This window comes from Mixophyes fleayi, chromosome 3 (assembly GCF_038048845.1).
Source record: "Mixophyes fleayi isolate aMixFle1 chromosome 3, aMixFle1.hap1, whole genome shotgun sequence".
NCBI lineage: Eukaryota > Metazoa > Chordata > Amphibia > Anura > Limnodynastidae > Mixophyes > Mixophyes fleayi.
In genome coordinates, this window is record NC_134404.1 from 337782216 (window position 1) to 337905706 (window position 123491).

General features: G+C 40.6%; 2 protein-coding genes across 3 annotated transcripts in view; both read left to right on the forward strand.

The window, feature by feature from the left end:
• GALNT14 (polypeptide N-acetylgalactosaminyltransferase 14) overlaps positions 1–25274 on the forward strand; it is a 378447-nt gene extending 353173 nt beyond the window's left edge. For both annotated transcript variants that reach the window (XM_075204367.1, XM_075204366.1), the window contains exons 11-15: positions 4595–4687; positions 10994–11077; positions 12726–12870; positions 22093–22212; positions 24211–25274. In XM_075204367.1, the coding sequence (XP_075060468.1) occupies positions 4595–4687; positions 10994–11077; positions 12726–12870; positions 22093–22212; positions 24211–24378 (610 nt within the window). In that variant the 3' untranslated portion in view covers positions 24379–25274. The remainder of the gene's footprint in view (positions 1–4594; positions 4688–10993; positions 11078–12725; positions 12871–22092; positions 22213–24210) is intronic.
• Positions 25275–58322: 33048 nt separating this feature from the next.
• On the forward strand, positions 58323–114046 carry LOC142143269 (calpain-8-like). Its single transcript, XM_075200981.1, has 25 exons — positions 58323–58461; positions 63295–63539; positions 64728–64797; positions 66808–66926; positions 67801–67934; positions 70008–70188; positions 70454–70495; positions 72616–72657; positions 73542–73616; positions 83477–83562; positions 84242–84316; positions 89725–89885; positions 91583–91737; positions 94620–94631; positions 99160–99497; positions 101838–101889; positions 102000–102170; positions 102988–103038; positions 104924–104981; positions 106285–106352; positions 106514–106582; positions 108327–108405; positions 109243–109359; positions 110754–110809; positions 113660–114046. Exons 2-25 carry the CDS (start codon positions 63309–63311, stop codon positions 113678–113680), a joined length of 2463 nt encoding a protein of 820 aa, XP_075057082.1. The 5' UTR covers positions 58323–58461; positions 63295–63308; the 3' UTR covers positions 113681–114046.
• The last annotated feature ends 9445 nt before the right edge of the window (positions 114047–123491 follow it).

A 123491-nucleotide genomic window follows, 5' to 3' on the forward strand; every position in this document is an offset into this window, starting at 1 on the left:
CAAGTAAATTAAACGTAGAGGGCCTGGCTCCAAAATAGGCGCAAGTTAACTTGTATAAAATTTGTAAAAATGTGACTTAAAATTTGTTGCAGAACGTGTGCCTGTAGTTTGAGTTGCACTCATGCATTTGAGGCTCCTTGAACTTGGAGAGGCGAGTTAGGTGCGTTGACATGTACGTTCAGTACAGTAAGGGGTACGTATGCAAGTCAACCAAGCCCCTTAGAGACGCATCCGATTATGACTTACATATATTTTTAAGATATCAACTTAAAAGGACTAGCGCAGGGCTTATAATTAGGGAGGGGCTCAGTCAGAGTCCAAACAGTGCACAGTAGTCTGCAATTAAAATTGAAGCACTCGGCAATAGTTAACTAGGGGATGTTGCCTATTCCTCAAAATAGGAAAAGCCACAAACCTGATGTGGGTTCTAGAGTGGGTTCCAGACGTATCAAAGGTAGCCAGAAGTACTTTTAAGGGTCAATACAGAGAACTTTCATGGGAACTTTTTACCCCAAGGACTATACACAGGACACGCGGTCACCCCATAAGGTTAGAGGAGAGGAAATTTCACAACCAGCAAAGGAAGGGGTTCTTTACAGTAAGGGCAGTCAAGATGTGGAATTCACTGCCAGGGAAGGTTGTGATGGCAGATTCAATAGATATGTTTAAGAAAGGGTTAGACAATTTTTTTGCAGAAAAGTGTATCCAGGGATACGACGGGTAATTAAAATGAAGGATAGTAGTGGATATAGGGTAAAAATAGGACTGCAATATTGGGTCTGGGGGATTTTCACAACTGAAACAGATTGTCAGTTGCTTACTCTGGATCAATTACAAATATAAGTGAGAGATCGCAGGAGATCCAAAATAGGCTGAACTTGATGGACTAGTGTCTTTTTTCAATCTCATCAACTATGTTACTATGTTACTTCCATGTTTAAGAAATCTTATATCTAACAACATTTGATTAGCACTCTCCCTGGGAGGATTCTCACTCGTGATTCCAACGATAGCCACTATTGAGTATTCCTCCAATACCTTAATGAGGGCAAGAATTAGCAGTCCCTATATGTTCAATTTGTACTCTGGTGGCCACCCTATACGAGGAGGAAATCACTCACTCTTATGATGGATATAGTTGGACCTTTTGAGCTTTAATTTATACAGCTTGCAGTTAAAACGTTCTGTCCAAAGGTGTTAGGAACCCCTCCAACCGGCACAACATAACCTGGGGTCTACTCTGCCAGTCAGGTGTTCACTGGAGCCCCTGATGGTGGGGACAGACTGGGCTGCAGACTGACAGAGGGTCGTGAAGTGTGTACCGGCTGGGGAGAACCCAGGCAAGCGGAGTTAAGTCCAAGCAGAGGTCAAGGGCCGGCAGCAGGTAGCAATTCCAATAAACAAGCCGAGGTCAAGGGTCACGAGCAGACAGGGAGGTTGGTAAACAAGCCAGAGGTCAGGGTCACGAGAAACACAGACAGGGTCCAAATCCAGGCAAGGGGTCATACACAGGGAATCAGTCCAACAGGTTTTCACCAATACAAGGCAGGAGCAGGAGCAGGTTAGGCTAACAGGTAACTGGACGCTATAACCGGCAGGGAGGCTAAGCCCTCCCTGCCTTATATACAGACTTTGGCCAATCAGGGCTTAGCCCTGAAATGCATCCCAGGTGTGCTACCAAACTTAATTAGCCCGCAGGCTATCCAAGCGCATGCGCCCGGCTGCCTCACTTGCCGGGGCGCATCGCTTGCTACACTCGGCGTCCGGCCGTTGCCGTGGCAACGGTCGGGCCCGAGAAACCGGAAGTGACGCCCCGGTCGTCATGGAGACGGCCGGCACGTTTACTGACACCGGAACAAAAGGTTGTGTCTTTATTATCTTCTGACACGTTTCGTCTTCGATTACGATACTTTTTCAAAGCTTCGAAAGTGGGTGTTCTATCTAAAATACATTCATTTTCTTTCGGATATTGATTGAAATTGCAATTTTATTGACATGTAGAGCTCTGCGTTGCAGAGTAGCTGAAATTGTAAGAAGAGAGGACTTGATCGCAGATCAAGGAGAGCTTCTCACCCATTTTCCTCTATTGGTTTAATCTATATGTCAACCGTTTGTGTACCATCTCCAATACTCTATAGTCTCCAATATGGCTCCTCTGTGGAGTTTCCTGACCAGATACTTGACTGACTGTATGTTAGGACCAATAATAGGAGAAGCACATTCAACGACAGTAAAGGGAGACTCCACAGACACATTTTTGGCAGACAATTTTTGCCAAAACACACAATACTAATCACCGTATTACCCATACTTTCCAACTTTTCCTTGTTGGCTTCAGGGAGCTCCTGGGGGAGGTGGGCGTGCGGGGGCGGGGCTTTATGAATTGTATCATTTTGACCCCACCCCTTATACGATTGTCGCAATTTTGGCCAATTACAGCATGGGGTGGGGCTAGGATGACGCAATATTTGCCCTGCCCCCCGCCACTTAGCTATTGCGGGGGAGAACCTGCCCTGCCCTGAGGTCTCCCAGAAATGCGGGAGTCTCCTGGACATTCCGGGAGAGTAGGCAACTATGCGTTAAAGAAGAGCAGCTAACAAATCTCTAGAGACTGGAGTGTCTTTTACATTTCTGCCTCCAATACTGAAGTCATGTTGTCTTACCTGTCAGTCTTTGATTAAATCTTGGTCTCCATGAAAATGGCCACCTCCATAGGCATCAATACATGGACATAGGACACAATTTCTTAAGTGTGTCATCATGCCACAGATGGTGAAGCCAACCACGTCTTGTATTGGCTCAGCATCAGGGAGAATGCCGGACTCTTCAGGGAGTGAGGGAGATCACCCCTATTTCAGGGAGTCTCCCTGACATGGCAAGTATGACATTACCCCTCAGCAGTAAATAAATAATATAGTGGTTTTTGCTGTTAAAATAAAAGAAAACACCAAGGAACCCCATTTTTTTCTCAAGAGGTGGCCTCAGGTTGGATTTTCACTTGTTGATTTGTTGATGAGGAAAGCATCTATCTAGGCTTCATTCCAAGTGAAGGATTGAGTGCGTCATCCTCTAAATCAGGTTCTAGGGTATACCAAGCTCCTCTGGTTCTCATCTTCTGTCCTGTCTGCTGTGTTGTTTGTGTGCCTAGCAGAACGTTCCGAGGAGTACCCCTTCAGTGTGACCTGGGGGAGGAGGGTGCTAAAATGCTACTTTACTAGAGGCAGTCTTCATCCAGTGCCAAGCTGTAATATAGGAATTCCGCTAGATGTCGCATGAATAAATCAGTGCAGCAACCAGAGATATGTACAATTATTATTTGACTCAGTGATCTGTATCTCTCAAGATGGTGTTTGTGAGGTCACAGTAGCCAAATCCCAAAACTCACAAAGCAATGTCCTGAATCTTAAAGGATCTTGAACATGAGAGGTTTTTTAAGAAAACAACCTGGATCATTTGCATTATTGACTTTTTATGTTTATTAAAGATCAATTAAAAAAAATATCACACAATGGAGGGGCCATTTTGGGGGCTGAACGGGAATGCAGCCAATCAGATGCTTCAAATAGTTCAGTGATGCCAGCGGTTCGCTAGAAGCCTCTGACATCACTGAAGTACTTTGTGAGCAATATTCATGAAGTAATTGGCCAATGATTGGCTGCGTTCTTAGAAATATCCCACACAGAGGCTACTTCCTTTGTGTTTATATGGCAGGTGATCTTTATCAACGCCCACACCACATTGTATTTTATATTTCACAATAATTCTCCTTTTATTATCTAGATATAAGCAGTTTAATTTTGCAGCATGTTTTCTGAATAGCCGGTGACATTCATAGCTACAATATTGTTGAAATGTATTCCTGATGTTATAGGGTTCTGTCTATAATGTGACTTTTATGCATTACACTGTGTAGTTTAATACATTTGCTGAGGTGCAAACCTCTAAAGTCTGTCTGTCACCTTCGCACGGTTGAGGCAGCCATTTTGTGAGCAGAATTAATATTCGGCCTATCGGTTCATTAATAACTAGGGACGTTACTGAGGCACAGGTTACTTTTACCTCATGCCTCAGCCATATCACTAGTTCCTAGGGGTACACTTATCAAACCTTTTAAAAAGGAAAAGAGAAGGCGTCGCCCATAGCAACCAATCAGATTCTAGCTATAATTTCTCTAGTACATTCTACAAAATGATAGCTAGAATCTGATTGGTTGCTATGGGTGACGCCTCAACTTTTCCTTTTTAGAAAGTTTGACTATTGGAACAGTCGACAAAATGGCTGCCAAACGTCAGATACAAGTGAGTATGGGGGGTGAACTTTAATCATATATTTAGCCCAGTATGAAGTGACACAGTCTGCTATAAAACATTCTGTTTATATTTAAGATGCTTTGCGTCAGCAAATAGCATTCACTTATCAGCATCTGAAACATATTAGAGGGATTGTAAATGTTGCAGGGAAGCAGGTGAAATATAGTATTCCTGCCATGTTTCCACCTGCGCACACAAGAGCTATCTGCTCCTGCAACAAGGAATCGAGCATTGCAAGGTAAACATAACTGATAACTCCAATGCTTTTCCCTGTCACCCTTCAGAAACACCAAGCGCACGGCTGAGGTATGGATGGATGACTTCAAAAACCATTACTATGCAGCACGGCCGGCAGCTCAAGGGAGACCCTACGGAGAGTACGTATCCCCCCGCCAGTGCATGGGATGGAAATAGGAAACTGTAATCTCCTGGTAAAACAAAATACTCCTAATGCATATTCATTGAGATACGGAGCGAAATCTCTGCGCTGGGCTATAGTTGTGCGTTATTCCACTTTATATCTGCTCCGCAGCACAAAATACACAATCATATTTTGTCTACGTCCCGGTTTCTGAATCTAGTGCTCAGCCCAATCCACAAAGTGCACTCTGGACGGGTTCATTCACAGACAAGCAGCTGCTATTTACCACATTAGGTGATTTAATTGTGCAAATTGCTTATAGGTAATAGAGTCAGGCAGATTGCCCGTATTCATAAATTAGACAGAGAGGCCAATTATCTGTGAATTACATCTGTATTGAAGGTATCTATAAACTCTAACTCACTTACTCCTCATATCTACATTAGAATTAATGGAGTGTGTGCGTTTGGCCCTAAATACCTTATAATAACGTCTGACAGGGAAATATTTTTTATTATACTTGTGTCGCTGGTTACTCACTGACAGTCTCAGGAGAAATCCAAATCCCCACGATGTGCCGCTGGAAATCACAGTGTTGTCCGGCGGTGCTCATTTTTCGTTACTATGGAGGTGCCCAAACATCGCTGATTTTTCGGCGGAAATCTATGATGATACATGGAGGCGGAGTGCGTTCAAGACCGTTCCGGAGGAGAACTGACTCCCCCCCCCCCGCATAATCCCCAGTTTGTAATCTGAAACACTTTCATGGTATATATCTACACAAAGTTCATCAGAACACATAAACCCCATTCTTCAGTATTTTATTATAATCAGGACTGCTCCACAGGGGGATATCACATGTTTACAGGGACGGGGGGGGGTGGGGGGGGGGGGGTTCGAGACCTCACGGGACCAGGCGCGGGCTGGGATATGACAGCCCGGGGGGCGCACAGGCGGCCGCATCTCATGACACGGGATGCGGCTGCGTCAGTGCACAGACGGCCGCATCACATGACAAGCGATGTGGCCGCGTCATCAATGACGCGGCCACATCGCTTGTCATGTGATGCGGCCGTCTGTGCACTGACGCAGCCGCATCCCGTGTCATGAGATGCTGCCGCCGGTGAAAATGTGTATATTGCATCCGGGGGGCGGCCGGCCAGCCTACCCCCCCGGCCCTAATGGCGGTAAGACTGAGCGGCCCGGGGGGGGCGCTGTTCCCCGGGCCAGCCCGCCTCTGCACGGGACCCATGGTTAAGATTGCAAGAACTTCCATAATGAAGTAACTTTTAATAAAGAGGCTACCCCTAACCTACCCTCAGTAGCTTGCTTTACCACCCTAAGACATTATAAAATGATTACTCTAAACTTAATGGGCCTGATTCATTAAGGAAAGTAAAGCAAAAAAAAAAAATGAGTAACTTTGCACCTGGGCAAAACCATGTTGCATTGAAGGGGGAGGTAAATTTAAAATGTGATGCCAGATTTATAGTTGTGGTAGGGCCCGGGGGCCCTGCAGCCCAAGGGGGCCCGTCGGAGGCAGCAAAAAAAAAAAACCCTGAAAAAAAAGAAGAAAATACTTACCTTGCGGTCAGCTGGCGATCCGGCTCCCTCCCTGGTCTCCTCCTCTGTCGCGCTCGCAGTGCATGTCGGGCGTGACATCATAACGCCCGCCCGACATCCATTGCGGAGCGCGACGGAGGAGGAGACCATGGAGGGAGCCGGACCGCCAGCTGACCGCAAGGTAAGTATTTTCTTCTTTTTTTTCAGTTTTTTTTTTTTTTTTGCTGCCTCCAACGGGCCCCCTTGGGCTGCAGGGCCCATATATATAATATTTTTATATATATATATATATATATATATATATATATATATATATATATATATATAGGGGCCCCGGTGCACTGCTTTGCCCGGGGGCCCAAAATGTTGATAAGAGGGCCCTGGGTAGGACATGTTCTAGATCAACTTTAAATGTCAGTGTAAAAATAAAGCTATCAAGTATTTGTGTGCTACATGAAAAAACAGCCAGTATTTATCTTATGTGCAAAATAATAAACTAATTTGCTCCCCTTGTATTGTGACATGGTTTGTCCAGGATAAGATGTAATCCTTTTTTTTTGCCCTATTTTGGTTAATGAATCTGGCCTACTAATTAGACATTGAGGTATAGTATTATCAAACTCATCTTTAAAGGGGAGGTAAGACCCTCGCCCCAGATGTATAATAATAAGCTGTAAGACCCTCACCCCAGATGTATAATAATAAGCTGTAAGACCCTCTCCCCAGATGTATAATAATAAGTTCTAAGACCCTCACCCCAGATGTATAATAATAATTTCTAAGACCCTCACCCCAGATGTATAGTAATAAGCTGTAAGACCCTCACCCCAGGTGTATAATAATAAGCTGTAAGACCCTCATCCCAGATGTATAATAATAAAATGTAAGACCCCCACCCCAGATGTATAATAATAAGCTGTAAGACCCCCACCCCAGATGTATAATAATAAGTTGTAAGACCCTCCCCCCAGATGTATAATAATAAGCTGTAAGACCCTCACCCCAGATGTATAATAATAAGTTGTAAGACCCTCACCCCAGATGTATAATAATAAGCTGTAAGACCCTCACCCCAGATGTATAATTATAAGCTGTAAGACCCTCTCCCCAGATGTATAATAATAAGCTGTAAGACCCTCTCCCCAGATGTATAATAATAAGCTGTAAGACCCTCACCCCAGATGTATAATAATAAGCTGTAAGACCCTCTCCCCAGATGTATAATTATAAGCTGTAAGACCCTCTCCTCAGATGTATAATAATAAGCTGTAAGACCCTCACCCCAGATGTATAATAATAAGCTGTAAGACCCTCTCCCCAGATGTATAATAATAAGCTGTAAGACCCTCTCCCCAGATGTATAATAATAAGCTGTAAGACCCTCACCCCAGTTAGAGCTCACACAGAAACATACGCATAGAATCTACCATCTAATCGGCCTTTTTATGTTTGCTCTTTTCTGTCTTTTTTAGGGGGGTTTTGGGGTTGTTTTATTTCTATATAGTTTACAGTAATATACCAATGATCCCACATTACTCTATGTCCTGATAATGATCAGGAGTCGGCAGCCTTCTTCTATCAGCTTAGAGCTCTAATTATTTCTTGTTTTATCATTCTAATAACATGATATCAATAGTAATAGGACGCAACAAATAAATGTTCATATTATACCACACAGTAGTGACCCCAGCTTATATTATACCACACAGTAGTGACCCCAGCTTATATTATACCACACAGTAGTGCCCCCAGATCATATTATACCACACAGTAGTGCCCTCATATCATATTATACCACACAGTAGTGCCCTCATATCAAATTATACCACACAGTAGTGTCCCCATATAATATTATACCACACAGTAGTGCCCCCAGATCATATTATACCACACAGTTATGCCCCCAGATCATATTATACCACACAGTAGTGCCCTCAGATCACATTATACCACACAGTAGTGCCCCCAGATCATATTATACCACACAGTAGTGTCCATAATTCATATTATACCACACAGTAGTGTCCTCATGTAATATTATACCACACAGTAGTGCCCTCATATCATTTTATACCACACAGTAGTGCCCCCATATAATATTATACCACACAGTAGTGCCCCCACATCATATTATACCACACAGTAGTGCCCTCATATAATATTATATCACACAGTAGTGTCCATAATTCATATTATACCATACAGTAGTGTCCCTAATTCATATTATACCACACAGTAGTGCCTCCAGAACATTTTATACCACATAGTTGTGCCCCCAGTTCAATGTAAAACATACAGTAGGTGGGCAGCTGATTCCTTATGTTCTACTGACCTCTGGAGTCAGCACAAACATCTTTAGTTCCACAGTGGAACTCAGCTGAACATAAACAGCAGCTCCGTTTTGGCCATCTTCATCTGCTTTAGTGAAGCCGCTCCAGAGATCAAGCGCGCCAGAAAAAATGGCTGGTGCCACGGCTTGTACGAGTGCTGAGGGTTGCCGATCCCTGGTCTAGATTAACAAACTTTTATTTTGTATTCTGCTTTCCATTGGCACATTGAGCGTACCCTTATCAACTGGTAATTTGCTTTGATAAATATTTCAGGTGGAACGCCCATCTATATTCAAGGCACGTTTCCCTATAACACTGCATTATATATGATCAATGACCCAATCTACTGCATTACACACATTTACCAAGAGATGATAAATATTCCATCAACTTTAATTCTCATGTCTGGAGGGCATCCAGGAAACACAGTCAATATCCTAAAGAGTCTTAGAACAGCTTCTGGTGTTCCTCACATGTTGCAATTCAATTTATTTCTTCGCCGTTTGCAACAGTTGTATCCTGAAAAAAAAGTGTATCAGGCGGAAAGATGATGAGAAGCCGCTAATAGAAGTGTGAATTGTAACAATAATTAATACCGCTTATATTCCTAAATTATCATTTTGTTCAAACTGTAAAAAAATTGTAAAACTGTAAAGGCGGTCATAGCAGACCGCAAGAACCGCAGAACTGCGCTGCTACGTGACTTGCGCTTGTCTGATTACCGCATTTCATCATTTACTAAGAAAGAACTCCCAGAGATGCCAATCAGACATGTAGTAATTGCAAAATACTGTCAAACCCCCATCGATGTAAAATTTGGGAAAACATAATAGCGGAAACATCGGATTTCTGTAAAATATAATAACATTTCTGGAAAAATAGGGACAAACCTCCTGCCATAATCGATCTGCCCGGCCTAAGTCTATACAGCCGGCCTTCTATGGCTCATTCCACAGAAGGGCTTCCTGCACTTTGTGTAGGCGACGGATCCACGTTGAGTCTGGCACTTTCTTACGATAATGTTCTAGAGATGAATCCGACTCTCCGCAATGACTGACATTTCACCGTCAGGGAAAGAAAATAATTTATGATGCACAGAACTGGCTCCATCCCCAGTAAATGTTCTTGTGTTAACTAAAAATAAGAAATGTAGCATTTGAATCTATTTCATTTGCCATTTAATGGAGTGAAATGTAATGAACCAACTGATGTATTTTTCCTCCACGCAAATTGATGCCGGATTCCTCGCTCTCTGAATTTTAACCATTTGTATATTGCTAATTAAAATCCAAGCAGGCAATAAATAAATAATTCAGGATCTGCTCTTTGCAGCCCCTTCACACTCCCAGCACGTTTAGCATAGAGCCTCGGTAGTAATATTATTATGCATTTTAGCCAATTAAGCTGTCTTCTGGGTATCATGTAATGCTAAATAACATCACATATTTTTCATCACAAGTCAATTACTGTGATAACAATCAGCAAACAAACTTGGTTTCACCCTGGCAACTGTGTCAGCTCTCTCCCTTATATATCTCCAACAAGTCTTTAGAAACATTATTACAATGATAATAATGAACATCACCCCTGACCTGGCACCAGACATCTGCCGGAACGTCTCTATTATCTCAGCATTCTGGCAGATAAATTAGACTCATTTACCATTCTCTACTTTTTACAATAATGAGCATTTGTATCTGCTCTCAAGTGCTGCCATTTTTGCTTTTGTGCCAAGCTACAGTCTTCATAAATCTGAAATTGTGGGCCCATCTTCGCTTCATAACTGCGCCAGTGTTCTTTTACTTGGACAATTGCTCATGAGAAATTGCTCCCAGGTGCAACTTCCTTCAATATAACTAGTGTTAGTTGCTCTCTTGAAGCAATTGCTCCCAGAAAATTGCTTGCCTGATTCCTGCTACTGCTATCCTGATCTGTCAGTGGTTTGCTGTTGCTGCTGTTTCCCCTGCTCAGTCATTTGTTTATCCTCTGTAGACTACCCCTTGATTTTTACACCCCGATGTCTTGCTGTTGCCCCACTGTCACCCTGCTGGTAACTGATTCTTGCCACGTTCCTGACCAACATTGCTGTGTGACTGATCATACAGTCCAATAAGCAGTTTTACCTGTGCAATCTGAGTGGACGAATACACAATATGTAGCACTGACTTCATGTATCTCACAGCCATTGTCCCATAGATTGTAAGGCGAGCAGGGCCCTCTTACCTCTCTCTCTGTCTGTATGTATTACCCAGTATTGCTTTACTGCTGTGTGTCTTTCCAGTTGTAAAGCGCTATGGAATATGGGGCCACTAATAATAATAATATTTTGGTGTCGATGATTAGACTTTTCTTTAGACATTCACTGTAGATGTGTCTTGCTCATTCGCTAAACACTGAATAATTGGATCTATGTCTGTTTCTCTCTGAAGCATCCAGAAGAGGTTGTCACTGCGGAGGAGCTTAAAATGCCGACCGTTTAAGTGGTATTTGGAGAATGTTTATCCGGAACTTCAGTAAGTCCTTTTGATTAAACTCACATTGATTTTATGTTGAAGAGTCCGCTGATGTTTGCTGATGATCAACAGTGTTTAGTAGCAGCTACCGATCTTAATGCAAAAGTCACAGCACCACCTGGCTTTCCAAAATCAAATGTTTTATTTTTATGCACAAAAATGGCAAAACGTAAGATAGGCAGCCTTTATTTCTATGTATGGCCTTAATTGATGTACAATGTTTTGTTTTTTTTAACAATTTTTATTATTGAAATAAATGTTTTAGAATTCAGTGTGGAATTTAGAGCTTACGCTACATGCTACAGATGTCACGTGACCATTACTGTAACACGCCGTGATGCTTTGTGGGAGCACAACCCTTCGGCTTGCTAAGGTTCCAATTTATAGTTAGATGTTTTAATTGCAGTACCGCTTTCTACCACCAGATGCTGCTATGCTGTGTAAGTCAAATTAGTGTGATGTTGTAACTCAAATCATGAAAGTCATATATTCATAACAGCCATTTCCACCGTGGAAAGTAAATAAATACATTAAACTACGCAGGAAAACAGCACATAAGTGCTGAGAGATGCATAGGTCAATAAATGTACATAGCACCGACATACCATTAGCCTAGTAAGAGACCAAAGGAATATTCATGAGAATATGGTGTATCCATGCACTAGGAACCAATGTCTCATGGATACAAGTCAGATCTTATGACTATTAGTCAGACAATGTCTTAGTGGTGTCACTGGTTCAAAGAACTCATTCTGGTTCCAAATTGATAGTACAGCCCACAGGATGGCCCCCTCTGCACTGAAGATTGCACCAATACTAGATTTGCTTGTAATAACATATCCGTAGGCTTTATAACATAAGTTTAAGAAGTGTTACAAGTTATAACAAATAATTCTGTCAGGCAAAGAATAAGGTCACGTTCAGTCTTGTTCTCTATTTTATGACCCCTGAGCTTCATCCACTGTCCCAGTTCTTTTTCAACAAGAGAGGTTAATGGAGTCACCTCCTGTAGGCAAGTACATATGTTGAGTCCCACGTATATGACAGAGAAAACAGCACTAATCTGCGTCGGGTGTATACTTACGCCCAACAATAGCGTAGAGATTCAGCTTCATGGAGTTATAAAAGCGATAGTTGCATTACCCTATTCATACACAATATAATGTAACAATGTCATATGCACAAGAGATAATAGTGGCAGTGCTATTTATAAATGTGAAAGTACTCCAAATAAAATGTAACGAAATAAAATCTAATTTGAAATGTCCCTTATGTATCAAAATTTGGTGATAAGGAGTGTTGCATCTACAGAAATATTGTTGTTTTTGAGTTGGACTTATTATGAGATATATGCGACTCAATATACACACGTATGTCTGCTTTTTAGCCACAGATTACACGCTTGGAGCGCAAAATGCATCCAGCTCCACTCCTGTGTGTCATTATTGCGTTGTTTTCTCGCAGTTACATCATCCTGACACATTCTCAAACATTGAACGTTTTTAATTTTGAAGAAATATCAAGTAAAAAATGTTGACAACTGCTTGACACAGTCATTAAATGTGATATGTATGGAACCATCTTCGTGCAGTAACCTCATTGTTCCTTATCTGAGCACAGGTGATGACGTGATCCATTTGTTTCGCAGAATTCCGGCAGAATCCTTGTCCAAATCAGGAATAATTAGACAGAGACAAAGATGCATTGAGTCCCAGAAAACAGGGGGACAGGATGCGCCAACCCTAAACCTTGTACCTTGTAGCAGCCTTAAAGACGTGGCCGAAAAATCTCAGGTATTGTTCCCATCGACCTCCAACTACTCAAATTATCGGACAAAATATAACCGACTTATGTATTGTACCCTAATGTAAATCATTGTATGGCTACTCTATGCTGACAGTGACATATGGGATACTGCATCCCCTACAGTGACGTGTAAGGATATTGGACGTCAACAAGGATCCTGCGGCTTTCCTCTGCCCTACTGGTCTATTAAGCCATGTGGTTGTTTAGAACTGTACTCCCGGTTAGCCATGAGACTCATTATCGTTCACCATTCTAAAATTGCCATCGATATGGGTGTGGTTGAGGCCAATTAGCTACAAACTCTATGCTTGGGGGTTTGTATTAGTCCTTGGCTCCAAACACTCCTCCGCACCATCTTAGAGCTTTGTCTGGGCCTGTTAGGCAAACAATGAAGCCCTGGGGAAAACAGCTACATTGAGCAGCCCTGGGGCTGAGGTAAGTTGAGTGGTGGGTAGGATGATTATTACACCCTTCCGGTGAATGCAGCTTTAATTAATATGCTCTCTATCCACCAGATATCAACATTAGTTATATAAGGTATATTGCTGGATTACTCTGATTAAACAGATATATAAATGCAGATTTGCAGAGAACACTTGAATAAACTAAGCCTTTATATTATATTGTGCACTTGAGATTACGTAAACCAGAGAGGGAAAGAGAGAATATTTTCTGAACTCTGTACTCTATTCTGCCAACTAAATGTAGACTTATATGATGTACTTATCCCAAACCATTACTGTATGCTTGTGCTGTTTGTCTCCCTGACACATAAAGTTAATCTGCGGCCCAGTCTGACCTCCAATCATATCGTAAAATAGAATATTCATTGTGTCAGCGTTTTCTCTCTATACACTCTATACACACTATTTACTAACCTGTATCAATACATCGTCCCGCTGCCATGTTTTTAATTCCAGTTTTCCATTACCAGCAGCTCGAGATTAATAGATTGCCTGGTTTGCTGGTGAAAAATGCTTCTCTAGGTCAGCTGCTTTCTTAGATAGAGCTTTCCAATAAATGTCCGTTGCTTTGTAAACATCTGCTATGTCCACAGTGATTGTCCTGTGTGATAAACACTGTATATTTCCTCTAACAATGTAACACCCCTTAGGCAGCCAGATAGATTATCCTCAAATGTCACCTTGGTTTCAGTAAATTTGAGTAACCGCTATGTATGCTAAACAAAATAAAACAAGAATATAAAATATTTTGTGCAGTATAAAATAAGAAATAATATTTAAGAACACATGTATTATTATTTTTCTATAAATAGTAACCAATGCATGGGGACAGCCAGTATTTTATTCTGATGAGAATAGAAATGAGGTATCCCTACTTAACACCTTCATGGCCAGAGGAAATTTAATCATCAGAACAATGTGTTTTGCATTTCTGTACTGTGTTGGTTTTGCTGGGAATAACTTTTTTTTAATTATAAGCATGGTATATACACTATATGGAGAAATGTATTTGGACGCTTGACCATTATACCAACAGGGACCTTAATGACATTGTATTTAAATACATATACTTTAATATGGAGTTGGTCCCCCTTTTGCAGTGATAGCAGCTTCCACTCTTCTTGGAAGGCTTTCCACAAGATGTTGGGACTGTTTCTGTGGGAATTTCTGCCCATTCATTCTGTAGAGCATTTATGAGGTCAGGCACTGATGTTGGACGAGGAGGCCTAGCTCACAATCTCCATCCCAGTTCATCCCAAAGGTGTTCGATGGGGTTGAGGTCAGGGCTCTGTGCAGTTCAGTCACGTTCTTCCACATCAGACTCATCAAACCATGTCTTTGTAGTCCTTGCTTTGTGCAGTGGGGCACAGTCATGTTGGAATAGAAAAGGGCCTACCCCAAACTATTGCCACAAAGTTGGAAGCATAGCAATGTCCAAAATAACTTGGTATGCTGAATCATTAAGATTGCCCTTCACTGGAGATAAGGGGCTTAGCCCAAACCCTGAAAAACAGCCCCATACCATTATCCCTCCACCACCAAACATCTCAGATGTCATAATGCAGTCAGACAGGTAACGTTCTCCTGGCATCCGCAAAACCCAGACTCGCCCATCTGACTGCCAAACAGAGAAGCGTGATTCGTCACTGCACGAACATGTTTCCACTGCTCCACAGTCCAGTATCGGTGTTATTTACACCACTCCATCCGACGCTTGGCTGGGGTCTTGGTGATGTGAGGCTTGCAGGCAGCTGCTCGGCCATGGAAACCCATTGCATTAAGCTCCCACTGCACAGTTTTGTGCTTACATTAATGACAGTGGAAGTTCGGAACTCTTCAGCTATGGAATCAGCAGAGCGACTTTTACGCACCATGCGCCTTAGTAGTCGTTGACCACGCTCTGTGATTTTATGTGGTCTTCCGGTTCATGGCTGAGTTGCTGTTGTTCCTAAATGCTTCCACTTTCTAATAATATCACTTACAGTTGACCGTGGAATATCCAACAGTGATGAAATTTCATGAACTGTCTTATTACAAAGATGGCATCCTATCACAGTACCACGCTTGGTGTCACTGAGCTCTTCAGAACGACCCATTTTGTATTACAAATTTTTACAAATGGAGACTACATGGCTAGATGCTTGATTTTATACCCCTCTGTCAAAGGGTCTGATTGAAACACTTCAATTCAATAATTAACAGCTGAGGCCAAATACTTTTGTTCATATAGTGTATTTTCCCCCAGACAATATAGGGCTTTCCTTTGGCAGCATATTGAATTGCATATATTTTTCTTCTAAATATCACAAAAAAAAATGCTTTTTCTGGATTCGTCGTGATTTTTAGGCAATTAGTGCAACCCTAGAAAATGACCACAATATTTTAGAATACTTTTCTCAAGATTTAAGGTAGTTATGGGTCATATAATGTGATTTTTGTTATTCTCACTTTTACTATTTTCCAATTTTAGCAGAAGAGACCATCTTCAACACTAATAGATGCATAGCAAATTGAATCTGACAGTCTGTAGTACAACAATCATCATCATCATCATCACCATTTATTTATATAGCGCCACTAATTCCGCAGCGCTGTACAGAGAACTCATTCACATACAGTCTAAACTCACTAGCACACACACACAGACAGAGAGACACACTAGGGTCCATTTGATAGCAGCCAATTAACCAACCAGTATGTTTTTGGAGTGTGGGAGGAAACCGGAGCACCCGGAGGAAACCCACTCGAACACAGGGAGAACATACAAACTCCATACACATAAGGCCATGGTCACGAATTGAACTCATGACCCCAGTGCTGTAAGGCAGAAGTACTAACCACTGAGCAACCGTGCTGCCCCAATGACTGTTTTGTATGAATCTATTAGTATTGCTTTGCATGAGATGCCTGATTCCGGTCTGCTATGCATCTACCAGGGACTTTCTGTCTTGCAGGGAAACCTCTGTCACATGACACGATGACATCACAGGGATTTCCTTTTAGAAATGTGAAAGCTCAGAGCGTTTATTTGTAATGTGTGTAATGATGGTGGGGCAGGAACCTTTCTGTATAGTCCCGGGTTCCTCCATTGGACCAATGATAGCCGGAGATCTGAGTGGTTGTGCCACTATTTTGATGTGTTGCTTATTTATGGCTCTCCTGTTATACCGTGGAATAAAAAAGAAATTAGATTAAAATATATTTATTTATATTAAACCATAGATATCACAGTCTTGGTTAACAGCAGGTGAAAGAGGGAGGTCATGTGGTGGAAAAGAGGGCGTGGCAAGATAAGAAGAGGGTGTGGCCTAAGAAAATTTGCATGATCGGGCAATATCGCAAAACTGCACCCAAGGTGCAAAGCTTTTTAGTCACCCATCTGTAGGAGACACAGAAAGATGGATAGGTGGATTTCAGAGTAAAACAGGGACACTTGGAGCCTATTATATGCAGTATCAGAATAAATGTCATAACCGTAAGACAAAATCAGGACTGATTTATTTTAGTAATTTTTTTTCTTTTTACCTCAGTGATCACCGACTCATTATAATCCTTGCAAATAAATGTAAATTTCACAAGGCAGAAACTCACGGTTCAAACTGATACCGATGTGAAGAATTCAGTTCTCTAAACGCTGCTCGTGTGCCCATTTATCACAGTAATTCCCGGGAGGGCTGTCACATTTATTATAAGATCATCCTGGGACCCGGCTGACAGCCCTGCGTACTAAGCATTGTGGAAGCCAGATAGTGTAATATGAAATGCCATTTAGACACAGGGAGGACAAGTGCAGCGAAGCGGGAGCACATTAACCAGATCTCCCGTAATGTCATCACCTCTTCAGTATTAAATTGTAACTGCACAGAGGAGGCGGCCATCAATGTGGAGCCTATAAATTCAGTAGGAACTTGTAGCATGAGGCGCTTTGAGCCTCGTACCTCAGTGATGTCCTAGGGAATTGATAGGCTGCTTTCCCATGAATATTGGTCCCGCCCACAAACGGGCTGCCTACACAGTATGTAAGCAATGGGCACTGTTTAACCAGGGCCGTAACTAGGGCTGTGTGATAGGGGCAACCGCCCAGGGCGCAGCGTTGAAGGGGGAGCAATTTAGGAATATTTTAGGTACATTTGGTTAAAATTTAGGGCTAGCGGGGGCGGCATTTGTCTTTCTCGCCCCAGGCGCTAGAATTCTAAGTTACGGCTCTGTGTTTAACCAATGTGTACAGTATTGTAAGTAATGGGTCACTCTATAAGAAGACTCTATCTATTGTGGGCGTGCAGTGTGTAATCTATTTTGTTTCCACTAGACATAAACTAAGTAAATAAGTGTTAGGCTTGTCGTTATTTAAGATCCGTCTTCTTTCACCCCGCTCCAACCAAGGTCTACTGTGCATTTTTGAAACTCAGCTGCCCTTGACGTTTTAAAAGGGTCAAGGTAACCTTTGTCACTCCTTTTGTTTTCATTAAAATCAGAACTGTATATAGTAACAGAGGCGTGAACGAGCGCTACTGAGGGTGAAAGTCATACTTGCCAACTCTCCCTGACTGTCAGGGAGACTCCCTGAAATAGGGGTGATCTCCCTCACTCCCTGAAGAGTCTGGCATTCTCCCTGATGCTGAGCCAGTACAAGACGTGGTTGGCTTCGCCATCTGTGGCACGATGACACAGTTCAGAAATTGTGTCCTATGTCCATGTATTGATGCCTATGGAGGTGGCCATTTTCATGGAGACCAAGATTTAATCAAAGACTGACAGGTAAGACAACATGACTACAGTAATGGAGAACAGAAATGCAAAAGACACTTCAGTCTCTAGAGATTCATTAGCTGCTCTTCTTTAACGCATAGTTGCCTACTCCCGCATTTCTGAGAGACCTCCCTGGAGAGCAGGGCAACCTCACAGTTCTCACCCCCGCAATAGATAAGTGGCAGGGGTTGGGCTTAATGTCGCAAATATTGTGTCATCTTAGTCTCGCCCCTGCTGTAATTGGCCAAAATTGTGTCAATAGTTTAGGGGGGCAGGACCAAAATGATGCGATTCATCAAGCCCCGCCCCGGCACGCCCATCTCCCCTGGGATCTCCCTGAAGCCAACGAGGAAAAGTTGGCAAGAATGGTGAAAGCGTGACATTGGAGGGGGCTTTCTCCTATTAGCTTATCCTCAAGCGCCCGCCAAGGATGACTCATTGTCTTCAGCCTTTACCATGGTAATACATCAAGGTTAAACCTTACTAGGTTTTTCATTCATTCTTCTTTTTTCTTTCTTTACTTTGGAGAACAACTATTCTCTTATATTTTAAAATTCATTTCAGTTTATACCTCTCGCAGTCACAATTTTGCACCCTCAAAATATTTTCAGCCCCCCACCTTCCCTAAAACGAATCACCCTACTGGATAATCACTCACTGGTAGTGATGTTACAAGTTGCTAGTTGATAGACTGCACTCGGTAAGAATTGGTTCAACCCACAAATATTTTGACAAAGACAATATTGTCTGGAAACTATAAAAGTCTAAACACGTCCATTTCATACACTTGTATTTTCTTCTTTTGTTTGCATGTGACGATGTACACGGGCTTCAAAAATTAGACCCAGCTATATATTTGTTTGCAAAATACCTCCTTTCATCATATTGACGTTTCAGTTTTAATAAAGCACATTATAATTCAGCATGTGTGACATAATTAATTCACCATGCTTTATAAATCAATTAGAAAATAGTTCTGCAATTAAAGATTCCATAATAATATTGATCCAAGGGAGATGAAATTTGATAAGTTTTCAAATGACACAATTTATAAAGTCTTAATTGCATTATATACATGAGCGGTTACAGGCATCTTTTAATTTCTGCACAGTGACAGCGTTATTCTATGACAAATGACAGCGGACTGGAAGTATAGATTTTTGGAATCAAAATGACTCAATAATCAATAGAAATGTAATAAGCGTCGCATTTCTTTAAGTTATGTTTTCTTAATGTTTGTATTCAGATAGGATCTTTGTCATGGGTATCACATTCTTAAAAAACTGCTTACAAACAGAGAAATTGCTTACTGTTCAGATATATATGAGATACATATTTCTCATATACTATAATATGTATAATAATTAAAACACCTTGGGGTAGATTTATCAAACATTCTATAAAGGAAAAGTGGAGATGTTGCCCATAGCAACCAATCAGATTCTAGCTATCATTTGTCTAGTACATTCCAGAAAATGATAGCTAGATTCTGATTGGTTGCTATGGGCAAGGTGTTTTAATTAGCATAGTATATACCCAAGATACTTGTAATGATATGTCTGAGATGTCACCTCAGTGACCACCTGAATGGACGTCGCCAAGCATTGGGGATTAACATGATCTAATTAAATTACCTCATCGCTTTATTGAAATATAAAATGATTTAGCAAAAGTGGCAATTTCCTTATCATCATTTCATTCGTACAAAGTCAATTATGTCTGTCAATATTTTCAAATAATATCCTACCCAATATCAAATACCTTGTGTAATTTAAATAACTGGTTTCTGCAGACAACAACTCCTTGTTTTATATATTTAATTGCACAAATTGACCCAGTCGTTGCCCCCTGTAAAATTATATTTGTCGGATATAACATGTAGAATAAATCTAAGAATTATGTATAAAGGTCCAGTCTCAGGGCTCTAAAACATGAGCATTACATTGTCGCATTATGATGTAGATTTTGAGTGACTCTCATATTGGTCATGGGCAAACCGAGGGGGGTTCCTAGTGCCTGGAAAACCCCCTCCAAGCCTGAGGCACTGTATAATTGAGGTGGCTGGACCCTGCTCCCGCTTCACACGGCTCTGCTTGAAAAGGGAGAGCTGCGTGCACCTAACAGTAGTTCATGCAGCATTGCCCATGTATATTATGGGGATAGGAAGAGTTGGAGACCAACCAAGCACTGTCTAAAATTATAGCCACACCCCCAAGCATGCTGGTCACGCCCACTGGTGGCGCGGTGTGGAAACCCCCCTCTACAAATCCTGCGTTTGCCCCTGTCAGTGGTCATTAAAATTGAAAAAATCCCAAAACCTGTTGTAAATCTGTGTGACATAAGTCTGAATGTAATGTCACATAGTGTAATCACTTTATAATAGATCAGTAGCTTCAAGATGGAGCCAGATGGCGCTTTCCAGCTACCAAAGAGTTATTATCATTATTAGTGATTTGTATAACGCCTCAGTGCTCCACAGTGACAGACAGTGGGGAAAACAGGACATACAAGGCAGACAAAATAAATGCAGTCGTGAAAACAAAGGGTGCTCATGACAACTTACAATCTAGAAAATTGTTATCGCTCCTAGTGCTCAATCGCTCTCATAGTGACAGATTAATGTGATGAATTGCTTACCCCCAATTAATTAAGCTCAGAAAGCGCTGCATCCATTGACTTACCGGCGCCCGTGTGGCAGGGGAGAAGTGTTCCACTGCTCATTCATAATGAAAGTGATTGAGCGCTATGAATACCGGCACTTTTCTAGCCGGGAAAGCCAAAGTGCCTGTCTGACACTACCCTTACCCATAGGATGATTTGTTTGTATGGGAGTTGTGGTGTAATTTATTAAAAGTTTTTGTTTTAGATGAACTGTGATTGGAGCTCCAGAGACTAAGGGGCCTATTTACTAATAGCCACCATATCCCCAGGTATTTATCATCCCTAATCAGAAGGATAAAGGATGATACAACGTGGCCATTTATTAAAAAAATCTAAATCAACACATCTGATAAGAGACTGTCCTGGCGATGACTTTGCTTTAACAATAACTCCGGAATCTGACCCAGAGTCTTTAATGTCCATGGGCGACCTTAGGTAGCTAGCGGACAGGAGAGTATGAAGGCTGCCAGAGATCCCTGTCCTGCGGAAATTTTCCCGTATAGCAGGACAGCTAACGCTGCTTCAGATGTCGTTCGCCTTTGGGGTCAAGCTCTGATAAGCTAGTCCCCATTGACAATTTTTGGGACTGCAGTTTAATGCAGTCTGTGATATCTCCTTCTGTTAGATAGCTATGATACTTACAAATGCCAAAACCATGCTGTTTCCGTATGTTTAAGGCTTAAAAAATAGACCCCAATGCTCTAGAATCAGGCAAGAGGTGCCAGGGGTATTAAACATACAGTCTAGGGAGAACTGGCAGAAGATAAGGCATCCTGAAGGTTACTTATAATGCATGCCGGTAGTAGTTGGTAGAAATGGGGAAGGGGGACTGTAGTGCTCTTTGGTAAGAGCATTGGGGGTAGAGACTTTGCTTTTAGCCCAGATATTACTCTGTTTAAGATCAGTTGCTGTCTGGCTGGTTGTAAACCGTCTACCAATGCCCCCCTGTGCTGCATGTTATACAATGTTACATTACCAACCTTGTCTTCTGATTGGTTTTGCTCCCTTTTGTTTTGTTTGAGTTCAGCAGTGTCTTACTCACTGCAATTCACAAAATAGTAACATAGACGGTCTATCTCGATATACCTTGATCTCAGGGTAACAAATGTACAGTTACATAAACTGCAACTCTGCTACTGATCAGTAATTACTTTATAACATGTTGCAAATAGCACAATTCCGCTGCCCTTTTGCTTTCGTTACTCTAAAATAAACAATCTAGCAGTAGCGGAGGACAATGCGTACGGAGATATGTGTATCTACGTTTAGTTGCTCTTTATAACACCTGCATCACCCACCTGGTACTCTGATTATTATATGTGTTATATCTTACAGGAATGGATTTACACTCAGGTTCAGCAAATCAGCCAGCTAGATCTCTGTCTGTCAGTACATACGTTATTTCCAGGGACACAAGTGGTTCTCTTACCCTGCAAAGATGGAGATGGCAAGCAGGTAATATCACGTCATGTGCATATCTTTATATATATATATATATATATATATATATATATATATATATATAACATGTATTATTAAACTAACTGGCAGCTGCCATTATGCTGGATATTTGTTTTTTAAATGTTTACTTTTTTATGCAATAAGTTTTTATTGAAAATGTTTTCCAAGAACTGGGCAATAAAATAATCTCCCATCTGGAGCTACTGCACCAAAATGTAGGTCAGCATCATGAGGTCAAGCTACGGTTTTAAAGACATCATTCGCCATGAACATGATCCCAGTCCGCCAAGCGGCTATAATGGCCGGGTGTTTCCATATGATTACATCCTTCGCATGATATCGCATTGTTCTTTAGTCCATTCTGCCGGGGAAGAAGGGTCAGGTGACCACCTGTGTTGGGAAAATTTAGCTACCAAAATATGCCTTCTTAACGAGCTGGTAATATAGACGGGAAAACCTATTAAATTAAAACAAATATTTGTTGTATTTGTCCCCTCTGTCTCTCATATCAGTCACATTCCCTAATGGCGGGGACTGTATAAGATTTTTCTAATCTTCTCTTTATATAAAAATTGAGATTAGCAGGTTTTCAAAATATAATATTTCTATTCTTTATTAAAAGATATTATGCATAGATACAGCCATACTGGACGAAGCAGACATACGCCCAGGGTTTCAAATGCCAATTGACAATCTAGATCTGGTTAACTCTGTCTTCTGGTTAACTCATTCTTTTATGGAAAATGTTACTCACCATTGCCAAAAACTTTACTTATCTTTGCCAAAACTGTACCTTCTCAGCTTACGTCACTGCTGACACTTTAAGTCTCTATCATTAATCTTTGTTAAAGTCACATGTTCTTGGAGGAGTCTTTTGGAAGAGTTTTTTTGACCTTAATTATGGCCCTTGTCCTGCCATTGTGAAATACGGAAGATCATGTAAACTTACAAACTGTGTTTCTTGTTTTAACTTGTTGTTTTCTATATTGAGCAATATGTGTTTGTCTGTTCTTTTAAAAGCACAGACACGTAAAATTCAAGATCATTAGTTCATTCTATTTAACTAATTGGTAATATAGGGTTTTTGTTAATTATTACCTCGACAAGACAGAGTCAGCAGTTGTTCTTGTAGGTAAAAAAAACTGCAGCTCTGAGTTTTCTTAACACAGCGATTTGAACAAGTCGTTAAGATGCTTTAGTAAGGTTTTATATGTTCTGTTTTAAATCAGTTTTAGTTAATGTTATCCAATGATTAAGTCTATTTTAGATAAAAATATAAACACAATACAAGAGGAAGAGGGGCGAGAATTTTCCTCCCAACAGAATAATCTCCATCTATCGGTATATTGCTCTTTGTATCTCTATGCCGCGACCATCCAATACAATATAATCTTTATCTCACCGTCTTAATAGCAGACACTGCTACTCGTAAATATTATTCAAAGGGTCCCAGGGGAAAGCAACTTCTTGTTAACAGCGTGAGACAGTGACTGAACTACTAGCCAGCAGAAAGAAGGGGAATGCAGTACAGTTTGACAGTTTGTTTAAAATTTGAAATACCCTTTAATGCAGCAGAGAAACTGATATGATTAAGTGCTTTATTTCAACCATATTGCAGCAGAAAAATAAATTACAATTATTTGCCAACCCTCATCCACTGGTGTATATGAATTAAACACAAATGGGTAATGATGTTCTTTAATCTTTCCTGCAAAGAGGTTCTTTTAGTCATGTATAAATCTGTAATTTATTAAATTGTCAAGTATAGAATGAAGAAAGAGAAACTGATATGGTTAAGTGCTGTATTTCAACCATATGGCAGCAGAAATATTAACAATGATTTGCCAACCCTCATCAACTGGTGTGTGTGAATTAAACACAAATGGGTAGAGATGTTCTTTAAAATTTCCTTCGAAGAGGAATAGTTTGTTCATACATAACATTAATCATTGAGTATTGTACGTTATAATGTTACCCTTTTCTTTGCATCAGAGATGGAGTAAGGTTGGCTCTCACATCGAACACATGGCGTCTCGCTTCTGCCTGGATACAGAAATCATCGGCGACACTGACGAAAACAACAGAGAGATTGTAATCAACCCATGCGAGACGACAGCCATCAGTCAGCGCTGGGAGATGGTCCTTCACGACTTTCACTGAGGGCAATCAAACCATCTTAGTAGAAAATTGGAAAAGCCTTGTGGAAAACGCCGTAGCATTCTATTGCTTACAGCAAAAGACCGCGCTGGTGTATGCAGTAACACGCTACAGAAAGGATGGAATTAAGGCAGCAAATTCCGACTGCAAATGCAACAGAGAAATGGAACGTTCATGTTTGTAACTTTCAATAATGAAAGGAAACAAAAAAAAAGTAAAAAAATATTTGACGATCCGATTAAGGATGTTTTTATGCCTACAGAAAGTTTAGCCAGTTTTCTTGTTTAACATCCATTAACAGAGAATATTTTAGATACTAGAGAAAAGCACATTATTGGGAGGAACTATACATGGTGGAGACACGCCCATGATATTAAAAAGTGAACCAGTCACCTGCACACAGTGGAGGTAGCCATTTTTTCTGCTAAACCAATTATAGATTCACTTGCTCTTATTGATATCAGTGAGGCGAGAGGCACTTCCTGGCTCATGCCTCAGCATTGTCAGTAGGATCGTGAGGCGGAACATTTTACTCAGTGCACTAAACTGTTGTTTCCAACTCTTTAACTTGCGTTCTTTAATCCTGACATATTTCAATTTGTATACTTGTTAAAGGTAGGAGCAGAGCTTCTAATAAATATAAATATATATATATATGTATATAGAAAAGCAGATTAATATATGATGAATTCCTCTGGCAATTTAAATTGGACTTAAGGAAAAAATAAATATAATAAAAATTGCTAAAACTTTATAGCTGGATGAAATGACGATGAGATAGTTTTCAAAACAAAAATATGTACCAAAGTTTTACTAGATAAAGTTCTGGAAATTGTGGAAAAGGTGAATTTGTCACAGCGGAATGGTCCGTCTCCCGGAAATAAAATCATTTTCAATAAGCGTGTGTTGATTGTGTCTTTACAAAATATTATCTTTAATGGGATATTCTGTATCATCGTTGTTAGATTTATGCACTTTTACCACTTTGAATTCATCTTCATCCCACTGAGCATCTTCATATCAAATTTTGATATGGTAACTACAGTATAATACTCTGTCCCTCACACATCATCTCCTGCTCTGTACTCTGCTCCAGCCTCAAAGTTTTAGGGAAGAGGGCACTAGAGAGTGCCTAGACAGCTGAGGGCACTAGAGAGTGTCTGGACAGCAGAGGGCACTAGAGAGTGCCTGGGCAGCAGAGGGCACTAGAGAGTGCCTGGATAGCAGAGGGCACTAGAGAGTGCCCAGACAGCAGAGGGCACTAGAGAGTGCCTGGACAGCAGAGGGCACTAGAGAGTGCCCAGACAGCAGAGGGCACTAGAGAGTGCCTGGACAGCAGAGGGCACTAGAGAGTGCCTGGATAGCAGAGGGCACTAGAGAGTGCCCGGACAGCAGAGGGCACTAGAGAGTGCCCGGACAGCAGGGGGAATTATGAAGTGGCTGGAGAGCTTGGCACAGGTAGTTTGTACACACTTAGTGCCCCAGTATATCAGGGATGTCCTCAGTTTTGAAGTGGGGCACGACAGAACAGCCTGTAGCCAATCAGCTCGTTAGAATTCTCATATCAGCAGAGAGTATTTCAGCAGATGGATATGTTGATCTTGTAGAAGGCAGTGATTTGCCACTGTTGGCTACAATAGCAATGACAGGGTTGCATGTGACAGGGGCAGTGACATGATGTGAGGAGGGGAATGGAGGCAGCAGGAAGTCAAAGACTGATAGTTATATAGTGGAAGCAGCGGGGTCCCCCAGCAGCACAGAGTATATCATGAGATGAATGATGTATTAGTGAGGACAGGGCGGCATGTGACAGGGGCAGTGACATGATGTGAGGAGGGGAATGGAGGCAGCAAGAAGCCACAGACTGAGAGTTATATAGTGGAAGGAGCAGGGTCCCCCAGCAGCACAGAGAATATCAGGAGATGAGTGATGTGTTAGTGAGGACAGGGCTGCATGTGACAGGGGCAGTGACATGATGTGAGGAGGGGAATGGAGGCAGCAAGAAGCCACAGACTGAGAGTTATATAGTGGAAGGAGCAGGGTCCCCCAGCAGCACAGAGAATATCAGGAGATGAATGATGTATTAGTGAGGACAGGGGTGCATGTGACAGGGGCAGTGACATGATGTGAGGAGGGGAATGGAGGCAGCAAGAAGCCACAGACTGAGGGTTATATAGTGGAAGGAGCAGGGTCCTCCAGCAGCACAAAGAATATCAGGAGATGAGTAATGTGTTAGTGAGGACAGGGCTGCATGTGACAGGGGCAGTGACATGATGTGAGGAGGGGAATGGAGCCAGCAGGAAGCCCAACTCTTATGCATAAATGTATGCTTAATTTTACTGCATATGAGCAGCAAAATAATGTGGAGCTTAGAGCTTTGAGTAAGTTGCACTTGTGGACCGCTCTGTATGGAGTGGCAGATCCTGGGTGTTACAATAAGGGCATGGACAAGTAAATGTGGCACACCCCCTGGAAAACACCATCTATTCTGAGTAGACTGCATCTCAGGGTGGCGATATCAGAATAAAATAATTGAAAAACTGCTTTGTTCTTTGAAATAGAAGAGACCACCCTGGGTCAGTATTGCTCAGCTGCCCTGGCGATATATTCATTGTTAAATTGTCATGCCAACTGATAAGTGTCAAAAGAAAAAATCAGACTAATTGTGACTAATTGCCACTCTATTGTTATATAGGTCCTTAAGCTGGCAAACAGAATATACTACTACCTTTTATTTATTAATAATAATAATAATAATAATAATAATAATAATATTATTAGACACTACAAACGGATTGCCAAACAGTTAATACACTCTTGGAGATCTGTAGATTGCTACTGTAGTGGATATAGTGTCAATACCCAGAAAAAAGACAATCTACTGAAAAAGCGAACAGTGCAAAATTACAAACCTCTCAAAGTATAATACAATAACTTACAGATTTGACCAGAAATCCAAGGAAATGGATAAAACAATAATTGCTTGTTATTAGAATTGAAGTAATTATCTATACATAATTGGAAAACTATTACTGAGATTATTATGAGTGAACTTCTTTGATCTTTACAAATGTAGCTGTACTGTATTTTTGGAATATAGGGTATTTTAATTCATGTATTTTAATAATTTGTATGATTATGGTATATAATTACTTCAAGTTTAATAATAAACAATTATTGTATTATCCATTTCCTTGGATTTCTGGTCAAATCTATGATTCTATTACACTTTGAGAGGTCTGTAACTTTGTACTGTTCCCTCTTTTAATAGATTACCTTTTTATTTAACCCACCCGTTTGATGGACAACAGTCAGGATGATTATTACTCTGGTACTAGAGACATACACAGCATTGACATTGTTCTCGAATAATTAATATTCTCACCTAGACAGCAACTGTGACTAAAGAATTGATTGAGTTGTGAGAAAGGTCCCCGCAGATTGACAGGTGTCAGACAGAGGAAATGTTTCCTTTCCATGTGTTTGCACATATATACCACTTACAGTGAGCAGGAAATACGACAACACTATAGATACCCTGATAGTTTTACACCCGACCTCTCTCTCTTCATCTAAAATATTTAATTCATTTTTTCCAATTATTTGAAACATTTGTCATATGAAAAAGGTATTTTGAGTTAATCATGCGTAGTATTTGCAGCAGACTATAATATTACATTGCCTGCTTGTTGTTAGGTGTATCTAAGCCAAGACCATACTTGGTAACTTTGACAAGTAGTGCTCCGGGAGCTCGGAGGGAGGGGGGGTGGAGGCCGGACTCGATGAAACGCGTCATTTGGCCCCACCACCCCTAAACTGACATCACATGTTCTAACCTAGTATGACAATGGATCGAGAGGTTGTTTCTGCTCTCCCGGAAATTTGGGAGTCTCCCCGACATTCCGGGAGAGTAGGCATCTATGGCAAAGGCTAAGACCACCCATTTATCTCAGTTGCTTAGTATGCCAATGATTGTGTATTCAACAAAGTGTTGGAATACTGATCTGTAAGTTCAGGTTATTTGTGACAGAGGACAGATGGACACGTTGGAAATAAGAACTCACCTGTATTCAGTGAATACTGGATAACCGCATGACATGGGCAGCACAGTGGCTCAGTGGTTAGCACCTCTGCCTCACAGCACTGGGGTCATGAGTTCAATTCCTGACCGTGGCCTTATCTGAGAGGAGTTTGTATGTTCTCACATTCCGGCTAATGCAGAGTTGGGAGTTAATTACTCTTAAAAAAAACACACACCAAGGCAAGACCTTTGTGTTTTTTAAGTATACTGCACTCACAATGAAATAATCTTTGCATTTCTTAAAGCTATTCACACCAAGGGAATAGTTTTTTCCCCATTAAACATTACGCACCTCTTACCCTAAGGCTTTATATAATTTTGTGCATTCAGTATGGTTGTGCTCATCAGTTTCTCACACAGATGCCTTCCTGATGTGACCATGATGGAATATGAAGCAATGCAAGGGTTACCAATGTAAAAGACCTATGCATACAGCCCATGTATTGAATACAGCCTACAAAGTAGCGTACATCCATGCTCTTGGATTCCAACGCTCTCATAGTTCAACTGTAGCTACTGAGATGAATCTCTTGTAGATCGTTCCACATTATCAGCATCCAACCCCCACTGTGGATGGTGAAGCTACAGTCTGTACTATCCTTATCTCGTAGCCGGTACATTCTTTGCCATAGCACTCAAATTATCTCTTGGGGTCTCTGTCTTATATTCAGGAGCCTCAAATGTGCCTATTTCTCCATTATGTCACTTTACTCTGAACTTGATTCCTCAAGCACTCAGGAACACCCTTTGTCTTGTTCTGCTCCCACACTTCCCACCCTTCCACGCCTGAGCGTCACAGGCATAGGCGGAACCTGGACCATGTTAGACCATGTCTGATCAGGTAGCACTGGCCATTGGAAACGTTTGATCACTTACTTTCTAAGAACCAGTCAAATTATTAAAAGATCAATATGTATAATTGTGTCAATGGGACCGCAATTAAACGTACACGTTTGTGGTTAGTTGCTATTGTATCGTGAATATATGTAATGGTACATGGTTTAGTAATGAACCATGTACAGGCATTGCCTCCTTAATTTATTATTTCAAGAACTCAGATCCCATTCAGTCTCTTCAATGTGACGTCATCAAGCACTGCCGGCTTCTTCAGGTGCCACAATTGAGGAAAGTCTACCTTTGAAGGTGTCAGTCTTTTCAGGGAATCGGCGATGAGCTGTTCGATTTGATCCTGCCGGGGTAAGTAGTGTCGGCTTTTACAGGTTCGTAAAAGTGGCTACCACCGCTGGCAGAAATGAGCATTGTCTACCAAACCAGAGAGAGTGCAACATACCAAGAAATGGAACAAGATTTCCTAGCGCTCAATGAAAGTTTGAAAAAATCACCCTCATTGCGAAATGCAGACTATGATAAACCGTTTGATTTATTTTGTACAGAAAGTGTTGGTTGTACGGCAGGAGTTTTGTCACAAAAACATGGTGACACTAACCGACCAGTAGTCTGTTATAGTGCATAATTGGATACTGTAGCCAGATCCCTGCTTACATGTTTATGGACAGTAGCAGCAGCTGTTCTTCTAGCAGAGCAAAGTGAGGACATGGTCCCATTGACATCCCTTTAATAAATGTTGACACTTCCACTAACTGGAAGTGTCATAGATAGACAAACACGGGATAATTGTGTACTGGATATGCTGTAGTGGATGACAAAGTCACCACAGAGGCTGAACCCCTTAGGGCCCCCACATTCGGCACAAGTTGCTGAACTTACAGTACTTAAGAGGGCATGCAAGTTGGCTGAAGGAAAGTCAGTTAACATCTACACTGATTCAAGGTATGATTTTTATGACAACAGGTACACCCATAGCACACTCACATCACATAAAAGGACTACTGACAGCCATACAACTACAACGGGCAGTGGCAGTAATTAAGTACCAAGCCCATACTAACAATGCTGACCCTGTTTCTATGGTTAATGGAAGAGCAGACAAAATCTGCAGCTTTGCCAGTTATTTAAAACTCACACATAGCTATAGAAAATTCAAATTTAATAGTGTTCCAAGCTCTCAGCAGTCGAAAGTTAATTGACTTGAAACAGACGTGTTTGCAACAGGAGAAGGCCCTCTGGAAGTCAAAGGGATGTGGACAGGAATTGTCAGGACAATGTAATGTTAAGAATGGTAGGCTGGTCGCTCTGAAAGCATACCTTCCAAGCTTAACGGAAGCAGCGCACGGTTAATTCATTTAGGAAGAGAAGGTATGTGTATATTAGTAGGTGCATAATGGTGTGCTCCTAGTTTCTCCTTTCATGCTAGTAAGAAAGTTGCTTCATGCCTTAGTTGCCTGAGAAAGAATACAGGGAAGGCAATACTAACTGAGCCACCCCACATCCCTCTTACAGACGGCCCTTTCCAGGCAATTCACAAAGATTTCATACAATTACCACCCTGTAAAAATCTTCAGTATGTGTTGTTTTGCATTGACATATTCTCTAATTGGGTAAAGTCCTACCCAGCCACAACAAATACTGCTCTGTTTACTGCAAAGAAAATTGTGCAGGGGTTTGTGTGTAGGTATGGTATCCCCAGGGATTATTGAAAGTGATTGGGGTACCCATTTCTCTGATTATGTGTTTCCAACAATGTGTAACCTCATGGTCATTGATAGTAACTTACAAACTCCCTATAGACACAAGACAGTGGGAAGGTAGAGAGGGCTAATGGCACTATTAAGAAAAAGTTTAGCAAGACGATAGCTGAAATAGGGTTACATAGTGTTACATAGTATCAAAACCGCTCCTAGACCACCTCTTAACCAGTCACCTTTTTGGTCGACAACCTTATGTGATGGTAGATGCCCAGGATGATTTGAAGTGTAACAGTGAAGTGACTCAATTATCTGATAAAAATTAGCAAACAGCTGAGGCAGCAGCAGAAAAGCTTGAAACTGCTGACACTGGATATGCCAGAAACTAACTGTTATGACATTGAACCAGTAGAATATATAATGATAAGAAACTTTTTACGCTCAGGTTGTTTAGTTGATCATTGGGAAAGACCATACCAAGTGTTGATGACCAGCACCACATCTCTAAATGCAGTGGAAATAGACACTTGGATCCACTCCATGCATTGCATAAGAATTCCCAATCCAGAAAAGGTTCCAGACAAGGCTACAGATGAAGACATAAAACAGTCATTTGTAAATCTGGGTATTGTGTCATTTTAGCCACTCAGTTTTGAGTAAAATGTTGTACCTATATAACTAATAACACTGACGATCCCAAGGAAATTATTGTCCATAAGATAGATGAGATCCAACAATTGAAATGAGAATTTAGAAACTTCAAAATGCCTCTCTGACCAGAGTGGGGGAGCAAGTATTGAGATGGGTCTCATGGTTTAATCCAATAAATTGGTTCTCATGATTTGATGGATGGGTAAAAGAGCTGGTGTCTGCCCTAGGAAAGCTCTTAATCCCAATCTTGGGAATTTTGATAATCATCTACCTGTTCTGTAAATATGTTCTTCTGGTTATGAAGTGAAGTAAATACAGAAATGGTTTCAATAAAATCAAACAACACAGAACTGGCAAACTTCACTATGATCCCACTTTGGAAAGGGTATTACGATATGGTCATGACATTTCAAAGGGTGGACTGCTAAAGTAAAATTTTTACAATTGTATGAAAGATAAGTCTGAATCAATGTATATTTAAGATTATGATGTGTACAATGCGATCGCAATTAAATGTACACATTTGCAGTTTGTTGCTATTGTATTGTACACTGTTTTGCGATCACATCCACTTTTTTAATATTATTGTTTCATTGTGTATAAAATCAAATTTTATTATATTAAACATTACATTTTTATTATACAAACATTGTATTAAATATGCTTATGTAGCTCTTTAATGGTGGGAGCCATTAAATACTTATGTTACCAGTATCTGGCAGGTGGCAGAAGGGATGAGCAGTTGTTCACATATACAGTTGCCATGAAAAACACTCAAGAACAAAGAAATGAAGAGCTGACCTAGTAAGTAAACTGTGTTACTGAACTGTCCCTGGCCTTTGACCTATAGGGAATTGACCAGTGTAACTATGACTGAAAGTTCTGTTATACAATCAAACCCACTGCATACTGTGTATGGATAAATCAGCTCTGCAGAGCGTTCACTATTGAAGCTTGGCGCTGGGATTGGCGTTCACTTTACCCTCAGGCTTTTGGCGTTTTTTTTAATGCTACTTCTGTATTTGATTTCTCAACGCAACTCTACTTATAATAGATCGCTTTTAATGCTTTAGAACCCCAACCTGATTGGACATCCACTTGTTTACCTTTAATTCTTTGAATGGCCTGCGGTTTAAGCTGATTTGATCAATCAGGAGGTTTAGCGTGGTGTCAATTTTGTTTTACTATTTTGCACTACTGCCTCTGAACAAATAGAGATTTATTTTGTTACAACAGTTGAACGAATATCCTTATTATACAGCAAAAATCAAGCCAAAAAACACACTTTTTCCATAATTCCCTTAGCAACTTTCGCCCAATTTATTTAATCTCAAAATATACCCTAAATTTTATTGTGCAACTTGTAATCATTATTGAGATACCAAAGATGTACTTTATTGACGTTGGATCAATGGGATCATAATAGGAAATATATGAATGTTTTCATTGTGTTTATTTTTAAACTTTTTTTCATGTTCTTTTGATCCTCTATGTGGTTTGTTTAGTTGAATTTATTTTACAGTAGGATGTATTGACATACTATAAAATTAGCTTGTATGTCAGGGACAGTGCAAAATGGGCGAGTTACATTGCAAAACCCTTATTGGAGCACTGCCTTTTTAGGGGGTTCTTTGCTGTGTGGGGGGTGTATTTCTATGCCAGAAATCACTTGAAATTTGCTCAGAACCGGCAGAGATTGTTCCAGTTGTACTTAGGTGGAGGAGCACTTTTCAGTTGAAGGCCGTCAGTAGAGCAAGCGCAGGCAAAACTGTTTGGGTTTAGTCCCATAAATACTCTTACAAAGGTTCAACATACAAATATTTTACTATTTTCACATCACGGACCCACAGCATTGCCACTATTGTTTACATTACGCATCTGCTGCACCAGTATTATTATTATTATTATTATTATTAAGGTATACGCAGCGCCGCACAGATTACAGACAGAGGATCATACAGGGTAGAACCATGCAGAACAATAAAAAAAAATACCAGGACTTCAAAGCTCCCAACATAGCTTACACATTGAGGATGGAGCAGATTACTAGGTAGAGAGACAGGAGGGAAGAGGGCCCTACTCGTGAGAGCTTACATCCTAAAGAGAGGTGAAACAGACAGGAGACACAATGGGGAGATAGAGGCGAGAAGTGACTGGCGGTGTAGGGGAAGAGAGGTGATGGAGTCAGGCATGGAGAGCAGGTTAGGTGGATGGCTGGTAGGCTTTGAGGAAGAGGTGACTTTTAAGTGTCTGGTTGAAGGTGCACAAATTAGGGAACAGTCGGATGGCCGGTGGGAGGTCGTTCCAGTGGATGGGGGACAGCCCGGGAGAAATCTTGAATTCTGGAGTGGGATGAGGTGATCAGCGTGGAGGAGAGGCGATGGTCATTGGTTAAATGCAGGGAATGTGATGGGGTGTAAGTGGAGAGGAGGTTGGAGATATATGGAGCAGTGGAGTGGCAGAGGGCCTTGTAGGTAAGGATGAGGAGTTTGAAAATGATTCTGTAAGGGAAAGGAAGCCTGTGTAATGCAAGGCAGAGAGGGGAGGCAGAAGAGGAGAGGCGGGAGAGAAATATGAGTCTCACAGCAGCATTAAGTATAAACCTGAGAGGGGCAAGGTGGGAGAGGAGGAGACCGGTGAGGAGAAGTGCGTGGATAATAGTTTTGATGGCATCCTGAGATAGGAAGGGTCGGATGTGGGCGATATAGCGGGGTTGGACACGACAGTATTGGCAAGAGATTGAATGTGGGGGGCAAGGGAGATGGCGAAGTCAAGGGTGATGCCCAGAGTTGGGGCACAGATGAGATGGTAGCATTGTTAACAGTGATAGAGATATCAAGATTGGAAAAGATCTAGAAGGAAGACAACAAGTTCAGTTTTGGCGATCTAAATTTTGAGAAAATGTGAAGACATCCAGGAGGAGATGGCGGAAAGGCAGTCAGATACATGAGAGAGGAGCGAGGGGGAGAGATTAGGAGAAGAGATGTAGAGTTCAATGTCATCAACTCTAGTAAACTGGTTCTGCTAATTCTGCTCACTGCCAAGGTCCATGGCAGTTCATTCTTTTACCACCAGGTGGCGATGTTCTAGTGGCCAGCAGTACATCTATTCTGTGTGTTATAATGTATATTGAGACCTCTTATATGACTATCAAGTAATTTAAAATGCTCTATAATGTTCAGTTATAGAGAATATAGTTTAAAGCTTTGACTATTCTGAAGTAATACGTGTGGTGAATCATAAGGCTATTAATCTTACACTACAGTTACACTATGCTTTAATCAAAGAATATTGCTTTAATAATATGATTCTGGGTATTATTATCTAACTCATTTTCATCATAAAATATACACATAGTAAAACTCAAACATTAAGATATTAAATCTGCAGAAATTCCCTTCAGCAACTCAAGAATTAAAGTTGTCAGTTAGTTAATTGTGTTGAGTTTAATTTATGTATTTTACATCATGTTCTTTCATTCAGAGATGTAAAACATTACTGTGATACAGGATCCGTTGCTTGTTAAGGTTGAAGCATCGCATTGAAGGGACGGATGGGTTTAGGTGATGGTCCTGTATCAAGGGTGGGGAAAACTTTGCACTAATCAAGTCTCCTGGTGTAAGAGGCATTTGTCACAATACGGTGGCAGCTATTGGCTAGTAACCCTTTGTCGGCCACCTGGGGTTAACCAGTTACAGTTGTGGGGTTCTGGGTACCCGGGAGGAGCCAGTCTCCACTGCTTCCCAATTGGTTGCCAATATCTCCTGGGAAAGTTGATGAATATGTTGCACATTTACTAAAATGTCCCAGATTGTGACTGTAAGTCTGAATTGCTTATTGCTGCAATTTAACACAGAGATTTCGCAGAGGATGACCCTGAGCATTTAGGCATATACACTGTATATAGGGTATATTGGTGTTCCTTCCCAAACTTAATCCCTGTCAATTTACAGTGTTTCTCAAAGCTTGGAGCTTATAGAAACTTCCAGTCCAGGATGACGGGTCGCTGTGGCATGCAGACCCAACACCTGTAGCAGCAGGGGTCAGAGTTTGTCTGACTTGGCACTGAAAAGTAACAAGTGCAAGTTGTTAATAGTATCCATCACACCAGGGTGGCTATGTTTTAAAGGACATGTAATAATGCAAGGTGCTTTGTACAATTATAAAATACATTATACTCACATATTTTTATTTAAGAGACTGTAAGGAATTACTTTGACATTTGCACCTCCGACCACTAGAGGTCTCTGTATTTGCAAACTTGCCCTTAGATTTGCCCTTATCCAAGATGGCCAGTTTGGAATCAAAGAGAAACCATCTTGGATCCTGTTTCCTGTTTGGGCCTATAAATGGCACTTCCTGGTTCAGACATATGCTTGAGTATTCTGCTTGCTCAGCTCCTGCTACTCTACCTTGCATCTGTGACTACCTGCTTGTGTACCGACCTGGCAAATGTCTGACTACTCGCTGGATATCTACTTGGCTATTGGGCTTCAGATAATACCACCAGTATCGTTACAGAGACATTTGGTAAGTGGCCCCAGAAATCTTCCCAATAATAAGGGGTCCAAGGCATTACATTTATTAATTGTGTCTGGCCCCCCAACATCGCCACAGAGGTTTCCCGCAGAGTCCCTTTGATACAATGTTTTTATTTCGATCTTGCCTCTCCATTCTGTGAGATGACATTCTGTACTATATTGGTAAATTCACTTTTTGTAGAATCTATAGTATGTGAATAGACCCGACATATGAATAGTCAATCCAGTCTGCCGTGTGTGTGTTTGGGATAGGACAGGAAATATTTGAGGCCAAATTTTCAGCTGGCAAAATGTGCAAAATTTTGTATCCAAATGAAGAACGAGGCAAATATTTCCTGGACTGATTTTGATATATACAGACCTATCACGGGTGTCTTGAGGATATTATTACCATTTAGTTATATAGCACCACTAATTCCACAGTGCTGTACAGAGAACTCACACACAATAGTCCCTGCCCCATTGGAGCTTACAGTCTAAATTCCCTAACATACACACACACAGACAGAGAGAGACTAGGGTCAATTTTATTAGCAGCCAGTTAACGTACCGGTATGTTTTTGGAGTATGGGAGGAAACCCACGCAAACACGGGGAGAACATACAAACTCCACACAAATAAGGCCATGGTTGGGAATTGAACTCATGGCCCCAGTGCTGTGAGGCAGAAGTGCTAACCACTGAGCCACCGTGCTGCCCTATACAGATATGACATTCCGTTGACATATCTCCCTTTCTTTCAGAGACAAAAAATTCAAAAATCAAAATAGAATTTTTCAATACAAACTAATAATTCTCTAGAGGACATTATCTATTTAGTTAATATGGTAGCATGCTATTAATTATTAATAAACTATCTTACAATAAAAAATTATTTATTATAGCAAAATAATAAAGAAATAGAAGACATGTAAATTTGCAATAAACTCTTATGCCCAGTGCACACATCATTCATGTTTTAGAATGCTGACAGTGGCGGATTTGACACTTTGTTGCATAGTGAGTTCCGGTTATAGAACCATAACAATTCTGCTTGTACAGTTTTATATCTATTTTCCACTTGAGATTATAAATAATGACTGAATTTGAATGTTAGTATTTTGCTGCAATAAAGTCATTATTATTTCATTTTTATTTCATGGCAGCTTTCCTTTAATTATTTACAATAGATTAAACCGCCTGATAATCCTTAACTGTATATCCAGTTATTATCTGAGATTTTCTCTCTGCTTTTGACAGTTATTCCTCAGCTACAGGCTTCTCACCTATCGTATTAAATTACATCCTGTGTGATCTCCCAACCTTATCCCACGACTTACACAAAGACAACGTCTCAGTTTCTTTTACAACGTCGACATCTCAGCTGCCTCTGTCAGACGCTCGTATCCTGCCAGACAGCCCGACATCCTTCTCCCCCTTCTATCCTCTCCTTTAGTATCTAGTGAATGATTTTATATCCTATTATCCCACAACGCTGTGTTACCTGCTACTAAGATATATGGTTAATGATAAAACCAAAATACATTTTCTTTTCTATCTTCTTTATTTCTGATACGCTCTCACTTTCTATATAATATATCTACTCTCTTGAATTTGCTCTGATTTGTAGGCAGAAAACTTAAACTTTAAAATCCAAAGAGCATCAGAAAGGAATCCATAACTTAGAGGATTTAAATAGCTGTTCTACCTGGAGAGAGAGAGAGATTTTACAGTAATTTTCCTTGGAACTAGAGATTTAATTGATATCAGCTGGAAAACAAGTCAAAGTGAATCATGGATATCAATTATTTTTTTACAGAGAAAAAAAATATATTGAGATTTATTAATTTACATTCACAAAAAACTATAAGGAGTGCAACAAGTACCTATAGGAGGGATGAATACAACTCAGACTTTGATAAAACCCAATGAACTCATTCTAAAATTATATTTATTAAATTCAGCTAGTGACTACATAAATTATATAAAACATATAGGGCCTGATTCAATAAGAATCATACTTCCATTTGCCTGCCGTATCTTGCGTAAAATCACACGATTTACGTCAGTGAACACAACTGGATGCAATTTAATCTTGCGCTTGAAAAAAAGTCACATGCAATTTGCACGTGCTTTATTTTGCATAAAATCGATTCGCGTATACCCAGAAACGAACCATGCACCAGATAGCGCAGCAATGCCAATTTCATCTTAAAAAATAAAGGACCCTTATTGCAGCCTACGATTTCAGGAGCGGAACGCAGAGAAGACTGGACGTATGCACATAGTCCATTAATAGTAAGTGTGTGTCAAACTCGAGCGCACACAGTAGTGTCCGATTCAAGTTTTGGGCATCTCTAAGGTGCGTGATTTATAGTGGTATCACTTACAATTAAGCTTTTACTTATTGGTACCTCCAACAAAATCAGTGTTTAAACATTATAAAACATCCTGTACAGCAGAGAAAAGTTTAGACAACATAACATGAGCCTTGAAAAACAAAAAATTCAGCATACAAGGTAAATCATACAGAAGGAAATGACACAGTATGAAATTACTATGAATTACTAATTATTAATCAAGTGTTCAACACAAACATTTGCAAAATTGCTTTGCAGAGAATTGCTTCAAAAATTGCTTAAAAAATTGTGTGTGTTGATTTTGTCTTGCTTATGTACAATCAGTACGTGCACATTGTTTTAGTCAAGGTCAAGATATGTATTTGCAACAGCAAGATCGCATGTACTGATAACAGCTAATACTGAGGTAATTAGTCCACCTAAAGTTTTAATAAAAAGGGTTTGAAGGTTCTGAATTAATCTAATCTATAATAATATACTGAAAGTTTGGCAAGCCTATGGGGCCCCTGTGCTCATGGGGCCCCTGGGCAACCACCCAGTGCCCATGCATTAAGACAGCTGTGTATACATGCTAGAACATGTGTTTGCAATCAGGAGCAACTGTAAAAACGTATAAATGTACTGACATTAAAAACATCCTAATGAATGTATTTTATAGAAAAAAAAAAATATTTTTTAATATTTTGTCATTAATGACTATATTATTAAAAAATGTCCTTAATTGAATAGTTTTGTTTTCTGTATGTTCTTATAGGACCTTATATTTCAAATGTGTATTGGATGTGTCCTGCAGTTTTATTGTGTTTTAGAGCAGAGTAGACATACACCTGTATTCATCCATAGACCCATCTTCACACCTGCTCCTGGTTAATACAGACATTCGTATGACCGATATATGTGCGTTTTAAAAAAACATGCACAATGGGCCTGATTCATTAAGGAAAGTAAGACAAAAAAGTGAGTAAATTTGCACGTTGACAAAACCATGTTGCCTTAGAGGGCGATGAAAATTTAAAATGTGATGGCAGATTTATATTTGGGGTAGGAAATGAACTAGACCAACTTTAAATTTCAATGTACAAATAAATGTATCAAGTATTTGTGTGCTACATGAAAAAACAAATAGTATTTAATTTATGTTTAAAATAATAAACTAATTTGCACCCCTTGCATTGTAACATGGTTTGTCCAGGAGATAACTTACACACGGATACATACCTACCCAGGCCCGGCGCTCCCATTAGGCAAGATTAGGCACTTGCCTAGGGCGCCGGGCTCTGGAGGGCGCCTGGAGGGCACCACAGAATTCTAAAAGACTTTAAAACTGTCCGGCGACTGCTAACCATACCTGTCACGGCCGCCGCACAGCATTCAGATGGACGGGGAGGGGGGAAGAGGCTATTTTGTCACCACCGCCGCCTCTCTGCTCCGTCTCCTACCCTCCACTTACTAGTGTCAGTGAGTGGAGGGGAGGAGACGGAGCAGAGAGGCGGCGGTGGTGAGACAAGGTAAGGAGAGGAGGGAGGAGGGAGGAGGGCGGCAATTTTTGCGGGGGGGGGCGCCGCTTTTTTAAAAATGCCTAGGGCGCCGTGGACCCTAGCACCGGCCCTGTACCTACCCCCTAGACAGAGTTACAAGTCTCACAGCTTAAGCTGCACTTTTAACAGAGAGAGCTGCCATCCTTACAGACAAAGCTGGCAGTCCAGGAAGAGCCGCCAGATTACTAGACTTTGTTCCATAGGATAGGGGTTATATTTCGGAAATAGACAGTTTGCTTCAATTTTAAGCATAAAATGAAACAAAAGAAGGCTACAAACATATATGGGGCAAGCGACAAGGTCTGTTAACTATTGATGCAATCACATGCGCTTCTACAAATGGCAAATACTCCCTAGGTCGGATATTTTACCTAAAATAAATTTAAAAAATGCAGGATTTTTTTTAACCCTTACACCACTTCAAATAAATACCTAATTAAGTTTATGGTGTTAAAAAAATAAATTTAAAAATACAGTTATTTAATGTGTAAATTGATCCTCTATCCTGACTATAAACCTGACAATTTTAATACTGGTAACCTTAGAATAGTTTAGCAAATATTTCCTCATCCTTATATCACCGTTCTAGGCGAAAAGCAACACCAGAATAAATAATATATTTAATAATTCATTTTCACTAGGCAGTTGGGATGAATAAATAATGCAAAATATATATAAAAATAGTGCATATTTTTTTTTAAATGAACACATCCTAGATATAATGCACCTCACTTACAGTTTGGATATGAGAAAACAATATTATAGATTGCAAATAAAGATTCATGTCATTCAAGACATGACACATGTCATATATATATATTATATTTCTTACACGACCTGTATAACCCACCACAAACATGTTACGCTTCTCCTAAGGCTGTAATAAAATAAACCACACTTTAAGGTGGCACCGGAGGAAAAAACCTATAAATATGGATTTAATACAAAGAAATACTTTGTGTGCACAGCATTGTTAATCTGTAAATACTTTCGGTGCTCCTGGAATGTGGAAAGAGTACAAGTCATTTAAGAAGGGAGAATGGACCCTCCATAGAGCACCTACAGCTCAGACCCATTCCATGCCTACATTACTACAGGGGTGCAGAGGACTGCAGAGCTAGATGACCACATTTGTCTGCTAGCAGTTCACACTGGGAGTTGGGAGGGGTGAAGACCTAGCAATGTATGGAGCTGGCTCATTGGTGCGGAACAATTTATGGAGCAGTGGAGAAGCGAGTGCATTTTTAGGATTGATTTTTGTCATGCTTGGGCCAGTTTCCACAATAATTCCTCCTACCCTAGTGATAATCAGCTTTGACTGATCAGCCTTGTACTCCACAGGCTACTAGCTACAACCAAGCCCCTGGACTGTGGGAGCTAGGGCAATGGTCTTTGTCATACCTGTGGTCCTGTATAATGGACTCCTAATTCAGAAGCCTCATGGACAATCATTATCATCATCAGCAGCTATTTATATAGCGCTACTTATTCCACAACGCTGTACAGAGAACTCACATCAGTCCTTGTCCCATTGGAGCTTACAATCTAAATCTCCTAACACACACACACAGACTGAGAGACACAAAGGGCAATTTTTTAATAGCAGCCAATTAACCTACCAGTATGGTTTTGGAGTGTGGGAGGAAACCGGAGCACCCAGAGGAAACCCACGCAAACACGGGGAGAACATACTAACTCCTTACAGATAAGACCATGGTCGGAAATCAAACCCCAGTGATGTGAGGAAGAAGTGCTAAACACTGAGCCACCTTTCTAGGGGCTTCATTAGGGCAACTCGCATCTTCCTCAGGTCTTTAAATTGAGTCAATCAAAGGTTCAACAATGAATAATCGATACTATAAAGACCCTAATGACCCTTAATATAATCATATAATGGGGTCCATTTACAAACTGCAAAAGTGTAAAACAACTCCACTTTTCCTCTTTAGAGGTTTCATTAAATCTGCCCCCATAAGGCTCTTTGCTGCAGTGTCATTGAATATTTTAAATTAAAGAAGTCAGGAGATTACAAGTGCCTGAGTATTGCAAAAAATGTTGTATACCACCTATGACCACCAGGTGGCTATGCAGAGCTTTTAAATTCAAACCATATATTTTTCAATGCATTATACTAGGTCAGGATTAATATATACTATATTTTATAAGTTTATTGTGCTCTATATTACTGGTTATGGATAGATGAAAAAAAAGTGATGTCATATTTGGCAAACAATAAGGGAGCATGACATCCTGGAATAGATGATAAGAGTCCAACGTATCCCCACACGTAGTTTTTCAAATTGGATGCGAACATTCGGATCTCTCCCATCCTGGGATTCCTGTTACTATGGGAGGGGGGGGGGGAGGGTGTCAGAACATAAATACACACACAGGCCAATAGACATTATCACCAGTCACCTTCCCAGTACATATACTAACATGTTCATTAATGATCAGATTGATTTTGATCACCATCATCATCAGCAGCAGCTATTTATATAGCGCCACTAATTCTGCAGCGCTGTACAGAAAACTCACTCTCATCAGTCCCTGCCCCGTTGGAACTTACAATCTAAATTCCCTAACACACACACACACACACACACACAGACAGACACACAGACTAGGGTCAATTTTGATAGCAGCCAATTAACCTACCAGTATGTACTTGGAGTGTGGGAGGAAAGCGGAGCACCCAGAGGAAACCCACGCAAACATAGGGAGAACATACAAACTCCACACAGATAAGGCCATGGTCGGGAATCGAACTCATGGCCCCAGGGCTGTGAGCCACCGTGCTGCCCATTATTATAGGACATGGGGGTAGATTTATCCAACCTTCTAAAAAGGAAAAGTAGAAGTGTTGCCCATAGCAACCAATCACATTCTAGCTATCATTTCTCTAGTACATTCTAGAATCTAAGTGGTTGCTATGGGTAACACTTCCACTTTTTTTTTAGAAGGTTTGACAACGATACCCCATGGTGTCATTTTAGGATCAATTGACCACTATTTTTGTAGACATTTTATCCCCAGGTGGTCAACATTACATTTGGATTTCTGCCTTCATGATCCCATTCCCTTCAAAATCCTAATATGTCTGGTCAAACTAAAGCTAGCTAATAATCAAATCTAAACATAAACTCCCAAAACTTAAATACATATACAGTATTTATAAATATTATCATTTGCATTTTTCAATATTAAAAAATCCTGGTTTTTTTTTTTAATGGAAAATATAATTTCCATTGTCTTACAGCTCGTTAATTCTCAAAACACAAAAACCTCACAACATCCACTAACCAGCACCATTATACGCTGAGTTGGTTGCCCTTTATAATAGTGCAAGATCAGGCAATAGACCGTTTTCATTGCTGAGAAATAGATGCTACGTAATAAAAAAAAACTCTGATATATTTTGTTTAGCAAAGTTTTAAAAACAGTTATTAACAAAGTTTTCCGCCAGCAAACATTTACTAAAATTATGACATTCATTTCAAACAATCTTGTTACAATGTCTCACTTGCTAATGCCCCTCTGATATTCTCATTAAGAGCATGTTCTTTTAACATGCATTATTCCAAATGGACTAATTTATAGCAAAAGAACCCAATTATTATTAGTGTCTTGACATTTGCAGGCAGCTGTGACTTTCTTTCTGAAATTGTACAGACATGCTCATTAGTCACTTAGGAGAGTGACACATTAAATCATAGCCAGTCATTGATTACAACATTATCCACGGAGGTTTATGGGAATTAGCCTGTCTGTGATTCAGCCCCTGAACTGCCAGTAATAGCTGCGAGGACTTGTGGACATTAAATAAAGTGGTTGCATAAGAACGCGGATAAACAAACTGCACATTAATGATATTGTTTTGTTATTTCACACTTGTAAAGCTGCCTTCTCAGTGATGTTAATGTGATAATGATGGGCTCTGTCATTGTTTTTAGTGATAACAATGAAAGCTCATTTTACTAAACTGCAGCTGTGGCAGTGTGACTGCTGTGTTTGTTTTAATCTACACATGAATGATGCTTTGTATTATTCTTTAATAATGGACTGTGGAGACAGTATCAATTACTTACTTATTTTGAACAATATATTTAACATGTAGTGTCTCTGCTTACTGAAAGCAGATCTCTATATATAGTAGCTGGTAGTCCTGCTTAGAGTAGTAATTATATATTGATTAGTCTTCTGACCTAAGTCCCTTTGAGTGACGTATCATGCATGAAATAGCTCAGAAAAGGAGCTTACGCCAATAAACGCAATTGCATGGAATTCATGTCTGAACGCAAATGACAGTTAGAACTTCCTTCCTAAAGGAAGGAACGGGGGAGGGAAAGGGGAGATGAGCGCAAGCCATGCACAGTGAGGGCGAACTGAGGTCAGGTCATCGCAGATGCAGCCGATTCGCGTGCAAAGTTTCTCTCAAGGACGTGTTTTTTTAACAGTGTGCAATAGCTACAGGACAGATGTAAGTGCCGACTGATAGCGATGACTGACACGGCATAGTCTTTCTTATAAAAACTACACGTATGTGTGCCACTAGCTGTCACAGAACATGTGCATGCAAGTAAGAGAGATTTTAAAAAGGCATTGTATATACAGGATGCATTTAGAGCATCTAGACTTATTTATGTTGAAAAAAAATAATAATAATAATCTTTTTTAATACACTTTTTTATTACATGTATTAAGAGTTGCTAACTTATATTATAAAATATTTTTTGTGCATGCGTTTGAACTTTATACAGCACATATGTGCGTGTCCTGCAATGTGTTCTGTCTGTCTACATGCGGCAAGTAGCATAGAGCCAGAGCACAGTTATACCCAGGTTCAAATGGAAATGAATCGCAAGATCTACTTGTATCTGAAATACGGTCAGAACTACGCTCAGGTTCACTGCTCATTTTATAGACGCAAATTGTTTGCAGGTGGCACCCGAAGATGAATCAGACCCTCAATATGATCATACATCCCATCTAACACCTCACCTAGAAGAAATAAAGGAGGAGAAGGGCAAAAAATTTATACTGCTCCCTGATCAGTGCTCCTCTAGATGTCTAGTGTTCTTATATTGTAATTAAATCCCGTTCAAAATATATGGTTTATTCAACATAGATAGATAGATAGATACATGGATAGATAGATGGATAGATGGATAGATGGATAGATGGATAGATGGATAGATAGATAACATGTAACTTGTTAAAGACTACATTTCTAGTTTGTAATTACAAGTGTACGTTGCTTAATCGAGGTCCTGGCTCCCATCCACCTATTACTGAGTCTCCCTGCAGGGCAGAACATAAGATAACAGATATTAGAGCATTTCCAACAACTTATCTTATTACCTTACTATTTATACACTATTACTACTGCACTAATGTGTCATGAATAAATCATCCCAATTGACTAGCAATTGTTTAGCATATATCAGAGAGGGAAACAGACTACAGAAATCAACGTACAACCAACTCTATGAGCTGGAGCTATATAACAGACCTATGGAAGTGTAATAATAGCTGGGCCCCGTTATGTTCCAGCTGGTGGATTCTAAATCACTTTTTTTCTTATTTGATATGTATCTGCCCTTCTGGTGGAGGTCGGGAAGCTGTTTAAATCCACCCTGACCAGAGAGCAGCAAAGACCTGCAGGATATAAAACGCCTTACTGATGCTGATATATCATAGGCAATGGCAATTTACTGAGGACCTATGACAAATAGATCAGCATTTGAAGGGAGCCGCGGATTTTGGGCTCCATGTAGAGGCTGACGCATTTTGCTCTCTTAAAGTAAACGTAAAAATTCTGAAAAATTTGTAACAATTAATGAGAAGCATAAAAGACTCGGCTAACACTTGCCGAAGCGGGAATGCCTCCAAAAATTTGCACTCTCCAAGAAGTTTATTAGAACATCTCGTCCTACAGTACAAAATCTCATTTACGCATTTGGCCAAAAATTCAACAATATAACTGTGGCTTTTCCTTTTTCTTTTATTTACTCTGGGTCTCTCCAACTTTCTGCCTGCATGGATGGCCCTTAGGGGCCGATTCAATTCTAAGCATGAGCTGATGGACATCACTGCAATGTCAGGCTATACACATTTATGGGTACTATGGTACCTCAACATTATGGATTTTCCTGCGTAGAGTGTTGAGTGCCTGCACAACCGTGCCTAATGCAGTTCGCCGAAAATCGCTTAGAACTGAACCGGACCCTTAATGTTGACAGCAAGAAGGACAGAGATTTGTTTCAAAAAATCTGAGCAAAGATAACGGACAATCACAACTCAATAATAAAAAAAATATAAGCTCAAACCTCATGATAATGGAAACACTTCTGATCTAACCACATTTCTCTCTCATAATCCCTCTCTTTCGGCGCTGTGTATGACCTGCATTCTGCAGATTATATCATGAATGTAAATCCCAGGGCTAACAGTATGATTAATGAAATAGCAGTCTTAAAAAGCTCATGAACATTTTAACATTATGACAACTGATTCTGATTCTAATCTAGAAATGTAAAAATTCGTGATGCTGATTTGCAGCATTCCATCACATTTTGTTGTTATACTGACTAGGAAATAACACTATGTCAGATGACGGTGCAGCTGTATTTTCAAACTTTCAAACATGACATTGACTGTGTAGTATTTATGTACTGTTGTGCTTTCTGTAAGAGTTGCTTTTATGTTATTAAAAGGTTTTAAGCTGTTTTTCTGTTAATCAGAAAAGAAAAAAAAAAGAAAATTGTAAAAAAAAATCGCTACTAGTAACTTTAATCAATTTACTATTTATTAGCAAATGTATAGTTAAACAGCAAACACAATATTAAACAGTGCAAAACCACAATCCTGGCACAGCGATGGGTGCAGGTTTAGACCTCGACTCAGGGCACTGCATATCTTGCACCCATGGTTGTTACCCAACTGACATGTAACCACAATTTAGAATTCTAAAGATGCTCCATGCTACCAGAGCCTATAATATTCACATAGGCTCTGTGGCAATAACCACACTCTTGGCTTTAGCAGCTCTTAAGGAGCACAGGACATCTTCAATACAGTGACTCTCCAAATGCACTCCTTCATATGTACTCTGAACAGTACATGAGACAAGGTAGGTCAACCTACAGATTAAACCATTATCAAATTTCTCAATAATTATTCTTATTATGCGGTTATTGACTTAACAAAGATATAGTTGTTATGGATTTGCTAGAGATAACAGTTTGCAATAAAATATTTACTCTTCTATTGATTGAAAAATGTCACTAGAGAGGTGCAATTTATGTATCTGTAGCTTTTCTCTCTCGGTCTCAATGGATGCAATTATTGGCCACATTTTGTAGCAAAATACTAATTAGCTCATAGTGTCATCATTAGTTCGGAGTCTGTGACAGTCCCCACCGGCTATGAGTGAGATAAGCACAAAATATTACTAATGTTCAAGGCTTTTGTAAATGCACAGTGGTCAAACTCTACACACATAAATAATAGCTTGTTATTAAGGGTCTTTTACGAACCTGCATGAAAACTGCAGAGCAAATGCCCTTTTGTGATGTCATGCGGCTCCTCTTGCGCATCTGTACCTGGTATTACAAGGAAGTGCATGCATGTTCAGGCCAAGATTGCAGCGTCTTCGGGACCTTTGAAGTCTACACTGGCTGATAAGAGTAGTTGGACGGATCACCTACCCCTCGTCTACCTCTTGCTAAGGGTAGATGAGGAATGTGTGCATGCTTAGACTTGCCGTGCAGTGCTGAAACCAGATTTCACTTTGCAAGGTGGGATAATTCAAATAAGAAACACAGGTCCAAAAATAGGATTTTCAGAACAGGCTTCCAAATACCCGATTTTGGAAGAAAACAAAACAAAAATGGGCAACATTAGACATTAGACATTTTTTACTGTAAATAAAAAGTATAGTTGAGTCACAAAGTCATTATCATCATCATCTTCATCATTATTTATATAGTGCCACCAATTCCGCGGTGCTGTATAGAGAATACTTGTCATGGAGCAGCTACACAAACACGGGAAGAATATAGAAACTCCGCAATGTGTGGTCATTATTCATAAAGTGTAAGATCGAGACTAGCAGCATATGTTTAATTTTTTATTGCAAAACAATTTGCATTCCTCAGCATCTTCACACACACTTTTTTCAAAGCTGTCAGCTGCAGGGGTTCCAACTCTGTCAGCAGATCTATCCTTCTACCCCGACAGCTCCCGTCGTATGCTCTGCACTAGTACATTTAATGTCCTACCTGAGGCCAATGAAAGGTCACAGATATTATTTAACATAGAAACATCAAATTTGACGGCCCATATAGTCTGCCCATTTTCTAACCCTTGTCAGGATATCCTTATGTCTATCATAAGCATATTTAAACTGCTCTACTGTATTAGCCTCTACCACCTCTGATGGAGGCTATTCCACTTACCCACTACCCTTTCTGTGAAGTAGTTTTTCCTCACATTTCCTCTGAACCTACTTCCCCCAGTGTCAGTACATGTCCTCGTGTTCTAATACTTCTCTTCCCCCCAGTGTCAGTGCATGTCCTCGTGTTCTAATACTTCTCTTCCCCCCAGTGTCAGTACATGTCCTCGTGTTCTAATACTTCTCTTCCCCCCAGTGTCAGTGCATGTCCTCCTGTTCTAATACTTCTCTTCCCCCCAGTGTCAGTACATGTCCTCGTGTTCTAATGCTTCTCTTCCCCCCAGTGTCAGTGCATGTCCTCGTGTTCTAATACTTCTCTTCCCCCAGTGTCAGTACATGTCCTCGTGTTCTAATACTTCTCTTCCCCCCCAGTGTCAGTACATGTCCTCGTGTTCTAATACTTCTCTTCCCCCCCAGTGTCAGTACATGTCCTCCTGTTCTAATACTTCTCTTCCCCCCAGTGTCAGTACATGTCCTCGTGTTCTAATACTTCTCTTCCCCCCAGTGTCAGTACATGTCCTCGTGTTCTAATACTTCTCTTCCCCCCAGTGTCAGTGCATGTCCTTCTGTTCTAATACTTCTCTTCCTTTGTAGAATGTTTCCCTCCTAAACCTTGTTATAACCCTTGATATATATGAAAGTTTCAATCATGTCCCCCCCTTTCCCTTCACTGCTCCAAACTACACATATTAAGATCTTTTAGTCTTTCCGTGTAAGTTTTGTGCTGTAGGCCATGCACCATTTTAGTTGTCCTTCCTTGTACAGTCTGTAATGTATTTATATCGTTCTGGAGATATGGCCTCCAGAACTGAACACAGTATTCTAGATGAGGCCGTACCAATGACCTATACAGTGACATTATTACGTCTTTCTTTCTGCTACTGATTCTTCTCTCTATGTAACCAAGCATCTGACTTGCCTTTCTCATTGCTTTGTTACATTACTTACCTGCCTTTAATTCACCTGAAATAGTGACTCCTAGATCCCTTTCCTCCTCAGTAGTCCCCATTATAGTGCCATTAATACTATATTTAGCCTTTCGGCATTTGAGACCCAAGTACATGATTTTGCATTTCTTGGCATTAAAGTGTAGTTTCCACTCTCTGACCATTCCTTTAGTCTACCTAGATCATCAATCATTTGTTTTACCGCTCCTGGTGTGTCTACCCTGTTGCATATCTTTGTGTCATCTGCAACACGCCATACTTTCCCTTCAATACCATTTGCAATGTTTCCAATAATGACATTAAACAACACTGGTCCAAGTACAGATCCCTGGGGTACTCCACTGGTAACCTTTCCCTCCTGTGCATGTCTCCATTTACTATAACTCTCTGTTTTCTATCCTGCAACCAAGATCTTATCCATTCAACAATCCCAACCTTTAGAGTTTATTTAACAGTCTGGGACAGTGCCAAAAGCATTACTAAAGTCTAGATAAGCTACATCTAGGGCACCTCCTTGATCTATTACTTTAGTTACCCAGTCAAAAAAAGAGCAATTTGAGTAATTCGTTGCTGTGTATGACTTGCATTCTGATGATTTTTTCATGAATGTAAATCCCAGGGCCGGCAGCATGACTAATGAAATAGAGATCTTAGAAACCTCACTAACAATTTAACATTCTGATTAGAGGTATGTGCTGACCCTCGTGTTTCGGTTTTGAAACCGGTGTTGGTTCTAACCCAGCTTTGTGTTTCGGCTTGGCTGCCAGTCCTGTCGAACACGCGCAAAAGGTTATGGTTTTGGATCTGGATTTAATTGAAAATTGTGAAAAATAGGTAAGATAATGTCATTTTGAGTTGCATTTTCTCCTGTATTACTATTTATTGCATTAACATTCATTTCCAGTCTATTTTCTAATAGTCCCTTCACAAATGTCCCAATTTTCACCATTGTTGACCAAAGTCTGCAGCGAGCTGTCTTAATGAAGGATATTGTAACTTCGCCATCATTGCATTTGCTTTCTCTGATTCAATAAAAAAATAAATAAACTGAATAGTGTTGATCTGTACCAAACTTACCTGCTCCACGTTCTAGTGCTGCTCGGTTCGCGCCGATCCCGACAGTTCCAGGTGGCAGGTCACATGATCCGCCTGTTGGGGTGGGTATTTTGAATAACCTGCACTATTTAGATCAGGCCTGTCTAACCTGCGGCCCTCCAGATGTTGTGAAACTACAAGCCCCAGCATGCCCTTCCAGCTATCAACAGGTTGTCTACTAGCAAAGCATGCTGGGGCTTGAAGTTTCACAACACCTGGAGGGCTGCACTCAGCCTCTGTCAGTGCAACGGTGGCTGTGCGCCTGACTCCTCTTCATTGTTAGCCTCTACTAATCTGCCTTGTTCCCTGTGAGTGTTTTCTGCTGGATCATCTGTGTACTGTTTCCTGCCTGTCTGACCCTGATCTGTGCCAATTGGGATTAGCACAGGTCTCTTGCCCTGCAGAGTGTAACTATCTCTCCCTTTCATTGCACCCAAACCTCATTCGCATGTTCAGCGTTACTGTCACTGTAATTGAATAAGTAAATCACCTCAGGGACATCAATGTAAATTTGACAAAAGGTCACATTGCTTATGTAAACAAAAATGGTGGCGGAAAGAGCAATGCGAGTCAGCTAACAACTAATAGCAAAACCAAACAGTGGAAGGTCAGATTGGTATTACACCACTGGTCCCAGGATATAATCCTTTACAATGTTATGGCTTCCTAGTAACTGTCATAAGCTTTTAGAACTATCACGGAGATAGGAGAAATGGGGCCAAGTGCACATCCCCCATGTCCACTTAAGAGGAAGCAATAATTTAATTACAGCCGTGCGCCCCGGCTGTCTGTCACTAGCCAGGACGCAGCGGCAGTGTGAGGCATCCTTGGTGCCCTGGCGTCAGTGTGCGTACACCCCTTCGCGAAGACTGCCTCTGCTGCAAGTCTTGGGCATTCCCTGTTACCCTGAGTTTGGACAAAGCTACCCCGGGGCAATGATTTTTCTGCCCTTCCTCATGACGAGGCCCCTGGTTTGAATCAGAATGGCAGCATTATGTCACAGATGTCAAGGACAATGCCATCTTTACTTGATAATGAGAGCGCACACCTACTCATCATCTTTTAAATATCTACTAATGCTGCTGTCCTTAGTTGTCCACTGTTGTCTTAATAAAGGATTTTGTATATCTGCCATCGGTGCATTTGCTTTCTCCAATTCAATTCTAAAAATAATTAACCATACTTTACGGTGCTCTAACTCCATCACATAGCATAAATCATCATCCATCATCTCTCCATCTATACATGTGTTCTGCCAGGTCCAAAATCTGTCCTGTTAATTTCTAAGAATGTGGACTTTCAATTTTATTGTCAAGACATATTTGCATGAGTGGGAAGGGCGACTCTTGGCCTATCTGAACTGTCTCTTTTAGATATTTCTTACACGTCACTAATAGAACATATACATATTATATATACATTCCATATTTATATACATGGTGTGGCTGGGTCACTTATAAATAACTTATTGTATCATCATCATCATCATCCCCATTTATTTATATAAGATTAGAATATATAGCGTTTTTTGGGGGGTTCCAGCTGCATGCTGACCCTGACAAACAGCCTTGTTAAATATAGATTTCACTGAATGGCCCTTCCAAAATAGAGAAAGTTTTTAAAAATAAAAAGATTAGAATATAATAATATATAGCCTTTTTTTGGGGGCGTGCAACTGCTGCTAAATCTCACAAGCACACACATTTTTTTTTCTAAATTATCTAATTTATCACTGCCCCACACAAGAATACTTTCACTAGAAAAACCTTAAAGTTTAAAAGAAAAAAATCTGTTTGTTTTTTGGATTCTACTGCTAATAGTCTGACAGCAAAAGCACAGCGTTTATTCTAGTATATTCTTTGAGAATTTTTCTCAAAGAATATACTAGTTAGTTTAGAATGATATCTATCTAACTCAGTCTGTGTATGCTGTCTAGTACTATTTTTTATATATATATATATATATATATATATATATATATATATATATATATATATATACACAATGCAATGCATCAACAACCGCAAGTAGCCACTAGTCTGTGTAAAGTGTATTTAAGATTGAAATTAAAAGCAATTGACCAACAAACTATTGTAACTGACTAATCTCTACAGAACTGCTTTACAATAATGACAGAATTCTACTGCTTTCCCTTGTGCCTGGTTCACACCTAATGCTATTAATGCTCTACTTTTATTTTAAGAAAATGAAGGAGGACTGAACATAAATATATATATATATATATATATATATATATATATATATAATATATATATATATTTATAAATATATATATATAAAGAGAGAGCACCTTGTTTTCCCCCCAAAAAATTGCCGGAAATGATGTTTCGCCTCATTTTGATATCCAAATTTGGCGGGAGAGACCGAGTCATGAATTTGGTTTCACTCAGATCCCCAACATCAGATTTCGTCGGATTTCAAGGAATCCGAACTGCTCATCTTTAATTATGATAACTGATTGTGATTCTAATCTAAAAGTGTAACCATTCATGATGTGGTTGATTTGCAGCATTCGGTCACATTTTGTTTTTATACTACTATGAAATAATAAAAAAAAAAGGTTCTATTTCCATAGAAATACACTATTTCAGCTGACGGTGCAGCTGTATTTCAAACTTCCAAACATGCCAATATTTATGGACTGCAACTGGTGTGCTTTGTATATGTGTTGTCTTTATGTTGTTATCAGGTGTTAAAATCTGCTACTAATTACTTTATTCATTTTATTGTTTACTAGCAAATGTGTATGAGTGATTTTCAAGTTAAACAGCAAACACAACACTAAACAGCAATAAAACAAGTGCTAAACCACAACTCAGGTACAGCGATGGGTGCAGGTTGAGCCCTTTTGACTCAGGGCACTGCATATCTTGCACCCATGGTGGTTACCCAACTGACATGTAGCCACAATTTAGAATTCTAAAGATGCTTCATGATACCAGAGTAGTGGCGTAGTGGTTAGCGCCTCTGCCTCATAGCACTGGGATCATGAGTTCAATTCCCGACCATGGCCATATCTGTGAGGAGTTTGTATGTTCTCCCCATGTTTGCTTGTGTTTCCTCCATGTTCCCCGGTTTCTTCTCACACTCCAAAAAACATACTAGTAGGTTAATTGGCTGCTAACAAATTGACCCTAGTCTGTGTCTATCTGTGTCTGTCTGTGTGTCTGTGTGTGTGTGTGTTAGGGAATTTAGACTGTAAGCCCCAATGGGGCAGGGACTGATGTGAGTGAGTTATCTGTACAGCGCTGCGGAATTAGTGGCGCTATATAAATAAATGGTGATGATGATGGGCTTCTGTGGTGATAACTACACTCATAGCTTAAGTAGCTCTAAAGGAGCACAGAACACCTTCAATACAGTGACTCTCCAATCACACTGCTTCATTCATACTCTAAACAGTAGAGGAGACAAGGTAGGTCAACCTACAGATTAAACCACTATCAAATTTCTCATTAATTATTATTAATGTTATACTGTTATTGACTTAACAAGGATATAATTGATCTGTATTTACTAAAGACAACATTTTGCAACAAAATATTTATTTGTCTAATGATTGAAAAATGTCACTAGAGAGGTGCAATTGATGTATCTGTGGCTTTTCTCTCTCGGTCTCAATGGATGTAATTATTGGACACATTTTGCTGCAAAATACTAATTTGCTCATAGTGTCATCATTAGTTCGGAGTCTGTGACAGTCCCCATCGGCTATGAGTGAGCTTCACACAATATATTACTGTTGTTGAAGGCTTTTGTATATATAACGTGGTCACACGCTGCACACGGAAATAATAACTTGTTATTAAGGGTCTTTTACGAATCTGCACGAAAACTGCAAAGCAAATGCCCTTTTGTGATGTTACGCGGCTCCTCTTGCGCATCTGTACCTGGTATTACAAGGAAGTGCATGCATGTTCAGGCCAAGATTGCAGCGTCTTCGGGACCTTTGAAGTTTGCACTGGCTGATGAGAGTAGTTGGACAGATAATCTACCCCTCATCTACCCCCTTACTAAGGGTAGATGACGTGACACATGTGTGCATGCTTAGACTTGCCGTGCAGTGCTGAAACGTGATTTAATTTTGCAAGGTGGGATAATTCAAATGAGAAAGACAGCGACAAACATATGATTTTCAGAACAGGCTTCCAAATACCTAATTTTGGAAGAAAACAAAACAAAAATGCGCAACAATAGGCTTGCAGTCCATTTTTTACTGTAAATAAAAAGTGTGGTTGAGTCACAAAGTTTTGGCAGCAGCTAATTTACCTACCAGTATCTTTTTGGAGTGTGGGAGGAAACCGGAGCACCCGGAGGAAACCCACGCAAACACAAGGAGAACATACAATCTCCGCACAGAGTGGTAATAATTGATGAAATGTGAGATCGAGACCAGCAGCATATTTTTTTTTTTTTTTCTGCGAAACAATTTGCATTGCTCAGCACCTTCACCCACACACCTTCTTCAAAGCTGTCAGCTGCAGGTGTTAGAACACTGTCAGCAGATCCGTCCTTCTACCTCCACAGCTCTCGCCGTATTCTCTACCGGTACATTTAATCTCTTACCTGAGGCCAATGAAAGGTCACAGATATTATTTGAGTAATTAATGCTCTCTCTACAGAGTTTTTCTTTGTCTTCTATTTCCTGCTTCCATTATTTGAGCTGTGCTGAAGGTTGTTTTTTTTAAGCTTTTCTACCTGTTGTTATTACCTTGAATAAGAAGAGTGATCCCAGCGCCAGATTAAAGGGGTTATGGGCTTGGAGATGAAAACTATGAAGGGCCTATTGTGAGTAGCACCGTGGCAACAGAAGGATGTGGACAGCATTAGGGAGAGCATGGGTAGTGCCTCCGTCTCCCTCCATCCCCTCCTCCTCCTCCTCCCCTACATGAAGCACGCACCACTGACTGGTTCACTCAGCAGTTAAGTGAACAGTGGCCAATACCTCCCAACTGTACCTCAAGTTCCTGGCTAGCCATCCTGGTGACTGATATACAATACTGTGAGCATCCGAGATACTGCTCTAGAGGGCCGCCTTCAGAAATAATCATGCCCAGTATGGGCCCCCAGTGTCCCCCGGGCCCCTCCCCGATGAGCGCCCCTCCCATGAGCATATACTTACCTGGGGGCCCGCAGTCCGCTGGTCTCCGCTACTGTGTCTTCAGTCTGGCTGTCACCATGACAGCCAGGCACCCGGATGCGATCGCAGGGGTGGAGGAATCATTACCCCTGCGGTCATGTGATCTGTCACAGGCAGCGGCGGGCCCCCAGGTAAGTATATGTTGCGCTGTTGTACCGGTGAGCCCGGGCCCAGTACAACAGTACCCCCCGTACCCCCCTGATGGCGGCCCTGCTGCTCTACAATAGAGAGCTCCCTAGTGATGATTACACAATACAGAGAGCACTCTAGTGATGAAAACACAATACAAAGAGCACCCTAGTGATGAATACACAATACAGAGAGCACCCTAGTGATGAATATACAATACAGAGAGCACCCTAGTGATGAATACACAATACAGAAAGCACTCTAGTGATGAATACACAATACAAAGAGCACCCTAGTGATGAATATACAATGCAGATAGCATTCTAGTTACACCATACAATACAGGAAGCATCCTAGGGATGAATATACAATACAGGAAGCATCCTACTGACTGCCATACAATACAGAGAGCACCCTAGTGATGAATATACAATACAGAGAGCACCCTAGTGATGAATATACAATACAGAGAGCATCCTACTGACTGCCATACTGTAACGCTCCGGTCCCGCAAACGGTTACCTGTCTCGTTACCTGCATCTCATTGATCTGGAAACTGCCATGTTTCAGCGTCAGACACCATTCATTCATTCAGCTATTATCAGATCTGCACAGGTGTAAGTCTATTGCACTTCAGGGCCTCCTCCCTCTTTTCATTGGCTAAGCATTATTAGAGCACTATTTAAACCTCCTGGATTCACCTGTCTGATGCCTGTTCTTCAAGCTCACTTCCTGCAGCCTGTGGTTCTGGTTCCTGTTCTCCTTGTGGTTTGCGTGTAGTCCAGGCTGCTCTCAGTTCCTGGCCTGTGTTGAACTATCGCTGCTCCAGTACCTCTACTACCATTCTCCAGTGTACTTCATCGTGACAGCTCCGGTTCTCTCATCGCTACCACTCAGAGCCACTACTACACCTGTGACTCCTCAGCTGCTATCACGAGTTACCTTCGCTACTCCAGCCTGCTCTCAGTTCGTGGCCTGTGTTGAACTATCGCTGCTCCAGTGCCTCTATTACCATCTCCAGTGTACTTCATCGTGACAGCCTCTGTTCTCTCACTGCTGCCCCTCTGAGCCGCTACTCAGGCTGTAACTATCAGCTGTTGTCCCGAGTTACCTCCGCTACTCCAGCCTGCTCTCAGCCTGTGGCCGTACTGAACTATCGCTGCTCCAGTACCTCTATTACCATCTCCAGAGTACTTCATCATGACAGCCTCTGTTCTCTCACTCTCTGAGTGGCTACTACATCTGTGACTCATCAGCTGTTGTCCTGAGTTACCTCCGCTTCTTCAGTTTCGTCTCAGCTCATGCCCAGTGTTGAACTACCACTGTTCCAGTACCTCTACTATCTACTCCTGAGTACACCATTGTACCAGCTCCTGTTCTCCCATTGTTACTCTGCAGAGCACCTATTCTTCTAGCGACTCATCGGCTGCTGACCATCAGCATATTATTGTTCTTGTTCCTGTATCTATACCACTTACCTGTGGGTTCCATTGTTTCTTCCTGCTTCACTTGGTTCCTCCACACCGTTCTGCTGTTCACTCACCTTCGGGACCGCGACCTGCAGGTTTGGTGCCGCTAAAACCATATGTCCTTGCGGGGGTTCCTGGTGAAAGCCACCTATCTGTTAGACTCTGCGCCCGTGGGCGGGCCTAGCTATGTTCAGCAGAGCCTAGGGATCTATTTCCAGTAAGCCAATCGTGACACATACAATACGGAGAGCATTCTAGTGAGCAATGTACAATGCAGAGAGCATTCTAGTTACTGCTATATAATATGGAGAGCATTCTAGTGGCCAATATACAATACAGAGAGCATCCTAGTGATGAATATACAATGCAGAGAGCATTCTAGTTACACCATACAATACAGGATGCATCCTAGGGATGAATATACAATACAGAGAGCATCCTACTGACTGCCATACAATACGGAGAGCATTCTAGTGACCAATGTACAATACAGAGAGCATCCTAGTTACTGCTATACAATATGGATAGCATTCTAGTGACCAATATACAATACAGAGAGCATTCTAGTGACTTATATACAATTCAGATAACATTCTAGTGACCACCATACAATACAGCGAGCAACCACATGACCATAATATAATACAAAGATCATTCAAGTTGTTGTTACATGAATGTGGCATTGTTCTAGAAATATCTCCTAGTAAATTAATAGCCTGTACTCACCTGAACAAATATATCTAGCCCACAGGTATTTTGTAAACCAGAAAAAAATAAAATAAACATAATCTCAACTATGTTATCCTCAATGCTTTATCAGAGTAAATATCATTTTAATGCTCAGTTAGTGCATATTTTGGTCTCTGTGTCATTTGAAACCGGTTGCTCCAGGGCGATTATGACATGTCATGACGCATCAGCTTTGTGAATACTATTCGTTCTGGTGGGAAAAACCCCATATTGCCTATTTTGTTGTGCACAGAACTATATCATTTCAGCTGCAGACCTACCCACATTCACATTACGCTCCAGGGCTTTTACAGAGAAACTCCTTCAGAGCAGACAGATACATAACATACTGTATATGAAGCATTACCTCTGTTGTTTCTAGGAGACTTGAAAGGAGAGAGTACAAGTAAGTATCACACTGAACGTTAAGATACTGTCTGGTGAAGGTGCAAGGCAAGGGTTAATACTCTGATTATGAATGGCATAAGAAAGGGGTGTGTGTAGTAGATTAAAGTTTTTTTAAGAAGTGCAAATAACATAGGCAGTAAGGGGTAACAGAAATTACAATTTGGGCCTTTTTTTTTATTTTATTAGTTTGATATATCTGTCAAGATTAGTTTTAAAGAGGCAATGTTCTGCAGATTGCTAGTAAAATGAATTTGCCATGAATTCTCAGATGTTACAAGTATTTTTGTGTTACTTATATATCTGATATGGTATAGCAGGAGAAAACATGATATGCTTTTATGGGTATTGTTATTTTTCTTATATATAACTATGTGTATATGTGTTTGTATTGCTGTACAATATTATGCAGTATTTATTTTACAATATTTACACTAGATAGCATCAGTTATTCTCTTTGAGCCTGGGCTACTGTACAAAGATTGTAAATATTTGAATATTATTGTTGAAAGTGCAGATTATATATTTTGCATCTGATGTAGCGTAGCACTAATGGAACTTCACTGTAAAGAAACGGTCTTGATTTCACTATTTGGTTCACTTCACTTTTGTATCCAAATATTTCAGATCTACATTGGTTTAAAAATAAAACTGACACAAAATAACTTCTGTTGTTATTGTGTTATTTTATGTAAGGACAACAGTGTTATTGATATCAATTAATTATATAATGTTTTACAGAGAATGTTTAATCATTTACATCAGTTTGTGTCCCAGTGGAGCTTGCAGTCTAAATTCTCCACCACACATACTGACACCATCAGTATGAGAACCAGGGCACCCGGGAGGAAATACACGCAATCATGGGGAGTACATACAAACTCGTGCCCTGGTCGAACTAAAAAACGTGGGTGGAATGCCGTAAAATAGCAATGCTAACCCTTGTGCCACTGCGATGCCCAGTACCCAGAACCACTTTCTGCATTTTGGTTTATGTTGGATGCAACTCACTATCTTATGTACAGCATAGAAAACTGCACGGTACTGCTAACACTTCTATTATACAGTACGTAGCATGTGATCTCAGTATCTGTTGTTATGCTGTTTGTATGTACAGCTGTACAGTGCAACTTCTCTTGCCCAGTAGGACAAACGTAAATCTCTGTATCTGCTATTATTGTGTAAGCTGTGCAGGTCAGTGAATATTACTATTTCAAATAAAATAGAACTGGATTTTGATCATGTCTAGTGTTAAATAGTTATCTCACGTTAGAGATATGTAGTGTCCTATGTGTATATATAGTCTCCAGTGATTTAAACCTGTATAAACACACCTGTCCTTTGCCCTATTGATGTATTATATATATATATATAGTACGTAGAGCATTTATAAGCAGATTACTGCTTGCCTCTCTGCAGGTAGAAGACACACACTGTATTTCTGGTTTGGCGTGTTTCAAATAAAGGGTTACTGGCATGACATGGAGTAACATAGCCTCAGGTATGAACTTTGTCGTTGAACAAAGACAGCAGTAAAATTCTACACAATAATAACAATTACTAACAGGAGTTCCTTCCAGACTGTACTAATAAACTTGTTCAGTAGAACTAAATATCATGTCATAGGAGCTGATGATGATGTATTTCCTTATTTGCTTGTTATGCAATTTTAAATAAGTGAATAAGCAGAATGTATTTCACCCAGTCACATAACCCAATAGATAACATATCCTTAACGTATTCAAGTTTATATAATTTTTATTTTTTTATATTTTTTTTTAAGTGATTGCATTGAGATGCTTTATCAATGTTGGAACAACTGAGCAGTCTTTAACACCACCGACATAGTGACTGGACAACACAAATATATGTATTTTTCCTTTAGACAGTAAGGAGTATAGTACAGGCTTATAGTGAAGTTTACAGATGGTTTGTTCTCTACATCTTTCCTTATCTGAAACTAGCAGGTGCTTATGTAGTTGTACAATTCCAATACTACTGAAGCGTACACAAAATACAAAGTCAGCCACCTTAGAGGCATAACATGCAATGCACGAGACGCATTACTGCTCAAAAAAATAAATAAATTAAGCATAGACAAAGAATCAGCAAAGTTCTATAACAAATGAAACATTTTCTGCAGCACATAAGTTTTGAATAGAAACAGGGTGGGTGGACAAAAATCTGATTCTGGCAACTGCTCAAACATAATACACCCTCTGTAAACTTATATACAGTATGTGTGGTTAGTTATGGGGGGTTGGTGGCGATCCCTTAAAAGAAGGATGTGTCTGTAGAACTGTTGGTGTAAAATTGATTTAGGACCTGACCTGAGATTCTGACTAGTGTTGGTAGAATACACTGGATATAGTTAGTGTCATGAACATAGAGAGCTTGCAGTTATTTATAATGGATAAAATCATAACTGCAGTGTAAATATGTTATATCAAATGAGTGCATTGATAAGTGTAGAAAGTGTAAAATGTAAAGAGAGAGTCTGATGTAAATGTAATTGATGGCTTTGCACATTCCAGTGTGAAAAGATAAGTGGGTCACCTGTGATATCTTCAAAGGGCTCCTACTGTGAGACAGCTGGGAGACAGGGGGGGAGTTTTGGACACTTGAATAGACATTGTGGGGCCGATCACAGCTGGAGATCCTGGTAGGCAGCATGTAAAAGCCTATACAGGTATATAGAAATATGATCTTCAAAGGAAAATGTTGTCATAGTTCATATTTTGGGAAATCTGGGAGACCTCCATACTGAGGAGCAGAAATCACACCAGGGTTGTGAATGACAGGTAGGGGGAAGGGGGAGTTATTTCTCTGGGATATATGTGTGAAGAATTACCCACAGGTCAAGACTTTTTGGGGAAATCAAGCCACATTGATAAGCTGTCCATCTTTCTAGCCAATTCTAGAAGTCTGTGTGCCAGTGTGGGAAGTGAATTGGGGTCCTATTACCCATAACCAATAGGTGGTGGAAAAACTTAAATTGTCTGGGGGGGGGGGGGGGTGTGAGATCGCTGTGTTTGGGGGTGATTCCATAGGTCTATAACCTGTGTGATAGGTAGAGAGAGACTGCGGGCTGAAATCGTGTGTGACCTCATACAGCGAACACCCCAAAGTCACGGTAGCTGGGAGCGTGTTCGTGACAGTTAGGTTTTTATTTTGCTATTAGTTAGTGCTCAGTCGACAGTTTATTTGACAGTCCTCAGACCAGAAAGCATGATGAACTTTTGTTTTGATGATAATAATAGCCAGCCAGACTAGGTTTAAACCTTTCCCTGTGGAATATCTGACTGTTAATGATGCTGAAATCTTCTGAGCCTACTTGAAAAGGAGCCAAAACCCCACACTAGCTGCACCCAATATTTTGGTGAAAAGCCATGTGTTAGAATTGATACAAGCAATACATTTGATAATAAAATTAGGACATATTAATATCATTACAATTTTGCTCTACTAATTATTGAGCACCAGCTTATAATAATGTTACAATTAAATGTATCTAGGCATGTGCTTCTTTAAGCCCAAGGTAGGGGCTTAAAGTCTATGAGGGTGATTCAATTAGAAGTTATTTTACTGTATTGATTCTGCCGAGGGTCATTTAATTGCAATACCTGCAGTACCTTGATCATTTTTGCTCACACCTCCTAAAACCCTATTTTTAATCATAATGAGCAGCGAGGGGGTCTTGTAATTGAATTGCTCTCGGAACATTCCACGCAGTAAAATAACTTGCATCTAATTCAATCGCCCCCTATGAGTATTACTGTAAATGCTTGTTTGACGTTGTTTATTCTACCCTTATTTTCATGAATTATAAATTTATTAGAAATGCCGCAGAAGTCTGTGTGAACCATGGATTACTAATACGTTAAACATGAGTACTCTTTCCAATATTCTTTCTTAGTTTTGGAAAAATATTGCTAACCACTTCTTAACAAGCTTTATTTAGAAAAATATTTTCATTAAAATAAGGCTTCAGCTTCCTTTGCCTATGACTGTTTAGGTGTAATAGATTTTGAAAGAGCTAAAGGGAAAATCTGAAAATCTACCTCTCATTCAGAGGTAGAAATGAGTGAAACAATTCAGCACATTTCCAGAGTTTGACAGATTGTGGATGTTTTGCAGATTTTGAATCCATTAAAATATAAAACACGAAAATAATTATTTCAAGTGGAATTTTTTTTATCACAAATGAAAAGTAACAAAGAACAGATCAGGTGTACATAATATATGAATCTACATCTCAATGTTTTCCTTCGTATTTCCACTAGATATTAGATATCTGAAGCTCCTCCCACCTATTTGCGACAGTGGTCTGACAGCATCTCATACAGGTCATAAAACGGAGATTACAGTCATTTGAGCTACTGTGACATCACCAATCCACAGAGTTCAATTCTGGCAAGCTGGTGGTCATTCTGTGTCTGCCGTGTTAAAGGGTCATCTCCTTTAACACAGGACAGTGGTGCAGCGGTTAGCATTGCTGCCTCACAGCATGGAGGTCATGATTGATTCTGACCAGGGCCCTATATTTGTGGAGCTTGTATGTTGTCCCTGTGTTTGTGCGAGTTTCCTCTGTTGCTTTGGATTCTGTCTACAATCCATAGACATGAACAATAGCATAACTGGCTTCTTAAAAAATTAACCTTAGTCTGTGTGTGGTAGGGAATATAGATTGTAAACTCTGTGTAATATGTAGGTACTATATAAATAACTGTTAAAACATAACATAATCCCTCCAGGTATTATTATATATCTTAATGTCAAATGGTGGTTTCACTTGCCCTTGAATAATATACTGATATTGTAAACTGTAATTCAGTATTTGGAGGAAACATGAACGATCCAAGAAGCAACGTTCAGCCAAAGCCACAGGTGTGTACCAGGAATGGAACTCTGGAAAATCCTCGGAAGTTCTTTTCTCAGGACTTTGTGACGCTGAGAGAATCGCATCTGAAGAAGAATCTCCTATTTACAGATGAAGCCTTCCCTGCAAATGTGAATATTATCGGCTCCAGACTGAGTGTGGAGTTCAATACACAAGGCATAGAATGGAAAAGACCACTGGTGAGTCTTTTGTCTCCTTTGGTTTCTAGACCATACTTGCCAACTCTCCCTGAATGTCAGGGAGACTCCCTGAAATAGGGGTGATCTCCCTCACTCCCTGAAGAGTCTGGCATTCTCCCTGATGATGAGCCAGTACAAGACGTGGTTGGCTTCACCATCTGTGGCATGATGACACAGTTCAGAAATTGTCCATGTATTATTGCCTATGGAGGTGGCCATTTTCATGGAGACCAAGATTTAATTAAAGACTGACAGGTAAGACAACATGACTTCAGTAATGGAGACAGAAATGTAAAAACACCTCAGTCTCTAGAAATTCATTAGCTGCTTTTCTTTAACGCATAATTGCCTACTCTCCTGGAATATCCGGGAGACTCCTGCATTTCTCTGAGACCTCCCGGGCTCCCGGGAGAGCAGGAAAACCTCACGGTTTTCGCCCCCGCTTTAGATAAGTGGCAGGGGACGGGGCTTAATGACGCAAATATCGCTTCATCGTATTATCTTGCGATTCATCAAGCCAAGCCCCCACACACCCACCTCCCCCGGGATCTCCCTGAAGCCAACAAGGAAAAGTTGGCAAGTATGTTCTAAACAAGTTATACATTTTAAATCTACAAATACATAATTTTTTTTACCTCTTCCGCAAAAAATAATGGGTAGTTAAAAAATAGGAAATTGTCTTCAAATCTCTATTAATTGTTTATATATATTGATGGTTATCATCAATAATATTTTTTTATCTTAGTGCAATATTCCTATTAGCATTGAAGAACATCTCCTTGGGCTTTTTTTTACTTGTGCAATGGAACCATGTTCCAGTGTGTGTAATGCACATGATTTTCCAGGGCTCACAGCCTGGAGTTTGAAAGTAAATGATTGCATCTGCAGGAGTGTGCAACCTAATTCCAGGCTGAGAGCCTTGTAACGTCATGAGACTTTAAGCACGGCAGAGTTTGTCTATTAGGAAAAATAAACATGCCAAGTTAAAGAATTTTAGCACCAATAACCAGGATTAACATAAAGAATACAGAAGTGTGAGCCCACAATAGTATGGTTTACATTTATATACTGCCTAATAGAATGTTATAATGCTCAGTATAAAATGCTATAATGCTTCACCGACATACTAATTTAGATATTTTAAACTCTTAACGAATTGTTTGACAAGAACGACATTTACTTTTACAGGACCTATGTAGAAATCCACAATTCATTGTGGATGACATCAGTTTATTTGACATTGAACAAACACAACTTGGTAAGGAATATTTTATGCTCCAGATCTTATTTATTCTTTCTTATTTTTTTGCTATTTGTAATTTTACAGTTTTTAAAGTTTTGTCTCCGACATACAGCAGAAATAAATCATTACTAGAGAAACCTGGCGACAACCTTAAATTACATTATAGATTATACTACATGTAGAAATTTTAACAATGGAGTATTATGAATAGATAGCTATATTATCAATCACTATATTAAAGTAACTAAAGAATTTCTTTATAAACTACAATATATGTATAACTTCTTCCATCCAAGTTACATTGCTGGGCATGGTCCTCGTGAGATGAGCTGATATGTGGCTGCAAATAGCTGTCACAGTTACTAGACCACCCAGCAAGTCACATGTTTCCAGGTCACGCAGCAGGACTGCAAATAACTGTCACAGTTTCCAGACCACCCAGCAAGTCACATGTTCCAGTTCACCCAGCAGGTACACAGGGAGAATTAATTAACTGTCATAGTTTGCAGAGCAACCAGCAGGTGCACAGGTGTAATGCCAACTGTCACATTTTCCAGAGGAAAACAGCTTGCCCACATGATGATATGAATGGCAAGTCACGCCTCTGGAGACTGCAGCTCTTCTGGCTGCTGAATAGCTCCTGGATCCCAGAGGCAGAAGCCCCAGGTTCAGAATCCTGACAGCCAATCTCTTATTTTTATACTTCACCTCCTTGGCTAAATAAAAAATCAGTCATAGTCCAAAATGAAAACACACAACCTAACAACAGCAAAAGTAAACAACCCACCCATAATACTAATAATAATAAGTGGGCATAGCCCAGATTCCCCTTCCCTGCCCAGCCAATCAAAGAGTTTTCCCATGCAGGATGCTTATTATTGGCTGTCCAGGATTACCTTTCATAACCAGCCAATCACAATCGTCCAGCGTGGTGACTGAGGGTTTTGGTTTATTTTATTCAATTTTAAAGTTTATTTTCTAAATTTTTGTGTCTTTTATTTTCCTCCTTTGGGCAGTGGTCTTAGAGATCCCTAGCCATTGTACCAGGACCACTGGGGTGGCAAAGAACCCAGTTCAAGTGTCCGGATCTTGTTAATTGCCACAGCTCTCACCGTCCAGGGAGGTGAGAAAGAGACCCTGCACTTTTCAGTATGGGCTGGTTGCCTATGGAAGTTGAGAAGGAGATATGCTGTCTTTGCAAACATCCACATAGAGGATTTTTATTTTAAGGAGTGCACTGTACATTGCATGTGTTTTGTTTTATTAAACGTTAGGGCCATAGATAGGGCTAATCCATGCAGCATTTTAGCAGAAAATCTAAAACGTTTATTTAATTAAACTTAAATGTGATGTTTACACCTTTGCTCAGTGCACTTTTTAACAACTCTTCTGAATCTCTGCATATGGGCACTTTTAGTCTGCAGAAGCTGCTTCCAAGAGCATTGGGTATAACACTGAGATTTACGGACTCAAAGTTCAAATCCAAGGTGCTTTGTGGTACCCCATTGTTGGGCTTTGTAACCGAACTCTACACCACAGCATAGTAACTTTCTAATGAAAGAATTAGGCAAAGTGGCAAACTGGGTCACGGAATGTCCGTAATATATTCATTAAATGGAATGCTAGTTGGCAGAGAGCTAAGCTGCAGCTCAATGTCAGGCAGCAGCTGCAAAGGGAAATAAAATCCTGGAATGCATAAAAAGGGGGGTAAATGGGCATGACACGAACAATGTAGTACCTAGAAATGAGCAAAATATTCCAAACGGTAGTGGGATATCCTCATCTTATTATGAATTTGGGAGGGGAATTTGGCCTTACATTTTCATGCAGATTCCCCCCCAACCACGACGCAGAGTAGAATGAGTTGATTCCGTCTGTACATAACGCATTCCGCAGAGACCATGTCTGCCACAGGATCTTATCATATTAGTTTTCATTATACCAAGGCAAGTGCCCATCTGTGTGCCAAGGAGAGTCTGCATAATACAACATGAATAACCAGAACATGCATGATGTGCTCTACAGGTGACTGCTGGGTCTTATCTGCAATGGGAGCTCTTACCCTGAACCCCAATTTAATGAAGGACATCATACCATCAAGTCAAAAATTCACCACAAACTATGCCGGAATCTTCCATTTCAGAGTAAGAGATGCAGTAATTATTGTTACTATTACTCATTATAGTAGTTTTGTTCATTGTCAGAATGGGAAAAATAAAGCCGTATATTTGTTTATCTGTTTAAATATAGAAAACACTTCTGGTCAAACACTTGTGAACGACTTCTTGCTTTTTTACTTTGCTTTAATGTCAGAATGGAAAAGTACTTGACAACATAAAAGTTCCATAGACTTTCTTGTTACTCTAGACACCGGCCGACTTATTCAGCATCAGTCACCCTGAACAATGAAAACAGACAGGTTTTTATATTTGATACCCCTCCCACAGCCCTAATTTGGTGGGCAGGTGACACTCCCACCTTCCCTTTAAAAGGGAGTTTTTATCAGCTGCTTCTGTTTGATTGTTCTGACTGCTGACACAACCTGTCAGCCTGCTGTATTTGTGGGAAAAGACACTTTCAAAGCATGTAAGTTAAATCAGACTTCATACTACTATTTTGTCACACATATGTCCACCAGCTGTTTATCTTTCAGCTAGGTGCACTGCTGTCCAAATGTGTAACTCTGAATGAGCCTTTCTCTGCAGATTGCCAGCTAAATACATGTGTCCTCCTTTAGAATCCTTTGTCACAATATATATATATATATATATATATATATATATATATATATATATATATATAAAATTCCCCGGTGTGCCATGGCTACAGTTATCTAAGAGATAAATCACATCTACACTCATCTTTCAGTATTTTCTCTTATGACAAACATACATATATCTCTATATCACAATAAATGTATTTTTTATTCTTTAACTCCTAATCAGGTCTATATTCCTTTGTTTTGATTAAAGATTTGCTATCTTTAATATTCTCCAAAATGTTTTGGTTTTCTTTCAGCTGTGGCACCTTGGTGAATGGGTGGATATTGTGATAGATGACTTGTTGCCGTTTCTCAATGGCCAATACTTTTCCGTTAGACCGTCCTGCCAAAATGAATTCTGGCCGTGCCTTTTGGAAAAAGCATATGCAAAGTAATTTAATTATTAATTTTTTTTATTCATTAACCTGTAGATTTTAAAAACAAAAAGCAGCTGCATCCTTTAAGAACCAATTATTAAATAATGCATGTCTGTACTCTATAGTAATAATGATGTATTGTAAGAGATGAAATCTGAAGTCAGATCGCAACAATTTTATATCGGGTAAAGTGCAGTTCACCAATTGGAAAGGACACAAAGGAAACACTTCTACAATCTGCATAATAATCCTCTATAAAGTCTACGGAAAAATTAGTCCAGGGTCAAACTCTCAACATCTACTTGTTAATCTTTATTAAATAGGCTACTTCAGAAAAAGATTAAATCCATTGATTTGCCGCATCATAAAGAATGAAAACAGATAGGTGTTTCTAATACAGGCGGCCACAACGTCACCAGTAATACTGGCCAAATTACCCAAAGTTGTCCCATGTTTGACCCAAAAATGAGCTTAATGCCCCATAATAACGAGATCGGAACCGATTGGATTCCTATTGCTTTGTTCATAGATCTGGTTGGAAGCCCTGATATCTTCTGGAAGTGATTCTGGTGCGCTACCTGAATGCTGATTGGCCGGATATTGTCCAGTTTGGCCAGACAGGTGTATCACCAAATTGGAAAGTGATTCTGACATCTTACATGTGACCAGCTCAATTTTGAAAACAACACACTTAAAACGTACTTTATATCTTTATAAAGTCGAGAAATTCATTAAAGCTGATTAGCAGGTTTTAACATGCTAATCTAAAACAATCAAAAACACAATGGAAAAAAATAATATATATACGTTTGACTTAGATTTCAGTTTTACTCTCGCATTACAGAGTCTTTTATATATTGATAGCATCATCTAATTAAGTAACTTTACAACATTCTGCTGTTGGTTCTACTGTCTATGCACATTTAAAAGTTATTGTGTCCCTTAATTGCATGTGCAATGTGTTACCATTAAGTGACCCTATAATAATAATAATAATTTTATTTATATAGCTTTACAGCTGCGGATTAAAAAAACATAAAACAAAACAAATATATGAAGAATTAATAAGAGTACAGAAGAGAGGGCTAAGCATTTGTTTTTATTTGGTTTGTTTTTTTAAATTATGGGGCATTAATGAAACGCTTCAGTAAACAAATAAGTCTTCAATCTACTTTTGAAAATTTGTAGAGCTAAGGCCTGATGGACTGTATGAAGCAGTGAGGTCCAGAGAGAAGTAGCCTCAAAGCTAAAAGCTTGAGCCCCAAATAAATTATGGGAGATTCTAGGAACTCCTTATTAGTGCTTCAACTTTGAAGTGAGCGTGTGGCAGTGTACGGAATCAGAAGCTGCTCCAAGTACCCAGGACCCTAGATAGCCTGTCCTTTTAATGTCCTTGTTTCGTCTATAAATGAGGTCCTGGCCACTGACATAGAAGAGCAACAGCTGCCAGCTCTTACCTGTAAAGCTGCCGGCTGCTGCTTCTAAACATAAATAATGGGCTGGGAGTAGGCGCAGAAGATGCAGCCCCCCACCTCCCACCTGCTAAGCTAAGAAGTGGTGTGAGGAGAGTGTGTGGGGCGCAACTTCCGATCGGGGAGGCACTGCGTCCTAGGAAGGGAGAGGTGCCACCTAGGGCATCAGAAGAGCTTCCTCTTATCTTTATTGTTGGACTCTTTGTTGGACTCTTCTCTTTGTAAATAGTGGTCTCACATTTACCTAGAACAACAGGTTGGAGAGATAAAGGCTTTTAGAGCCGTTCCTGTCCAAGCTCCATTACTGTTCATACTTCATACACCTGCAGATGAGGAGTTGATCTAGGAGAGGTTTCTGCAGAGTAGATAACTTAACCAAAGACGAGAAGGATGACAGACAAAGAGCAATGCAGAGACAGGTTTGCAGTTAAGACTGTAGCTGGGAAGTTCTGCTCGAGGAGCTGAAAGGAGATCGGGGTTATTCAACCCTGCTCTTTATTTGCCTTGATTTCATTTCACTTCATCAATTTTTTAAGACACACTTTGACCACATCTACAAAAGTAAAAAATGGAATTACAAATTCACTAAATATATTTCTTTATTTTCTGTCCTAGATTACTGGGTTCATACCAAAACTTACATTGGGGGAATCCCGCAGACGCCTTTGCAAACTTCACAGGAGGGGTGACGATGACATTTGACTTACAGAGCGACAGTGTGCCTCAGAATGACCTCTGGCACATGGTCAGCACGGCGACTAGAGACACATTGATGGCCTGCATTAATGACACTCGGGTACGGCGATGGGGAAGTGAAAAGTTCTTACAAGCTTTTAGTATACAGCAAGTATTGCCTGATCCTCTAAAACTTTATAAATTATGTGATTTTAGCAAAAAAATAGGAGAAAATGTGTTTAAGGGGGCTCCAGTGAGCTGTTGCAGAGGTACATTTCTAGGTGGTAAATGACCACTAGACTAAGCATCATGTTGTGTGTGGGAAAAGTTAATGTCCTAATATGCTGATTCCATTATTCTCATCATTGCTCCCTTTCGATTATTAGGATATCGCGCCCAGGAACCGAAGTTCAAGTGTCCCAACATTGGTGAGACCAGTTTGTAATAATCTTTTTTAACTTTTGAGGTAATTACCAATATCTGAAGGTCATTGATGGCATATTAACAATGGAAATATTTAATCAATGTTTGAAATTGTTTAGATGTAGCAATAAGACCTGTAGTAGTTGGACTTCTAATGACTTGTGGTTTATCTCCCAATTATCAGATATCTCCCAATATGGTTTTCAATGAAGCCAAGCCTTGGTCTAAACCAGATCTTGGAAGGTCTTTGGTGACCTGAAAGGACTGAAAGAAATGTCTCTGACAGTCCCCAAAACAGCTGCCTTGGACCTTGTCTTATTGGTCCTCATTTATCCATTTCTACTAGGAAAGAGTTGTCCACCTTCTGTTTAGGATAAATGTCATTTGAAGTTGTCTGGCAGCAACATTGTGGCTTATCTTATGCAGAAGGGCTCAATTACCAACTGCATAGTATGCAGAGGAACAGTACATTTATATTCGTGAGACTATGTCTAATTGCCCACTTTGCCCATAACAAGAAGTATTCTCACAGAATGCCTTCGTTACTTTATAACTGCCCTAATGGAAGCGTTCTACGTGACCTTTTGTTTCTTTTTGGGTAAGCCTGGAGATTATCATAGTGGAAAGAGTAAAAACATCACTTTAAGGTCAACCGAACTACCGATGTAAGACCATCCACTATATTAATTCCAACGTTTGTCTTCAAATATAATGGTCATATTATCCTCATTTAAGTTTTGCTTTTGTTTGAATGTTTTTATGACATTAGTGGAAATGTGCCTACAAAAACATTTTCATGTCTGAAGTGTACCTTGAGATGTCCTTTTGAAAACATAGGCCAAGTCTTGGCTTCAAGATCATCATCATCATCATCATCGTCATCCTTAACATTTATTTATATATAGCGCCAGCAGATTCCGTAGCGCTTTACAATTGGGAACAAACATTAATAAGACAATACTGGGTAATACATACAGACAGAGAGGTAAGAGGGCCCTGCCCACAAGCTTACAATCTATGGGACAATGGGAGTTTGAAACACAAGGGCATGTGATACATCATATCGCACACTGGGCCAGCTAGAATGCAAAGGTAAAAGTATTGAGTGGGCTGTGTGATCAGTCACACAACTATGTTGGTCAGAGGGTTGTTGTCTTGCATTAGCTATGTAGAGGGTGGTAATAGGTAACCTAGGGAGATTAAGATGGTGGTTGAGGAATATTATAACCTTGTCTGAAGAGGTGGGTTTTCAGTGAACGCTTGAAGGTTTGAAGATTAGATCTCTATTAAATCTCATTTAAATAATCACTTATCACACAACAAAATTTCTTTATTGCATGTGGATACGTAACTGGGCTCATTTATGAGCCTAGCCCTTGCAGGAAGGAACTTGTCAATCAAACCAGCTTGTTTCATCAACTCCTCTTGTCAATAGGCAAACTCATTCTTCCCGACTCTCCGGGAATGTCTCGGTGATTCCAGAAATAGTGAGTGATCTCTCGCACTCGAGAGAAAGTCTGGTAATCTCCTTTAAGTCTGGTCAGACAGAGAAGTGTTAGACAGAAGCCAGCGTGATGATGCCAAATTCTGTTTTCTGATGGCGCTATGACATGATGTCGCCATTTGCATCATTGCGCTGGGTGTTATGACACATTTCACGCTACTAGCTTCTTCCTGTCTGCTCATTTATAGAGCTTGCTTCCGTATCTCCCGGATCCGAGGTCTGAAAACTAAAATCCATGCCCCTGGCATATATTTGGGTGCAAGGTAGCATTTGTAGGGCGAGAGACACAATTTTGCACTTCCATAAATAACCCTTTTATGTCTAATAAGGTGACAATTGAACTGTATCTCTCAAAAGATATTTGTTGGCGATCATTAAATCACTTGCACTTGTAAATATAAAATTATTAGCAGCCAAACTCAAAATTATAATCTGTGAGTTCAAGAATAGAATAATCGAATGTCGTCATACTTCTAACTGTCCTATAATTATTACATAGATGAGCAAATACTGGTCACAATGTGTAAGTCTGTTCTCTGGTAAAACATGGGAATATTTTACATTTTATCCTGATTATATTGAACACATAAATAAATTAAATTATTTTTTTATTAATTGCAGAATGAAAAAGCAGACGACCGGAAGAGCAGTCTACCAACCAATGTAAGCATGGCTCATTGTTTACATTGATATGTATAGACTAGAGATTAATGAAATCCTTAAGCTTTGTGTCCGGCTATTTTTTCGACCAGAAGTCTACTTTGTTTTTGTTCTGAAAACGTTGAACCAATGAGGAAGGATCTGAAGGTTTAAGTTTATAAACAACCGATGGTTGTCTTGAAGTTTGTCCTGGAAACATTATACACAGAGAGGGAACTAACGCTTTCAGAACGTTTTCGATATGATCTATGGGAGTGATGTTGGCTATGGCGGTGTTTGGAAGCGTTATATTAAAATTAACATAGTCGCTGGGTGCTGCGCAGCTCAATCTCACATCACCTATTATATTGTACTTTATTAGCCACTGAATATATAGGGCCTGATTCATTAAGGAAAGTAAGGCAAAAAAAAATATACGTTTTCTCCTGGACAACACCAGGTTACAATGCAAGGGGTGCAAATTTGTTTATTATTTTGCACATAAGTTAAATACTGACTGTTTTTTCATGTAGCGCACAAATATCAACTTTAAATTTCAGTGTACAAATAAGCTATCAAGTATTTGTGTGCTACATGAAAAAACAGTCAGTATTTAAATTATGTGCAAAACAGAATCCTAATTTGCACCCCTCGCATTGTAACATGGTTTTGTCCAGGAGACTGAAATAAGAAGTTTCTTCAGTTAAGATCCTTAATGAATCGGGCCCCTGGTTACTCCCATTTTTAGGTAATATCTATCGCTTACATTATTTTGTTGCAGTGCTCAGGCTTTTGAAAATGTCTCTAACATTGACACAGACATTATAAATAAACGTACACTGAGTGCTTTCTGAAGCCATTAAGTAAGAAAATAAGACGCAATTTTACTGTCCATCTCCTCCCCACAGAAACTGGCAGAAAACGTATATCTGAATAATGGCCTGGTGGACCGGCATGCGTACTGTATAACGGACATTGTGCAGGTAAATGTTTTTCCTTTTCTATGTGAAAATATGCTGCAGATCTTCTGATAATTAAAGCTAGAATATGGCTTATTAACATATATGTATTGTGACAACTACTGTGTGTGTTTCATAGTTTTATTAGGTTGTAAACTTTAATATTAAAAAGTGTGTTGCTTAACCTATAAATCTAAGGTGCATCTAAGTGGTGGTAAAGTATTATTAAAATGTATGGAATGATAGATTGTTTAATATGATTGCAATATTTTTAAGAACATGTAACTACATTACACAATAAAGAGAACACCCCTCCCAGGTGCAATTGGTCACACATCGGCATTCCAGAATAGTGGCATCTACATTATAATACCCCAAAAACATTCCCAATCGGATATATTGATCCTTAAGCAGTGATGTTTATTAGCTCAAGAGGTCCTAACAAGGACCGTTACACACTAGTTTGAGGTACTAGTGATCTCCAGGAGTTACAGATGGAATAATACATTACATACTCAAACAGAGATCTTTTTATACAGTTTCTGACACACATGTTGGCAGTAGGTAACCCAGCCCACTGATCCTAGCTGGCACCACAAAGTGTGAGATATTACCTCCAATGGTTACCCTTAGGATATAATATTCTCTAGACTTGGAGACAACGCAATTTAAATTTTAACAACATTTACATCAATCTGTGATTTCCTAACTTACTTGCTGTTTTCTATCTCTCAGACACAGGATGAAAGCCTTACAAGCCGCTCCTGTGCATTCAGGCTAAAAGAGGTCTTGGTCACTTACAAAATAAAAGACTTAATTAGCATGGGATTAACATTTCCTGGCTTCAGAAATTACAAAGCCAAATGTCCTCCTACCTGGCATACAGCCTCAGAAATCAATACATTTCCAATAGAAAAATACAACACAATATCAAAAATCAGTACATTTGCAATGATATACAGCGGCACACTGCGCCACTAAATAAAATTTCTACAAGAAGTTATTTCTATATGATAACCACACTTCCTAATACCATATACCGCATACTTAATAATATCACAAACTGCATACCTCCTAATATTATATACTGCATACTACCTAATATCAAATACAGCATATCTCCTAATATCACATACTGCATACCTCCTAATATCATATACTGTATACCTCTTAATATCCTATATTAATATTATTATCGTAGATTTGTAGGGTGCCACAGTGCTCTGCAGCACCGTACAGTAGGAAAAACAGTACATAGATAAAACAGGAACATACAAGGTGGACAAAATAAATGCAGACCTGAAAACAAAAGGGTATGGAGGAGCGAGTGTGGCTCAGAGTGGAGATTGGGACGGCTGTGAGTGTGTATTATTGTGAATAGTGTTATCTGGGATAAGGTCATCGCTAATAAAGAGATGGGTTTTTACAGATTTGAAGGCTGTGGGAAAGTTTGTTTGAGCCTGGAAGGGAATTCCATAAGTGGGGAGCAGCACAGGAGAATATACTGCATACCTCCTAATGTCATGTATCGCATACCTCCCAATATCATATACCGCATACCTCCTAATATCATATACCGCATACCTCCTAATATCATATACCGCATACCTCCTAATATCACATACCGCATACCTCCTGATATCACATACTGCATACCTCCTAATATCATATACCGCATACCTCCTAATATCACATACCGCATACCTCCTGATATCACATACCGCATACCTCCTAATATCACATACTGCATACCTCCTAATATCACATACTGTGTATCTCCTAATATCACATACTGCATACCTCCTGATATCACATACCTCCTGATATCACATACCGCATACCTCCTAATATCACATACCGCATACCTCCTGATATCACATACTGCATATCTCCTAATATCATATACTGCCTATAGATAAATGTGAAGATACCCGGTTTATCTGGCCCAAATCTACCCACTTCACGCTGGCTGGCCACCCAGGGGTGCCTTACTATGCCAGGGAAGCCTACCCAATACCTTTTAGGGTCTTAGGGGCATATTCAATTGTCGGCGGAAATGCCAAAAATCTTGCGCTCCGTGTACTATTACCGTTATTGCGTAAAAAACATTGTTATGGTAGTTTTCTCAAAGAATTGAATATGCTCCTTAGAGTTACTCAGGCAAATACAGTTAGAAAAGTGCAACAGTACATTTATTGTGATAAAAACAATCACTAGTATTTTATATACACACAGTAAATAAATGCCAGGCAGGTTTGCCATATTATCTGTCCCTTACACCACTAACTTTAGCAGATACAGTCACCTGACTGTCTTGACTTGACCACCCATGGATCTGCCAATGTGTTTCATTGGTAGAGAACGGCAACTCAACATCAGATCTTGCACCTTCCAGGAATCAAATCACAGGATGAACATCACCTCCCTCCTAGAGTGGCTCCTTATATCTAGGGTCAAATTTCCATAGTGCTTTCCCCTCCGTGGGCAAACACCTGGCTCTCTCCTCTTTAAACATTGATGGGTGCTGGATCAGGGGGTTGGAGGGGGAGTGGAGATGAGCTGTTATTCCACAGGAGTTCCACTGCTGTTTCGCAGACAGAATGTCTCAGGAAATCCTGTGGAGGACAATGGGTACTAATTGGCCTTTCCCACCTCCAAATATCAGTTAACAGTTAACCCTCCAGAAATTAACCCCTTACACTACTTTGTGATGTCACAGGGTGCCCAGCTGTTCCATGCTTCTTGTAGAGAAAGGAGGGGGGAGAATGAATATAGCTACAGCCCCCTCACCTGTATCCTGGAACCTTATACCCATAACCCACCTGGCTACATTTTAAGAACAATGAATAACAGCTTCACTGCAATATCAACAATATACAATAAACAATATACACATTTGTATGTGGGAATTGTTATCCAGATGCCTATATAATTTTAATTATTTGAGAATCCATTTGTTAGTGGGAAATTTAACATCAAGTTTGCCATAAGACTAGAAGTATAAATAAGTTTTTTTGTGCTAAGGGCTAGCGCTCTATGTCTGAATCTAAATTGTTCTTTAAAGTTTCAATACGGGGGAATCTGACGGGTGCAACCCCGAAGAAACGGACTTTAGCTGCATGCCATAAAGTGTGTACGTATATATATTAGAGATGAGCGCACTCGGATTTCCTGAATCCGAGCCCACCCGAACGTTGCTGATCCGAGTCGGATCCGAGACAGTTCCGGGTATTGGCGCCAAATGAAAAATTGAAACCGAGGCTCGGAGTCATAATCCCGCTGTCGGATCTCGCAATACTCGGATCCTATAAATTCCCCGCTAGTCGCCGCCATCTTCACTCGGGCATTGATCAGGGTAGAGGGGGGGTGTGTTAGGTGGTCCTCTGTCCTGGTAGATCTCGTGCTGTGCTGTTTAGTTCTGTGCTGTGCTGTGTTCTGCAGTATCAGTCCAGTGGTGCTGTGTGCTGTGCTCTGTCAATTTTGAGTTCAGTGGTGCTGCTGGGTCCTGTGTGCTGTGTCCTGTTCAGTCCAGTGGTCCTGTGTCCTGTGTCCTGTGCTCTGTGCTTCTAAGGGCATAGTTATTTCCCCAATATTCCCAAGTGTTTAAAAAATTAAAAAAAAGTTAATAAAAAAAAAATACAAAAAAATAAATTAATTACAACAAAATTTGCAAAACCAATCCTGCAGTATAAGCCCATTGGTACTGCAATATTACCAAGTTCACACATTCAGCATTATCTTGTGCTACATATAATGGAGAGCAAAAATTTGGAGGATAAAGTAGGGAAAGATCAAGACCCACTTCCTCCTAATGCTGAAGCTGCTGCCACTAGTCATGACATAGACGATGAAATGCCATCAACGTCATCTTCCAAGCCCGATGCCCAATCTCCTAGTACAGGGCATGTAAAATCCAAAAAGCCCAAGTTCTCTAAAAATAGCAAAAAGAGAAACTTAAAATCATCTGAGGAGAAACGTAAAGTTGGCAATATGCCATTTACGACACATAGTGGCAAGGAACGGCTTAGGCCCTGGCCCGTGTTCATGACTAGTGGTCCAGCTTCACCCAAGGATCTTAGCCCTCCTCCTCCTCCCCCCCGCTACAAAAAATTGAAGAGAGTTATGCTGTCAGGAACAAAACAGTAAACAACTCTGCCTTCTAAAGAGAAATTATCACAAATACCCAAGGCGAGTCCAAGGGTGTTGGTGGTTGTCAAGCCTGACCTTCCCATCACTGTACGGGAAGAGGTGGCTCGGGAGGAGGCTATTGATGATATAGCTGGCGCTGTGGAGGAACTTGATGATGAGGATGGTGATGTGGTTATTGAAAATGAGGCACCAGGGGGGGAAACAGCTGATGTCCATGGGATGAAAAAGCCCATCGTCATGCCTGGTCAGAAGACCAAAAAATGCACCTCTTCAGTCTGGAGTTATTTTTATCCAAATCCGGACAACCAATGTATGGCCATATGTAGCTTATGTAAAGCTCAAATAAGCAGGGGAAAGGATCTTGCCCACCTAGGGACATCCTCCCTTATACGTCACCTGAATAACCTTCATAGTTCAGTGGTTAGTTCAGGAACTGGGGCTAGGACCGTCATCGGTACAGAGACACCTAAATCCCGTGGTTCAGTTGGATACACACCAGCAACACCCTCCTCGTCAACTTCCTCCACGATCTCCATCAGATTCAGTCCTGCAGCCCAAGTCAGCAGCCAGACTGAGTCCTCTCCAATACGGGATTCATCCGAGGAATCCTGCAGCGGTACGCCTACTACTGCCACTGCTGCTGTTGCTGCTGTTAGTCGGTCATCTTCCCAGAGGGGAAGTCGTAAGACCGCTAAGTCTTTCACAAAACAATTGACCGTCCAACAGTCGTTTGCCATGACCACAAAATACGATAGTAGTCACCCTATTGCAAAGCGTATAACTGCGGCTGTAACTGCAATGTTGGTGTTAGACGTGCGCCCGGTGTCCGCCATCAGTGGAGTGGGATTTAGAGGGTTGATGGAGGTATTGTGTCCCCGGTACCAAATCCCGTCGAGATTCCACTTCACTAGGCAGGCGATACCAAAAATGTACAGAGAAGTACGATCAAGTGTCCTCAGTGCTCTAAAAAATGCGGTTGTACCCACTGTCCACTTAACCACGGACATGTGGACAAGTGGTTCTGGGCAAACGAAGGACTATATGACTGTGACAGCCCACTGGGTAGATGCATCCCCTTCCGCAGCAACAGCAACAGCTGCATCAGTAGCAGCATCTACAAAATGGCTGCTCGTGCAAAGGCAGGCAACATTGTGTATTACAGGCTTTAATAAGAGGCACAATGCTGACAACATATTAGAGAAACTGAGGGAAATTATCTCCCAGTGGCTTACCCCACTTAGACTCTCGTGGGGATTTGTGGTGTCAGACAATGCCAGTAACATTGTGCGGGCATTAAATATGGGCGATTTCCAGCACGTCCCATGTTTTGCCCACACCATTAATTTGGTGGTGCAGCATTACCTCAAGAGTGACAGGGGTGTGCAGGAGATGCTTGCGGTGGCGCGCAAAATTGCTGGACACTTTCGGCATTCAGCCAGTGCCTACCGCAGACTAGAGGCACATCAAAAAAGCATGAACCTGCCCTGCCATCACCTCAAACAAGAGGTTGTGACACGCTGGAACTCCACCCTCTATATGCTGCAGAGGATGGAGGAGCAGCAAAAGACCATTCAGGCCTACACAGCCACCTACGACATAGGCAAAGGAGTGGGGATGTGCCTCAGTCAAGCGCAGTGGAGACTGATTTCTGTGTTGTGCAAGGTTCTCCAGCCGTTTGAACTTGCCACATGAGAAGTCAGTTCTGACACTGCCAGCTTGAGTCAGGTCATTCCCCTGATCAGGCTGTTGCAGAAGCAGCTGGAGAAAGTGAGGGAGGAGCTGGTAAACCATTGCGATTACACCAAGCATGTAGCTCTTGTGGATGTAGCCCTTCGTACGCTTTGCCAGGATCCGAGGGTGGTCAGAGGACTACATTCTGGCCACCGTGCTCGATCCTCGGTTTAAAGCGTATGTTGTGTCTCTGTTTCCGGCGGACACAAGTCTACAGTGGTGCAAATGGAGGACCGTGACATGCCAACAGCTCCACCCTCATTTTCTTCCACATCTATGGCTGCGAGGAAAAAGCTCAGTTTTCCTAAAAGAGCCGCTGGCGGGGATGCTGAAAACATCTGGTCCGGACTGAAGGACCTGCCAACCATTGCAGACATGTCTACTGTCGCTGCATTGGATGCTGTCACAATTGAAAAAATGGTGGAGGATTATTTTGCTGACACCATCCAAATAGACATGTCAGACAGTCCATATTGTTACTGGCAGGAAAATAAGGCAGTTTGGAAGCCCCTGTACAAACTGGCTCTATTTTTCCTGAGTTGTCCCCCCTCCAGTGTGTACTCGGAAAGAGTTTTTAGTGCAGCGGGGAACCTGGTCAGTGAGTGGCGAAGGAGGTTGTTTCCTCACAACGTTGAAAGAATGATGTTTATAAAAATGAATAATCAATTCCTCAATGAAGTACAGCACTGCCCTCCAGATAGTACAGAGGGACCTGTGGTTGTGGAGTCCAGCGGGGACGAATTGATAATGTGTGAGGAGGAGGAAGTACACACTGTAGGGGGAGAGGAATCAGAGGTTGAGGATGAGGTCGACATCTTTCCTCAGTAGAGCCTGTTTAGTTTGTACAGGGAGAGATGAATTGTTTTTTTTGTGTGGGGGCCCAAACAAACCAATCATTTCAGCCACAGTTGTTTGGTAGGCCCTGTCGCTGAAATGATTGGTTTGTTAAAGTGTGCATGTCCTATTTCAACAACATAAGGGTGGGTGGGAGGGCCCAAGGACAATTCCATCTTGCAACTCTTTTTTTGGCATTATGTGACCATTCAGCAGTCGTTTGCCATGTTCAAAAAGTAAAAGAAAATGTCAATAAATTCAAAAAATTAAATCAAAAGTTAAATGCCCTGTCATTATTTAAAACAAGAGGTATTGACTAGCTAGAATTAGTGTAGTGTTAATATGTTATAAACACTACACTTGGAACTTGGAGGAGGTATTGTGGCCCCGGTACCAAATTTAGTACCGGGGCCACCCCACTACGCAGTCCAGATACTTGTTTGGTGGAATTCTCACCAGTTGAGGGTGTATTTATTATATTGTGGCCCCGGTATCAAATTGGGTACCGGGGCCACCCCACTACGCAGTCCAGAATTTTTTTTTGGGGAATTCAGAGCCGTGGAGGGTTTTTTATTAATTATATTGTGGTGACCACTCCTCTACGCAGTCCAGATACATTTATTGGTGCGAATCATACAAGTTCAGGGTTTTTAATTTATATTGTGGTGACCACTCCTCTACGCAGTCCAGGTACATCATTCGGTGCGATTCAGACCAGTTGATGGTTTTCTTATTATATTGTGGTGACCACTCCTCTACGCAGTCCAGGTACATTTATTGGTGCGAATCATACAAGTTCAGGGTTTTTAAATTATATTGTGGTGACCACTCCTCTACGCAGTCCAGGTACATTATTCGGTGCGATTCAGACCAGTTGATGGTTTTCTTATTATATTGTGGGGACCACTCCACTACGCAGTCCAGAAAGATACCTCGTTGCAACGTTTTGGACTAATAACTATATTGTGAGGTGTTCAGAATACACTGTAAATTAGTGGAAATGCTTGTTATTGAATGTTATTGAGGTTAATAATAGCGTAGGAGTGAAAATAAGCACAAAAACTTGATTTTTGAACTTTTTATGCTTTTTTCAAAAAAAATCTGAATCCAAAACCTTAAATCCGAACCAAAACCTTTCGGCAGGTGTTTTGCAAAACAAATCCGAACCCAAAATATCACGAAAATCCGAATCCAAAACACAAAACACGAGACACCAAAAGTCGCCAGTGCACATCCCTAATAAATATATATATATATATATATATATATATATATATGTACATTGTTTCTTCAGAAGAACATATTTGGAAACCCCCTCTAGAAATCCTGCGTTTGCCCCTGTGTGGTCTGCACAAAAATATGCTTTGTCTGTAAACATGCCATCTGCTCAGAATACTTTAGTCCTAAACAAAAAATACCCTGCAGACTAAACCAATTGTTAGCGATTTGCAAACAAGTCTCAGTGGATATATCAAAGAAGCTCAAAACCAGTTTTTCAGGCTAGCAGAGGGCAATACCTTACTTTCATGTTTAGAACTCTGCTGTTTAAAAGGGGGTTTAGAACAAAGGAAGACAGACATATCTTTGGGTAGGAAATAACAAATAGAAATGTATGTACAGAGCTGGAGTTCTAAGCGTTTTCTTTTAAAGGGCATTTTCAGTTTGAACCTGAATTTTGCTTAAACCCGTCCTTAAAATCAGTATAATAACAGAACTTTAGTGAGCTTTCCTACACAGGGGCAAGAAGTCTTGACACAGCTCTGCATAAATGTATATAAACTCATCATCAGGGTTCATTCATGTGGCGCCGCAAAACAAAGCATACATGACAGGGGACATACAAGGAAGATGGATAGAGGACGGACGTGAGACATGAGGAAGAGTGGACCCTACCTGTGAGAGCTTACATTCTAGTGCGTGTGTGTGTAGTTTGGGGTGTGGACCAGGTGATGGGGCAGTGGAGAGACATGAATAGTAGTCAGCAAAGGAGAGATACATAGTAGCAGAGCTCTTAGCAACCACAAGGGTCCTTGTGAATTGGCAGATGGATTAATCATATGAGGTGTGGACAGCAGCCTTATGGGTGTGGATGTAGGCCATGACAGATGTGGCTCTGGCAGGATGGCCGGAACATTGGGATCCACTAGGAGCTGGGAGGTCAGCTTGAGTGCTGGAAATCTCATTGCTTCATGTCTAGTTCTCCACCAGACTGACAAGCAGTCAGGGAGAAGGTCTTCCTTAGTTGGGAGTGAGGGGATGCTGAGATTCCCAAATCGGGGGTCTAGTCGCAGGCCAGGTCAATTGAAGTAACATGAGAGGCCTCAGGTTAGAGGAAGACCAACTGGTGCACCAGTGTCTGTAGTTGTTAGGGCCACAATGTGGCTCAGGGTGAGTGGAAAGTTGGGGGGGGTCAGGTATTATAGTGTGTGCCAGGTTGGCTACCCACTGATGTAGTGATACATGGTGATGATGGTGATACAATTGAAGAATGCCTGGTATGCAGACCAAGAATGTGGCCTAAGGCAGCATGGGTATTGCAGGTACCAGCCAAGGGACACGCGAATGGTCTGGGTTTCCACACTACTTCTGACGGGTGTGGGAGCTGCTCTGCCTAGGCAGGCTCCTGGCGGGATCAGGATGCCTACACAAGGTCCTGGAGCTGGGTCAGCAGACATGGTGGGTGGCATAACCGGTGGATGAGCAGATACTCTATTGGTGATCAGGTAGGGCAGTACCCTTCTGTGGTCTGGAGGAGATCAGACAGGTCACAACGGAGCACAGACTAGGCTGAAGTGTCTGTTGTTGGGGGCTGGTGGCAGACAGTAAGTCCACAATTCAACTGGCAAGTGATCTGGGTATGTTGCCAGACCTATGCAGCTGGCAATAATGAGGGAGCCCAGAGAACCAAGGCCACCCTGGGCTGGTGGATAGGCAAAGACTCTCTACATTTTGTTTTGTCTTCTGCATTGATTTTGTAGGTCCTTGTTTTATGTTTGATCTCTTTGCCCCACTGTCCATCGCTGCAACACACTGAGGCAACTTACAAATCCTCATCAATAATAATATATAATATAATAAAAAGAATAAAAATATGGTTGCTACTAATACTACTCCAACACATTGTTTGGATACTGTTTTCACGTTTATCTAATATATATTTTCTTTTACAGGTCCAATTTAGGAAAGGAATTGTGAAATTAATTCGTATATGGAATCCATGGGGTCATGGAGAATGGGCAGGAAGCTGGAATGATAAGTAAGATATTTGACTTGTCCTGAAAGCAGAGTTACTGTCAAAATTGACAATTGCAGAAGCCACCAGAATTATTCTTGGTGACTGAATTCTGTGTTGTACACTTCCAACTAAGTTTGGGATCTGCATTGTACACAAGCCACCGTAGTTTCAGTGCTTTGTTCACTAGCCACCAGAATTAAAATGTCCTTTATACAGCAACCACCAGTATCAAGGTCTTATTTGTACACTAGCCACTAGAGTTAGTATCTGATTTGTACATTAGCTACCAAGACCGAGGCTTGCTTTGTGCACTAGTCACAGAGAAAGGGGACTTTTTGTCCACTAGTCAGCCATGAATGAGATCTGCTTAATATAAGCTTATACGCTTAGCAACATTTTTTTTTGTTAAAGCAGATTTTATATTATTAGGATAGATGAAGCTCAGATCATATTTTAGATTAAATTAATGTAGGAATACATAGAATTCAAATTGAATCACATAATTTTGTCATCACTGTAAAGTCAAGAGAAATATTTACTTTAATATTTATGACAGAGAATGGATTTTGGTGTTTATGTATAATAAGATATTATGTAGCTTTCAAGGCACTTCGATATCCCTAACCGTTTATCTCCCATCTATCTATAAAGATATATAAGATGTGATAAAAACAAAAATGTATTTATTCACTTTCTTCAGAAGTCCATGGTGGAAGGAACTGAAAGAAGAAGACAGGAAGACTCTGCAGAAGATCAAAGACGATGGAGAGTTCTGGTATTATTTATTTTTACATTTTGTTAAGTTATTAATTATGAGAGAGGCATGGAGGGGGCAGTAATGAGAGAGACATGGAGGGGGCAGTAATGAGAGAGACAAGGAGGGGGCAGCAATAAGAGATATGGAGGGGGCAGCAATGAGAGAGACATGGAGGGGGCAGCAATGAGAGAGACATGGAGGGGGCTGCAATGAGAAAGACATGGAGGGGGCAGCAATGAGAGAGACATGGAGGTGGCAGCAAGGAGAGAGACATGGAGGGGGCAGCAATGGGAGAGACATGGAGGGGGCAGCAATGAGAGAGACATGGAGGGGGCAGCAATGAGAGAGACATGGAGGGGGCAGCAATGAGAGAGACATGGAGGGGGCTGCAATGAGAAAGACATGGAGGGGGCAGCAATGAGAGAGACATGGAGGGGTCAGCAAGGAGAGAGACATGGAGGGGGCAGCAATGAGAGAGACATGGAGGGGGCAGCAATGAGAGAGACATGGAGGTGGCAGCAAGGAGAGAGACATGGAGGGGGCAGCAATGGGAGAGACATGGAGGGGGCAGCAATGAGAGAGACATGGAGGGGGCAGCAATGAGAGAGACATGGAGGGGGCAGCAATGAGAGAGACATGGAGGGGCAGCAATGAGAGAGGCATGGAGGAGCAGTAATGAGAGAGACATGGAGGAGCAGTAATGAGAGAGGCATGGAGGGGGCAGCAATGAGAGAGACATGGAGGGGGCAGCAATGAGAGAGACATGGAGGGAGCAGTAATGAGAGAGACATGGAGGAGGCAGCAATGAGAGAGACATGGAGGGGCAGCAATGAGAGAGGCATGGAGGAGCAGTAATGAGAGAGGCATGGAGGGGGCAGCAATGAGAGAGACATGGAGGGGCAGCAATGAGAGAGGCATGGAGGAGCAGTAATGAGAGAGGCATGGAGGGGGCAGCAATGAGAGAGACATGGAGGGGGCAGCAATGAGAGAGGCATGGAGGAGCAGTAATGAGAGAGGCATGGAGGAGCAGTAATGAGAGAGGCATGGAGGGGGCAGCAATGAGAGAGACATGGAGGGGGCAGCAATGAGAGAGACATGGAGGGAGCAGTAATGAGAGAGACATGGAGGAGGCAGCAATGAGAGAGACATGGAGGAGGCAGCAATGAGAGAGACATGGAGGGGGCAGCAATGAGAGATATGGAGGAGGCAGCAATGAGAGAGACATGGAGGGGCAGCAATGAGAGATATGGAGGGGGCAGCAATGAGAGAGGCATGGAGGGGGCAGCAATGAGAGATATGGAGGGGGCAGCAATGAGAGAGGCATGGAGGGGGCAGCAATGAGAGATATGGAGGGGGCAGCAATGAGAGAGGCATGGAGGGGGCAGCAATGAGAGAGACATGGAGGGGCAGTAATGAGAGAGACATGGAGGGGGCAGCAATGAGAGAGACATGGAGGGGCAGCAATGAGAGAGGCATGGAGGGGGCAGCAATGAGAGATATGGAGGGGGCAGCAATGAGAGAGACATGGAGGGGGCAGCAATGAGAGAGACATGGAGGGGGCAGCAATGAGAGAGACATGGAGGGAGCAGTAATGAGAGAGACATGGAGGAGGCAGCAATGAGAGAGACATGGAGGAGGCAGCAATGAGAGAGACATGGAGGGGGCAGCAATGAGAGATATGGAGGGGGCAGCAATGAGAGAGACATGGAGGGGCAGCAATGAGAGATATGGAGGGGGCAGCAATGAGAGAGGCATGGAGGGGGCAGCAATGAGAGATATGGAGGGGGCAGCAATGAGAGAGGCATGGAGGGGGCAGCAATGAGAGATATGGAGGGGGCAGCAATGAGAGAGGCATGGAGGGGGCAGCAATGAGAGATATGGAGGGGGCAGCAATGAGAGAGGCATGGAGGGGGCAGCAATGAGAGAGACATGGAGGGGCAGCAATGAGAGAGGCATGGAGGGGGCAGCAATGAGAGATATGGAGGGGGCAGCAATGAGAGATATGGAGGGGGCAGCAATGAGAGATATGGAGGGGGCAGCAATGAGAGATATGGAGGGGGCAGCAATGAGAGATATGGAGGGGGCAGCAATGAGAGAGGCATGTTTGTATATGTGTGTATTATACCATAGAGGGTCCCCTTGTCTTAAGTTTCCCCCGGGGCCCCCAAAGCCTTAATCCAGCTCTGGAACTGTATGGACAATATTTCCTTTTACCTAGATTAACAAGCAATACTGAAACACCAAATTATACTAAATATACATAGTTAAATGGGTCATCACAGCGATAGAAAAATAACTGCTTTTACCCTGCTGCGATGTCTGGTGGAGGAGGGGGCAGGTTGGGTTCTCCATGTCTCCAGGTCTGTGTAGAGCGGGTTGACGTCACTGGTGGGTCACACGATGTCATCAACACAACAAACCTCATATAGTAACCTTTCATCTAACTGGCCCCCCGCACTTAACCACCGCTCACAGTGCAGGGGACCCCAAAGAGAGAAAGGGGTTGAGTGTGTTCTTCTGAGACACAATTCATTACCCATCCCTCAAACCAACATGTCACTGTAGGGACTACCAAGATAAGTACAGAGATTATCACATTAAACTCAAGCAATATCTGGTTTCTGCATGGTGTTTGGGTGAGTGTAAGGAACCCAGGAACGAACCAGAACATTAAATACCCAGTAATGGCCAATATAGTACTGTATTTACCAGCATTTATCCAGAATACTATATACTCTGCACACTATATACCCAACAATACCCAATCAGAGAACAGTATCATACCTGCATTCTTCATCCCTGGATACAACTCATTGATTAGGTGGTGGGAATTTCATGTGATTGGTATATTAAGTAATACAATCTGGAATGAGGCCCATTGATACATACAGCACAGAGCCCCAGATGGTCTCAATAGACCACTTTTGTAACCAGAGAACAGTTTTGTGTCATATATGAAACAGCTTCTTAATAAGAAAAAAACGGAAGCAATCTAGACATTTGGAGCAACATATTTATCAAAATTTACAGGAAGTCGTGAGAAATTATCTAAGGGTGGAGAACTCCTTTAAAGGAACATAAAGAAATAAAACCCATAATCTTTCTCATGTATTGTATGTATTTCCTATCTTGAAAGTTACTCTGGGGATGATATAAATTTAATTATGTGCAGCAACAGATCCTGGAATATCTCACATTATTTGAACTCTAGTGTATTATTAGTAGAGATGGGCGGGTCCGGTTCCCCGAGAACCGAACCCACCCGAACGTTGGGTATCCGAGTACCGAGCTGAGCAGCTCGGTACTCTCCCGCCCGTTCCGAATCCAAATCGAGGCCGAACGTCATTGTGACGTCGTCGGATCTCGGGGCTCGGTTCTCGCGATACTTCAACTTTATAAATACACGCCTCCACAGCAATCCATCGCCATTTGACAGAGGGAGAGAGCAGGGTGTAGTCACAGGCTGATTAGAGCAGGGACAGAGAATACAATATTGTTCTTGCAATTGCTCTAACCAAAATCGCTAGAGAAGAGAGGAGTATGGAGGTTTATTATTTTTTGTTAATATTTGGCACTCCCCAGTGTCCCCCATAATTGTGCATACATATTTCTGGCTGTCAAAAGTCATATCTGTCAGCAGTATCTACCAAATAATTTGTAGCACTCCTCAGTGCTTTTGGGGTGTCCCCCATAATTGTGCATAAATATTTCTGGCTGTCAAAAGTCATATCTGTCAGCAGTATCTACCAACTCATTTTTAGCACTCCCCAGTGCTTTGCGCTCAGAATGGATTCAAAGCAGTCCACATATGATCAGAATGAGCAACCAGGTTCTGTCGCCAGTCCTGATGTTAGTGTTACCAGTACGTCATCTGGCCAAGGCGATGTCAAACAACAGAGTGTGAAGCGAAAAAGAAGTGTAACTGAGCAAAAGTTAATTAACGATAAAAAAAAAAATTGCAAACATGCCATTCTACACACGCAGTGGCAAAGAGAGAATGAGGCCTTCACCTTTGGCTATTAGTGGCAGATCCCAAAAAGTTACCCAGCCTACAATTGGTGCACAACTACTGTTACGCGTCAAAGCCGAGCTGCAAGATAACAGTGAGGCATTAGAGGAGAATGTTTGCTCTGATTCACAAATGACAACAATCCCTGTGGAGAGTCCATCCAACAGTGGGATGTCTAATCGTGAGCATTCTGCTGATGTGTGCCTTAATAGCCCGAGTGTAGCCGGTGATTGGAATTAGAAGAGGATGAGGGGGAGATTTGTGTAGACGACGAGGGCGCTAATGAGGATGTTGATGAGGATGAGGTTGTTTGTGTAAGTCCTGCACCAGTGGCAGCAGTCCTGGCACGTGACAAGAAAAAGGCCATTGTCATGCCTGGGCATAAAACAAAAAAATCCACTTCTTATGTGTGGAATTATTTCTACCCAAATCCAGACAACAATTGTATAGCCATTTGTAGTGTATGTCAAGCCACAGTCAGTCGAGGGAGGGACCTTAACCATCTTGGAACCTCGTCTATGTTACGCCATTTAACGAGAGTTCATGGCAAAGTGTTGGGAAAAGCTGAAGGTTCTTCCCAAAAAAATACAAGCACTCCATCATCAGCTAAGACCCTCCGCTCACCGACATCCCGACGGCTACAAAATACACCCACCACACCATCCTCATCAATATCCTCAGTAGCGCTCGGAGTTAGCCCGGCATCCCACTTAAGGCTGGATGACTCCTGCACTATTATTGATTCCTCTGAAGAAAACGATAGTCCCACTGCTGCTGCTGTTGCTGCTGCTGGGGGTGAATCGTCATCCCAGAGGCAGGTCAAGAAATTTATCCTTAAGGATAGGGTGTCATAGACAGAGTGACCCCAAACTGACTTTGTCCATTTCTCATAATATTGTACAGTCTATAACGGCTGAATTTTTTGGTATGTTATACAAGTAGAGGGGGGCCTAGAGAGACAGAAACCAAACTGGCTTTTTCCATTTCTTTACATATTTAACTATAAGTGTAGGGTGTAATATACATTCAAAGACGATGGCTGCATTGCCAATATGCATAGATGGAGAGGAAGACAATCTGTTTTGTGTGTAGAATAAATGAAGGCCTACCAACGAAGAATTAAACTGTTTTTTTGGATGATTTATTACCTCAACAATTAGATTACTTATCTCTAAAACAGTTGGATCACTAAATTGGGTTAATTTAGGCCCAAAAACATGGATTTTCCAACAAAATAGCAAAACAAAACCAAACAAAACCAAAACCAAAACACGCAATGGCGGTTTTGCAAAACCAAAACCAAAACACTACGGTAATCCAGATCTAAAACCGAATCCAAAACCAAAACACGGGGGTCAGTGACCATCTCTAATTATTAGAGCTGCTTTGAAAATTAATCTTTTATCTATTTTACCAGGATGTCCTGGGAAGATTTTCTTTGTGAGTTTTCCAGACTCATTCTTTGCAACCGGTTACCAGTGTTTTTAGATTTGGGAAATCAATCTAAAAAATGGTACAAAAGCAAGTACTGGAACAAGTGGACCAAAGAGGACAGGTCTTGGAATGTCTTCGATAAAGGTAAATTATCCTAGATTATTATGCCTAAATTTCAGGTATAAAGTAACTGAGCTGACTCTTTAGCTGTCCAGTTCGAAGAATAGAATGTGACATGAACTCTTCAGTTGCCACACTGCAAAAATTGTTCAGGAATGGGTTTGGGGAATATGACAAAGAATTTAAGGTGTTGACTTGGCCTCCAAATTCCCCAGATCTCAATCCGATCGAGCATCTGTGGGATGTGCTGGAAAAACAAGTCCAATCCATGGAGACCCCAGGTCGAAACTTACAGGGCTTAAAGATCTGTTACTAAAGTCTTGGTGCCAGATACCACAGGGCACCTTCTGAGGTCTTGTGGGGTCCTTGTCTCGATGGGTCAGAGTTTGTTGGCGACACGAGGAGAACCTATGCAATATTATGCTGGTGGTTTTAATGTTGCGGCTGACTATATATACAGGGTGATTCAAAAGTCGCAGTACACCCTTTTATTTCAAAAACTCTACAGGAATTGGGCCGATTTCAAGATGGCGCCCATGTTTGGTACATACCGTAAAAGATAGACCACGTCACCCATACCTTACTGGAGTATTCAGGTTTCCCAATTTCCTGTAGAGTTTTTGAAATAAAAGGGTGTACTGCGTCTTTTGAATCACCCTATATATATATATATATATATATATATATATTGTGACAGAGACACTGGTTTGAATGGCAGGTATCCATGTCCCGGGCTGTCTGACCTGCATGGGTTTAAACACAGGGAGGTGGATTTGTATAGGAAGGATATTCCAAATATGTGTTCGTCTTCAGAAAAAGCTGGTAAGGATCCCTGGTGCTTTGCATGGAGAGAGCAGGGTGGGCTCCATACAAAGACCCAGTCCGGGTCTTTTGGTCTGCAGACTTCACAGCAGACTGATTAGGAGCTGCACCTGAGAGGTGCCTGTTAAAATGTTGCAGCTCTGCTTCAATCTGGGTCTCAGTCCTGGGGAGGAGGTTGGATGTCTCCTGAGAGACACTGCGGAGGTGAGCAACTTTGTTAATGTAATTGATTTGTGTGTGGGACATAAGGTCCTGCACAGGAGGGAGGGTCTACACAAAAGTTTAAGTGCCGGACAGGCAAGGTTTTTACTTATGTTGTGGTTACTTTGATTATGCTAATAAAACTGGTAGAGGCCAGTTAAACCGAAAATCCTGCATTCAAGTAACTTATTGCTGCTGTTCTGCTCTTCGTTGCCATCTTCTCCTAGAGATACTGTCATACTGTCACAATATATATATATATATTATAAGACTGTGCAAAAGTTTTAGACAGGTGTGTAAAAAATGCTGCAAATTAAGAATACTTGAAAAAATAGAAGAGTTAATAGTTTAGTTTTATCAATTAACGAAGGTAAAGGGCGGTCACGCCAAATATTGATTTGATTTAGATTTCTCTTCTGTTCATTCACTTTTCATTTTGTCAATTGATAAAAATAAACTATTAGCACTTCAATTATTGAGAGCATTCTTACTGTGCAGTATTTTTTCCTAAAACTTTTGCACAGTACAATGTTAAAACATAAATAATAGGAAATTGTTATCTATCTCCTATCTATCTATCTCATATCTATCTCATATCTATCTATCTATCTATCTATCTATCTATCTATCTCTCTCATATCTATCTATCTATTTATCTATCTATCTCATATCTATCTATCTGTGTATTGTCATTTTAGACTCATTTTGCAAGAATCCTCAGTACATTATAACAGTGACTGAATGCGATGAGGTGAAGAGAGGATGGAATTTAGTTGTATCCCTTATGCAAAGCAACAAGAACCGGGATAGTGTTGAGGGGACCTGGCTGCCTATTGGCTACTTGCTGTTTAAGGTACGTGACGTTTCTCGCAACAACTGAATTAACGGATCTGCAAATAGCGAGACGATAAACAAATGACTTGTTCTCCATTAATATAAGAATGGACCAGTTCTGACAGAAGACACATAATGCTGATTAAACAATCTAGGTACTTGTCACAGCAATCAACCGAGAAATACAATATATTCTTGTGTTTAGCTAAATGTTGAATTGATTATATTGATTGCGCTCATTGCTCTCAGCTCTTACATTTATTGCTAGTTATTCAGCTGTGATTTGTTTTCAGCTTCTACTAATGTGTTTGGAAAGAGGTGAACGTTAGTGCACGGACAGATGACACACAAAATATATATGATCATTGGAACTGATTAATATTATATATAAGTGTGATCCTACTAGATTCACAACCATCTCCGCTGTATCTTTTCATTTAAGGATCCCATGAGTCCTGATTTTCACATGTGAAAATCAGGACTCATTATTCTATCATAATTCAGACCTTTAAAATGTTCCTAATAGGCTGCTGAACTGAGTCTTGCCCCCGGGCTAAAATTTGCCATCCAGCCCCTGCATGAGGCCCCCAAATTGCCAGAATAATGTATGTTTAATATCACAATGTTTAAATCATCATGATCATCATAAGCTATTTATATAGCGCCACTGATTCCGCAGCGTTGTACAAAGAACTCACATCAGTCCCTGCCCCATTGGGGCTTACAGTCTATATTCCCTAATATACACACACAGACAAAGAGAGAAAGACTAGGGTCAATTTGATGGCAGCCAATTAACCTACCAGTATGTTTTTGGAATGTGGGAGGAAACCAGAGCACCCGGAGGCAACCCACACAAACCCAACGAGAACATACAAACTCCTCACAGATAAGGCCATGGTCCCAGTGCTGTGAGGCAGAAATGCTAACCACTGAGCCACCGTACTCTCTGCTCATTTCATTCTCTTAAGTAATAGGGAGGATCTGGTGGTTGGGGTCCTCAAGACTGTTACCTGGGTCCTCCAGACCATGACACAAATTCTCCACTGGCTGTTTCCAGTAAGGGTGCGCTTATGAAGGTACTTAAGCCCAGGGCAATAAGAGGGAACAGATCTTCCTCTTTCATACTCAGTAACGCAAGTGTGACCTTGACAAGAAGTGCACTTGGAGTGGGGGGCTTGCTTTATACTCCAATGAAGTTAGAGTCAGAACTAGCGAGGTGTGAGCCCCGCAAAGCGAGGAGGCAGGAACCGTTGCCGACAGCTCGCTAGTTCCGACCCTCTTCATCTGCCGTGCAGCGGGCCTCATTACTTCCATGGGCCCCGTTGCACAGCACCAGCTGCACCAATGGTAGTTCCACCACTGGATGAAGTTGAGGAGATAGTCTTGCAAAATACTTGCGTTCTAATGACAATTTAAACTTGAAAGTGATCTGTAGTGAATTAATTTATTGCCCGAGTTACCCAATTTTTTAAAGAAAATAATTAACCTTAAAGTAACAGTGTAACACTCATTACGAGTTATACTCATCGAATGAGGATGGAAGTCGGCAATTGGGTCGTAGTGCGAAGGTGCTAGACATGGCGTTTCTCTGATGGAAATTTTACTTGTTCAAGTGTATCAGATTTGCATGCATGAATTGTATACAGACTAAGGCTGGGTACACATTACAGGGTTTTCACCTGATTATCGGTCAATCACATGATAAACAACCGTTCAGCCCAATACCGCATTAGTGTGCGCTGCAACGATGAACGGTTATCATTCCAAAGCACATTGTATAGTTACATGTGACTTTATAAACGGACTAAGAATTTCGTTCAACAATGGAACGATGTTGTTCCAATCCTGCAGTGTGTACGCACTCACGACCAGATCTCCATACAGTTTACAGAGTCACGGTTGTTTCAGCCGATGGTTACGACAGATGAAGAGCACAGATCTGATAGTAGATTGTGTAAAACATATATAGTGTGCGCACATGAATCAGCTGCTGATCGTGGCTTCAGTCGCTGGTAAAATTGTTAAAGATATTGTGTAATATAATTATAGTTTTCTGTAGTGTGTACCCAGCTTTACACTACACAGTCTTGGATCCTGCAAAGTGCCGGTGTGTTATGAGCAAACGCTTAAATTAGTTGGAGCGAGCAACTTAAATGTGTGCAAATTAAGATCCAGGATTATAAAGCCAACGTTCACATACACTACAGTGTGAATTCTGAAAAAGAAGCAACGATCATTTTTTATGATAGTTCAAGCTGCTTAATAGTAATTACTGGGACTGCTTTGGTGAGTGTCACAATTCCTGCAACTAAGTGACAGCGCTTAAAGTAGAGTGCGAGGGCTGTATTTGCATGGAGGTCGAGGGCTTGACCATTTGGGGTCCAAGGCCTGGTCATAAACCTGCTGCTGTAACACCAATATGCAGAGCTGGATTTAGACCTCATGGGGCCCTAGGCAAGATACTGGTTTGGGGCCCCCTCCCTGAAAAAATCCATAGCACTATAGTTTTTTAGCATAACATATACCCCTATTCAGGGGCTGGCTGGCAGACTTTAGCCCGGGGGGCAAGCATATAGCACTGGCCCATAAGTAGCGTCCCATTTTTAAAGGGTGGTCTCACCGCTGGCCCTGGGAGGGCCCTCTGGGGACCGCTGGGCCCTAGGCAATTGCCTAGGTTGCCTAGTGGTAAATCCGGCCCTGCCAATATGTGTAAGTACCTGAAAGCGATTCTGTGTACTTGTAGTTCAAATGAGGTCAGACTTTAAGAGCTTACACAAACTTTAACAATCGGTTCTTCTTCCATGATGAATGTACTTGGTATTGTTTATAAGCAGTATGGTATAGTACTTACATATGATCTGCTGTACACTATCACAGTTGTGCCTTTGTTTCTTTTAGGTGGATTCCAAGGTATGAGATGAAAGAAAAGATTTGGTCCACATAGACAAGATGGGAGGGCGCCAACAGTAACATTACTGACCTTATGATTGCCCAATAAGAATTCTAACACAAATTGTTTACTGACAAATGCAAATGTACAATAACTAATACCAGCCAATTAGAAAAGGCCTATGATTTATTTAGCGCATGTTGCAATAATCAGATTGGTTGATTTCATACTTTCTTTGCTGTTTGATACGAAGAGTCTGAATGGATGTAGGTCAATTTTTTTCGTAAGATACTCACTTCCGTACTGTTAATACGCAGAAAAAGTGTGTATGCATATATTCGTGTTTAGATCTTTTGGTATCATTGGCTCTCGGCTCCTTACACCTGGAGAGGGGGAACGGGATAGGTGCAGACAAGCGCAGTATGCCAAAATCATATTAACGTAACAGCGACACATGGTCATTTACTTGAAAATTCTATTTGGATTACTGCAGGAATAAAAATTCCAATTTGATTTTTAAAGGGAAAAATATTTAATTATTTTACTTAATTTGTATTTAATTATATTTTAGATTAAAATTGCAATTTTTGCATTTATTAATACCTCGGCAATATCTTTCCTTTGTATATGTCACTTTATTGCATTATTATATTGTGCACAAATAGGGTAACTGAACTTTAACATTTGCTTTTAATACTAATGTTTACCACTAACATAGGGCGCAAGGATACACACTTGTTACATTAGTCTTGTCCTATGTACATTTGCAGGGCCAATGTATCCAACTCTAATTGACCCCCAAAATCTGCACTTTAAGGGAGCTATTTATGAATGATGGAAGTGGTGTATAACCTCATACTTTCTTTTGCATTATTTTAAAAAGTCGGCGTTCTGCTTCCTGCTTTTTAGACTTTTCACCCAAATACCACGTATTTGCTCATACTTCCCCCCCTGTTTACCCTTTGATGTGTTGCTAACTTTGGGCCTTATTCATTAAGGATCCTTAACTTGAGAAACTTCTTATTTCAGTCTCCTGGACAAAACCATGTTACAATGCAAGGGGTGCAAATTAGGATTTTGTTTTGCACATAAGTTAAATACTGACTGTTTTTTCATGTAGCACACAAATATCAACTTTAAATTTCAGTGTACAAATAAGCTATCAAGTATTTGTGTGCTACATGAAAAAACAGTCAGTATTTAACTTATGTGAAAAATAGAAAACTAATTTGCACCCCTTGCATTGTAACATGGTTTTGTCCAGGAGACTGAAATAAGAAGTTTCTCAAGTTAAGATCCTTAATGAATCAGGCCCTTTGTCTTTTCAATACCACTTTTTTTCCCAGAATAATTTAATCTTCTCAGATTCTGATGCATATGGTAACATATTGCAATGTAGATTACTTGTGGGTGTTAAGAAAAGGTACATAGTAATATAAAAAAAAATACAAATAAAAATGTGAATGCCATAAAATGATAAAAAGAAACAAAATACAAACATGAATAATAAATAATCAACAGTCTAGTGAGATGCAATAAGAGGTAAGAAAATCTAACAGAGGTTACGTCATGCTTGCCAACTCTCCCGGAATGCCCGGAAGACTCCCAGATTCCAGGTAGGTCTCTTAGGCTAGCGGGAGAGTATTGTAGCCTCTCGCATCTACCCACTTCCTAGTGAAGTGGGAAGAATTAGATCCAAAATGCCGCGATTATCAGGGAATCGCAGCATTTGTCTCCGCCACCCGCTGTAAAATGACACGTTTGCGTCATTACGTCACAGGGGTGGGGCCAAAATGTTGTGTTTTGCATAGCCCCACCCCTGAAATGCCCACCTCCCCCGGACAGTTCCCGGAGGCTGACTTAAGAAAGTCGGCAAGTATGGGTTACTTTGATGTGAAAGTCGAGGTCTTATGTGATGGTTAATGGGCCAAGTGAAGTATAAAATCAAGTGAAAACAATTTACCATATAGAAAACAATAGTGAAATTTACAATTTAGTTGAACTAATGATGTACTTGAGTTATTTAGCCATTTCTAATCCAGGGGTTTTATACCCTTCGCGGATATTCTTCAGAATTCGGGTAACTCCCTCCCCAATCCACACCTTCCGGCAGTCCTATTCACTGTGTTTGTTTAGCCGTAAGGTGCAGAGGTCTTATCCGGTGCCGTACTGTAGATTATTTGGGCCTCGGGAGCAGCTCATTATAATGGGGCCCTTGTAAGAAATAAACTAGGCCTGTTTTTATAGTGCGTTATATATTCTGTACTGCAACTATTACATAATAAACATACATATATACATGTACGTTACGAATGAACTGCAAGAATATTAATGCTATCGGTTAATCGATTTTTAGTGCACACTTACATACATATGAGCAATGGGTTAGGCGCATAAAGTAGTTATAATGTTAGTGTATTGTCGAGACTGGATACTTTTAAAATATAAACAGAACAATAAATCAGTTGGTAATATCCACAATAACCGAGCAGGGCATGCAACCTGTGGAAACAGCAGCATTTGGTAAATTCTTAAAAAAGAGCAGAATCGATGGGTCTCAAACATATATAACACATGTAGCCCAATTTCACCTACTTGTATAAGCATGAGGATACAGACTGATACGATGGTCTCCGGGGTTAGCAGTGCGTGGGTGATGTAGTCCTATCTAAGGGAGAGAGATAATTGGCTATCAGCTGATAATAACCGAGGGACAGAGTTGAAGGCTAATTGGTATCCAGCTGTTGGTCATTATCTGATTAGCTATTGCTGTTGCGTGCAGCATAATATAACAACAACAATAGTTTCCAACATAGGTTAAACATAATTTGTTAAATGACCAGGTGTGAATTTTGTTTTGCTCGTATAAAATATTTGCATGAAGACCGATATACTCCAGACAACATACAACACTAGTACAAAGAGATATATGCGCTAAACATGCAATCAAGGTGCAGTTGTCAAGAGTGAATTTAGTTCAAGCAAAACTTTTTCAATTCGGAACTGCAAATTACAAATGATATACATTAGCGATTCAAGAGACATATCATTACATTTCAATAAAACGTCAGAGGTGTTGCTGAAGGTTGTAAGATAGATAAATTATCTGAATATGCAAATGGTTTTAAATATAATAATAATAATAATAATAATAATAATAATCATTATTATTACTATTCTAATCATGTTTAAAAGTGCCAGCATAAAACAAAGGGCTGTAATTGAAGGGGTCATTATATAAATCAATTACCTACAGAAGGTAAGAATAGCCTTGCCCTATGAGCTTACGCTCTAAGAGGTTGGAATGAGGAGAGACAGCAGAAGTCAGAGATATGAAACATGAACCAGTCACTGTAGGAATCTTAAGGCAGTCCGCTGCTGGTAACCATAACTGTCCTACGCCATTTATATTAACTAAATCTACTTTCTCTTCTGCTTCTAGAGAACACTTTTACTTGTGTGCTATTATTGTTCTTTGTTATTATTGTGTACATTTTTAATGCCCACAAGTACTTTAGTTTACAGTCTATTCTCATATACAGTCCTGGCCAAAACTTTTGAGAATGACACAAGTATTTGTTTTCACAAAGTTCCCTGCTTCAGTGTTTTTAGACCTTTTTGTCAGATGTTGCTATGTTATACTGAAGTAATATTATAAGCATTTTGTACAAGGCTTTTATTGACAATTACATTTAGTTTATACAAAGCGTCAATATTTGCAGTGTTGTCCTTTCTTTTTGAAGACCTCTGCAAGTCGCCCTGGCATGCTGCCAATCAACTTCTGGGCCACATACTGACTGATGGCCGCCCATTCTTGACTAATCAATGCTTGGAGTTTGTCAGAATTTATGGATTTTTGTTTGTCTACCCGTCTCTTGAGGATTGACCACAAGTTCTCAATGGGATTAAGGTCTGTGGAGTTTCCTGCCCATGGACCCAAAATTTTGATGTTTTGATCCCCGAGCCACTTAGTTATCACTTTTGCCTTATGGCAAGGTGTCCATCATGCTGGAAAAGGCATTGTTCATCACCAAACTGTTCTTGGATGGTTGGGAGAAGTTACTCTTGGAGGATGTTTTGGTACCATTCTTTATTCATGGCTGTGTTCTTAGTGAATTGTGAGTGAGCCCACTCCCTTGGCTGAGAAGCAACCCCACACATGAATGGTCTCAGGATGCTTTACTGTTGGTATGACACAGGACTGATGGTAGCGCTCACCTTTCCAACTAGGACCTGTTTTTGATCAATATCAGACACATGTGTCACAATTTTGTCTATGTAATACATATTTGTGCCTAATACTTATACTTTAATGATGCCCTTTAAACTAAATTTATTTTTCTCCTCTTCATTATTTTTTTATTTTTTAAATTGAAGTACAGTACCTTTTTTATCCTGTAGATGTCACTGTTCAGTCTATCCAGAGATATGTTACCATTGTATTACAGACTATGCAGAATACGTTACATTGTTTTATTGAACCTTATTTATATTAAGCTCTATAGGCATTGCAGTGGTAAAATGTTCTTGCTTTAGTGACACCTGAAGGCAGTCATCAACCTGTCCCATTATACAAAAATGTTCATTATTGCCACAGTTAATTATCAAAATATTGGATATCAATGCTTTACAATTATTGATCGCTCCCCCCTAATTATTATTATTATCAATATTCATTCCCAGGTTTTGGACTCTCATGAGAAGCTCCCAGGTTCATATTTCACTCCGGACAGACTCTCGAAGATAAAGCCTTGCAAAAGTCGTGATATTACTTCTAGTTTCAAACTACCACCGGGGAGATACATTATTATTCCGTATACGACTGCGAGAGAGCGAGAGGCTTCTTTTCTCTTGCAAATTTTCCTGAAGAGTAACAGCTGCTCAGCGTATATATCTTAATTCTTTTATTTTTATTGTTTACTGTTAATCTTTAATAAGCACAAAATACTAAAAGGGGTTGTACAGTGCATTATAATTTATTTTTCAAGGGGTCGTACACGTAACAACTCCTCCTGTGTTATGGTGAATGTTCCATCCTTAGGAGCCAACATGACCACTCGATACTCAGAATGTTGGAGCTCAGGTCCTTAGCACCCAAGCTTATCTAAAGCTGGGTACACACCTATGCAATGATTGTGCAGATCACACAATAAATGACCGTGTGGTCAGATTTGGACACCACGGTGGCTCAGTGGTTAGCACTTCTGCCTCACAGCGCTGGGGTCATGAGTTCAATTCCCCAACCATGGCCTTATCTGTGTGGAGTTTGTATGTTCTCCCCGTGTTTGCGTAGCTTTCCTCCAGGTGCTCTGGTTTCCGCCCACACTACAAAAAACATACTGGTAGGTTAATTGACTAATAACAAATTGACCATAATCTGTGTGTGTGTGTCTGTGTGTCAGGGAAGTTAGACTGTAAGCCCCAATGAGGCAGGGACTGATGTGAGTGAGTTCTCTGTACAGCGCTGCCGAATTAGTTGCGATATATAAATAAATGGTTCCGATGTGAGGAAAGCCCGACACTTTAAAATTCTGTCACTTTGAACCGCGACTTGCATATTTAAAGCGGCAATGAAACGGACCCGGCATAGGATTATATAAAGTAAGTATGCACCAGGATTAGAAATAGGGTTAGGAATAGGGTTAGGGTTAGGTTTAGGGTTAGGATTAAAATTCTCTTCACCTCGGAACTGTGCTGTGTCTGTGTATACGTAAGTCTTTGTTTTTCACATGTCGGTGTGTTATGATTCGGATTATTTATGTCGCTGTAAACACTATACAGCATCGTTAATACGTACTACACCCTGCTTTCAGCAAATGGTTATTAGAGATGAAGATCACAGATATGAAGGTAAAACGTGTACAGTGTGTACACATGAATCGGCTGCTCATTGAATCTTTCGGTCGTTGGTGAAATCATTAGAGACCTTGCATCTGAAGTGTGATTGCTTCGGTGTGTACCCAGCTGTACACAATAGTAGGGACAATCGGACTATTGATTGACTCTCTCGACTCACAAGCTGCCTCTATATTGATTGAAGGGTTGTTTCAAACAAAAATATTGTAGGTCTCTCTCTAGTACGTTTACACACAAGAGGATAAAAGTACTGACTGTTACATTGAAACTGGTAAATGGAACTTTGAGTGTTTGCATGAAATGTGTCATAGGTTAATGTATGTTGTAACATTCATGCTTAATATTAACCTAAAATTCTTATCAACAGGACTTTGGGGAAAGAGTTGTCATTATCAGCCCATACTGGGGACATCAGTTTGACAATCAAAGTTAACTTGTTGTGATTTAGGAACAGTCACGTTATCCACTTGCTCCCTACATAAAATTGTAACAAAGGAATAGAAGCTTGCCTAGACTGAGGAGAGGAGCTGGATGCTGTAAAGTCCTGCAGTAGATAGTTACAGTGTAGGCTCATCGGTGCTACTTTTACAGAGCAGCGCAAGATTACATTTTGCAGCAAGTGATTATTTCAATTGATAAAGATGTGACTATGGGGTGTTTCTTGCTGTGCGGCCGTTTCCACTTTGGAAAGGGACTTGAGTTTGGCACCAGCTTAGAGCTGGCGGTCTGCGTGTCTTGTCCTATGCTTACAATGCGCCTCAAGATTGCACTCCCGCAGAGACGCGCATATCTAATGCAACATGCAATAAAAACAATGTCCCCCAACTTTCATGATTATTTTAAGCCATAATGAGGCTAAACAGAAACAATGGAAAATGTGGCTGGTTCTAAGGCGGTAGACGGTTTTTCAGCCTCCACAAATTGGTTCACCTAAGTTTGCAGATGCCTCTCCCAAGAACAGAGTCTTGGGGGTAAATGTATCAAGCTGAGAGTTTTCTGGCGGGTTTCAAAAACCAATCAGGTTCTAGCTATCATTTATTTAGTACATTTTTCAAAATGACAGCTAGAATCTGATTGGCTGCTATAGGCAACATCTCCACTTTTCAAACCTGCAGGAAAACTCTCAGCTTGATACATTTACCCCCTAGGTGTGCACCTGGGAGGACTAGTGAACAACCAAGCCATTTTACTGTATGTATGAAGTGCGCTCATAATCATACATTTATGAATGTATCCACCTCATAAGCCCAAAAAATTTAAGGCCCTTTGATGTGTCACTAGACTGACAATTACAAATTCACTTTTTCTTACAATTTGTATTGTATTGTCTTTCATTAGAGATAATGTTTATTTATTTATTTTTATTTTAGAGAGCTTGGTGTTCTACAACCTACAAAGGTACGTGTCACTGGCCTAATTATGGTGTAATTGCAACATCCCTCTGGCATTTACATCTGCAAATAAAAGATTAAAATTTTATTTGAAATTCTGCAGAAGTGATAAATAGCTCTGTATCCGGTAACGCTCAGTAGCATCGTCAAAGGAAAAAGAATCCATTAGTAACTAGCCGTGACAGGAGTAGAATGATTCAGCCTTTAGCAAATATCCAGCAAGCTTATGACAGTCATTATTGGTCAGTTCTGCTGAACCTCACATGCTGGTTTCAGCCAGAAAACAACAGTCGAGATATCAGATCCTGCAGGGTAAGCAGTGAACTCACAGTTTGATTTCCCTGTGTCGCTGTGTATTTTATGATGCTTTAAAGGATCACTGATATTAGAATATAAGTTCATTTATCTAAGACATACTAATAGCATATGCTGTAGATGCAAAGGCACACATTGTGTCTACTATACATTGAAAAACTATATGAATCTGAGTCATTAAGGTGAGGAATGCAAAAAAAAAAAAAAAAAAAAAGAGTAAATTTTCTCCGGGATAATCCATGTTACAATGCAAGGGGTGCAAATGAGTTTATTATTTTGCACATAAGTTAAATACTGGCTGCTTTTTCATCTAGTACACAAATACTTGATAGCTTTATTTGTACACTGAAATTTAAAGTTGATCAAGGACATGCCCTATCTCAACTATAAATCTGTCCCTACATTTTAAATTTACCTCCCCCTCCAATGCAGCATGGTTTTGCCCAGGTGCAAAGTTACTCCAAGCGTCAAAGCATTTTGAATATTCTCAAGAAAAAAGTGTCCAGTGTCTGGGACCAAAACCATCAGCGAGATACTCACCGTGCCCCCTATACCTGTCCAAACAGCACCCCAAAACAGACTCCAGAAGGCTTTGGAGTCAGTGCAGAAACTACCGCCATTAAAGGGGGTGCAGAGGATGCGGGCCCAAGGTTAAGGGAGGGCCTAGAGCTGTCACATACCCCTATGCAATAAAGCATATTTTTGTCCATCTATATGCAATTGAAAACTGTTTATTACTTTGTCTAATTATTCATTTGTGTTTTCAATTTTTTTGCAAGTTTTCTGCTTTACAAGTTTGTTTTTATTTTTGCAGAGATACGAAGCACAACCTTACGAACATATATTCAAGCAGTATGCCACGAAGGTAACATTCACGCTTTACAGTGTTACATTGTGCACACAAGGGGGCTCATCATCATCATCAACATTTATTTAGATAGCGCCAGCAGATTCCATAGCGCTTTACAATTGGGAACAAACAGTAATAAAACAATACTGGGTAATACATACAGACAGAGAGGTAAGAGGGACCTGCTCACAAGTTTACAATCTATGGGACAATGGTTTGATACACAAGGGTAAGTGCTGCATCATATTGAATATTTGTCCAGCTAGAATGCAAAGGTTACAAAGTATTTAGTGGGCTGTGTGATCAGTCACACAACTATGTTGGTCAGAGGGTTGTTGTCTTGTGTTAGTTGTGTAGCGGGGGCTCACTTAAAATGACATAGTAAAGGATGCAAGAAAAAGCATACGCGTTTTTTTTTGAGACGGGTGCATCAAGGTGCGTACAGCTCACAAAACAGTAGCATTTGAGACAGACAGATGTCAGATGTACAAGTGTGTATACTTACGCAACATGACAGCATAGAGATTGGCTTGCCAGTGTTAGTGTTACATGATAAAGTCACATTACCATATTTGTACACAATGTAATAATGTAATGAAGTGTCATATGCAGAGGAGAGGATAGCGTCTTGACGGTTATTAATAAATGTGAAAGTCTCATTTCAATTTAAAATGAAATTAAATACAAACACATTTACATTTATTATTTACCCCTTTAAAATCAAACGAGAATTGTCTTTCCTGCATTAGTAAACGTCAATTAAATAATATGAAATGATGACCACAAGTTTGCATAATTAAGCTGCAGTTTTAATTAATTAAATCCTATCAGCTGGAGGGGTCAATACTCAATCAGCCCATCTACTGATAGCCCTCATCATCATCATCGTTGTACTGACCCTCCAGCAGCCGAAAGTGATACACCTCCTAAAAGGCACATCTGTGGATGAGTCTATATAGAACTGTATCGCAGTTATGTGAACACACCCTTGCTGTATTCAGCGTATTGCCAGTGTAAGTGGGACGCAAGAAAACGCTAGTCTACCTACGGAGATATGCATATGCATTTGTTTTTGCTCAAGCACAGTACAGAAATTTGTATCTTACACAAAATTTTTTACATACTTTCAAATCAAAATGGGCCTTAAAAATGTGGTTTGGGAGTGGGTAGAATAGATGAGATGAAGTTGGAAAATGTCTCTAAACTGCACTGACCCCCAGAATACATCTGTTGCTTGAGAAGGAGATCATCTCTCTCTCTCTCTCTCTCTCTCTCTCTCTCTCTCTCTCTCTCTCTCTCTCTCTCTCTCTCTCTCTCTCTCTCTACTTCACAAGGAATAGACCTTGGCAATGTCACTTAAGGGGCACTGACATCACTGCTAGTTACAAAAAGCCCACCCTGAGCAGGAGAGAGGGTCTATTATTTGGATGGATAAAGGCATGGCAGAGGATTGAGGGGGCACAGACCTTTACATTTTCCTGTTTAACATATCTCACCACTTAAAATAAGTTTTTGATTTTGGGTGAAATTCTCTTTTAATTATAACTTTGGCCATTAGTTGCCACTTTCTAAGAAGTTTATAGAAGATTTTCATTTTTGTAAAAATCTTTTAATATATATATATTATATTTTATTAGATCAGCCAGTCATTCAACTAGGCACCTGCTGTGCTTGTTAAAAAGTTGTTTGTACCCATACAGTATGTCTTACTGGATTTGTCTATAAAATATAGTGATGATTTTTCTCCTTTAAATCTGCAATTATTTAAAGCCCATTATTGTGGATATACAACCATGCGGAAAGTGTTCAAACATAATGTTTAATAGGCATAGAATTGTTTCAGTGAAAATATTATTTATACAAAATATGCATTATTATATGCTTTGTATTTCTTTAATAGGGATCCAAAATGAAGGCCTGGGATTTAAAGAGATATCTGAATGACGTGTTTATAAAAGGTAAGTGTCAGTCCAAAACTCATGGTCATAAATATATGATCTATCTATATATCTATCTATCTATCTATCTCATATCTATCTATCTCATATCTATATATCTATCTATCTATCTGATTCTATTTATCTATCATCAATAACCCATCTCTTGACCCTACTGCTCTCTCCATTTACTGTTCAACTTCTCTTCTCCAATTCACCTCTAAACTACTCAAACTACTAATATATAAGCTCCTCACCAATGGTCTCTCTGCTAAGAGTCACTTCTTCATTCGCATCCTTCTGGCACTATTAGTACCATGAACCACTCTCTCCTCTTGCATACCGTTCACTCCATTGGCCGTTGTGGTTCTGTTCTCTCCTGGTTCACTTCCTACCAATTCAACGGCTCCTTTTATTGTTTCTAGTTCCAGCTCCTTCTGCCGTCCTCTGCATCTACCTGTTTAGGCCCCACAAGGCTCCGTCCTTGGCTCTCTGATCTTCTTACTGTACATCTCCTCCATACGTGAATTAATCAACTCCTTTGGTCACCAGTAAAACCTCTATGCTGATGATACCCAAGTCTACCTCTTTGTTTCCCTGACTGCTCTTCATCTCTCCTTTTTTTGTTTGTCTACATGTCTCTCTGCTACCTCTTCATGGATATTCCAGCATTACCTGAAGCTCAACATGTCTAAAACTGAGCTCATCATTTTCCCTGTAGACTCTCCATACCTACCCAGATCTTTCTTCTTGTGGACAACACTACACAGTCTTCTGAATCTCATGTCCAATGCTTTGGTGTTACTTATGACCCTCTCATTCACTCCCTACATCCAGCCTCTCTAACAAGTTTGTTGTTTCTACCTTTGAAACATTGCCAGGAAAATACTTTTTCTCTACCAAAACTCTCTCATTATTGCCTGCCCTGACTACTGCAACCTCCTAATATCTGGCCTCCCTCTCACCCAACTTCAATCCATCTTCAATGATGCAGCAAAACTAATTTCCCTTTCCCACCAATTTCCTTCTGCCTCACCTCTCTGTCATCTCTACTAGAGATCCCATTTCCCTATAGAATCATATTCAATCTCCTCATCCTCACTTTCAAAGCTGTCAGCCATCCCTGCCCTCCCCAACTCATTCCACACTCCATCCCACCCTCTCTACTCTGCCAATGTCTGGCACCTCAACACCCAACCATATCCTACTCCGGCTTCCAAAACTTCTCCTGTGCTGCTCACCACCTATGTAATTCACTTTCTATCTATCTATTCATCTATCTATCTTATGTGTTTGTTAGTAAATTATGTACTCCCTTTCCTAGAGTCCCTGTTTTCAAATGGAGTCCAATTCAACATAGACGGCAGTCGTGTATTACTAGCATCAATGGATGTATCCTTTATATTATTTATTTCCCTCACCTTTGGGGGAATGGTGAGCTCTACTATTTTTTGGGGGTGTTTCACTCTGATGTTGGGCGTTATGTACATATTGTATCACCTCATGTATCAACCTTGTCTATCCTTAAACTTTTCATTTTAATATATGAATAGCATGCTGGTAGAGGAACATTGGACACTGAAAACTTTGGTGTCTTGTGGAGATACCTTACCCAGTTTAAGGCAAGTATGAGAAAAGGGGCAACTAATGGTGGGCAACGTGCGCAGAGACAAGAGAATATGAAGAGGGGGTGCAATATTACATTGGATTGGGGGAAACTAAAAAAAAAAGAGAGAATATACTTATGATATTGCAATTATGACTGTGCAATGTGGTTTAAAACGGAACTGGCAATTACTTTTATTATTGTGACTGATTTGGGAGCTACTACACTGCTGTGGAGCATGTGACAGTGCGAAAAACAGATGCAGACATGAAAACAAAGGGTACGGAGGACCCTGCTTGTGGGAGAGTATGAAATCTAGTGTGAAAAGGGCAGAGCATAGTCAAGAGGAGCGAGTGTGGCTCAGAGTAGAGACAATTGGTAACGCGTGTACCAATGTATAAAAGGGTAGAGGCCTTGTAGGCGGGAGTGAGAGGAAGAGACATGGTGCAGGTCAGAGGTAGATCTAGGAGGGCAAGAGGGAGAGTATTTCATTATATTTTTAGGTTTAAGAAGGGGTGGTGTTGTTGAGCTTTTGTAGGTAAGAGTGAGATTAGTATACTGTCTAGCGCTGTGGAGTGATGAGAGTGGAAAATCAGTCTTGCTGTGGCATTTAGTATGATTGAAGCAGCGAAAGATGGTGAGAATAGTGGCAGATAGTAGGAGGAGAGAAGGATGCAGTAGTCATGGTGGGAGACAACGAGAGAGGGGATAAGAGTTCTGCTTGCGTCTTGGGTAAGTAAAGAGCGTATTCTAGCAATATTTTGAAGGTGAAGGTAGCAGGACTGTGAAAGAGACTGTAGGCAAGAAGTAAAGCAGATTGAGTCAAGAAAGTAGTAAGAGGAGAGAAACTGAAAAAGACTTTTGTATGCAAGCCGCTCAAGTAGTTTGGAGGACAATGAGGAGAAAAGTAGGGTGGTGGTTGAAGAGAGATTGGTACTTTTGGATTGGTGAAATCAGTGCATGTTTAAAGGAGGATGTGCATGTGCCATTGGAGGGATGGGGAACAGTGAGGGTGAGTGGAAACCAGGAAGAGGGGTAGGTTCTGTGGTGAACCAATTACATGCCTGCAGAGCCTTGGCTACGTAGAAGAATAAACCCAGTGTGGAATAGGGAGTATAGGAGAAGGTGGGTGGGACATGTGGGCTCTGGCAGGAAGAGATTTCCTAAAAAATAGTGTCAGTTTTGTCTTTGAAGTAGGTGACAAAGCCATGGACTGTGAGACAGTAGGTACATGTGGCAGACAACCAAGTCATACGTCACTCAAGCCATATGTGACAAGGGGAGAATGGTTTAGGTGAATTGGTGGGAAGTTGAGGGTTACATATACCCTCCTAACTCTACACTTGTCACATCTGCTCCCATTTCACACATTCTCCACTTATCACATATAACCTCAACCCTACTCCCCATTATCATATATATGTGAAGGGTGGGGAGATGTGAGACTAGGGGTGGAAGGTTTGGGTGCATAATGTGTGACAAGTGGACGTGGGAAGCATAATGTGACCATGGACCAGGGGACAGATACATATGGCAGCACCAGGCAAGGCTCGACTATATGTTTGTACATTATGCAGCAAGCTCCCCATACAACGATTTGCTCAACTCTAGTGGGGAGGTTAACATTGGTGATTAAGCAGGGTTAGTGAAGAGCTTGGCGGTGCAGAACCCCATTAAAGTGGGTGCAGGAGGCCTTTAAATGTTTAGTTATTCCACTGACAGTAAGTGTTTATGCTCAATCATTGAAATTTCTCTTTAAGGATGTATTTGCTGAAATCGATACCAAGCGTTGTGGATATTTCAGTTTTTCTGAACTTGACAAAGCATTGAGCCAAACAGGTGGAGTATAAACACAATGATACTGATCTGTCAGTTTATACTTTAATAATGTGTACTGAATATATATATATATATATATAAAATTTATTTTTTTTAAAGTCAAAATCTGTAAAAGTGAAGTATACAGACAAATGGGTTTAAATGTTGTTCAATGAATTACAGTTTGTATAACAATCAACGGGCCTGAGTCATTAAGGAGAGTAAAGCATAAAAAAGGAGTAACATTTGCACCTGGGCAAAACCATGTTGTATTGGAGGGGGAGGTAAATTTAAAATGTGAGGCAGATTTATAGTTTGGGTAGGGCATGTCCTAGATCATCTTTATATTTCAATGTAATAATAAAGCTAGCAAGTATTTGTGTGCTAGATGAAAAAACAGCCAGTATTTAACTTATGTACAAAATAATAAACTGATTTGCACCCCTTGCATTGTAACATGGTTTGTCCCAGAGAACATTTACTCCTTTGCTTGCCTTAATAACTCAGGCCCAACATCTCTAACTACAGTGTAGCTCCAGAAACTCAAAAATTGCTTTCAAAAAAATAGCAAAACTTTTATAGAAAAAAAGATTGCTCTAAATATGAAGGATAAAAATACCATACCATACTTAAACATGTAAATGAAGTAAACATTTTTTAGCTCGGCCAATCAAATCGTTAACCACTAATGACATCGCTGAGGCACTTTGTATTTCAGGAATATCCTTGTTTCCAAGTGGATTAATAAGCTTCATTGTTATAAATTTTGGCTAAACCCACAAAATATTCCCTTACTTTGCAGGTCTTAAGTGCACTTTATTAGGTATACTCTAATTGAATTTTTACTTTATTACCTAGGGATTCAAGTTAGCAGTGAGCTGCTGAATCAGGTGATTGCTCGATATGGAGATTCTGAAGAGAAACTAACCTTTGTTGACTACTTGATCTGCATGGTGCGACTGAAGACCGTTTCAAGTAAGTTGTTTTCTGTTCTTAATCTTTTTTTGCTGTTTTGGTAATTTGTGTGGCATCAGTTTATCAGTTATGTGAAGCAGTTAAATGTGTCAAATTCTTACAATTGTTTATTAAATGTATGATGTCCTCGCAAACATTATAAAATGCATGACATCCCTGTAATCATTTACTAAATATATGACATCCTCACAATCGTTTATTAAATGTATGATGTCCTCACAGTCGTTTATTAAATGTATGACATCCTCACAGTCGTTTATTAAATGTATGACATCCTCACAGTCGTTTATTAAATGTATGACATCTTCACAAACGTTTATTAAATGTATGAGATCCTCACAAACGTTTATTAAATGTATGATGCCCTCACAAACGTTTATTAAATGTATGAGATCCTCACAATCGTTTATTAAACTTATGATATCCTCACAATCATTTATTAAGTGTATGACATCCTCAAAATCTTTTTATAAATGTGTGACATCCTTGCAATGATTATAAAATACATGTCATACTTGTAATCATTATAAAATATGACATCCTCATAATCATTATAAAATACATGACACCCTCTCAGTTCTACAATGTATGATGTCCTCATCATTTATTAGATGTACAACATCCTCATAATCAATAGAAAGGTGCCAATGCTTTGCGCTGTTCTTACCAATTTATTGTTAATTGGTTGTTAGAGGATGCCAACACCTTCTACATTTAGTGGCCAATATGGTCTACATTGACCAAGTTGACCAACAAGATCATTGTGTGTGTAACGGAACTATTACATGGGAGACTTAGAAGACTACAATTTTCTGATGAGGAAACCATGGCATTCTATAAATAGTATATCAGACCCTGTATAGAAAAGCATGAACTGACAGCTACTTATTGTCCAAAAAAATACATTTAGTTAACATTAATAATATAGCATTAATAAAAACTTAATTTCTATACAAAGTTAACAGACAAACCATTCTTGAGAAAAGATAAACTATAAAACCGTACACCCAGTGGCAGAACTACCATTGGTGCGGGAGGTGCCATGCATCGGGGCCCATGGAGATAATAGGGCCCACTGCATGGGCATTCTGCACACGAGAATGCCTATTCCATTCATTACAAATGCAACTTTCTCAGATGTGCAGTGAACTCTCTTTGGGCAAGGACCAGCAAGCAGGCACTTTGACTGAATTAAAAGTTACTTAGGATGGGAAGGCACAGGGTTTGAATCGACCCGTTAAAGTCTAAAATGTTTATGTAGACATTTTTTTCAAACGCATCCAGTTTTGGTGTCTAGTCCCATTGTTAATCTCAATTCAGTCACGTTTTCATCATTTAAGACAAATTTTAAATGTCACTATACAGAACTTTACTTTTCTTCTTAATATTTTCAGAAACATTTAAGATTCTCTCAAGCGATGGAAGAGGTGTTTCCATTAGCCGCGAAAAGGTATGTGTTAACTGACGAGTGTCATGTGGGCCAAATTAGACAACAAGAATTAATATATTTATTAATGCTGTGTAATAAAACATGACACAATACGTTAGCATGTACAGTCATTGTTACTTGATTTCCTATGGTTCTGTTTTGCAATTGACTTGGATGAATGGATTGTTTTATACTCTGAATGTAAGTGCACTTGATTTAGTACTCTTGTAGGAACTTTAACAAAAGCCATGCGTCATAGACTGTATTTATAAAATGTATTGTGACCGAGTTCAAGACCCTCGAACCAGCAAATTTGAATCTGGTTACAATTATACGAACGTCTCTATTGTCAGCATATGACTTGAGACAAACTTAGGCCTCAAAGAAGTGGAAAGTGGAAGTAGCAGTTTTGGGTGAGCCCCAAAGACTTTAAAAAGGAATGTTCATTTGTACATACAAGATTATTGTGTGCAAATTCTGACCAAGGAGTCATATCTGCCCAATGGTTTTGATCTGCACAGGCATATCTATAGGTAGTGTTCAAAGACCTGGCCTCCATCTGTTCTTTTGGCCATTTACCGTATACAAAAGAGAAATCCAGTTTTTTACAAAAAGCCCTCCAACAACTATAAAGGAAATGGACTTCTCTATTTAAGGCTGGGTACACACAACAGATTTTTCACTCAATTATCATCATCATCATTAGCTATTTTATAACACCACTAATTCCACAGCGCTGTACAGAGAACTCATTCACATCAGTCCCTGCCCCACTGGAGTTTACAGTCTAAATTCCCTAACACAGGGTTTCCCAAACCCAGTCCTCAGGGCTCCCTAACAGTGCAGGTTTTCCATATCTCCTTGCTGGAGCACAGGTGTATTCATTACTGACTGACACATTGTAACAGATCCACAGGTGGTCCTAATTATGTCACATGTGATCCAGAAAACCTGCACTGTTAGGGAGCCCCGAGGTCTGGGTTTGGGAAACCCTGCCCTAACATACACACACACACACACACACACACACACACACACACACACACACACACACACACACACACACACACACACAGACTAGGGTCAATTTTGATAGCAGCCATTTAACCTACTAGTATGTTTTTGGAGTGTGGGAGGAAACTGGAGCACCCAGAGGAAACCCACGCAAACACAGGGAGAACATACAAACTCTACACAGAAAAGGCAATGGTCGGGAATCAAACTCATGACCCCACTACTGTGAGTCAGAAGTGCTAACCACTAGGCCACCCTTCCAAACGCACAACGTATCGTTTGATTTGATTTATAAATGGACTGAAAATCTCGTTCAATGATGGAGCCATGTTATTCCAATTCTGCACTCACGACCAAATCTCCATAGAGTTTACAGAGTCATAATCTATTCAGCCAATGATTATGACAGATGAAGAGCACAGATCTGAAAGTAAATCTTGTAAAATGTGTATAGTGTGTACACAGGAATCAGTATACTGATCGGGACTTGTTGTTAAAATTGTTAAAGATGTTGCATCGGGATAATTTTTCAGTAGTGTGTACCCAGCCTAACACGGCATTAAGGAATAAATTATAGAAGCAAAAGAAACAGGAAGAGGGAGAAAAATATCTACTGGAGCTTGTTGACTTTATTTTGGGCACATACAGAACAGGACTGAGATGAAATTGGGGTCATCTTTTTTTTTTTAAATTGGAACCTCCAAAAGGTTTGGTAATCAATTTATACACTTTCTTGTATGAACAGAGAACTTTGAGTTATGGACCTAGCGGGAGATGCCTGGGATAAAGATCTATGAAAACTAAAGCTTTTTCCAAAAGGAATCTTCATAGTGTAGATAGATGTAGCTTCCGCTAGATGGGAAGGATCCACGAGAGGAATGGTGTGAGACTTCAAAGGCTTAAATGATAGGATCCCCTCTCTCACCGGTACACAATCTGCTCTTCCCATGTTTCAATATAATTTTAGCAACTTCAGAATTACTGCATTTCTAAATATGAATCATGAATCTAAACGTGACCTATCAAACTTCTCAGAAAATGTGTCATATATAGGAGTATTGTGTCCCATTTAATCAAAGAAATCTTCAATCTGAAAATGTAGACTCCGGATGCCCATATATAGATATCTGGACATTTTAAGTGCGACCCGATTGGCTTTGGCCCAATATTGTAAAAACTCAGGTTTCTATTTCAAAATGATGGGAGCCCAAATCATATGTTACTGACTTGGATGTATTCCTGGAGACCTCTTAATACACTTTGCCTCTTTCACTAGAATAAGCATGATGAAAAAATTCTTATACCATCAAAAGGAAGTATTTTGGAGTATCAACAATTGTGACTGAAATAAAAAAATAAATCATGCATAATGCTTGTAGGTATAGTATACCATTCAATCTTCTATTAAATGTTCCTGGTTACCCTCCTCTCTCTGTCATGAGTGGCAAAATCCACCTTCCTCAGTCCTTCTACAAGGGGTAAAAGGATACTAGCAAGGGACAAAAAACTGAAATGACAAAGCAATGCATATCAGTTATGGCTGCTCCTAATATATACAGAGCATTTTTGTTACCTAGGAAACTGTAAAGCAATCATTCTGCCCCACACTTTTCATTCTATTCTAGAGATGATCCAGCCGTGTAAGCAGTTCTTATATAGTAAATGTCTGCTTTCAGCAAAGGAATGGGACAGACAGTGTAACAGTTATGTTTTTTCACTTTTAACCAGTTATTTCAGTTATAAAATTTATCTCAATAATACTCGAGTTTTGATATATAACATAACAATGTGTAATGCCTTCTAAAATGTTGTATTTTAATACAATAGTTATCTATACAAAACTTTCTTGTTTTACAGTGGATGCAGCTGATGCTATAGAAAGAATCACTGGACATTACAGATATTTCTGGCATAACTGATAAGGAATGTGGAATTTTATTGGATCGTTTAATAACCTTGCACTCCTTAATGATTGCATAAACTCCTGGGGGTACATGTATTAAGCCTTCTACAAAGGAAAAGTGGAGCAACCAATCAGATTCTAGATATCGTTTACTAGATACAAACAGAACATCCCACATTTGTGTCTAATGTAAGAACATAGAGGCTGCAGAGTAGTAATAATAAGTGTAAGTTTATGGAATAGAATGAACATTTTGCAGGAAGATATTTGCCAACATTAGGGTTACAGACTTAGAGCCTGATTCATTAAGGATCTTAACTTGAGAAACTTCTTATTTCAGTCTCCTGGACAAAACCATGTTACAATGCAAGGGGTGCAAATTAGTATTCTGTTTTGCACATAACCTAAATACTGACTGTTTTTTCCTGTAGCACACAAATACTTGATAGCTTATTTGTACACTGAAATTTAAAGTGGATATTTGTGTGCTACATGAAAAAACAGTCAGTATTTAACTTATGTGCAAAACAAAATACTAATTTGCACCCCTTGCATTGTAACATGGTTTTGTCCAGGAGACTGAAATAAGAAGTTTCTCAAGTTAAGATCCTTAATGAATAAGGCCCAAAAAGAGTAATTTATTAAGTTGTACTAATGTGACCTTGGAGTGTAATAAAAACATTACAATATAAAAGCAAAGACAGATCCAATATCCCCTAACTGTTGTGGTTTATTTAACATGTAAATGTGTCTCGAAATAAATATATTAAAAGGCTTAATGGCTGATATCCTGACTTCCCTTACCCTCTTACTCTAATTTAACTATTTTCTTAAATAATTGATACCAAACCTGAGTGTGGCAAAATTAAAATAGTTTATTTAAATAAGGTGGTGGAAAAAAAGAGCAGACAGTATGACGTTCGCCCGGCAGAACCAGGATGTCCCAGCTTTAACCATGGGACCTCAGCCACTGGGACAATCAATCAAACCCTGGGTTCAAGTAGGGGGACAGCCAATCACACCCCGGGTACACATATCTACCTTAGTGGGACCCTGCGTCCCAGGCTTTACAGAACCCGCCAATCCTCTGGGCTAGATGGAAAGCAACCACAGGGACACCCACAGGGACGGTACCTGTACCGAGACTATAGCCGATTCACTCGGAGGCAGGTTCAGCGTGCCCACTATCGTAATGTGTGCCCCAACCACTGGCCAACGACTTTACTGCGTTTTCTGGCAACTCTCCATCCAGGATCTCCACCAGCAGTTCCAACATGCCATAACTTAGCACTATCACGATAAGCAGCCATCACATTATGTATGCCATGAAGTACCGCCAACCAGGGAGGGTGGATGGGCAACGTCCAGACCCCAAAGACTGTTTTACTCTCCACTCATCCAACTTATTGGGCTCTTTCCTTCATATCTGGTGGGATTGCCCTCTGGTGGCCAAATTTTGGGACGAGGTGATTTCATTAGTCCGACAGGTTACCTCAATCAATGTGCCTAAGAATCCACTCTCGGTGCTTCTATACCAACCTATTAAGGGCATTACTAAGGCATCAGATAAACTTATCCGACACATCTATAATGCAGCTAAGTTACAAATAACTAGTGAATGGAAAAAGACATCACAACCTTCTAGAGAGGGTGTTATGAAAAGAACTTGGCACACGGCTTCCATGGAAAATGTGTCTAGTCTCCTCCATGACACAGTTCCCACGTTCCACAAAGTGTGGGATCCTTGGTATAGCTTTAACAACAGTTCTATGCCAGGCCTCTCATAAGCTTAAGATGCTTTCCCCTTCTCTTCTTCTTTTTTCAATCTATATGACTTTATTTCTTCTATGCTCTTGGTGTTCCCTCTGTTCACCTCTCCCTTTCTTTTTTATTATCATACTGTTGTGTCGATATCTTAGATCAGGTCTGTCCAACCTGTGGCCCTCCAGGTGTTGTGAAACTACAAGTCCCAGCATGCCCTTCCAGCTATCAACTGGTTGTCTACTGGCAAAGCATGCTGGGGCTTGTAGTTTCACAACATCTGGAGGACCGCAGGTTGGACAGGCCTGTCTTAGATAAAGTTACACACCCATCTTGGACTGTCCATTCCCCCTCTCCCCTCCCCCTCCCTCCTTCCCCCTGTACCCCCAACAAAAATAAAAAAATTCTGGCAGTTTGGTTTATTCGCTGGACGTGTACAATGGTACAAGATGCATCTTTGAATTGGGGGGGGGGGATTTTCTATTTCAATATTCAATGTGAAGTTCTCTATTTCCCTCCTGGAATGTACTTGGATGTGAAAAATATATTTGTGTATTCTCTGATGTTCTGATGCCGTTTATATTTCTTTTTATTTTTTTCTCTTTTTTCTTACCTGAAACTTTTACATTTTGTAATCCTGGTACCTGGGTACTAGATTTGACATGTACTGTTGTGATTTTTGTACATCTGCTGTTATAAATAAAAAGATTTAAAATATGTTTGAGTATATGATTTCATATTAAAGGAGGCGTATTATATATATAACAAATAATGAACAAGGTGTGCAGGTACTGCAGATGTGTTATAGTTTTTAATGACTGAATTTAAAGTTTCCATCTCTGGTGAAATCCAGAATTGTGCAGAGCATCTCCATCGTTTTGCAGGCCCTGGTAAAGAATCTTAAATGATTATACTTTATGTAACTAGTTCCAGATATTCTGCATTGCTTTATAGTGAGAACTTTATTCAGGCCCTGTGAAACGTAATCACCCTACCGCCTGCACACAACCTAACACCACAGCTAATTAGCCAGAGGCAAATGTAACAACCAGTTTGTCTTTTGAACAGTGGGAGGAAATCGGAGAATCTGGAGGAAGCCGCGTGACCACAGGACGAACCTCCAGACTTTCTCCAGTCAATATGTTAAGCATGAGAACTGCCGCTTTGATTTTGAAATCTGGTGTATGAAAGTAAAACAAACTTTTTACATACATTATTGGTCTATCTTTTGCATTTGTTCAATGTAAAAATTATATGATGAATGCATAAAAAAATATTCTTGGTATAGGACTTTCCCTCATTTTCTGATGATGCTAGTAAGTGTGTTTGCAGTGCTCACCGTTCAGTACAGTTGAAATTGTTCGTCTCCCCTTCATCCGTTTATTTCCTCCCAGAGCACTCCTTTTAGTCTTACTGAGCTCTAATAATCTGGTCACAATATGATATCTTGGGGAAGTGTCCTAGGGGTAGGGTGTAAGTGTAGCATCATAGGAGCTGAGTACGACATCATCAGTGGCTTGATCATGTCCTAAAGGACAGAAAGCATCACAGAGAGTGGTGGCAGACACAAGGATGTACGAGGTGGACAGGAGATTGTTAATCTGGGCACAGTGCTCTATGCAGTGGACATCAGGCTTTTATAGTGGGCATAGGGCTGTTATTATGGGTATAGCACTGTGAAGGGCATAGGGATGTTTTGCGGGGTCCTGGGCTGGGTACACGGTGACACAGACTTTTATGTGGCAGGCATTTTGGCTGAGCGCAGACTTTATGTGGTGGACATGGGTCTGTTTTATTATTATCATTATTATTATTAACATTAATTTGTAAAGCACCAGAATACTTCACAGCACTTTACAACAGACAAAGAGGTCAGATGGCACTGCTCACAATCTTACAATCTATAGGAAAATCAGGGGCAAACGCAGGATTTGTAGAGGGGGGTTTCCACACCACGCCACCAGTGGGCGTGACCAGCATGCATGGGGGCGTGGCTATAATTTTAGACAGTGCTTGGCTGCACTCCAACTCTTCCTATCCCTATAATATACATGGACAATGCTGCGTGCACTACTGTTAGGTGCAAGCAGCTCTCCCTTTTCAAGCAGAGCCGTGTGAAGCGGGGGCAGGGTCCAGCCACCTCAATTATACAGTGCCCCGGGCTTGGAGGGGGTTTTTCCAGGCACTAGGAAACCCCCCTCGGTTTATCTATGGAAATAGGAGTTTAATAAATGAGGTAAGTGTCACTTATTGCATATTGGTCCAGCCAGGTAGTACTGGGAACAATTTCTTAGTGGGACTACATGATCAAGTCACACGGAGATGTTGGTTTGGGGCTCAGAGGGTTGATTTAATATATAAAGAGAATAAATGTAAGTTTCACATGAGCTGCGTAGATGGGGGGGGTTATCGTGTAGAATAGTGTAGGGAGGTTAAGGTGATTTAGAAAGTTTCCTAGAGAGTTGGGTGTTCAGGGAATGCTTAAAGGTTTAGAAGTTAGGGGAAAGTCTTGTTATACAAGGGAAAGAGGTCCACAGAGTGGGTGCAGCCGAAATAAAGTCTTATAACGTGAATTAAAGGAAGTAATGAGGGCGGATGAGAGGTGCAGATCTTGGGCAGAGAGGAGGGGTTATGGTATTAAATGAAGAGTTAATGCCGGAGAGAGTAGGAAGGAAATTAAGCATTTGATATCCTCTCGGAAGTAGGGAGCAAGATCTTTGGCAGTGATGGTGGACGGAGGGGTCGGTGTGGGAGGGCTGGGAAGCAATGTAAATTTATTAAAGAGGCAGATGGGGTTGGGAGTCTGCATGGAGATGAGAGATTGGAGTTTGTTTGGCTATGTGCAGAAGTTTCAGTAGAAGTGATGGATGGCAATACACTTCAAGTAGTCATGAGACATACACGACTTTCACCATTGCCATCCTACTTTTGAAGGCAGCACATTTCATTAGTGCACCACAGTGGAGATTTCGGTCAATGCTTGTCCAAGGGCTGTTGCCAGGACGTACAGTACAGGAATAATAACTGATATGTCCAAAAGAAACTGGCTTTTGTTTTTTTTGTAAGAGCCACAAAACGTTGTTATGATAACACAAGCACGGTAATCTCTGATTGAAATGGGATTAACATCTCATCTATTTATGATTTCCAATATTTTCTTTGAGTCCCTGCCATGCTAAACCGTCAAACACAGAGTAAACATCAGTGTGTTTAGCCGCATTGTGCATGATGACAACAGATTAAGCAGGTGGCCTGAACGAGTGAAGAATAAAGGACGTAAGAAACAGCAGTAATTTATAGTTACCCAGCTCCAAAGCCTTATCTCCTTACCTTCAGGGGGCCTGATTCGTCAAGTGTATTTGTTTTAAAGTGCACGTAAATCGGGTATACGTGCCCCCAAATTCAACAAGGAGATACGTCTGGTGATGAATACAGGTCTAGGTCCGCTCTGCTCTAACAGACAATACACTGCAGGGTACGTCCAATACATAAGTACAATATCAAGTCATTCATCTTGACTGAACTTATCCAATCCAAGAGATAAATTGGTGATTCCAATTCTTAAGGTCATACTTGACCTGGTACAGAAACTTTTGGCCCAAAAGACTTGGTTATACTGTTTAGTGAAATAGATGCCGAGATATTTCATTTTCCTTTGATGTCATTTGAAAGGAAACCTCTGAGCTAGTTCTTCCCTAACAGATTGCCTGATTTCAAGCTCATTAAGAAACTGAGGCGTAGATGAGGGTGGTTCAGATAGCGTCATTGGTGTGTCATCTGTATAGAGGGAAGTTTTGTGCTCTGATCTCCCTGGTTTGATTCCTGAAATTGCTATATTCCGGTGTATTTTCACACCTGAAAGTTAAATTACTAATGCAACTATAAAGGGGTATCCTTGGCTTGTACCAGTAGAGATATGAATGGGAGAGGAAGCGACTCCATTGACCAGTACCATGGTTCAGGTGTCCATTATTTTCGTTAGTTATGTCTGTTCCATCAATATTTACAACAACATTTGTCCACACTGATCTATACACCCTAGGATGTGTGGGTCAGAGATACTGCTGGGTGTTTGACATAAGGGAATCACCAGAACACTTTACACCTATCACTCATTCATGTAAACGAGAATTATATTGTATATAGGTGTGAATATCGCCAACTCCAGAGATCCTTTTGCAGGTTCTCATCCACCTAGTTTGGGTGGATGACAGTTAATTCATAAATTAATAAAGAAACATTACTTTAGTTTTAGTATTTCTGTTTTGCGAGTACGAAATGCAAAGTACGAACGGCAAAGTCCAAAATGCAAAGTACTCTATTGGGTCTTGTAGCAGTAAAGACCCATAATGAAAGGAAATAATACTTCACACTATCACAACTGGTCAGACACAAAGATTGTGTAACTGGAAATGAGGAGATTATATTTATAAATCAACAAACAATGCAGCAATGAATGACATTTTTATTCTAATCATGCAAATGCAATTTTACAGAATCCAAGGGGACATTAACTTTCACAACTTGATGATCATTGTGAAATGCCTAAAACTACACCCCTGCTGTTTTCACAATTCTCATTACGTTTGGAAGCACTGACTGCCTGCCATGTATCAGAATACTAATCCTCAGCGCTGGAGCACAACCTGAATTACAAGGACAATACAAACTTCATTTTCACTTGACATCTCTGGACACAGGATTGTCTAATTACATAACAAGATCAATTCTTTTGATGAATGTCAGCTCACCTTACACATTTATACCTAAAGGGAAAACATCCCTTATTCATAAGCACAGGATACAGCCTCTGCTTTATATCTCTACAAATGTTCAGGGAAACATGACCATAAATTATTCTGCTGTTTTCTATGTTTATATATTTTCACTAATTAATAGGCTGGAGCTGCTATTTGTTTATGACGCTCAATGAACTATTGCTTAACATGCACCTGACACCAATATATAGTGGCGGCAGTCATCTTGTAGGCTAGAGTGGAGGCAGCCATCTTGTGGGCTACAGTGGAGGCAGCCATCGTTTGGGCTATAGTAGAGGCAGCCATCTTGTGGGCTACAGCTGAGACAGCCACCTTGTGGGCTACAGTGGAGGCAGCCATCCTGTGTAGAGGCAGCCATCTTGTGGGCCAGAGCGGAGGCAGCCATTTTGTGGGCTAGAGGGTAGGCAGTCATCTTGTGGGCTACAGCTGAGGCAGCCATCTTGTGGGCTACAGTGGAGGCAGCCATCCTGTGTGGAAGCAGCCATCTTGTGGGCTAGAGCGGAGGCAGCCATCTTGCGGGCAACAGCTGAGGCAGCCATCTTGTGGGCTACAGCTGAGGCAGCCATCCTGTGTGGAGGCAGCCATCTTATGGGCTAGAGGGGAGGCAGCCATCTTGTTGGCTAGAGTGAAACAGTATTCATGAGAATACATCTATTTGTTCACTAGGAACCAGTGACAAAGTGCCTCAGTGATGTCACTAGTTCCTAATACATTGATAGACTCTTTCCTCAGTCATGTGACTTATGTCAATTTAATTAATTGGGTGCATCTGTATGAATATTAAGGTTCTGCCTACAAAATAGCTCCTTGCTGGGTAGAACAATAATAATCAGTATTTAATACTTTGTCCTTAAACATCCATGATATGATCCCTTCAGCCTTAATAGCGCTTTAAAGCAACAATAGCTTTTTTTTATTTTCTATAAATAGCAAGTTAACTACCTTTTAGGTATGTAAATTTTCTTAGCTATCCTCCTACAAATCATTATCTCCTTTTCAAAAGCTCAAACAAAAATGGCTGCCAGACAGAGACACAGTTAGTCTGCAACTCAGGCACAGACTCACAGCTCTCAGTATGTCATGTGATGGCAGAGGGAGGAGAAGGAGGATGTCACAGTGCAGACAGAGCTCAGAGGGGCTTTCCAAAGCCTCTCTGCTCACTACATCATGTACCATGTGACTGTGGTTGCCATGGTAGTCCAGAATAAAAAATCATTGATAGCAGCCTGAAGAAAAAAAACAAGGGAAAATGGTACCAACATTCTTCCTCTGTCAAATAAAGGCTTTACTTAGGTCTTGCTTATTAATAGGGTCACATGATTTCACTCAAATTCAGTTTTGAGGCAGAACAGGCTGTTTCACGCTGCTGCATAGTTCCAGTGATACAGTCTTCAAGTTCCTCTTTAGTTTTGTCATTCCATGGAATGTTATTTCACACTGAATTTGTAAATTAGCATTTTGCAGAACGTATAGTCTGCAAATAGAGCTGGAATGATGACAGTCAATTCATTATGTTGTGTGGCTGGGTTAGGAGTAAGGATAGGGCTACTGCAGCAAAGCATTGCAAGAGTAATAAGGACAGCTGAAATTCAAACAATTACCAATACACAGGTTATCTTCTTATTTTGCCCTAACTAGCAGCTAACACAACTGTAGATCACTGTGAAAATTGTTGAGTTTGATGATCTGGTGCCCGGGGATTGCTGAACACACCATGAAATACGCTCAGATTCAGGGACAGTATCGGCACCGTCAGCCCGAGGGCTAAAACTGAGGTCAACGGGAGCTTCATCTACCACCACTTAATGTGCCAATAAGCAGAGACGCAGCAGCATTACACCTGGGAGCAGAGCCGTACCTAGGGCTGTGAGAGAGAGGCAACTGCCCGGGCGCAATGCTGAAGGGGGGCGCAGTTTATGAATAATTTAGGTCAATTTTGTTAAAATTGAGGACTAGAGGGACGGCAGTTTTCCTTCCCGTCCCAGGCCCTAAAAGTTACGGTTCTGCCTGGGAGACAAAGCCTAAGAAGGACTTCTGTACAATGCTCACACCAAAGCTTTTACAATATTAAAGCTGTTTTTATACTTTATATTGTTTGCTCTCTCTGATTTTATCTTTACGTCTCTACGTTATAATTACTCTTCTTTGTTCTCACCTTTTTCTGACCCTTTATTTTTTTTCCTTTTTATCTCATCTTCTCTCACTTTTTATCTCTTCTTTTCCCACATTTTCCTCTTTTTTTCTATCTCTTTTCCCTTTCCCTTTATCTCCTTTTTCTCTATCTATTTCTTTCTCTTATTTTATTTCTCTTTCTCCCTCTCCCTTTCTCTCTATCTCCGCTGCCTCCTCCCAGTAGATGTCAGTTAGATTTAATAGTGTGTTCACGTTTCACATCTCACCTAGCGACACATAAAGCATTATGACGCGGAAAGGAACCGATAAGAAACAAATCCGAGTAGACAAAGAGCGTGGGGTCACCTTGAATTGAAAATACCAGCACTAGGCTCTGCCAGCCCTAGCTGGTGGCACAGTAACTGGGAAACCCTCAGTGTGGGGTCAGCGTGGGGTCCCACTGCCGTGGTGCCAAACCAGCCCTAGGCCAGTCAGTACATTGCTGGATTCCCTAGGGGTGGAGTTAGGGCTGTGGTCTGCGAGTTTCATTCTATACATTTCATGGTTCACATATTCATCTTTTATTGCCCTGTAAGGGGGTGATGCAAAGTGGAACGTACCCCAGTTGCGCATCTTGAATGAAACCGTTCTGGGTATGCCCAGCGAATCTGGTACCTGGAGAGACAGGGAAGGGGCATTTTAACTTTGCCAGAGTACAGTAAGGGATCGTTGACACAAAGGCAGCTCATGAAAGGAAAAAGGGGAGAAGATACTCACTATAAGAGGCACACCCCCTCTATATAAAGCAGAGCAGTGGTCAGGGAACAGGGGTAAATTAGCCCAAATGGGGTAAGAATGAAATTCCTGGGGGTAATGCTGCCGATTCACATGCTGTCAGTTGGATTGTAGACCCCTTTAAATGTGAAATTGCTGTTGTACCAGAAGAGCCTCAAGTGTTGGCAGAGGCACTTCTTGAGCTTCGATGCAATAATGAAGCACGTATTGCATTTGAAAACAAAGCAGATCTGTCATATTTTTGGATGTCAATAGCTGCAAAGGCATCAAAATTGCACATGAGGAGGCAGTCAAAAAGATGATACCTTTTGCAACAACCTACCTTTGCGAACAAGGATTT

Bases quoted from the DNA above. Each gene is read 5' to 3' on its own strand.
- LOC142143269 (XM_075200981.1), top strand. From the start codon at position 63,309: ATGAACGATCCAAGAAGCAACGTTCAGCCAAAGCCACAGGTGTGTACC. The intron at 73,617-83,476 runs GTAAATGTTTTT...TTTCTTTTACAG, and splicing joins GTATAACGGACATTGTGCAG to GTCCAATTTAGGAAAGGAAT. The intron at 103,039-104,923 runs GTAACATTCACG...TTTCTTTAATAG, and splicing joins TCAAGCAGTATGCCACGAAG to GGATCCAAAATGAAGGCCTG.